The following is a 142466-nucleotide window of genomic DNA, read 5'->3' as shown; positions in this document are numbered from 1 at the left end:
TTTATATTTTTTGACATTCTATTCTGAAAGTGTCAATAAACCAGAGTGTAAAGCTTCCCGTTCGCTATTGTCATTGTACATATTCGCACCCCATCAAATACTTTGTGTTTTAATCTCCCAGTAGTGCCTCTTTCAAACAAAGGTGAGCCTTCCTGCTGTAAAACCATTTGCTCAATCGCTGGCATCGCTCCACAGATTAACTTTGGCGCTCTCTTTCCCTCTGCTCCGAAGTCTCAGTTTCAATTGTTTCGCATTCTCAAGCAGCACTCCCATCTTCTCTGTCTCTGAGCTTGTAGTTTCACTTCCGGTCTAGATCGCTGTTCTTTCACTGTTTGACCGCATGACTCGAAGTATTTTCAGCCAAATGATAGCTGGAAGTGTGTATACGTGCGTGTCCCACATTCTCAGTTCAAACTGGGTCAGACCTCAAGCTGACTGGGGGGGGGGGGGCTTACTAGTCACACTGATAGTGAAAGGTCACTGTGCAACCGGTGTCTGGTTTTTATAGCCTCTGTGTTCTTCTTTCCTCCTGTTGGACGTTTCTGTGCAGCTTTCTTTTCCCTTCATCTCTTTAATTTTGAAAACAGGAGAGATCTTCAAACGTTATCGGTCATCTGCTGCTCTTTGTCTAATAATGCAACTTTATGTGCGGTATGTCCTTATCTCAAGCACCTTGGCGAGTCTGACCCGGCACCTCCCGGTACTGCTGAATCATTCCACATCTGAAGAAGAAGACTTGCGCAATGCAGTGACATCAGGCTTCAGCACCTTGAACGGTGCGCGCACGCACGCGTTTTGAGAAGTGAATAACTAGGGCAGCGTCCACGGTCACAAGGCTAATTAGTTACTTGCTCGCCTTGATACGGTGGATCGTCATGCACGCAAATGACTGGACTTCTTTTCTCCTGACAGTGAGCGCAAAGATTCAAGTGACCAAACAGGAAACCAGCAAATACAGCGGCTGAAACGCTGTATACAGTCTGTATGTCTGCCGTACATTAATTCTGCCCTTTTCTACATTTCCGTCCGTCCCTCTCGCCGCCCGGTCCCGCCCTGTAGCAGTTTCCTTAGCGATGTGTTCACAGAGCACGCGTCCCATTCACCAGGCCTTGTGTAGGGGAACCGCTGACTCGTGTAACACACGCTGCAACCTGTGTAGATGTTTGTTTGCATCTGATGTATGCAGAAACTGAGCGACGGCTACGCGGAGATGTCGCCTCGTCCTCATCTTGGTGAAGTAATGGTAGCACTAGTGAATTTCAATTAATCCTTTTTTTTCTGCAATTCGATTTAGAGAAAATGCTTGATTAAACATTAGCTGCTTTGAGCATTCCATGTATGAGCAATGCCTATTCATGCCCATATAGGGTTACCCTTGTATGGATGTAACGGACCCGATGGGAGTAATGATATCTGTGTCCGAGAGGTCTGCTCTATTCACATCACACATACTTTAGAGGCCCTAAAGGGATGCATCTAATAATTAGCTTAAATTGTCTTTTTGCCTTTTTTTTTGTTTAAACACATTTGAATATTGGCAGGTTGCTGGTGAGAGTCTGAAAGCAGTGATGAGATTCAGCGCTTTCCAGTAGGAAGATTAACCTTTTGAACGGAGCTCGACGAGTGGTTTCAATCTGTTTCCAGTCATTCTTCTAAAATAAAAATACATCTTTACCTATGAGCCAATGAAACTCTATTTTCTACATTTTTTATGCCTCGGCTGCACCAGGTGGAATTATGTTATCCAATTTTCCATTCCTGTGATTTCAATAAACAACGAAGACCTTGAAGAAATTTCTTAGAATTTTATAATAATAAAAAAATAAAAAAGTCAATTTGGCTGCAGGGATGAAATAATTAGATTTTTGACGGTCAATGGTCGAGGCCGCTCTGACCTCGCATCCGTCCAATGCCCACGAATGTGATATGTCGGGAAATCCTAGAGGGAATTTAATTACATCTGGCACCGATGCCTACTTCAAGGATGAAGTGATTAGAATTTAAAGATAAAGTGGTCCTAATGTTAGCTGCCTTGAAACCGCGCTGGTTGTGAAGCTCTTCTGTGCTCTCCGGTGGAGGACGTGCATGTTTGTAGCATCATAGCCCATTGCTTCTACGATATTGATCTTCAGGTGATTCTCAGGGTCTGTATCAGTCCTCTGTACTGATGCCAGGTTTTTTCACTGGAAATGTATTCCCAGGAATAATAGTGAGGATTTAGCGCCGCTTGATACCTCGCTTCACTGCATGAAACCGGACAGCCGTGACTTCATGACGGGGGAATACCGCATCGCTTTCTCCCCTGAATGTAATCTATTTTCTCCATTCTGATTCGATGACGCGTGAGAGTCTGTGTTGTCGAACTTGCCAAGGCCACGCTGCCTCAAAGCTCCGCTGTAGTTGTGTGTCATGCAGTGACTGTGCGTCTAGGTAATTTGAAGTCCACTTAATCCAAATCTCTAATCCCATTTGGCTAAACATTCTCTGCCATCTGGCACCGGCTAGACCCCCCAAAAAAAGAGAAAATGCGCACACAGACATGCAAGGCGCTAATCAGACGACACGGCAGCTGCGATTGAAGTTTCTGTTGACTTGACTACGGAGGCGGACCTTCGTTTATGTGAAATATCAGCTCTGCTAATGTGGCGTGTTTATAGATAACACAAAGACAAATATTTGGCAGTAGACTAGACACCACTGTCGTGTAATCTCACAGTAGGTGTTTTTAGAACATGAAGGACCTCATTAAGAATGTGAAGCTTTTTGTTTTTTGTTACTGTAAGGGGGGGGGGGGGGGGGGTCAGTTATCAGGCAGCAGACATCTCTTGTGTGCATCAGTGTATTGATCTTGAAGTGTGGCGCGTGCTTTTATTTGTACAGTATAACAGTATGCGGTTTTTAACAGTCGGTGTTTGTCAGGAAGAGGCCACAGAACGCTTGCCGTTGCATAACCAGGTGAGAAGCGAGTGCAGATTGATATTTATTGGCGAGTGTGTGTCTGTAGGTACCAACAAGGTCCGCTGGGTTTATGTACATCCCGCTCTTTTTTATCCTCCATCATATAAGGTGGGGAATCAAATTCCCTTCAATAGGATTTATTTTTCCTTTTTAGATTTTTGTTTTTCAGATTAAAAAAAAAACAAAATTCCAGTGAAATACATGACATTAGTAGGTGTTTTTAGGTAGGATTTTGTGTCTAACTGGCCGTTAAGCTGAAAGGGGGGGGGGGGGGGGGGGGGGAGAGGGAGAGATGCCATATCCTGATGGCTCTTGTTACCATGGAGCTGCTGTTGTACAACAAAGTGACAAAAGGCTGTGAGAAGTCTGGAAGTGTTACAGGTAGTGTATGCATGTCTTCTTCAGGTGTCCATCCCTCTGCTGCTGCGCATTTCCTGCCTGGTTATGTAATGCAGGAGCCACTCTGTATCCCCCCCCCCCTTTCTATTCCTCCTGCCCTCCCCAATCCAGAGCCTTCCTGTTTTTCCAGCAACCCAGTGAACCCTTTTCCCAGGGCCCCACTCCCGCGTAGAGTTGCCACACATTCTAAGTAATGTGCTTATTTTAGACGAAGCTGCTTATCGTTGTCTGTGGGCTCCGTAAACGTAAACGTCATCGTGTTCGTGTTCCATCGTTTGTTTATGTCCAACACCGCTCCTGACTTTATCTCTTGTTCTTCACCTTCGCTCTCAGGTAGGAAATGGGTGTGCCGGCCCGTAAATGCCCAACAATGCAGCCAGACTGCTCGGTGTGTGTGTGTGTGTGTGTGTTTGTGTATGTGTGTGTGTGTGTGTCCATTTACAGAGGCTCAAGATGGGGAGCTGCCTTTTTCCCGCCAGTGCAGCGTTTTGTGGGAGGGACTTCTGCTGGGTTTAGGCAACAAAGAGACGAGCTTCCCGCCTGATATGCAAATAGGACTGGAGTGGGCGGGGCAGGGAACCTCCCCCCACCACAGTGCTTAACTCCTTCATCGCCAGGTCTAGAAGTCAGGGAAGCGCAGCGAGACCAATCCGCAGGACGATGGGGACAGATGAAGGCTGGCTTTAGGGGTCGGGTCCTCGATGGTTGAACTTTCTTTATAATCTTTCTGTTCGGTATTCATGTCCCGGTAAACCTGGATGCTGGACCCTCATTTGACCCTCCATTCTTTCCACAGTGTTTACAAACTATTTTCCTATGCTGGAATAATATATATAGTCCGGTATTAAATGGAATGTTTCCTTTGTCAATGTTTTATTCCTCTCTATCATTCCATTCCAAAACACTTTTCTAAAGCCGTACGGTCCAAACTGTTGATTCATATTGAATTGCGTGCTAATTTAATTTCACTGTGGTTTCCATGACAACACATTGCTTTACTTATAGATTCACGACAAAGTACTGACTGATCTTTTTACATATAATTTCAGACATGCGTTTTAATAGTGTTGTGCAAACCTACGTAACATTAGACGACATGTCAGCCAACCATGTTCTGCACATATGTGCTCTAACTACCCCCCCCCCCCCCCCGTTTAAAACAAAGGGCCTATTCTGTGACGAAGCTTCAACATCCTCGACGGCAGACAGGACGAGGACTGACTCCATGTGGGCTCACACACCTCTTACACCCCCCCCCCCCCCCCGACGGCTCAAATACTCACCCTCCATGTGTGTATCTCTTACACACCACTACCATCTGCATTTGTAACGGCTTCCAGTGGCGGTTCGTGAACATGCAGGGCCATGCGTTGCTCATGCTGCACCTGAACTTACGCTTCTAGATGGTGTAATAGTTATGTTACCTTTGAAGAAGCCACACAAAGAAGATTTGTTCCCCCTTGAAACATTACTAGTGTTTTGCCTTTTGTTCATATATGGCGATGCTGCTGAGCTGCAAAGGACAAGATCACCTCCCTGTGAAGGAGACGGCGAAGCGATCCAACCGCTTGTAGTAAAACAGGCCTTCCTGGCTTTGGGTCACGTCGTTAAACGGCACAGAATAAAGCTGCTCTGCAGTGATGAAGGAGTTCTGTCCTCTTCACACATGTATGTTATGACCAGACTTATGGAGTGGATGGAAGTCATTGTTTTAACTGCATTAGTTCTCGGGGGGGGAATTGTTGAATATTAAAGTGACAAAATGTTTTTTGGTATCCCTGAAGAATGTTCAGTTCATTTGCAGGTTGTGCAGAAACAGCAGTTGTCAATCAGCCATAAGGACAGGCTGATTTTACGGTGTGTGTGTGTGTGTGTGTGTGTGTGTGTGTGTGAATAAGAGTTTGTTGAAAGGCGGGAGGAGGAGTAACGGCATCAAACCACCGTTGAGTGTGTATCACACAATTTGGCTGATAAGGTGTTCCCCTCCCTGGGGCAGTTAACGCTTAATAGCTGATCCGTTTGGGCCGAGGCGGCTGCAGCAGCGCCACATTAACCAAACAAAAGAGGGGAATATGCAAAACGTTTCTGGGGAAGTTTTTTAAGAACAACCTTCCTCCACCTTCGGCTTGCCCTGCAGGTGTTTTTTGTTCTTTGACCACAAATCCAGACAAAGAAACGAGATTCAAGGAACATTGTCTCTGCTGCTGCGGCGTCGGGTCCGTGTTTGCGTTGGTACATTTTTACCCCTCGTTTCACGGCATTAATGGTGGCTTCATTGAAATCCACAGTGTGTCCCAGATCATTTAGGAGGTGATGGGGTGTGGCAGTAACTCTTATTTTGCTGGTCTGGATTGTAATGAATGTTAATGTCCCACAGCGGAGGCTTAACAGCCCCGCCGTGAATAAATGTCCAGACAAGACACCTTTTGAACTCAAAGTGAAATTTGATAATTGCTTTTACTTGAAATCTCTCCTCCAAATTAATTGATATTTAATTTATGCTCTATAAAGCCATGTTTCCTGGCTTTCTTTTTGTGAATGAACGGTCTGTTATGTGGTTGATGCTTCTTTTGAAAGGCAGTAAACGGCTCATTTGTCAGCAGTGCTCCATGTCTTCTATATAAATGCTCTCTATTAGAGAAGTAAAGTGAGCTGCTGCTTCCTTTTTTTTTATTACATGACAGTTGGGTGAGAAAGCCAGCTCCCATTTCCCTAAACATGAGACACCACATCTTTCTCATTTTACATCCAAATTGCTGTTCGGTCAGGACTGGCTCTCTCTCTTTACTAATACTCCTTGCTCTGTTTTGAAGTAGTACTTGCATTTTGCCTTGTTAGATGGTAAATGATCTGCCTGCTGCTCTCATTTCTCAGTATAAATGATCTCATGTTGTCCAGTGTCCAAGTTTACACCAACCAGCAGTCGCACTGGCCACGGCTCCACGGCCCTGAATACCGTTCATCTCCATTATATATGGATTATGTACAAAAATGACTATTGATCAGTCCCTGAGCTACTGGAGCAGGCTTGATTCTGTTTTTAATGGTGAACACCACGCATGGAGTCCTCGTGTAAATGTAAAACTTCGAGACTCGACTGGCAAAATAATTCGACAAAAGCTGTCTCAGTGTTTTAACATGCGAGTTGCAAATTTGTGGTCTAATGAAAGAAGTTTTGTATACTTCATAATAGATGATGAATTAGAGTTCGTGACTTCTCACTACTGATCTGTGCATTACTTTCCATTGTGAGCAGCAGATCATTTCCTTCATTGATTATTTTTCTTTGATCTATGGGTATGGGTTGAGACGACCTTCATGCTTTAAAGAAAGTTACTCATCATTGAATCTTAATTGATTGACTTGTATGTCCATTGATAATTGATCCTTTGCTGCCCCCTTGTGGTTGAGAGTGCACATGACTGAAGGAGGAATAACGAATCCAAAGGTATTTTCAAGCACAATTAGATGTGAGTTGTAAAGATGCTTTTTTTTAAAATTATTAATTGTTATCTCTCTATTGAATTTTTGAGTTGGATACTTTTGGGATATTAGTTTGAGTTTGAGTTTATTTAAAACAGGGACAATACATATTGATGAACGTGAGATCCAGATCAAACTTCTGTTTTAGATCTGATGCGATTGTGTTCATTTTATCCCTGTACTGTTGATATTAACCTTTATTTTTCTAGATATTTAAAGTGAATTCTGGCTCTTTAGGATCTGGATCTGGATCATCACAATAAAAAAACGACCTAATTTGGGTTTCCATAGTTTTCAGCCTGAGTTAATCCTGAAACTACAGTCCTCAGACCAGCTGCACTGCTTGCAGCACCAGCTACATGGCAGCAGCATAAACGTGTGTTTGCTTAGCTAATTACATCTTAAAATTAAATGAATGAGTGCGGTGATAATAAACCAGATGAATAATCCTAATCCAGTGTCATGGATGAAGATCAACAGACACGGAACATCAGTGGTTGAATGTCGTAAATGAAAGTTTATTGTTGCACAAAATGTACAAAATAACAAGCAAATGACAGCCCCTAACAGCTCCCCCCTCCTCAGATTCAGCCGCCACAATGAAGCTAAAGTCTGAAGCCTATGACTACGGCAAGTCCGATGGTCCAAGCCAAATGCATGGTAATTCTGAGAGACAACACACACCCAATTTCAGCATCACCGAACAATTAAAAATGAATAAAAACACCTTATTTACACATTTCTGTCAGAACTTTTACAACATGCCATCTATATATTTATACAGAATATGCCCGCGCACATACCCCTGTACAGAAAATATATTATAAGATCAAATTAAATTAGACTAAGGGCTATATACTTCCAAAGTACAGCACTTTCTTTTTATTCCCATTTTAAATTGTCACATAGTTCTTTGACAACCTTATGATAAAAGCAAGAACTTGTTTGCAGATATTGATGATTTTCCTCGAGGACCCCAGATGGCCATGAAGATGCCTGCTAAGAAAACTCACGTTTACACCATAACGACACACAATTCAGTTTCACTGCGCGTCATGCCACTTTGTTTCTCATCCTCATTTTTACTTTAAAAGGCCGATCAGTGATCTTTCACAATATTTCGTCCTCGCGACCCTCCCTCTCCTTTTGCATGTGTTGATGTTTCAGTAAAAATAAATCCGCTTTGGCACTGGGTGAAGACGTACGTGTGCTGCGGTTCCTTACAACGTCTTCCTTGGGTCTCGGAGGCCAGTCATCTATGTTTATGCACTAAAATGTGAAATCCCAATCTTTCTGTTCCTCAGAAAGATTGGGATTTAACATATCAGTCCAAAAACCTGACGGATAATAGATTTTGAATGAATTCTAACAAACTAGTACTCTGATATCTGAACTAAAAATAGCACCATGGAGAACAGACGTTCCAATTAACTCGCAGGGATGATTTGTCGACCAGGCAGCAAAAGATCTAACAATGTGGAGAAAGCTTTTTGTGATAAGGATGGGTGGAGGGGGGGGGGGGGGGGGGGGGGGGGGGAGATAATCAGGGTAAGAGCGGAAGAGTCCTCCAAAGATTTCTCATGTCCTTCAGCTGCGCCACGAGGAGGAAGCAAATCTCCGGAGTGCATCCATCACATTGCTTCACAAATCACCTGCAGGGATGAATGCAGCTGGAGGAGGTGCACCGTAGCGGTAAGCCCCAGGAGCAGTGTGGAGGAGCAGGGGGAGGTGTTCAGGATCAGCGCTCAGGAGGAGCCAAAGGAGGTACTGGATTACTGCTCGGACATCAACCTTTTTTGTTTTGCTGCGGTTCTGACTTTAAATCTTCCGATATAACTTCCTCTTAAATCCTGCTTATGTTTCATCTGCTGCTTGTGTTTCGCTCGTCGTAATATATATCTATATTTTTTTCTTTTCTGGCTTTTTTTTCCCTTTTTTTTTCTTACTTTACAAAATGAGAGACAGGAATGATGGACAGCTGACAATATATATATATATAATTATTTCACTCTTTTCGATTCTCTGCAGGTTTCTCTTAACCTGGAGATGATTTTCTCTTTGTTCTGCGTAAACGGGCGGGTTGATCCGGCCTCTGGCGTTTGCTGCTTCTCTCTTTCTCACTGCAGGAGGGCCCTGATTTGTTTGGAGGTGCTGTCGTCGTTTAGATGCCGTGTCGTATACCTGAGGAAGAGGAAGAGGAAGAGGGCGACACATTGAAAACCGTGCGTCCTCACACGTCTCTTTCTCTGCTGCTGTGCATGTGATCATACACACCTCAGTGCGTTCAGAAGTCCCTCCACGCTGTTGGACGGCTGCTCTTTCAGCACTTTGATGCAGCCCTTCATCTGTCCACACAAAGACAACACCGGGTGTTAGAGAAAGGTCAGCCCCCGCCACCACCGCCGCTGCAGCCCCCCCCCACACACGTTTATGGTATTTAAGGAGCTCATCTACCAGCAATCCACATGAGTGAAGGACAGGCCTGTGGCCCCTCACCTCAGCTTATTACTGGACATGAATCAAAGAGCGATTTTAACTTTAGCACGTTTGATTTAAGGGACCCCCCCCTCCCCCTCCCCACCCCCATTTCCAGGAAAAATATATTCAGTATATAAGAAAAAGCTAAAATGAGAGAAAACAGTAAACCACATTTGATATGAATGTATTTAATTATCTTGTCACTCCTTTGTGGATCTTGAAGAATCACTATCGAGATTTCGGGTTTCTGCAGAACAGGAAACTGTTGAACGTCTGCTTTGCAATTTGAAAAAAAAAAATACTGTTTGATATAAATTTGAAGGATTCATTTATTTATTTTAGATTAAAAAAAACCTCTTCAATTAAAGCCCAGACTGACCGTATTTTGGAGGGCTAGCAGCTGCTAAACACAGAACCGGAACACTTTAGCTGGATGTGCGATGATCACAGCAATTTGTGTGGAATTTATCAACACGTGTTGTTGCCTCATCTTAACTTTGTCCAGCATCATCAGGTGGATGACTGACTGGAACATACCTACTTTTTGATAAAAACGGCCCAATACAACCCTGATAACAAAATGATCTTCAGTGTCAGACGATAATAAAAAGGATCCTGGTTTCACGGAGGCAACGTTCACCTACTGGTGAAACCCGTGGACGCAGGCTAAAGGGAAAGTGTTCGGTGTCATTACAGTAGTCCATCATCATCATCATCATTATTAGACGCCGTGCATCTCTTTGTATACTCACATCGATTTTGGAGGTCTTGGCGAAGGCCCCGACGGGGTGAACGTGGTCGTAGAGAATGATGACTCCCACCATCACCCTCATGCAGAACAGCATGGTGTCTGTGTTGGTGAACCGGCAACGATACTCCCTGTGAGGAAAAGAGTTCAGCGAGGAGACAACTGCAGGGCGCCGAACTGTCGACACGCTGAAGGACAGATGGCCGCCTTTATATTATGCCTTTTATTGAAAGGAAGACATCTCGCTGAAAGAGATTCAACATTTCAATTTGGCACGAAGGACGCCGCGAATGATTATTGTGATGATCTCAGATTTGAGAGGGACGTTTTGTTTATTCGCTTTGAAAGGACAACTTCATGGAGAAAGAGATGGACAGATAAAGGGACGACGGAGTGAGGGGGGACAGAGTGGAAGGTACTCACGGGGTCTCCAGCATGACGCGGCACACGCAGGCCATGGTGCTCAGGCAGTCCGTGGTGTCCTCAATGGGCAAGGTCTTATTCTGGAGGACAGAGACGTCGGGACAAAAGAGGAAGTACTTTGAAGCTACATTTATTCGTCTGTTCAGAGACGGAGCCGTCTGTACTTTGGGCTGACTGGACAAATATCCAGCCATAGGGTGGAGGCGAAGCTCGCCTGCAGAGTTCAGGAGAAGTTTAACTTTTCTGAAAGGCAATTCTGACCAGCATGCCCTCCAAATTTGCATGCATTTTGTGTGTGTGTGTGTGTGTGGGGGGGGGGGGGGGATGTTCCTCTACTGCACTAAAATACTATTTTGGCAGCAAGGAAAAGGAAAACGGGGAGGTTGTCACGCCACAGTCACGTGAGGCGAAGACACCCAGTGATATCTGTGTTTCTGTCCATCCCTCTGCAGAGTCAGAGCCCGGTTCTGGCTCTGGTTTTCTGATTCTTCATCTGGCTTTTGCTTTTGCTCTTTCAGAGCCCATAATAGAACCAGAGCCAGAACCCTTTAATTCCTTTATCGTGCCATATTGACTAACAATCACGCAACGGCAAGATCTTCGTCACGCTGAACTCTGAGCTCAGAATGCGTCCACTTCGTGATGCGTGGATCTGATTTGGAAAGAATTGGAAGTCTACCTCCGAAACGAACTTGGTGGTGGCGTTGCTCAGAGTCTTCAGCATTGGTGTTGCTTCGGCGTAGAACAGAGACATCCGATTGGCCATTTCATTATTTACCTCATTCTCCGCTTCCAGCTGTGAGACGACATAAAAAAAAAAAAAAATCAGCTGCACCTTGTCCAATCATCAAGTCCTCTCATGATGTGAAGCTAATACTGGCGCGCCGCCGAGATAAAAGAAGCATCCTCCTCGATAGAGAGAGAGAGAGGACGAGAGAGAGAGAGAGACCCCATGCTGCCGAAGCTGAACCTTTGATCATGGATGCATTAACAGCCGGAGCCGGATCATGTCGAGGCCTTACCTGCTGGTTGTTCAGCCTGTTCCTGCTTATAGTCCTCCTATAGTAGCTGAAGTCATTCTGAATGGCTGGATTTGTCATCTGCAGCAACACGACAGAAGATTTGTGCTTTTAAAACGCATGTTCAAGGAAGATAGTGATGTTTCAGGAGAGTCCGTCAGAAGGTCGGTCTCCGAGGGCCGTAATTAGACCAGAAAACGACGGCCTTCACCTTTAGCTCATCAAAGCTGAGTGTAAAATGAAGGATCTCTGCAAACTGCTTGGCCAGGGCCTGCTCTCTCTCCAGGTGCTGCATGGGCGCGTACGGCGGGCTGGTCAGCGCCTCCAGCAGGCTGCGTAAAGCGTTCTCTACAAAAAACAAAACAAAAACACGGATCTCAGGAATGCATTCGCACAAAAACGGGCACATGCATGCCACGCAGCTGCTGCCTGAACTGTTGAGGCTCTGATCTGGATCGGGAGTTTTTTTCATGACACCAGATTTAGATTCAATCAGTCCTTGCTGGACTCATGGGCGACAGGTTTTTAGTTAATGCAAATTTTAAAGTGAGACAGAAATTAATGTATTAACTTTATAGCTGCTAAATATATTTACCATGTCTGCGTGTGTTAACATTAGCATGTGCCGGGTTGCAGCCCTGCAGAACCTCCGGCGCGGCTGCACATATTTATGTTCAGCGGCGGGATAATAAATGCACCATTTTTGACCTTGTTGAAGGTGCAACAGCGAAATATAAGAACTAACAATAACCTATCACTAGAAAAACTATCAATCTAAACGATGCTGTAGGTGTTGCTCCGCAGAATCCGCTCTGTGACCCAAACATCAACACCATCCCAGCCTCGTGTGCTCGTAAAGCCCCAGAAGCAAAGTCTCCAGAGCCTCTGGCCCTTCTTCTGCATTAAAACATGTATGAGGCTCTGCTATAAATACAGCCCTGAAGTGTTCCATCCAACGGGCCGGGGCAGAGATCCCCCTCGCCGGCGTGATGCTAGCGTGCTGTCCCCATCCTGAGCACTGATTCCTGACCGCTTGGATGGAGAAACGCTGCAGATGGTTGCGTGTTGGATCTTTTAACCTCTTGAGATCAAAACATAAATCAAACAGAGATGGTGCTCGGTCCGACTCGTTTGTAGGAGTCCGCACGGACCGTATCTATTGTACTTGCGTTTCTAGATACGCTAGTGCTGATATGTTTTCGTCAATTATTAGTGAGCGTCTTTCTTATGGTAAGATGAGGACAAGTTGTCCGTGAGATCGAAGTATTATTGGAACGCGGAGCAGAGGCGGCAGCCGAGCTCGATCGCTCGGCTCGTATTTCTCTCTCCTCCCTCTCGCTGTTCTGGACAGCCATGTACCGCTGTTTCCCTAGCAACGGCTGCCTGGCTGCGAGGTCAGGATGCTGCAGAGATGGCTGTGAGGACACCGTGGTGTTCATGTGAATGTGTTAAGGAATGACTGCATGCGGAGTCATGACGGTGGCACATGGACATTATGACAGCAGTTTCTGCCCGTTTGACCTATTTTAACATCTCTACACTGGTCCCCCCATCAGTTACCTCCACCCAGGAAGTTATCCTTTAACCCCAACGTGTTGAATTGTCAGCAGGATTACAAAAAGATAGCCGTGAGACCGGGCCAGAACAGACTCTATTGAGTTTTGGTGTGGATCTATGAAAAATGGCAGATCCAGGATTTATTGTTATTTATTTTACTTGAACATTTAGCTCACCTGTAACGCATGTGTCATGGTGGAATGGGAAAAGGGATAAAGATTGATTCTGGAAAAGGCTTGAAATAGTTTTTATTGTTGGTATTAAAACAATAATAATATCTTAAAATGCTATAATATCCTCATATTTGCTTATATTTTTTGTATTATTTAGATGCTTGTACTATATTTTATTGCGCATTTGTCGAGTAATAATCACGTGTTGTTATTTCATATTTTATTCATGATCACTTGACAATGATCCATCTTGCATCGCTGTTGTTTTGGCCTCTGGTTTGCCCGAGATTTAAATTTTACTCCTCTGTTTCATCGGTTGCCTTTAAAACGTGCTGAATTTGCATTCAGATCGTTCGACTGAGGTTCAGTGAAACGAGTCGCTTCTTCTTCCTGGTCTTGTTTAGTCCTCTGAGATGTTACAGCTTCGTGTGTAACGGAGGCTCATTTCAGCAAAGAGACACGGACGTGAGCGATGCTCATTCTGAGTCCTCTCTCTCTCTTACTCTGTACCGATGCAGCACCTACTGAGGTGACGTAATGCACCTTTAGCCATCATCACCATCATCATCATCATTTGCTGCATCGATAAGTGGCTGACAGCAAATAATAAGGCATCACCTGAAATTACTGTCGTCTTTAAAGGAGACGTATTTTGACAAACTCACTTTTCCCGTGTTTCTACACGACTATTATGGTGCACGAGATGTGTGCGCACATGCATGCACACCACAGATATTTCATACAAGTGTCTGGGAACCACGTTAACTTGTGGAAAAAGAGTATAATATGTGATCTTTAAAACCAAGCTCACCCAGTCGGAGGGAGAACTCGTAGAACCGCTTCAGTTTGGCCACCAGGGGGCAGACTGCATTCCAGGCTTTCTCCTGGAGAGCGAGGTCACCTGGATTCTGGATGGCCTGCAGGAATACAGGTAGACAAGAATCCTCTTTAGCTGAAAGCAACATGTTGAGTAATATTTTACTTCAAGTTCTAATTTCACAGCGATTCGGTCCACCGAAAAGGAGGCATCAAAGACTCCACATCAAAATTTAGATTTGATGACAAATTAATAACATAATTATAGATAGATAGCACGCTAAACGGAAGGCTGCTGTTACTTTATTAGCATCAGAATAAATGAAACTCTAGTTTCTCTTTACTTTCTCTAACCTCTGTGGCATTCAGGTCCAATCCCATCTCAAGTGTGCAGCTTTTAAACAGCTGCATGCTGCAGCTAAAAGCTAAAGGAGAGCGGTTTTTAACTGTGAATTACTGCACGTATAATAGTGAGTATTAACAGCAAGAAAATGAAAGTGGGATTTGTTCATCTTAATGAAGGCACGTGTGACCCGGCGATACGCCGTGAGACTAAGAGGATTTTAAAGCTTCTGGAGGGACAAAGGAATGAATCACTGCTCACTAGGCTTTGGATAAAAGGCAATCATTTGTTAATGGGATTGCTTCTTGTTTTTTCATGCAGCTCCATTGACAAAAACAAAAATAGAACTTTTGGCATTTTGTGCTCTTTGAACAATAACATCCTTTAAAATATGGATGCACATATGATAATGATTTGCCTTAATCTCTGGCGGGATGAATTTAATGCTTTTTGGTGACTTGACAGTCCAATTACAACTAAAATTAAATCCTGAGGTGCAGATGCAGGATATAAAGATAGATTTCACAATACGTGAATCATACGTAATCACTATTTTTCCACACTTCGCTTGTGACTTATCGATGTCCAGCCCTTATTGGCTGCTTGCTTTGTGCTCACTTCTCGTATCTCCTGGCCCGCGCCATTGTAAGACTGCAGCTCGGCGAGGATGCCGTGAGCCTCCTCCAGCACGGCGCTGACCTGGTTCCACACGGCGGTCTCGGCCTCCGTGGGCTGGGCGTCTGGGAGGGCAGAAAGGGAAGTCAAGAGCAAGAAAGGGAGAAGAGAGAGTGTGAAGTGAAAGTGTGACACAAGGTGTCGATAGCGATGAAAGAAATGAGGAAAATGGAGAGGATTCAAGGAGTTTAGGTGGCGAGAGAGAGAGAGCGGAATAGATGATCTGCTAGAAGGCCAGATAAAATAACTTCGTACATGAAAAGCTTTACTTCCCTTGATGTGTAAATTACTGCATTTCATCACGTTAGGAGACGTCGCACCTCCGAGGTTGAGATCTGGCCAGTAAATGGATTATCCCATTTGTAACGATAACGAGAGCCCTGCAGGCCTCGCTCCGTCACACAGTGAGGTTTGATTACAGTATTTGGTCGGTGCGTAGTGGAAAACGACAAGTCAGCTTCACTTTAGGGAGCAACAGTGCTTGATTGAGGGTGTTAAAACCGATAGTTAAAACATTTTTGATGGGTTTCAGGTGCCATAAAAATCACTTGGACAATGTGTCCAACTGCAATCATCTCAGAGGTTCGTTCAGTGAATTGATCTAATTGCCCTTTTCTCACATCGAGGAATAGGTAGTATTAAATGTGAGAACTGATTAAAGCAACCAGCGACAATGAGGATAGTTTTGGTTTCACGCTGAGCAGCAGACAGAAAAATGCAGCTTCCTGTCACACTTCTGCGTGCCGTTCTGCATGCATGCAGGAGGGATTAAGGGTTTGAGCGACGCCATTTAAGCCGTGTCCTCTTGCGTGTTTGGGTTTCTTTACTTCATGCTCTCCATCTGGAAGTGTGACTCGGGTTGAAAATGAAAGCGTGCCCAGGCGGCTCTCGCGTGCGCTACCATCAGTGATTATTTCTGCCCCCTGAGGCATGGCCTCCCTGCAGAGAAATGCTCATCATAATAGAACATTTGCCAACCTACTGTACGTGCACAGTAGCTGCTACGACGTGCACAACAAGCTCTGCTATTTGATTGATGACTTCTCACGTCCTCCTGCAATGCTCTGGTAAAACAACATATTTTGTTTACTCAGTAATCGGATGATTGTTGTGCACACAGCTCTAAACGAATAGGTCACTTTCTTGTTGCTACAACATCATATATGGGGGGGGGGGGGGGGGGAAAGCAAAGTTTCTTCTCACTTACGCTGCGCTAAATTTTCTAACTGATTTACTGTTGCACTATTTTGAACAGACGCAGAGGCTCCTCCTGCTTACTTTCTCAGATATAAAATAACCTTTAAAGTTAAAGAGTGTGAATTTTGTTGCCTTTGTCAGAGCCAAGATTGTCGTTTTTTTTTACCTTTATGCTATGCTAAGATAATTGATTGTCACCTAATAACTATTAAAATTAAAAAGTGAACAATTAAGTATGAATGAAACTATTTAGAGGACATGCTTTGGCCTAAGTTAGCACGGGAAGACATTTTATTAGCGCGCGGTTCAAAAGCACGTTTTAAAAAATTCACCAATGATTAATTTGTGAATTGTTACATTTCAGGTGAGATTTTCTCCCGATGTTTGGAGGTTTCATTCAGAGGCCTTCAGTACAGAGTTCAAAGCAAACCTTCAGCTGTGTGACGGACGGCGCTGACTGAGCCCCCTGGGTGGGGGGGACAAGCCCACAGATGGCACAGGGGTGTTAGAGGGAATGATGTCTAAAGCTGCCAGGAGCCTGACTCAGTCCACTTGCTTTTGAAGTAAAGTGAATCAGAGGCATAATAAATAAAGCCAGCAGTGAGCTCTCCCACTTTAACATACAGTCCCTTAAAGCAGGAAGGAGGAAGCCAGCTGTTAAAGCGGGGAGGGGCAGAAGAGGTTCGGATAAATATCTCCATCGTCACAATTCATTTAATCTCATCATCGGTCTGAAAATATTCTGCAAAACTTCTGACACCTATTATCCATGCTTGTAACATCCGCATCCGTACAGTTAAAATACTGAGAAGGAAGTGAAAGGAAGCATCAGTTAAATTTGACTTTGGCATTTTTGGATTCTTAGCAGCAGCATGGCTTCACATGGAGAGAAAATTAACAAATATTGGCGAGCCAAATCAAAATGTTTCACATTCGCTGCTAAATATCAGCATGTTATCTCTTTCGCTGTTTGCCAAACATGTTTCAGTTGTTGAAGAATCTGCAGAAGATTTAAGTGCTAAAATTAAATGACTTGCCAGGATGGATATTTTTGACACAGTAGAGTTTACTGGGAAATGAGGAAAGAGGGAAGGAGGTGGTTGCATTTGTTGACAGCCTCTTTCACAATCTTTCTGCATCTTTCAGTTTTTCAATCACTCAACACTGACACGCATTTGAAACATGGCATACGATTGGCCACACAATCAGGCATGAAGAGGTGGAGGGATGAAAATAGACTTTTTTGTTAGTCATCTTCATCCCCGAGCATCAAAACCCAGAACAGACTGGCATTTACTTTTCCTTTGGTTTTGGAGCTCATGAGTCAAACATTATTGTCGTCATTTTGTCGGAGCGTCACCGAGCTATTGTGCATCTGTCAGCGTCCAACGAGATGTGGAGCGTGTGAATAAGACCCTTAAGAAAAGAGCCGAATGACTTTCAAATGCCAGTCCCTGGAGCAGAAAGGAAAAAGCTTAAAAAAAAATAAAACATTGGATGAGGAGAAGAATGATTGAGGAGGGGAAAACAGGGCAAATAATAAAGATGACACAATGATCAGCAGGGATTAATTAATGGAATGAGGAAATAAAGGCAACAAAGAAGAAGGGATAACTCAAAGAAATAAGAAGCGGATGGTCTCACGTTCAAAGTCAAGGAAAACTATTGGGCCATGCTCAAGTTCGGTGCAAGCCAGCACTTTCAGGAGGTTTCCCATGAGCCCCCTGGAACAGAGAGAGGGGAGAAGTCTGTGGGTGATGAGGGGATGGGTGTTGGGGGGGGGGTGTGCACCTGTTTGTGTGTGTATGTGTGTGTGTGTGAGGTGTTGGGGTGGGGGTCTGGATGAGAGGGGATTGTTGGAATGGTATGGTGAAGTATGTCCTGGGTGAAGCATGGCAACACGGACACAGAGCTTCTTTAATCCCACTTGTTGGCTTTAGCTATAATTTGCTTTATTTAAGTCAAAATGTTAAATTTGAAATTGTTATTTTGCAACTCTTAAAAAGAAAGGACAAAAATGTTTTCATTTTCAAAGAATGTTTCACAAGAAAAATATTATTTACATTTCAAATACCTTAGGAAACAATTCTATTTTTTACTTTCATGTTATTATTATCACAATATATACAGTAAATATGTGCGTTTCAGATGACAATTTTTTTTTAAAAATATTTGTGCCGCTGTGATTCTAATGTGGATGATTGTGCAGCGCTGAGTATAAAAACTGGAGCAGCAAACATTTTATTGAATGCAAAACATAAAGCTTCATTACAGGTTTTACTTTTACGGTCTTTATTATAATTATGGTTTAAAACATTTCACTCATTCTGAGTTTACTTAATTTCAATCCTTGGAAGATTTGGTTGATTCAAAAAATAAAAAATGATGTGATATGAATGAATCTAATCTCATTAAATGACCTTCTATAAAACAGCACACTTGCATTTAGTCAAATCTGAGTAGAAGTTATTAATTCAGAATAAATAAAACACTTATTTCCTTTCAGGGCCAGAGGGAACAGAACAAACTAAACGCTATATTTCGACCCTCATTGGATGGGAGCGGACCAGAAAGCCATGAAAGTGGGACTAGAGAGCATCTGATAATGAGAAACCACAAACCACACCCTCGACACCGCTCCATCACACCACCGACAACTCAGCAGCTCACATCCAAATATACTTTACCTCCCCCTGACCCCACCCAGCAACCTCCCACACCACCGCTGCAAACGTGCGCGCTCACATTTCAAGCACACAGACACGTGCACACTCCCCGGCGCTCACTTACTTTCAAAGTCCAGGAAAAAATGTGGACAGTTCTCTAAATCCTTGCCAAGGACCTTAATGAGGTTCCCCATGGCTGGCGACCTGGACGAGGGGGGGGGGGAGGAAACAACAAAATGCATAGAGAACCTGGCAACGTCCGTCAAACACACAACATGCACATGGAAAACACAGCAGGTTGTGTTTTATTTTCATTTTTTTTTGACCTATCTGCACTTCTCTAACCCTCATCGCTTCCTCCATCCTCCTGTCTAAACCATAAGTCCGAGCTGACAGCGGTAACGGTCTGCATCTCACTGTATGATGCATTCGATGGTGAAATATTTAGCTCACTCAGTGGGAGTCACTCGAGCTGAGTAGTGGTCTAAACCCATTTACATTACTATAGTAACCTAATAAAAACCGTACAGGCTGCTTTCTCCTAATGCCCTTCATGGACTGCACTCTGTGGTCACTTCCTAACCGGCTCTTCAGACTTTACGCCGAAAGGACAGCTGCAAGCAGCAGACGGAACATGCCGGGGTATTTAGTTCCACCTCCTCACTGCCTTTATAGGTTCAATCCCTCTCAGGCTGCACGGACCAAATCACACAACATGCACCACTTTGTTTCTACGCAAAACATCAGTAATCCTCCTCCGCATGGACTGGCTCAACCTCCTGCTATCGTCCGATTGACAGCCAACCCCTGCTGTCGCACTGACTGAAAACTGACTGTTTTGTGTTTTGGCATGTTGCAGGGCCTTTTTATTGGCGCCGTCGGTCTACCATTAGTGAGTTGCTGTTCCTCTGATGTAAGGAACGGCGAGCATTCAGCATTGCGGTGGCTTATCTGAAGGACCGCCCCATCGCCAGCGTGGCAATGGCCCAACATTCTCCAAGGCTGGGGTCATTTGGGATAAGTGTAAGTGTCAGTAACGTCAAGACTTCTCTGCAACTCAACCCTCAGACTCAAAATAATTTCATTTTGACTTTGTGGTGATCCCAAAGTTTCCAAAGCTCTACGTCATGTGATTGAGTAGCCTAGTCATCAATCATATTGACTCTTTCAACAAAGAGCTTGCAAGTGTTTTCCCTTTTTACTTTTTTTATGAACTAACAAAGACATGTAAATAAAATGGATGTTCAGGGACCAAAGAGGAAGAGGACCCCGAGGGACCACATGTCTAAAAACACACAAATTAAAACCGGACCAAAAGCGACTCAGCTGTACGTGAAAGCATCGCTGGGATCTCATGGGATCACGGCAGAAGGTAAGCAGCGGACGAGTTCCTTTTTTCTTTGCTGTTATTCAGCAAGAACGACGTTGCAATGCAGCACTGAGGGACAGCGAGCCAGAGGACGCTGAGACAGACGCTGAGACAGACGCTGAGACAGCGTGCAGACGAGTGCTGTTTACCTTTTAAACGTTAACGCTAGCTAAAAAAATACATCTATTGGCAGGCAGATCTACCCAGAGTAAAGCACACCCCGTCTCCTCCTGACTTTTAGACCACCCGCTTCAAGCTAGCACGTCGCTACGAATAATCAGGCTGAGGATCTCATCCAAATCAGTGAAACCACCATATCCAGCATGTGAATTTGTGTTGGAGGTAGCAGCACATCAGCAAGCGCATGCAACCGAGGCTGGAGCAGCATGTGGTCCGGAGCTCGGCTGATGGTTGCCAGGATACTGTTGGCCTGGAGATACAGTCTGCTCCTCTCAGAAGGAGAAAAAGCATCCAGTTTGCTCGCACACGGGCTCGGAGAGCCGATACACCAACCTTTGCTTTGAGCATTGGTTGCAGCACCGATGAAAACAAATCTTTGTCCTCTTACCCCCCTTTTCCCACGATTGGATTTGTCTTGAGTTTCTTCTCTCGCCTCCCGTCCTCGTCCGCCCTACTTCATGAAATCGTTGCTGTGAGTAAATCCCAGTTTAGCACCGCTCAGAGCGACGGCGGCGGTCCCACAGCGGCACTGGTTGCCACCCTCCGAGAGACCGACGCAAAATGAGTATCTCAATCCCTCTCCCTCTGTGGATCTCTGCCCACTTCTGTTTTTCAGACATCTATTTGAAGCACGGTGGATTTCTCGTGAATCAATGCACCAGATCCTGCTCCCTGTGTGTTTTATCTGTTTGTAGAGCCGGGTATATGTTTCTGAAGGGTTGGGTTGTTGGTATTAAGACCCTAACGTTATTTGCATTTGTCTTTCTTCCCCCCTCTGGGTGTGCTTTTAATTCGCAGTAAGCTTCCGCTCTCTTTTTGTTTCTTAAGTCGGAATGGCTTCCTCAAAACGCATCCCTCAGGCCCTCTCGCCTGCCCTACTTCTCTTTTCACCAGTCTGCAGCGCTCGCTCGCTCTCAGCTCCTCTGGCCTTATCTTGTTTCAGCGTATCGCTGCCATTTCATTCTCACCGGTCACCCTTAGGTGCAAGCGAATCTAAGAACGGTGACGGGCTGCACACGCGCAACTGCATCCAGGCAGCCTTCGACATTTACAGCAAAGCCACAGACCCAACTTAAAACGCTGTGAATTAGGAAGTGTGTCGACGGCCCCTGGTTACACTTCCTCTTATAGGCAAATGTAGACAATTGTTGCCATCAGTGGGCGTGAAAGTGGACCAAAGTGCTTCTCTTATGCAACGGCGCGGCGCGGCGCACGCAGCTCCCATCTGTAGCAGGAAGAAGCCAATCCGAGGGGCTCCTTGAGTCTTAATGAAGACACTTCTCAAGTCCCACATGGCATTTGAAAGAGCAAGCCTGGTTTGAGAATGGAGGCCAAGCATCCGACTCGGGGACGTCCAGCTTCCTTTCAGCTCTCGCTGAAAGATTCCTCCTGTTTCGCACCAGGAGCTTCGTCGCTGTGGATTCGCCGAGCACAGAAACGGCTCTGCTGATCTCTGCCAAGTCTAACCTCTATAATAGCGTGTAAACCGGCTTCTCCATCTGTGTCCCTTTCTGTCCAACCATGAACGACGTCTCTTTCTGTTGCCCGCTGTCTGACTGGGTGTTTACTGGCCTGTAAATCAAACCCAGGAGCAGCTGTACTGTCGGCAAACGGAAGCAGCGACTCTCCTCTCATCTACCTTTCTACTCATTCCTTATTCCTAAACCGTCCATCTGTCTCCTCCTGTCCGAGCCACCCATATGGCGTCTCTCTGCCTCATCTTTTTTCTTTTTTTTAAAAAAGCTGTTCTTCTTTGTTTCTCTGCATTTTCCTCTCCTCATTTTTTATTCCTACCTTCGCTTGTGTTTATCCCTCTGGAACACTTCACTGCATCAACCAGGGCTTGTCAGCTCTACACGGTGGTTACAGCATCAGCACCCACCACCTGCCAAAGAGATAGACAGCGAGAAGGAGAAAATTAGCATCAGGTTTGACAGCACATGGAGTCGCGTTTGCAAATCAGGGATGTGGAGGTTTTGGTTTCAGTTTAAATAGGAAGTCTACCGAGTCTACAAGGGTGAAGGAAAGTACAGACAAAGAAAGAGACATAAAGGTCAAATAAATACTAAATACTTTTTATTGATTTGTCCCTCGGAGGGCAATTTGGTTTACAGCAGTTACAGTCTAACTGTAGTCTGCTGCTGGTCGCCGCGTGCGCATGCGCCCAGGCACTGGGGGTGAAGTGTCTTGCCTAAGGACACAACGACAGCGCACACATGTGCCCCAGTCTGGAGCCGTAGCATCAATGTCCAAAAGCTGCATGCTGCTCTTAATAGCGCACTACAGACTGTCTCCGGATGCCTCCTCTCTTGCCTATTTCAAGAATCGTTACTAGTGAAACACAGCCTCAGCTGTGCAGTGTCCATCGGATGGATGGATGGATGGATGGATCGTTACCAAAGATGATTACTGGATTCAATTGAGAGCAGAAACATCATTTTCCTCCAGCTTGTGGGCTCTGACTAAACAGTTTGATGAAATACTATTTATAATTGTGCTAATTAGTTTAGCGCTGCCCTGATTCATAAAATGTATTGTCCATCTCTATATTTGCCTACAGCAAGCGCTTTTAATCAGGTTTAGTTAAATGGAAATGTGTTGGTTTATTATTTATACAGATCACCTGCAGTGTCCTCCGCTCGGATCACCGGGTCCAGCACAAAACTCCAGATCAAATTCAGACAGAATAAAATTTGGATCCATATCTGGATAATCCAGATCAGGGAGATTAATAAATACATATTACATACCGGTATATAAATCCTTCAAAATGGGTTTCATGTACCGAAGGATATGAAGGTACATCTAGACAAAAAATAGATCCAGATCATCCATTATCTTTTTTTTTTTTATGCCTGGGAACAGATTTCCAATCAATCTCTCAAGTTGCTTTTGTGATCAGGTGAGTAAAATTCCATATTTATTTCTAATCTTTACAATTTATTAAAATGTCTTATGTTAGAATTTCGATTTGTAAATGAATCTGTCGGCGGGGGGGGGGGGGGGGGGGGGGTTCAAAGCTTCAGGAACAAGTGAGGCTTTTATTTCTGTCCATCCACAGTGCAGAGATAAACATGAGTGCAGAATCTGCTGTGGTTACTGATGCTGAACTGATCTGGCTTTACACACATGACCACATCTGTTTTATACTTATTGATCTGCTCAGTGAAATCTCATGCCCAATGAATTTACTGTTTCTCCACAAATTCAGCCAGGCTTTTCCATTTCGAGGGAAGAGTAGCATTTGAAGTTGAAAACTACGACAACTCAGATTACAGGAAGACTTCACTTTGATATTGGCACTGCCACTTAAGGAGCATCTTCATGAATCAGTGTCATGCTAATCAAATATTAGGCTACTCTGCAGTCTCCAGAGAGCAGACGCTGAAGGGGGGGGGGGCGCTAGCTGACCGGGACAGCCTTTAAATATACTTGCTTTTTCAGCGACTTCAGAGAGAGGTAATGAGAAAGCAGAGATCACAAAGTCATTGCGTTCTGACATCTGTCTGTTTTGTTGGGAGTCCATGCTACTTTGCTCGTATTAGTTCTGCTCACTGAACAGGTCCTTTAAAAACAACACCGGTGATTATTCCTACACTCCCTCTCTCCGTGTCTTAACCTTTATCCCCTCTCCCCCACCCAGTGCAGTCACACATCTTCTCCCTCTGTTCTTTTCTTTGTTCCAAGAATACGACCCCTAAAGGTGGAGAAGAATCCTGGCTGACATTAAAAGTCTCAGCTTGTATGTTTGGAGAGAAATAAAGGGGGGAAAGAGGAAGATGAACGAAACACCATCCTAACCCGGTTAATCCTGTTTTATCTGTTTGACCACTTTTTCTCCTGCTATAATGGATTTAGCATCTGAACTGATGGTGGGCTAATAGGATCATGTTGACGCTGGTTGGGAGGAAAACAGGTGATGATGAATCCAGTTTTGACAGAGAGGAAATGAAAAGAACTGGAAAGCAAAGAGGCTGGAGAAGCAGAGGAGATTAATAATAGAGTAAGACACAGAGGGAAAGGAGAGGGATTATATTTTTTCCTGACCTCATTCTGGATCAGATCCAGAAGACCTTTTATTTTTATGATGGTTTGTATCCAACCCCTTTATGACGGTGATTTTTGATGGCACATTTTACATTTTTTTAAGCCTCCATTATAAGTAAATGAGAAAATCCGGATGTCTGTTTGTATCCAGACAGGTATCCGGATCGCTCTCAAAATTTAAATGAATCTAAGTTAGAATAAGACCCATCTTCAGATTTCTTTTTCGTCAAGATCCATCCAGCAGTTTTTCTGTACTCCTGCTAACAAACAGACAGATGGCATCATAAACGTAACCTCCTTGGCAGAGGAACAAATGAAATGGAGAGAAGTCGACAGGAGAAAAGATGAGGATGGAGGAGGCGGAGACAAAGAGCTGGAGTATGATGTGGGTTGGCGTTGTCAGCCCGAGCTAGACCATCGCTAAAGATTGACCAAGGATGGAATGTTTCAGAGCCGCACCTGCACACCTACGCACCCGCGCACTCACACACACACACACATTTAAAACCACAGATACTGCCGTCCTTCGCTAAGGTGAAGAGGGAAGGAGAATAAAAGGGCTGAACATGAGAGTGAAGGATGGAGTATAAGGGAGCAAAAGAGAGATGGAAATGGAAGGAGATACTTCAGCATCACCCCTCCCCCTTCTTTCTCTCTCTCTCCCTCTCTCTCGCCCCCCCCTCTCTCCCACATACACAGGGTGTCTGAGTCTGAGCACGGTGCCTCGTGAAAGGGCAATTGCAAATGAGCATTGTGATTCTATGTCGTGAGCCTGACAAAAGAAAAGGGGAGGATCGAGTGGGAGACAGCAAAATGACAGAGAGAGGGTACGCTACGTTTGATCTGGACTTGAATCCACTCGCATTGTGTAACATTCTTCACTGTGATCATTTTTAAATGAAGAACTGGAACAGCAAATGTGGTGTTTTACATCTTTCCTGCCCAGCGGTGGACAAAACGCTCTAATGCCTCCAGATATTACTGAAGGTTTAAATCCATTAAGTGTTTATTATCAAAGTTTTTGATTAAATTCAGCCTCACTTCTCGGTTTTCTTTCTTGTCAAAGTCACAGAAATTAATACATTCCTTATATTTACCACACCTCTGAATATTTTAGTACCATAATTTGGCTGAGGGACATTTTGAACTTTGAAAAGGTAGTAAATTACTTTTTGGATGACAATTTTGGGAGCTGTTTCTGCTCTGAGCTTTGGCTGACGGGGGATGGATGTGTGTACGGTGAGCTGGTGCTGTGATTATTTGTCATGTGGGATGCCTAAGCTGCTATCAAAGAAAGGCATTGCCATCTTTTAGGGGTCCAGGGGGTGGACTAGTGACGCAGGTGTTATTACTATGACTGCTGTGGTACCTCCTTTACTAGCATCCCTTGCTGACCCGTACACAAAAAGGGAGGGACATAAACACGCGTCCATTCAGCCGGTCTTTGTCCCTGATTTACTACAAACAGCTTCATTCTGGTGTGTGTGTGTGTGTGTGTGTGTGTGGGTGGGTGTATGTGTGTGTGTGTGTGCTAGTTTTCTTGTGAGGTTAATTCCAAGGAAGTCAAATTTAATTGAGATGAATTGATTTGAATGGAGTTGAATTGATTGTTCGTGTGTGGGTGTGTGTGTGTGCGTGTGCGTGTGTGTGTGTGTGTGTGTGTGTGTGTGTGTGTGTGTGGTGGTGGTGGGGGGGGGGGGGGGGGCATTAATGGCTACCATAAAACAGTACATAAAGGCAGTTCAACTCAACTCCCATGGCGCCCCACAGTCTCATGGTTGTCCACTCTCCTTCAGTCCATTCATAGTCCATCTGTCTCTGGCTTTTTGTCTCTCTGTCCCTGGTCATGTGTTTTTCAGGAATTGTTTTCACATTCATTGCGCAGTAGCTGATAGCAAAGACACGGAGACTAGGATTTTACCAGACAGCGATTAAAGCGAGAATTTGTTTCCTTGGTTGGAAAAACAACTCAGCGGATCAGAGCTTGGAAGTCAGACAGCAAACTGATGGCAAGAGGCAGAGATCTGTGGAGAGCAAGCTCTATCTAGATGGGAAAATAGATCGAGTCCTACCACGATGGAAAACCCATACTTTTGTTGGTTGATTCAAAACACAAGGAGGTTTCTTTCGGTGACTTCATTTAGCAAAGACTGCACCACAGAGCGTGTTACGCCCCCCCCATCTCCGACCTGGAGTCTGAATATGGAAGTCCGTCCTTCATATACAGGGAAGAGCTGGCCACAGCGATATTCCACCTCGCTGTGCTGCAGTGTTCCTTTTCCTGCTGGGATGGGGGCAACGGCGGCAGCGCACAAACATAGGAAATTGGCTGCGACACAAACTCAAGATGACACACAGCTAAAATAATTGATGGAGCAGGATGAGGATGAACTAAAAAGAAGTTTGTTTTGGACATGTTGGCGGATCCCTGCTGAGAAGGGATCTTGAGATCTTCTTGTTTTTTGGTGTTTATGTCCAAAAAGAATAATATATACACAGTAGAATCCTCACCGACTCAAACTGAATTAATTAGTCTGCTTGTGTTCACGGAAAGAATCTGTGTGTCTCACTAGCCTGATCAAACACTTGAACACAAGCATGACTGCCAACATCCCATAATAAGCAAAGACAGCGCACACCGAAAGAGTCGTCAAACAGTAAGGAGACCGGAAGATAATGGCCCGCCCTCACCGGCGTCAACCAACAGTGTTGGCAGCAGCAATTATTACCTTCCACCCAATTCGAAATAAATAAATATTGATCCGGTATTGTTTCCAAGTGAGAGAAAACAGTCACAACAGTAAGCATCATCTTTTCAAGTTGTACAGGATTTCTTGTTGGCGTATTTCATCCTCTTTCATTCGTGGCATGAATTGATTGAAAACTAATCAACTAGGAATAATATTGTGGGTTTATAAATAATATAAATAATAATATAATTACTTTTAAAAATTAGAACATGTTTTGGAAAGGTAGGTTATGACCAAAGGAAAAAAATTGACAAGAAATTCACGATGACATCACCATAAGATCTGCCATTCACCAAATCTGCATCTGGTGCTGATCTGGAAGTCATATTCTGGAATTCAGTGATCCAGAATGTTAATATCTGTAAGGCGATTGAAAACTTCACCAGTGCGAGCCAATAAAATAAAAGTGCTTTGCCTTTCCCTGACCCTGAGCCATCTTAAATTCGAGATTATCCCGTCTTTACACTGAGGGTGAAAAGAGTGGATAAAGAAAGCGTGACTTAAATCCTGGATAAAATCACTCCTCATTATGACTCTTAAACGCACATGAATCCCATTCATTCTCCTCTTGTCTGAATGTATTGTGTTTACCTTCAGCCCAGTTACCCAAACACTTGCAGAACTTATTAGCAGTGCTGGAGGATTAATTGACATTGCTCTGCTGAGTCGCTCATTTATCTCACCACTTAATACTGTTTAATTTCAGCACTGTTGCAGTCCCTCACCACCTGCAGTGTTCTCTGTAATCATCTTACACCCTGAACTGTCTTCATCTGTGCGCTGATTTGAGGATATTTTTTTTTTAGTAAAAGTCCATTCTTTGGGCTGTTTACTGACGATGGAAAACCAAAACATTTTAGGCCTGAAGTAATCTGATTGCATCCTGAAACGCTCAATCTCTTTGTTTATTGCCAAAAAGAGGATCAGATCAACCCAGTCAAATCCTGCTGGAAGCAGACTTACCGAGGCAGCAGCGAATGCATTGTGGCCCTTCTCTTTTTCCTGCCAGTTGTACTATTACAAGAAACCTACAAAAGACCCACCACCTCAGTAATAACTGATTAATAACACTTCTGAATAGTCAACCATCAATCAGGATTAAGTGATCCGATCAAAGAGTCGGCGCTATGACCTCTCAGGTCAACAAAAAACAAATGAGATAAGAGTAAGATAGCAACGCCAGATTCACAAAGTGTGGTTCTATTGTTTTAAGAATCCTTAAATTGCAAGAACAAATATGATGAACGCCAGTTTTACTTTTGCTAGGACACTCCCTTTGAACTCCCTCCGGTGAAAACAAAAGGAGCACCGTGTGTGTGTGACAGATGTCACTGCTGCACAGATGGGTCCAGCAGTCAATGAGATTAAGGGCGTTCAAATGAGATTAGGATCAGGACAGACGGACAAACATACAGAAGGTGTTATTACTTTCACGGAATTGTCAAATTGCATTGAAACAGCTGTAGAAAGCAATATTTAAAATAGATATGTATAATATTTAGATCACTGTAAATGCAGGTTTCAGTTCGGTGCCAATCTTTAACTTTTAAATTGTTGACCTGTCATGTCGGCATCTCCTCAGCGTCATAATATTTTGACAAAAGGCTTTTCAGGCGTGAACCGTGACGATTTCAGGCAGCTCCACATCATTGCACGCGTCGCTTATCTGCAGAGATTCCTTGTTGGGGTTATGATGCGACCTCAGTCCCGTTTGGTTCATTGACACCAGCACACCTGATGAGGTGTGATGTCAGCGCTCTAAAGTGGCGTGATATAGAGAGAGATGCTGCAAGCATGACCCGTCATTCTCAAAGTTTCCTCTCATTCGTGGGGCAGGCGAAATGGGAAGAGAATGTAAAGACAGTCTTCCTCTATGACACCCCGACCCACGTTCCATTCTTCCACCTTCCAGAAACATGCGATATATGGCAACATAAAACGATGCTGCATCTCATATGGACGAAGGAAACGGGACGTTAAGAGAAGCATAGAACACTAATCCTCTGCGAGACAACGTGACAAAGTGATCCCTGGAAGATCGCGCCACATGCCGTCAACACCATTTTGTCGTGAGCCGTTTGACTCGGTGAGGGTGAGAGAAGTGACAGAATGCATCGAGGTGATGAGGAACGATTGGAGAGGCTTCAAAGGACAAAAAAAAAATATATTGAGAGATGAATTAATGAGCTAATGAAGGAGGGAGAGGGATGAACAGAGGGGATGCACAGGGAGAGATGCACAGAAGGGGAGGCAGAGTGACACAGAAGCAGTGAGGGAAGAGGAGGAAATGCAGACGGGGGTGTTTCTATGGGCACTTAGGCAAGATTTGGGGTGAGGGAATCTTGCATCATCGCAGCAGACCAATGAAAAGCCTTGGTTAAAATGTTCAAAGGGAGTGTCCTAGCAACAGCAGAGTAAATACCATAGCGGCCAGTCTCCCATCTTAAAAAACCTTATACACACACACAGCGGTTAATAAGCACACACACATTATCAGCTTCAGTCTATCAAGCTCTTCTTCATACATGCTGCATGAAAGGGTCGATTCATGACGGCACAGCAAACGGCGTGATCGTCATGTAGCGCTTATTGGCTTTAAGCACACTACAAAAATACAATACAAAATTATAGCAATCTAATTTATTGATATAATTTTTATCATTTTTAATTTTTATAAATAATTTATAGAGCATAGTATGTGTGCGTTTACATGTACTGCAATTGTCCTGTCCTGATGCAACTTTGCTCTGGAAGTGGTTTGTTTTTGATTGTTTTCCTGGTTGGAAGCTGGGCAGCTTTGTGAAGTGGTGCTCAGTAACACTCTTACACAAAGAGAAGCTTCTGCATGGATTCTGAGGAATTCTCTGACAAGTTTAACTTGAGCTAATATTATAAATATACTTTCATTTTACAAAAATAATGAGCATGTTCAGATTCACAAAATAAGGAAGTAATAATATATATAAAGTATTTCTGTATCTTAATGGGATATTTCATACAACCATTTCTATAGCATTAACTACTTCATCATGCTTTCTCTTTCTACTTTACAGTGAATCCATCTCTCCATCCGGAGCCCTGATCTCTTCATTCCATCTGACTTGTGCACACTGAGGACACTTGGACAGCAACACGGTTTAGGCAGCATCACCTTCCTGTTGTCCCGCTCATGAATAATGACGCCGGGATTTTCCCACATTTGAAAGATTTTAAACACTTCCCATTCATTTTTTCCCTCCATTCATTCCCCCCCCCCCCCTCCCTCCCTCTCGCCTCCCTGTTTTCCAATCGAGCCACTTGCACCCACCCCTTCTGATCAGCAGCACAATCTGGGGAAATTGTTTTAGCAGGCTGTTTGCAGAGACGTTTGGAAAAATCCCACGCACCTCAAACGCCTGCCGCAGTGAATGAAACGCAGCACCTTTTGGGGTGATTGAGCTATTCCTGATTTATGTGTCGGAATGGGGGGGTGGGGAGCCCATTGCGGCGTTCACAGACTGGCACATCATGTGATGCATGATGCATGTCCTGTGATGGTTCTAGGTCACATACGTCTCGTGACATCATCACTGAAATATGCAGGTATTAATTCACTCAAGCCCTGTTTCTGCTCCGTGTTGTCCTAATATTGTCCTAACGTCTTTGCTGAAGTGGATGTCCGCCGGTGACCGCGGCGCTCTGGCTAAACACCGCAGTGAAAGAGGACAAGCCCCTCGGGGTTTGATGTGGCCGGGACAAATCCAGCTGTCCCTCCCTGCTACTCTACGTCCAGTCCTTCTGTCCACAGGCACCCTCCCTCAGCAAGAGCCCTGCTGAAACCAAGTACCAGTCATTGATCAGCCTCAGACTGGAGTCCAAACCACATCCATCCTCCAGCCTCCTCCTCCTCCTCCTCCTCCTCCAGCAAAGCCGGTTTGCAGCTTCTCTTTCAGGTGCATGGAGTAAAACCCTCTTCCTATTAGCAGAGCTAAAGGGACGGACAAAATGAAGAGAATAAATCCTGGGTGGCATATCTTACCGGCTGGTTGTGCAGGAGGGGAGGATGATGCCTCTGGCTCTTTGCTCTTCCTCCCGTCTCTCTGGACACACAGATGGATGCAGGGAACAAAAAAAAAAGGAGGACGGAGAGAAGCGGAGCACGAGCACCGGCGCCTGTTGTCCGACGAATGAAATGACAGAGGAGAAAGTCTTTGCTTATCTCAGTCTTCCTCGGAGAGACTCGTTTATCCTCGTGAGCCAGAGGGCTGTGGATTCACCTAAACCCTGCCTCACAACCCTCCCTCTTCTGCCGCTCGCTCTCCGCACCGAAGACAGCAGCTGTTGGTCTATGAGAAATAGAACACTGTGTCCCCCCCCCCCCTGCCTCTCCTCTTCTCCTCCTACCTCCCTCGCTCACAAAGACCCCCACCATGCTCACATTCGACATACCCTCACGACACCCCCTCCCCCTTTTGACTAACACTAGCCTGCTGGCAATAAGGGGGGGGGGGGGGCACTGCACTGTGTTCATGAGGGGCAGAGTTGCACTGACATTGTTTCAGCAGCACAGTGACTTGTTTTTTCTGTGCATACAGTGTGAAAGTGAGTCATGGCGAGTCGAGGATGTGCTGTCATGGTATTTTTGAATACTGTGTGGGTGCATGCTGAGGATCGTTTGCCACTGAGCTGCAGAGAGGAAGGAAACTCACATTGCATGTGCTCATAGACGGCGTGTGAGGCTGACTGCTTTACATTCATATATATATATATGCAGCAAACCGGTAAGGACAGAGCAGCTAGAAGAAGCTAATGTTTATGAAACGATTATAACCCTCACTGTTCACTTAGAGGGTAGCAGCCAGGACAAAGGGGCAGGAGTAAGCTAAGCTGCTACTGTGTTTATGTGTGTGTGTGTGTGTGTGTGTGTGTGTTGCGATGCTACAGATTGTCTATAGTTGGTGGGCTTGCACCCAGCTCAGTGCTCGCCAGGGGACTGGAACAGAGCTGAAGACATGATGGGATGCTGCAGCAGATTACTCAACCACACTTAACAGCTAAGTTTAGAGCAGAATCGGGTTCTTGTATTTTGGGTCAGCGAGTAGATTCCAGGTCATCCACTGTGGCTTTTGTTATCTCCCACCACAAAGGAGGTGAGCAAGGGGATGTAGGAACGTTTCATCCATCCCTCTGTTCATCACATTTTGTTTCTGGGCATAACTCAAAGTACACAAAACTTTCTACACTTAACAAACACACACTAAGGTGGTGTGTTTTGTAATTTATGAACTTTTAGCATCTTTATTTTTTCTATTTCCTTGGTTACAAGTTTAACCTAGACTCATTTAAAAAAAAAAGAAAGAAAATCACAAATGTTTATGCCCAAATCTCCCATGTAGTGGAAGAGATGCCTTTTGCCTATTAACATTATGTGTCCGGTAAATCTGTCATATTGGAAAGTAATCATTAGAGTCTGGAGGTGCATGTTCAAAGAAAATCTGAGGAGACGCCATGTTCCAGAATGCTGTGGTTGTGACTTCATCTTGCATTTTATTATGTGTGAGGATGTCAGAGATGCTGAAGCACGAACACGACCAGCAACACACACTTATTCACAAGTCACCGAAGCTCTGTGTGGGAGGGTTGCGGAGTAAAGCCGATGGGCGGATCATTCATGGTGATGAAGCACACCTCAGTCTTTAGTGGGTTTTATGTTGCTGCATTCTGAATAAGCTAAAAGAAATATTTCAAATCGCAAATTGTTATTGTGCATTTCCTCCACTCTAATGACTTCTATACATTTGATTCATTGCTCTTAGCATTTTTAAAAGACAGCAGGTTAGCACCCATCAGTTACTGCTCTCAGTCCCCACGACGATATTCCTTCAAATTCGACGCTTCTCCGGCACACAAACGGTAACATATGCTGGTTTGGTGGGCAGCGGATTAAACGTCATGGTCTGAGCGCTCTGTGTGACCACGCTGACTCATCGTCCTGCCTCTCTAATACAATACACGCTGCCGTTCTACACGCGGCCATCGTTTATTAACTCATCAATGACGTTCTCTTGAAACGATGGAGAGTTGTGGCTGTTGTCTGTGAATAAACATCGTCTGTGACGCGAGGCCGTCCTGGCCAGCTGATCACTCTGCAACACACGCACAGGAAGTTGTTCTCACCACACAATGAAATTCACACCAGTGTGTGTGTGTGTGTGTGTTTGTGTGTGGGTGTGTGTGTTTGTGCCATATTGAAGAACAGAAGCAGCAAGACTTCAGCTGAGACACATGATTGTCACCTGATCTGGTTGCAGCTCTGCAGCGAAAGAGACCAGAATGAATCAATAACTTGTATCCTGGATACCGAGGGAGGATGGTGAGTAAGTCATTTGCATAAGCGCGTAGGGAAAGTTCGCTTCCAGTAAAATCTACTGTATTTATACTCAATGCAATCCCTCAGTACCATTTATTAACTTTAACAGCACAGAGGCGTCTGTCTCCTGCACTTCATACATGAGCAACACAGCAAAGCATCTTGGATTATTTATGTGTTTATTAGATTTTTATTTGTCCCATCCGGCTTGCCATCACATGAATGGCACCACCCTATGGTGTGGAAGCCTGTCCTCAAATGAGATTAGTCTTTATGAAGACATGCTTTCTGAATTATGAAGTGAAAACTGCACTCATGTCATCAAGGTAAAACGGAGAAAAGCGAAACAGCGTTGGTTGGAAAACGCCTGCTCTTACTTCCTGCGCTGCGTTTACACAGACGCAGATGCGGTGGCGAAAACGTCCTTGTCTAGAGCTGAAGACGAGCAAGAAATAGAAATTGATAAGGAGAAAACAGTCTTTGTGAATTATCATTAAATGAGCTCAGAGCTTTCTGCAGGAACGAGATAAAAAAGAGAAAACAGATCAGTGTTGTTTTATTATGAACCGTGTGTTATAAACCTGACCCGATATGTAAAACGTGATCACGTCAAGGTTTCACGATAAAGGTGCAAAGTCTGGTTGAGTTAGTAAATAATAACTATTGGGTAAACTGTTAAAAAAAATCAAGTAGGAATTCAAATGACCAAATTAGGTGTCATGTGTTGTAAATGTGACACAACTTCTACTTCCAACCACAGACACATACACCAGTTTCCCCTTCACCAGTCTCTCCATCCTCTCTTCCCATGCCCCACTGTCTCCTTCCTGTGTCCATTCCTGTCATCTTTTTTTCGAGTCATTGACAAAACTGGTTGCTTGACAACCCCCAACCTCCATCATTCTGTCTCCTCCTTGCATCCGGTCTCCCATCTCAGCCCCTGCAACACCCCCCCGTCAAGCTGACACTGTTAGTACAGTCTGCCTGTGCACTCTCCTTATAAGGGCAAATACATTGACAGAGGCAGAGAGAGGGGGGGGGGGGCTGTACCAGCAGAGCCAGGTAGGTAGGGGGACGGTGGCTGAGAGGGGCAGAAGATGTCGAGGCAGAAAAGGAAGGAGATTCTGGGAGCAGGGGCGGGGCTTTGAATTATGATGTGAAATAATTTTTGAACTGATTTGATAAATATTGTAGCGATCGTGAGGTTTGGACTGTTGTGTGCAATGCACCATGGGAGTTTGGGGTTTATGTTTGTTGGGTCTAGAGTCAAAGGTCTCTCAATGAATCAGTCAACCCAAAGGAATGACGCCTCCTGAAGGTTGAGTGGAGCAGTGCAGAGGAGAGAGACTCCTTGCTGATCTGATTGTCTAAGTGAAAGCACCTGCCTGCAGCTCTTCAGCAGCATCACACTGCGGTTCAGAGGAGAGCAGAGGAGAACGGAGGAGAGCAGAGGAGAGAGCAGAGGAGAGAGCAGAACAGAGCAGAGCAGAGGAGAGAGCAGAGGAGAACACTGTTCAGCTTGGGTCAAACCGCGAAGAAGCCACTGGTATGAATTGACTGATTATAGTAACTCTGGGTGGGAATGTTGGTGCGTTACTGCGTCAATGGTTAGTGATGCATTAATAAAATTGCAGCAATAATGTTGAGCAATGATCATGTGGCCTGCCTGAATGTGATTTCCTCTTTTTTTTTTTTTTTTACTTGTGATTTGTGTTTAAAGTACAATGCGGCAGGTTACTCATTGGGTTGCATTATTTTGTGTTAAAGTAGCCTAACGGTGTGAAGATCTAAGGAAATGTATGGGGTGTTTGACAGCAAATAGGCACTTCAAATCATTTGCGTTAAAGTGACACTGTGAAAGCATATCATCTGAATTTGAGTTAGTTATACTGTAAAACAGTATCAAAGCATGGGCATTAAGAGGAATTGAGATGTTGCTTCCTTTTTTGGTGACTGTACATTTGTTTTCATTTGAAGGTTTACAACCTGATATTCCTCCAAGCACAAATAAAATTGGAGAGAGAAGAGAGTTGTTCCCGTGCATGTTTAAGGTTGACCAGGCCCGTTTCAAGTTGGGGCAGAAGCTGAACGAAAAGTAAAGGAGAACTTGACAATGTTAGTTTAATGGTGTTATTTGTGTTTTGCTTTGCTGTGCTTCTGGGGATTTGTGAGTTTAGTTCGGGGGTACTCGACTTAAGAGGCCAAGAGGGCCACATTTAAACCGCAACAGGTGCAGAGGGCCGCAAATGATTAGTAATGTATATTTGTACTATTTTATTTATTACTATTACATATTTACTACTGATGTGTAATATGCTGTCTTGCTATTAATTTTAATGCATTCCAAAACATCATTTGATTAAAAAATGTAGCGTAGCAACTGCGTTTCCAAGAAAGTGTTGGTCAAGCTGACGTTTTATTAACACTGGAGTGAAGAGCTTTGCATTGATGACATTCATAACGTTTGCTTATTCCTAGTGGGAGCTCTGAGTCTGCATTTCACAACAATATAACAAACGATTATGTTTTATTTTTAACGAGACCCTAGGCAATGCCACTGTCTGGGAGGAAAAGGCATCTTGACCTTTTCGTGTGTGTGTGTGTGTGTGTCTATCAGGACGCCTGTTCTGGCTGTGAGGACAGGACAGGTGCTAATTGGGTCTGGGAGCTTCTGAATGGAGGCGCCAGCCATGAATGGAAGTCAGTGCGTAGAGCCCCATGTGATCCGAGGGTGTGCTCGCTGCATAAACACGCCCCCTACTTGTGTCTCTCTTTAGATAAATAGAGCATCGTTTTGTTGCAGGCAGGGGGATGACACTCCTTTGGGGAAATGGTGCAGGGACAGAGATGCAAAAATATTTAAAGCCCCTGAATGGAGCAAAAAAAAAAAAAATAGAAAAAAGGAGGTGACAAGAAAGGAATTAAAGCGACACAGCACAGGCCTGCTGAGTGTGTCAGCAGGAACACAAACGAAGCAGGCGGGGGTGTTAATAGAATGGGATTTATGTGTTTGTTCCAGATTATTATCAGTGTGAAACATCTGCTTTCGTTCATCTTTATCAATCTGAGCGCAATACCTACTTTACACTGATTAATTCCCCCCACAGGGACTAAACTGAAACTCAACATGGAACACATGAGCAGAATGTTTTACCAAATCTATTTTTAGAATACAAGCATGTCTGTGAATCAACATCTCTTTCTAGGGATTGGAGAATTAGGGAACATAAATGCTGAGGTGTGAGGCATCAGAGTTATTCCTGGTTGTGTAAAGATGTTTTGAATGCAGAGAGGGTGTCTGTAGGGTGAGTACATTGAGGTACACTCAGGATCGAGGCCACAGATCTGAACACAACAGTACCTCCAGTTCTGCTGTGTAATTCTTCTTTCTGTTGCTCCTGTGTAGGTGGAGGGGGGGGGGGGGGGGGGGCAACCCACGTGCATCATGTGCACGCCATATTTTAATGTTTATAATAAGTTGCAATAGAGTTGCTGATTTTTTAATGCTAAATGAATGCCCCACGATTTGGCGCATGTTTCAAGCATTTTAGTTCAGGATGCTTCCTTGCAGAATCATTTATTTTGAGGATCCCACAAATGTACATTCATTCTCGTTATGCATTAAAAGCAGGGGTCAGATTTCCCTTTAGACAGGTAGATATGTAGATATAGCTTGGCCTGTGCAGGATTGTGTGTTGACTTTCATAAAATTAGTAATATTGGGATGTTACTAGGTAGGTAGAGGTTAGCATGTTATGTGAATATGTGTGTTTGCATCAGCGCCAATTCTTGCGGAAGCGTCGCTGGTGGGGGGGTTGGGTGCCCCAGAAACTGGCAACTGCCCCTCACCCTCCCCCCCTAACTTGGGCACCCACTAAAACAACAACGGAAGGCGAGAGGAGAGGAAAGCCTGGAAGAAGAGATGGAAAGATGGAAAGATGCCAGCATGTCTTCCCCTTGGCGCCCGGATGATCCTCGTGGCTGCCTGCTCTGTGCAGATCCATTTAAACGCTATCAGTTGAAAACAGATCCTGGATTAGCACAGCTTTAAGGGTTGAGTGTGCGTATTCCCCATAAAGCCGGTAGTAAAATCACATATTGTACTGTACACCCAGCTATGTCTCCATTTGTGTCTAGAGGAAGGTTCCCCAGTTGTCCAGACCTCCTCTTCCCCCCCGTTGAGGCGTAGCTGATTATCATGCATTGTTGTTCCTATTACTGTTAATGTGAATTATAACGGACCGATGGAGGCGCCCTTTGGCCCCTAAACTCCCAATGACAGCAGTGGGAGTAATGTATACATGAGCCCAGTGGGGACAAACCAGACAAAGACAAAAGCTTGCCAGACTGTGTGTTGATGGAAGTGGAAAGGACAAAGCAAGCCTGGGGGGGGGGTTATGGGTCCACATGCATCATGAGGAAATTAGTTTAGTTTGAATCTAGTCAAGCCTGACAGAGAACGACATAAGGTCAGGATACTGGGCGACCTTTCATACTGTTATTCTTAAAAATGTCTGAGTAGTGTAAAGTGAGTAGAGTAAATAAAATACTTTGGCTCCAGAAACGTTGCTATTTATGAGCGTCTATATTCAGTAATTGACAAATGATATAATCCATACACCCTTTGTGTCACGGACCACGGCAGGAAAAACCCCAAATGCACGACAGTAGAGTGGGGATCCAAAAATGGAGCTTTATTTTTTGTTGCCGGGTGGTCAGTCCAAGCCAGCGGATAATGACTGACGTGGTGCAGGTGAGGATGGGAGCACAGGTGACGGGAATGAACTGATTGCAGGAGCACCGGGAGGGGAAGACAGGGAGAGCTCGTGGGTGAATGAAGCAGGCCTGCCTCAGGGTGTGACACTTTATTACATTTTCTGCCTCTAATTCACTGCATGGCTACTGGTTGATTCTAATTTGCTGGATGGTGTTTGGGGGGGGGGGGGGCAGGAGTAGGCGTTCTACGTTAATGTTGCACAGGAGATTGAGACTATGAATAACTGTTGAGATTAATGATTAACATTTTGAATCTGTGGTTTTGTGTTTGAGATGGACCCTGACATTGTTAGATTAATTATTCGGTGTTAAAATAAGTAATCTGGACGTTCTGTCTAACTAGTAACTACCGGTACTCATTCCCCTCGCCGAAGGGGAGGCGAAGGTATTGCAATTGGGTCTGTCTGTTTGTTTGTCTGTCCGCGCGCATAACTCAAAAACTAGTAACCCAATCGACTTGAAAGTTTTACACAAGCAAGGTTCTGTCTGTGGCTCGGTCCTCCCCGAGAATGGCATTGATCCGGATCTGGAACCAGATTCTAGAAATATTTTTACATCTGGAATTGTGCCTGTGCTGTAACATGGGAGTTTCACTTTAAGAGGGAGGAACACAAATGGCATTATGGGAAAAAGAGTCCAGATGGTGTCTTGTAGGACACAGGAGGCAAAAATATTACTTGACATTACTGAACCAAGGACTGTAATTAAAAGTTGCCAAACAAAGATGAACGTGAGTCCAGTCGTTCATTTCAGGGGTGCAACATAAAAGTTGTATCTTTCCCCGTTCCGGAGCAGCAAGCTAGAGCAGGTTTGGCCCCTCTGATCCGGAAGCCCTGTTTACTGTCTCACAAGATCCAATAGTCTATTGGAGGCGAGGGTCTGCAATCTCTGATTGTCTTTCTAGTTACAAATAGCAATGGATCTAGCAAATGATTTTAGCTCCACTTGCTGGACAGTTTGGGAAAGCGCACCCTGCTTGGTGGCACAGACCGTACCTTTTTACAGAATTCTTCAGCGGTGTGATATTTGTTAATTGTGAGGTATTGGAAGTATTTCTTAAGGACAAAAGATGAATCATTTTAAGTCAGCATGCTGTCACGTGACTGTAAAGCTCTCCAACACGGCCAAACTGAAATGACTGTACTCCAGCTTGACCCGTGTTTACTGCAGTTTTCATATTTACTCCTTATACTACTAAAACACCAATCTGATGCAGCTTCTCTCGTGTTTGTCTTTGTGCATCGTTAGGATTCTCCTTTTCCCTCGGTTCTTTGATTATATCTCGTTTTAGAGGTGTTTATTCAATAATGAGTCAGGATTATAAAACAAATCAAGTTTACTGAAGGTTTTCAGTAAGTACAAAGCTGGTAAAGAAACACAGCGCTGGACTCTCCCACAGACGCAGAAGCAAAGAGTCCCGAATGTTCTACGGCGGCGATCAATATAGTGGGTGTAAAAACACTCTCCTCCTGGGATGGGCCGTTAGGCAACCTGTGCATAGTGAGCGTGCTGCATAACTCAAACATCCAACAGCATCGTGGTCTCGTGTTCCATGCATGTACCGGTACCCTAATCCTAACTAAAGCAGGGCCAGCGGCAGCCCCTTAACTCTACATAAAGCCACTACGTTAGCGCTACCTTATACTGAGCAGACACAACTCCGCCATCTTGTCCAGTTTGCTTTGTTCGTGCGACGCTTAGCAAGTATTTATTTTCCCCAAGAAAAGCAACCTTACAGTGAAAACATTTTAATAAGTTACTATTCATGTTTATCAAAACGCTGAAATGTGACTTTCAACATGTCCGGGTTCAAACTAACCGATTTCCAGAAGACTGAATACTTCCTCAATCCACAGCCAAAAACAAATGGCACGATGTAACACAATCATGAATAGATAAGACCGTTGCTTTTAACACAGAAAATAAAGGTTTTAAAAAAAAAAAGATCTTCTGTAACTTAGTCTTTGTTTCAGGTCACAAAATATCTGCAAAAATCAGTATCTGTATTTTGTAGAATAATCCTTCGGTGAAACCACCAGACCTCTTCCTTTTCTTGCTCCACGGTAAACAGTTTCAACAATGTCTATCATCTCCTGCTTGTCCTCCATTGTCCAGTTGATCTTGTTGTTGTTACCGGTGCCCAAATCAATCATGATGTGTTTGTTCCTGGAAAACACAAATCACCATATCAAGACCTGATACTGCAGTACGACAAAATTAACCCCATAACGCCTCATACAGCGATTAAGTTCATTACAATTCTAATGTAAATGAATACTTTAAAGTAAGGAAGTACATTTTAACTATTTGTACAATGACTATTCTGAAATGTAGAGTGTGTTCTAACCTGAAAAAGAACATGACGGTGCAGGGGTCGTACAACTCGTACATCTTGTTGAAGTCAGGCACTTCGGTGATGTCCACCAGGTAAATGACCGCAAAATTCTTTACCTGTCAGGATGCGCAAAGAGTATAATCTGTTTTTTTCAAATACGGTTGCTTTTATTGCTGCAGGCACAACAATGCAAAAATCACATTGGGAATTTAGACAAAAATTGCTAGCAGTTAGCCTGAATTTAATGTGTAGATTCAGAAGTTGAATAAACAATGAACTGGGAATATTATATTCAACTTTTGCCTCTGAACCCTGCATGTCTCTCTACATGCTCGGAAGCACGCGCTTCCTGCGAAAAAAGCCGCTTTTGAATTATATTCAAAGAGAAATATAGATGATTATTGAATGTTTAACTCAAGATGAAGACAAAAGCTTTGGGTTCCAAATAAGGAGCAACAACAGTCAACAGAAGTGACCTTTTAATTCATCAGAATCGCTCCCATTTAACCTGGGTATAAAACGTTTTGACGTGTAGTCAAGATAAAAGAATAAATGAAGGAAAATAATCAAATCAATGATGTAATTGGTATGATTATCCATAAGCTATTTCTTTATCAACATACAAAAGTTAGTGTATTTATTTTTACTGCGATATCAAACTTACTCAAGTGATTCTGTAGCTGATATAAAATGCTATCAGAGGTAAGTGTGCAGCATCTTCATGAATTTAATTTATTGCTGCCTAAGATCAATGTCATGCATTTTACATTACATTTTACACTGAAACGCAATAAGCCTGTGAATACTTTTGGGAATTCTAAGGTCAAAACTGTGTGTTTTACTACGTTTGTTGTTGTTCCGATACAATATGTGTAAATGTACTATGCATCGTCCACCAGTAGGGGGTGCTACGGAGAACGTATCGACAAACGCTGCTCGTTCTAGCACACACATGGCATATATCGGCATTAATTAGAGTCGAATCGCACCTTTTCAGCGATACTATAGAGAACTTCGTCCATTTTCATACATGTTGGGTCCCAGTCGTGTCCGAAGCGAATCACGAGGACTCGGTCCTCCTCGGACAAAATGGCTTGGTCGACCTGCCAGCCATTGTGGAGATGTGGTAGCATGTACGACATCGTGAGCGTTAAACTGTCGAGTGAGAAACAGAAAACAACCACTAAAGACTTGGGTTTCACAAGACACGAGATTAAATCAGAATTCATGCCCCACAAAAAAAAAATATATCAAGATTTCCGCTAGAATATTATGATGAAAAATACACTTAGCCTGCTAGCTAACTAGCTACTGCGTTTAAATTAATGTTAGCTGAAGAACTATTACCCTTTCTAGGAGGGTAGAAGGTGACACCGCGTAATTATTATTTAATAAACACTTACTTTACGACTCAGATCTTTGCGTATTATGTGGCTCAATAAATTGTCTCGGCAAAACGTAGCTAAATACAATATGGTACAAAACTCTTCTTCTTCGTCGTCTTCTTCTTCTTCTTCTGTCTTTTTGTATTTTGCTGTTGTAACCTGATGCGCTTTACCGCCCCCCTCTGAATTGGAGCGCGAGCCGAGCTTTTCGCGATAAACGATAACAAAGCCTTGTATCTTACTTTTTACAACTTGTACATTTTCTTAGACTTTGAGCATAATTTGTCCCCCAGTTTAATCACCGTCTATCCTGCTTGTATTGGTGACAGTGAAAGATTACATGGCTGTTTTCCACGTGCTACAACACTCACATCTGCTTGTTTGGTATTTACAGACTTTTTTTTAAAAGTCTACTAGTTTCTCTCAATCATACTTTTTAATACTATACTATACAGTATTTGTATTAAAACATACATTAATAATAAAACAATGCATTTGAGCCCATTTCCTGAGTGCACCCATCATTCTAAAATCATTTTCTGACAATTATTTAATTGTAATGACGTTTTTGATACTTCAGCATTCTTCAGTTAACTGAAGAAAAAAAAAAACTGCAGAAATTAAACTTAAAAACCTTGTACAGAACAATTATTCTTTATTATATAAAATGTGAAATATATGAACTTTGAAATAATAAAAGGTGCTTTTCAAATGAAATATTTTTCCAAAGAAAGAATTTCACATTTACGGTCAAATAAATGTAAATAAATGATTGGCAAGATTGCAAATTCATTTTAGTACATATTAAGAAATACATAAGTTTTACCTATGCAACACGATATAATCAGAAAGCAGACAGTTTTCAAACTGTTTGTTTAGAAAGAAACAAACACCTGAGCTGCGCCTGCGTGTGTGTGTGTGTGGGGGGGGGGAGCTGGTGCTTCCTTAAGTAGTCAAGGAATCCTAGCTATGAGGGACGATACCATCGTACTGCAGTTTGTGTGCAAACATCGCATCAAATCTCTTTAAATTATACACTGCACACATTGTACATGTAAATGTAAAGCTCATAACAAATGCATGCTTGATAAAATATTGATTTTTAAAACATTTTATTGCCTCATTTCCCCTTCTACAACTTCCACTGGTCTCCACTGCTCTAAAATACAAAAATGCACAGCAACAAGAAATCAGATGTGGACCATGACTAATTTCCATCACATATTATAGACAATGGATCTATTAAATTAAATATTTAATAGTCAGTTCAGCTACAACACGAAATATTTATCATTGTGCAATTCATTACAGTACAAACAAAAAAATAAAACAAACCAAGTTTCAAAAGTTGTCAAACTCTCCAGTCTATGACATAGCAGCATATTATGGCACTCCTTAGAAAGAGCATGAATCAACATCAATCATCAATGTATATCTATTTTTAATTTCACCACTTAAATACACACTCAAATTACTGTGGTTCCAAATGTTCAGTAGCAGAGCCAGACAGCTCCACAGCAGACGACTTGGGAGGGGAACACGTGATTGCTTCACAAACATCGATAGCCAAACTGTGCAATAAAATTAAGAGCAATTTACTAACTACCGGCAACACTGTGAATCATCCCTTTTAGAGCTGGTATAATTGTGTATGGCTGTTTGTACATTGCACAAGCTTCAGTTTTGAGCCGTCTCTGCTGAAAACCATCCCCCACCATGTTCTCGAAGTCCTTCCGAATAAAACCGGCTCGTTAAACAGTTCAGGTGAGATCATAGGTCTCATCGACCCGCAAAAAAGGCCGGCAGACGGCAAAACGAACAGTCGCATATTTTTCCAGAGACAAAATGACTCGACCATGTGGTTCGCTGATTCAACCCGCCCAATGTCTAGAGAAGCATATCCATAGTCCATCAATATTCCATAATAAGGCGACATGGAAAATCCTGTGCACAATAATGTCTCCTAATCCCTGAGAAGCACTGGTGCTCTTCCGGAACAAGACAGTGTCGGGATGAGGTACAGTCGGCTGAAACTGTACTCCTGGTGCTCCTAGTCCGTGGGATGCTCCGGACAGGACCGATTCACCTCAAACCACTCGTCAATGCACCTGTAAAGATTAAGAGGAGGAATAACAGGAGCGTTATTACCTCCGCCAAGGAGGTTATGCTTTTAACAGCATTTATTTATTTGTTTGCTTGTTTGTTTGCAGGATTGCTGAGAAACTGCTGAATGGATCTTGATTGGGGGGGATCTGAAGACGGGTCTTGGTCTAAATTAGATGCAATTTAAAATTTTGAGAACGATCCGGACACAATATATATATATATATATATATATATATATAATCCGGATTTTCCCATTTATTTATAATGGAGGATTAAAAAAAAAAATCTTTTAAAAATATGCATTCAATTCACTTTAATTCAAAATGTCTTCTGGATCAGATCCAGAATGAGGTCAGGAAAGAATTATTACATTTTAACATTAAAAACTCAATTTATAGATTAAAAAATCCGTGAAAAATACACATCAACTCTGATTCACTGTTACTTTTCATGGTTGGTGTATAAAAGATACCAAGAACAATTTAGAACCTTTTGATGACGATCCAGATCACCATGTGGACGGTGTAAATGGAGGGAGATTTCTACTGCACAGACATGAGATTAGTGTCTTCTCCTCTCGGGAAGTAAACAAATGTCTGCATTTGGCTTACAAACCTTAACTTCTAAATATGTACACGCGCATTTCAAGTTCAACGTTGTCAAGTTATACTACTCCTAAATGTTTATTGATGCGTGTGTGTTTACCCTTTATGGTAGATGCAGAGACAGGGCAACCTGGCAATGGTGTCTCCCTGCTCCAGCTCTTCCAAACATATTGCACATTCCCCAGAGTCTCTGGACAAAATGTCCTCTGAGAAAGATAAAACAGAAAAGCTGAGAATTATTATTTATTTATTTTTTAAACACGTGTGTGTGTGTGTGTGTGTAATCATTTATCAGATCTTCAGTTTAATTATAAGCATCCTGAATAACAACCTAACTATCTGTTTAACCTTTGGAGCCTGATTACCTTCTGCCATCTGTGCCTGGTTCATTTACTTTCACTAATTTGCATTAGCTTAATGATGGTTGGACATATGGCTACTCTTGATCAGGACTTGTTGCGTGACAGCTTCAGAATTTATCAAACTTTGATGGGTAAAAAATATATGATCTTTTATCAACCTAGAAAAAAACCATCTGATGAGATAAAACTAGAAAACATTGAAGCTACTTTTCAGGTCACTGTTTACCTGCATGTTAATTTATCACAGCCCCTAATGTCAACACCTGAGGCACAGGAATAAGACAGTTGATTGGTTTACATGTACATACATAACAAAATGAATCCTGCAGGAAAGGTGAAATAGAAACCTTTCACATGTACTTCAAATATATTTTTTATTTCCCATGAAGGTTGGCGCAACACTTTCCCAATTTCCACCCGCAAACTCACGCAATGAGCAAAACTGAAGCTTAGCGCATGAGACGCATACAAACTTCGTATTTATCGTGCATGCTGCTGTGGCTGCGCACCAGACGGAAACAAAAATGTGGGCGCACGTATCCAAACGTGCATGAGCACAAAAATGGGGCCGTTTGCACCTACCAGTGAGGCGTCTGTGCAGGAAGTAGTTCAACCATTTTTTGCCAGCCTGAGCATGGAGCTGTATGTTCAGCCTACAGGCGCAAACACACAGTTGGTGGAACTCTAAACGTATGTAAATGTGCAGCTGCATCGTATTCAGCTGCACATTTACATACGTTCATGTTGCCCTAAGTGACTTCCAGTAGAGGTGCATCTATGCAAAAACAATTTAATTATTGATTTTTGCATCATTCTCATGATCTACTTTTTTTTTTTTAACACGAGTTAAGAGTCATTTTTTTAGGTACTTTTATTCGCAGAATTTATTGATTTTCAAGCTGTAAATATATATTTTTTTCTTGTAAACTTTTTTTAATGCATTTAGATAAATCGCTTGCATCACGTGGCTTACGAAGTAATACGTTAGAGTTAATAATAAAGTAGATTAATATAATAAACTAGAGGGGAACTCAGAGCCTCGACTGAGGCAGCAACTTGTTTCCAGGATCCGCTTTTTAATCCGAGATTCGCCTGAATATCTAATCACCAAGATTTTGCAGACAATTAACTTCCTGAGATAATCTGCTTATTGATGAACAAACAGATGGCAATAGAAGCATAACCTTCTTGACAGGGAAAAAATGTTTCAGTGTTTCTCAAAGTATGGGTCAGGACCCTCCGGGGGGGGGTCCTGAGATGAGACAGAAAAATAAAACCCCAAACTGTTATCTTGTCTGGGATTTTCCTAACTGTTGCTGATTTCCTACACAATGCTGAAGGCTCTTCAGGATCCTGGAAATCTTTTAAAATTTCACAAACTATGAATGAAAAATGACTCATGACTGCATAATGCGTGTGAACATGTGATGAGGGTTGCCATGTAAAGACTGTTTTTTTTTTATTTCACCTGCCGCATGGAGAAAAGGTGAGAAGTGTGGTGCTGCAACTTTTACTTTCATAAAAAGGTAGCTAAAATAAATATCAAACATTTGCAGAGTCAGCGCGACGGACAGCTTTATCATTTTCAGAAATACTGTCTGGTTATTTTCCAATCACAATGAATGATGTCTTACTGTTGTAGGTGAGGCGTGTTTTGCTGAAACACATGAGCAGGTGCTTCTCTATTTCGTCTGATGCCATAAACTTCGAGCAAACAGGACAGTGGAAGCCTGAGGGAAAGGCAAAGACAAAGTGTTTTACACTCTGTGTGCTCTAACACTCTTACACACTGCTTACCTGATCACACACTTGTCTGTGCAGGTCTATTACAGTACATGAATCAGACATTTAATTCGTAGTTTGACCCGGATGCCGACCCTGTGCGTCTTCTCGGCTGCATTACTAGGCCGGATGCCCCTCGACCGTGGAGAGACGCTAGCCTCATGTTAGCGCCGCAAAGAGAAGGGCAACAAATGCACCACATATTCAGTTTAGGCTTTTTGCCGGTGTCTGTCTGTTAGCAGCATAACTCAAAAGGTTACAGATGGATCTTGATGAGATTTCAGGAAATGTTGGGAATGTTATCAGGAACAGACGATCCAGAAATGATACTGGATTCTGGGTCACTTAAAAAAAAAAATATATATATATATATATATATATTGCAGTCAATGATCACGACCAGGGGAGGCTGAGGTGCTAGCGGAGGTCTGGGCTCTCTGAGTGTTTCCTAATTATCACTGCTTCTGCTGTTTTGTTTTCTTTTTCAAGGGAGGTGAGGAAATAGAGCAAGTCTGTCGCCACAAAGTCAGTTCCTGTAGACGAGAGCATCACAAGGATCTGACGAGCCAAGGTTCTTAATGATTACACCTCCTATCAGAAAAATGAGCTGTGCCGGTAATCAGAAAGTGTGTGTGTGTGTGGGGGGGGGGGAGCAAGGAAGGCATTTATATCTTCAATTGCCTTCTCTTTTAAAGAAACAGGGCATGTTAGAGTGTGGTAACATTAATTTGAGACCGATTCATGGTGTACTGGTCAGAAAACAGCCCACCAGTTGGACTTGTGGAGATACAGGAAGTCTGGGTCGGTGCGTGTGTGTGTGTGTGTGTGTGTGTGTGTGTGTCTGTGTCAGGCAATGTGTAACCAGCAGGAAGCTCTTATCTGCTGACCTACATTACGCACTCTTCTCCCTCAGCCAGGGTGAAAAACAAGCCAGTTTTACAAGACAAAGCGAGACAGATGGCGACGGAGGCTAGAAGGAGCCACCTGTGGCTCCAAGAACGGAGCAGAGGAGCCCAACAAAGGACTCAGACACCTCTGTTCCCATTGTGCCAGGTATCGTGCGTTACACATGGAAAAGTACTGAGCATCTTGGGTCAGTAACGTACGCAATACTGCGCCTGGGCATCATAAACACGTGTCGCACTTTTGTACACGAGAATCATAAACACCAGAAGGTATTACAGGTGTGTCACAAGAGTGTGAACATTTCTGATAATACCAGGGACATAGTGAACGGAATAAAGTGAACCACTTTGTACACAAAGTACTGCTAAAGTGTAGTACAGCTGCATAACTGAACAATAACACCTGAACAGCTTATCCTACCTCCCAGCAGGCGGGGCGACAGGTGGGCCGGTAGGGACCCTATGAGCAGCCGGTGGCCCTCCGGGGCCAGCTGGTCCTCGTCGCCCTCCGTACCGTCCAGACTCTCATTGAGGACCTGCGACCCCGACGATATGCTGATCCCGGTGCTGGCCGCCCCCCCCCCTCCTCCTCCTCCCCCCGTGTACCGGATTCGGGGGCCGTCCGGCCCGTTGGTGTACCTGAAGCCCGCGATGCGTTCCCCTGCGCTGGAGTTTCCAGATGGCACGTCGGAGCTGGAGTAAGCCCGGGCTCTGCCCTCAAACATCGGGCTGCTCTGCTTGCCTCCCATGCTGCTTCGGGCCTGTTCGGACGCGTGTTTATACAGCGATGTCTGAAACACGGACACCGACAAACGACTGACCTGACTGGTGGACAAAAACAAAGGAGGACATGGCGAGCGGCGCGCTGTGCGTAAAGTGCGCACTCACTGACGCGTAACTTGATTTCCAGATGGTCGGGGTTTTTTTTTTTTTTTTTTTTCTTGGCAGAGCCCTTCCCTTTTTTCCCCCAACAATGGAAATGTTGTTTTTAAAAGTGTCTCCAGTTATTAGTCCTCAGTCCCTTCCCTCCAGACGAGGACGTGGCCGTGCGTGTTGACCTCCAGCCCATCTGCTTTAAGTTTGTTTTTGTGCTCAACTGTTGCCGGACTGGAGGAAAAAAAAAAAAAAAACAGAAGAGCATGGATTGCTCTCCTCCCCCCACGAAGCCATCGCGTCAAGTTGATCAAAGTTCACCAGAATAAGACAAGCCGGCCTTCAAAGTAAAAGCGGTGAGTTTACTCCACGACCATCTTTACTTCTGGGTACTTTCTCCATTTGGTATTTTTCATTTAAGACATGAATTATAATGTCATGTGCTGTTTACATACAGTCGGTGCTGGAATCAGTAACATTACAGTAATTAAAAGAGCAAAAAGCAAACAAAATATATTATAAATATATACTATAATACTTTTCTCTGTTGTATAACTCATTTGATATTTGTCATCCATAGTCTAAAAGCAGGATTTTACCGTTGCATTATTTAGCCCAGGACTTGAATTAACATTTATTTCCAATAAGGATTAATCTGTAGATTATTTCTTAATTAACTAATTGATTGTTAAAAAAATAAATCTAAATCACAATGTGCGTTTTGTCTTATCAACCACCCAGATTATTTAAAAAATAATTTGTAATTATTCCAACTGAAGCTCCAGCTTCTTTTCACCATTTAGATAGATAGATAGATAGACGTCACTCTGGAATACTCTGTTCACACAGTTTATTTCACACAATAACAGAAGATACACTGCATGAGAAACATTCAAGTAGGCAGTAAAGACGAAACACTTACAAGCCAAAGGAAACGTGTACCTCTAACAGTCCTGCGTGTGGATGTGGGCAGCGGCGGCGGCGGCCTGAAAGCGTTGCAGTGCTCTGGATGTGACATAACACAATGACGGTAGCGCTAATAAGCAGGCCGAGGGGTAGCTGTCGCTTCTGGTCGCTCACTCCAAGGCTCGTTCTTGGAGGTTTTAAAAGAAGTTTCTAATCTCAAACACGGCACACGAAAAAAGAGCTTTTGGTTCACTTGAGCGTTTTCCCTAATTGGATTTGGGCGAAGCGTGGACAGCCAACAGGAACCAGCAGGAAGGAAGACTACAGGCCACGACTCATGATGATGAGACTCTCCGACCAGGAAGAGCTGGAGCGGCAGCGCGGGCCTCCGTTGCCGGCGGTCGTGCAGCGGGAGCATCGATCAAAGCGACTATCATAAAGTGGGAAGATCAAGCCAATGTGTAAAATACTTTATACAGCGATTTGATCTGAGAGCTGATGTAATGCCCTCCATTGGTGGAAGATGATGCTGCCGTTCCCTCCTTCCTCACCTCTCCTTATCTGCATCACTAAAATGTTCTCAGACAGCTCAGTTTTGACCCTTTGATCTTTCGTCTATGTCTGTGTCCAACCGTCAGGCGGAGAGAGGAAGTAGTTTCTTTTATCGCGTTGTTCGATGGGGAAGACGTGTGTATTGTGGTAAGATTTGCATCAGGAAAGCCAGCAGATGCTGATGCAATATTGCTGTGGAACTTTAACCAGATGGTGAATGATTGCATTGTACATGGCCAATGCTCACGTAGCCGCTGTGTGTGTTTTGGAGGTGGGGGGGGGGGGAAGGAGGTTGGCAAAGTGCAACAGAGTGCACTCTGGGAAGCAAAGCCACTCAGACATTCAAAAACATTTTTTTAGCAACATAAGCTGAGGTCCAGAGTTTCAAAGCAGCTCAGCCCCCCGCATGCGTCGTCTCGGGGGGGGCTCATCACTGCTGGCTGACCCCCATCTGCTGGTGGTCGGGCCCCGGCTCCCCTTCCATGTCAGCGTGGTAATGCTCGAAACTGTCGTCCTCTAAGTCTGGAAGACCCAGAAGCTGTCGGGGACGGAAGGCGGAGATAAGATTTATCAGGGGCAAACAGAGCAGCGTCTTTGGGCTGCCGTCATTATTCACGCGCCGGACGCGTCAGAGTCCAGATGAATGGCGTGAACGAACAACGTGAAGCCTTAAAACCGAGGACTGTAATATGCAAAAGGAATTTACAGCAGTGTATCATTACAAAATGGATTCAAATAATGCAATTTGAATTATACTTTGCAGCTTGTCAGCAGGAAATCTGGAATTCCATCTCCTATTCCAGAGAATGGAATGTACAACAACAAACCTGAGTTATAATCTCACTCTTTAGTCAAGGCCTATTCATGAAAATAAGTGATTCCAATCTAGCTCTAAGGTTTAACGCTGCTCCGCAGCACACTAGAAGTCAACAGTCCCCGGCAGTGTCTGCAATAAATTCTTAAATATTCTGAAAACACATTAAAGACTTTACGGGAAGCAGCTCCAATATAGACATTTAATCGCGTTCCTGCTGAGGGTAAGAGGAGAAGCTCGATGCTGTACAGAATGTACGGCGCCGCAGTCGGCGGCTCATCTCATAAATGGAAACGAGGATGAGCAGAAGGCGTTGTCCTGAGCAGGGACGCAGCGGTTAGCTGATATAGGAGCGTCACAAACACTTCATTTCTGAATATATCATGAATTTGTTAAGTTATTCATTGTATAATAAACAAATGAATTATAGACTCTAAAAGCTTTTCTCCTTACAGGCCGGAAGGACGTGAAGACCTTCTCCAGCACCTCCAACAGAGTCTTCTTCCCACAGGACGAGATGTAGTCCTGGGCCAGCTGGAGGAATCGAAGGCAGTCCTCACTCTCACTCCACACATGCTACACACACACACACAGATAGAAAATATTCATGTTAATGCTCTATATCAGGTGTGATACTGTGATGGTTCCTCCAAAGGGGGGGCCTCGTGTGTGTGCAGCTCAAATAATTGGATTGACACCGTCCACACGGTGATCTGGATCATCGTCAGAAGGTTCTAAATTGTTCTTGGTATCTTTAAACACCAAACATGACAAGTTAAATTGTTTTTCACTGATTTTGGAATCCGTAAATAAAATATGAAATTCCCTGAAAAAAAAGATGACATTATCAGAGGTCTCTTTTTTCATGGTTTGATTTTCCTTAATGTAAAAACCTTCTGGCAGGGTGGCCTTTTCTGTGATAAATGTGCAACGTGGGTTAAATATCATTTTGCAAAGTCATTTATTTTCTTCCTGAATTGATATCTTATTTATTGGCCATAAAATTCTGTTAACAGGGGTAAGTGGCCAGTAAAAGTGTATTAATAGAGATAAAGATGGAATCGCTTGCCTTTGGGTTGTAAGACGAACACCGCGGCCTGGGAAAAATTACTGGAACAATTCCTCTTCTCTTACCGGTAGTGTTGTTTAATTGAGGTTGAAAGGCCATTGTTAGGTTACGTATTAAAGCCATCCAGACGCCCGGCCAAGCAGGCGGCCTTAAAGGAACCCTAGTGTGCTTCAGGGTTATATGAGGTCTGGCAGCAGAGATGTGTTATGGGGTTCAGCGTCTACAATGTGAATTCCTGCATATTACAATTTGCTAAAGCAACTTAAAAGCTCGTGAATGGAGTTGGGAGCACTTTCCACTTCTATCTGAAGATGTTTGAAAGATGCTGACATTTTTGTAATCATCTGCTGACCCTGCCCTTTCCTTTCTTTCTAGCAGCAGATGTTTTACCCAGCGTCGCTCCGAAATGAGTGTTTGTTAAAGTGAGGTGGTAACTCCTCCCTCATGACTGCTTTCTCTCCTCTTCTATATCTAGGACAAATTCGAGCCTGGAAAATGACATCTTCCAGCCCATTGAATTCAAGCTGTCTTTACGCTGATGATAAAGGAAGGGAGGAACGGACATGACGAGCCGCAGAGAGTTTCCTTCACACCAGGAACTCCGGGTAACGACCGACTAAAGACAAGCAGAGCAAACGGTGTAAAAGCAGGTGACAGACACGCCGGCTGACACTTCTGACAATTCTGTGTTGGAGCCAACAACCTACTCTGCAATAGTGTCATGTTAGTGCCAGCATCGAGTTCCAATCCCTGCCTGCATGACTTGAAACATTCCAGATATAAAAGAGGAGGGGCGAACGCAGGAGGAGGAGGAGGAGTTGTAACTAAAGCTGCGTTTATTTTACATCATTAAATGTAAGCTTTAAAAACAACAAATAAATAAAAGAAGGCCGGTGAAAGAGCGGCTGGCAGGCTCCCAAAGTCACACAAGGCTGGGTCAGCTAAATCACGATGGCAACCCAACTTCGCCCCATCTCTCCCAGCGAGAGAGGCCTGTTCAGGGGGTTGTCGGCACAATAGGATGAATGAACACTACATATATTTTAGCTGCTACTGCCAGCAAAACATGTTGTACAGTGTTTGGGGCTGCTGCTGGCCGCATCTGTTCTGTTGTTACCCTCGCCGAAGAGGAGGCGAGGGTATTGCAATTGGGTGCGTTTGTTTGTCTGTCTGTTTGTTTGTCTGTCCGAGCGCATAACTCAAAAACTAGTAACCCAATCAACTTGAAAGTTTTACACAAGCAAGGTTCTGTCCGTGGCTCGGTCCTCCCCGAGAATGGCGTTGATCCGGATCTGGATCCAGATTCTAGAATTATTTTTACATCTGGAATTGTGCCTGTGCTGTAAACTGCCACTTTAAGAGGGAGGGACACGAATGGCATGATGGGAAAAAGAGTCCAGAAGATGGCTTGTAGTACATTCCGGAGCAGCAAGCTAGAGCAGGTTTGGCCCCTCTGATCCGGAAGCCCTGTTTACTGTCTCACAAGATCCAATAGTCTATTGGAGGCGGGGTCTGCAATCTCTGATTGTCGTTTTCTAGTTGTTGTTGTTGTTGTTTTCTGGGGTTGCTGTACTTTCTTGTCAGTGTCGTAAAGCAGAAGCATGAATCAGCAGATTTGAAGCCAGAGCTAGTAAAGCACGTCCTCACTGGTGTGAAGACACATTTTTATGTGGTGCATATATAAGTGAATGGATTCTTTTTTTCCAGCTGCTAATGATTACGCTAAAGCAGATTGTATGCTGGACCCGTATTCCAGAACCAGCAGCTGTAAAACACTGTTTTGCTGTTGCCTCAATAAAAAAGGATGTGGGTTTGAATCCACACCTGGAGCCTTTCTGTTCGGAGTTTTGTTCTCACATGATTCAAAAACACACTTTACAGGTTATTCTGCAGTTTGTCATGGTTGTGAACGTGGGTGTGGTTGGTTGTTTGTCTTTCTAGAGCTGGTGTGCCCCGCCTCTCACGCCAAGAGGCCCCTCCTACTGCCCTGCGCCAGATAGTTGACTGAAGAAAATGGATGGATGATCCAGTCTGAAGGTTTTATCAGCTATAGCACAAAAAAAAGAAAGAATTGTGTTACTCTGCATTTATTATTGTATTTGTATTTGTTTCGATTCAGGAAATACCTTTCTGTTGTTGAGATTTCTGTTGACACACTTTCAGGTGGAAAATTAACAACGTTAAGACATTTATAAAAGAAAAGGGATTAAAACCCTTGAAATGAAACCATGGAACTCTTCAGGAGTTCAAACCAAACACGGATTATCTATAGATCAATTTAAAGTATTTTAAGGTCCATCATGAAAAGAGTGCGTTCAGATATTTAAATCTTTAATTGGCCCATTAAGAACTCTTTCATTGCATCACTGCTGCTGGCTAAATGAAGGGCATGCATACGTTTTTATCAAGCTGGAGATCTGGTCATGGTGTGTGCTGGTGACATGCGCACCCTCTCCTGAAGGGGATGTGCACCGAATCGCCATCATGAGTGATGACCTGAGTGTGTGTGTAGCGATAAGAGCTGCAGCATGCGTGCTCTGTTGACATTGGGCATTAGCATCATTTATTCATGCGGCTGCTTTCTGCTGTGATTCTTATTATCTCTGTAATAAATGGAGTCCCCTATTTAAGCACTGCTGCCCACAGGACAAAAGAGGCAAGGCCTCCTAATGCATGAGACATACTGAGTTACTGACTGAACAGTGACCCCCCCCAGGGAGACACTGTAATAAGTGATTATAAGCTTTATAAACTAAGCTGACTTGACATTCTTTGCCTTGGTTTTGAGAAATTCTAATGATTTAGAGAGCTAATGTTCAACAATTACAAACATTAATTGTATATTATTTTGGATTTTCTCTGTTGCTTTATTATACCCCCCCCCCCCCCCCCCCCCCAATATATACAGCATTTTAACCTCTGACTACTCTATAGAATTTTAATCAACCATTTGTTTTTTATTATGTATTTATGATTTATTAATTATTTAGGTCTATATACTATATACTAGAAAATCAACCTATCTGATCATTAAGAATTAAGAATGTCTGATTCTGGGGGGGGGGCATCAGGTACACGTAATCTAAAATCAGCTCGTGTACTATCCACTCAGCATTTCTTTAATTTTAATGCAACACATTTTCCGAGCACAGCGCGTAATACTTAGTTTGTGATGCTTTTATTTTGAAAGTCGCGGGCCCTGGAATGGTTGACCTGATGGTGTTGAGACTCGGAGGCGTCTCAAGGGGGGGGGGGGGGGGGGCACCCAAACTGAAATGACATCATTCCCTCTAATCGCGGCTCAAAGTCCCCCCTCCCCATCAATCAGCTGGGAGCGACCGGCACCGGGACGGCCCACCTCCAGCCCGGTCCCGGTCCCGGTCCCGGTACCGACCGATCGGGCCTTCTACAGACGCACTTACGAAATTGTCGGCGCCGCCCGGACACAGCACGTAGAACGAGACGCCGGGCTCCGCGTAGAAGTCCAGCCGCCTCTCGTCGTCCTCCTCGGCGAAGATGAGCTCGAACGGGTTCCCGGAGCACCACTTCTCCGCCGCCTCCACCAGACCCTTAAACTCCATCCTGTCGGCTCTGCGCGCTCCTTATCTCGGTCTCCCCGGTGCGTCACCGGCAGCCGCTGCTGAAGACACGAAAGATCAGCTGATCGGACGGCAGCAGCATCAGCAGCCCCCCATCCACGGCCGCGTCTCCTCCAGTGCGCCGCCGTGCACGGCCCGAGAAAGCGCAGATCCCGCTGATGGCGCAGCGCCTACCGGGCCTGGTGCTCGTTCGTTCTCATTCCAACCCTCCCTCCCTCCCTCCCTCCCCCTACCCCCCCGTTATGAAATCGGTCCGTCGGTCGCACTCATGCATTACGCAGGAGGAGGACGCTGGGAGAAAACGCGATGACGGAGCAGAGAGAAGCCGGGCAGCCGTCCATTAATGCCGCTGCACGGGCACGCGCAGCGGCAACGCGAATAGAAACAGATTTTTACTGCGCGTAAAGGATACGCGTAAAGGATGTGCTTTTTAATTGGACCATTGTGTCTGCAATAAAGATTTGATTGATTGATTGATAACGTTTTATATAAAGGAGCTGTCGGTGGAATATTTGACCCGACACAGACGTGGAGCTCAAGAAGTGTCTGTGAAAGTCCGGCTGAAGCGCAGACGGCACAAATAAATCGGCTCTATCGACCCTTCGTTCATATTATTTATTTATCAATCATTATTATTAGTATCATACGATCCACGCCAGGAGTCCCCGCCACCAGAGGGAGCGCGAAACCAAATTCAATGCCTCGCCGGAGCTGCGTAAAGGTGACGATAATGACCCCAATATGACAGAACGGGTGTCCTGTCGATGTAAAAGCACCGCGTCGGGTGAAGAAATCTGTCAAAGGCGGGACATTCAGAGTCCAACTGTCACCTGAAGAGTGCAGGTAAAGCCTGAGTTAGTGATGGAGCACAACCATCCCTCATCTGCACCTGGGCCAGTGTCAGTAGCCATGGCAACCGACATCTGACTGTTCGTGAGGCCTGAATATAACTGTCGATTTATTCATTCGTGTTTTAATTCACTTGTTATTTTTATTCTACTGAAAATATTTGTAATTGCTGTCATCAAACAAATCAAAATTAAATGATGCGAGCTCAATATGCTTTTATTTTGAAAGTCCAAACCAGAAGTAGTATTTTTGTTTCATCTTTATTGTGAGTTTATAACCTTTTTTATTTTTTTTTACTCGACTTCGTGTGGATCAGCCCTCCGCGCAGTGACCTCCGTGCGCCTCGACGCGACGCGCTCCGCTCCAGGCAGCGGATCTCCTGCTTCTTCACGCTGAATCCTTAAATAGCCTGAGGCATGGAATGCGCTCCAGGTGAGGATCAGTGAGGGCGGAGTACAGTCGGACACCCCGCTGTCCAGCAACCCGGGGGGGGGGGGGGGGGGGGGGGGTCCTCACAAAAACAAAATCTCCAAACAGCCTGAAAATGGATCCTTCAGAAAATAATGGTGAGGAGGATTCACAGTGTGATGAAAGAGAGGAAGAAGTGGATCCACGAATCCAGGTGAGTTTTATTAAAAAACGAAAACACACACACACACACACACACACACACACACACACACACACACACACATTATAATGTTTAATGTTCTCCCAGTCACAGTGAGCCCCAAGAAAATGATGTCATTGTGAATATGATGAAAACGCTCTTTATATAAAACGTTGATATACTTCTTATGAAACAGTAAATAATTAAGTGAACTTTTCTTGTTTCTTATGTTTAATGTAAATAGATGTAAGAACATTTTGACCCCCCCCCTCCCCCCCCCCCCTCAGGGGCTGCTTGCAGAAGTCAGTCACACACAGTTCAGCCTCCAGCCACGCTCTCTGCTTTAACCATCGTCCTCCTCTGTCTCTGTATCCTCGACGCCACAGGGCGAGCTGGAGAAGTTGAACCAGTCCACCGATGAAATTAACCGCTGTGAGAGCGAGTTGGAGGTAAGAACACTGACGGCATCGTTCGTTCGTGCCTCTCCCTGTTGGGGTAAACACTTTCCGTCGTGAGCTTGAGCTGCTCTGCAAAAAGAAACCCACCTGTTTCAGGGAGTCTTGTTTTCGGAATGAATTCTCATTTTCTTGCTCCAGAAAGTCAGATTTTCTGCTCAGCTGCGTGACGTCCGGGGCTTTCACCCGCCCAGCAACTTGCAGCTGCTTCTGAGGACAAGGGCGAGGAAAAACCGCTCTGTGTGAACTCCTCAATCTGCAACTGGAATGTTAAATGTAATATCTGGCTCAATTTAAATCCCCACAAGTTCTCGTTATCCTCACAACGCCCTCAGGCCCGACTTTAAAAAGACACAAAGCGCTGTTAGAGAGGAACAACAGCAGGATGGATGTCTTTGGTTCAGAATTATATGTGTGTGTAACAGGAAAAGCAAAAGTAAAAAAAAAAAACATTCCTGAGGCAAACCCAGGCCGCTGGTTTCTTTTCCTGGAAGTGGGCCTCTTCTGTTTCTCGTTAAACCTTCACTCGTGTATGAAGAAAGCAGTGCGGGAATAAGAATATCAAAAAGCAAGACAGAGAAGGGCTTTGATGCACATTGATAGTTCATGTTTTCAAGCTGAATGCCGGCTTATACAAACTGGATATTTATACACGCCTGGTGTGAAGGCGTTTTTCCACAGTGTCAGTAGAATCGTTGATATAAATATAAACACCGGCACGATCCAGTAGAAAAAAAGAAGTGTGGAAAATGAATGTCAGGAGCTGAAGAATGTGAAAAGCCCCGCTGGCTGATTAAAGACGACGCGGCGTCCATTCAGGAATGGCCGAGGTACTGGAGTTTAATCCGTGCTGATGTGGAAGAGGTTGAAGACTGCAAGTCTCACAAGAGAAAAAGAAAGGCAAGTAATAATAAATAATAAATAATAATGGGCACGGGGCCAGGAAGCATGCAAGAATTAACCTTCCAAATGTCATGCTGTGTCATGTTTGGTATTGCAGGAACAGGAAGTCGGGAAACACAATGATGTCACGGCTTCCCTTAGCGCTCTCTCTCTCTCTGTTCCCCCCCCCCGCTTGCCCTCTTGTACCCGCCACCCTAAGCTTTTTGGGCCAGGATGCAGGAATCAGGCGCCAGCAAGACCATCCATCATAAAGTTTTTTTTTCTGTCATTACATATTACCTCAGCCAGATGTTGCACATAATGTTTATTAACTGTGACGAGGAGCGGTGCGTTTTAAAATTTAGATCTTTCTTTTCCTGTTTTGTTTTTGTCCTGCTTCAGTGACGTTTTTTTTCAGGAGCTTATCTGTCAATATAAACCTTTTATCTCTATATCTCATGTATTGATCAGCGTGTAAATACGATTATTGCCTGGCCGAGCTAGCATGCGGCTATAAATGTAGTCAGAACTCTTCATTTCTCTCAGGCACCTCCAAAGCCACCCTTTAATTCAGTGTAACGGCTGGACGTTGACTCAGAAGCTGCGTTTTGTGCTCGTCTCCAGGACTACCGTCAGCGGTTCCGTGCAGTGCTGGTGGAAGCAACAGTGAAGCTGGATGAGCAGATGAAGAGGATCGGAAGAGCCGTGGATGACTCCAAACCATACTGGGAAGCCCGCAAATTAGCAAGACAGGTACGCGCACACACACACACACACACACACACACACGCACACGCACACGCACACACACACAAACACTAAAGAAGAGCTGCGGATGGAAAACAGACAGAGTGAAGACGGGTTTACTAGCAATGAGAAGTTTAAAAAGCTCATTTTATACCGGCTTAAAGGGAGCACATTTAAGATGATCTTTTATTGTCATTGAAATGATTTAACAAAATTCCGTTTACACCCGAGTGCAGGGGAAGCAACATAATCGCAACAAAGACCTTTTGTTTGGTTAAGACATTTTTATGCAACGTTGGTTTTGCTGAAAATCAAAACCTTTCTTTGTGAATCTTCTGTGAAAATATTGTTTAAAAAAATAAATTATTCAAACACAATTTTTTTTTCTGATGAAACCATGTAAATAAGGCCTTAAAATGCATTACAGAGATGGAACATTTAACACAGCGGTGTCGGCGAGGCTCTACATAATCCTTACTAGCCCTTTGTAATCAGCATTGCATGGCGATGGTTGCTTTTTTTGTCTCCCCAGGTAAATGCATGGTTCATTGGTTTCCTTCTTTTTTTAGTTCGAGCTCGTTGCTAAGAGACCAGGTCGAGTTTTTGATGTTTATGATGACGGACAGAGATGGACGCAGTTTTTAAAACATGTTTTGCTTCTTGTTCATTTGTTTTCAGAAATGAACATTTGTTTTGGGATTTGTAAATGTGGTTTGACTGTCATGGCGCCCGTATTATTGATCCCCGCTGCAAATAATACCTGTGGTGTCTGCCGGTAGCTGCAGTAGCATGTGTGAGGATTACTAGGAGCCTTTGAATTTTGATCAGGCCCGAGGAAGGGTGGAAGGGTCAGAAGCCCTGCCTTTGTGTGTGTGTGTGTGTGTGTGTGTGTGTGTGTGTGTGTGTGTGCGCGCGTGCGTGCGTGTGATTGGGGGCAGCAAAGCAGAGTTAGGCCTCAGGTTAACTGTCTTATTTCTGGTGATGATTTATAGATGAATATTTAATATTTAATGCACGACCTACTTCAGATGCTGACCTTTGTGGACCCAACAAGAACACACACACACACACACACACACACACACACACACACAATGCACCTACCCCCACCCATGACCCATGAGCCAGCCCAACCCCCATGCGTTCCCCTCTGCATTCCATCAGATGGGGGGGTCTATAGGCGTTCTCCTACACTCTCTTCTCTTTTGTCCCTTTTTTACCCTGCATTCTTTTTGCACCGCTGTCTGTCTGTCTGTCTCTTTTTCTACCTCTTCACCTCTTCACCTCTTCACCTCTCAAAAACTGTTAATGGGCTAAATTACTTGTGAGAAAAAGTATCCGACTGGATGACGGTGTGTTCCAGATGAATTAACGATGAGTCACGTCCATGATTACACACGCACACACACACAGAGAGGAAAAATGAACACCCTTTCCTTGGCTGAGATGATGAAGAGACATCGTGCATATTCAAGGCAGTCGTGCGTCACCATGGTTTAATCTGCCTTCGCCAGCCACCGTTCACACGTCTGTGCTTGCTCTGCAGGCGGTAACTGCATTTGATGCATGTTACTCACTCGGGTGTAATCAATTTGTCATTTATTCCCATGAAGTAATGAATTTGTGTTTTTTTGGTTTGCACTGACTCATGTTAAATCTGCATGAGAAAAGGAAGTGTGCGAACGCTGTCCAGGAAGTACTGGGAAGGAAGGCTGGTGTGACGGACGGGGCATCTGAAGTGATTTTATTTATCTCCACGTTCACATCAATCATCGATGGATGGTGCTCAGGTTTTGGGTACATCTTAGCTTTTTGGGGTCTCATTAAAAATCCATCGTCATCCTTCTGTTTTCTTCCACCCGCCTCCCCGATCTCTCAGCTCGGGGAAATGGGTCACGATAAGGGACAGAGAAGGGACGCATTGTGTCTCCCTGTATCTTCCTTACCTTGATAACCCTGAGCGACGGATCGAACTGCTGCAGCACTCAGATAGCGCGAGACACTTCAGACCCGTGCTCGTTCACGTCACAGTGTTTGAACGTAAACGCGGCTGATAGTGGCGTCGGAGTCACGTTACAGAGGTTAGTGAAACGGAAAGCGAGGGAAGGGCGTGAGGGAAAACGTGTGCAACCGCAGGGAGGACTGCATTGGCCTGCAGAGAGGTCAACGGTATTTAATATAAGGATCAGACGGCCTTTATCGTCGTCTGTTTTATTTCAAATGACGTCCTTCTCAACACTTTCTGTTAATCCAACAGCAGGTCAATTTGTAGCTGAATGCGTCACAGATTTTTTATTTTTGTTTTGAAACAGAAAGTATCCCTGACCTTTGGGGGGTTGGGCTTAATCGGATGAATAATTATCAACTCATTTTTGTTAAGTTTTGTTGAGATGGTTTTATTGAAACCGAAAATGGCCTTGTAGACATTTTCATCTCACTTTACGCTGGAGCGTGCAGCAGTGTGAGCGCAGCGTCAGAGACATGCTTTCATTCTAAATCACGTGGTTCTGCCAGTAGAAGAGAAGCATGATGATGATGATGATGATGATGATTTGTATTCAGCCTGTTCGCTGACCTTTATGCCGCTCCAGTCAGAGCAGAGAGAGTGGGCCCAAGCATTTGGCGCGTGATGGGAATAATCCTTTTATTGACTGTGACTGTGGGCAGGAAGAACCCACTGAAGATGTGCCAGATGTTCTGAGTCGCTTCTGTCTGCCCTTTAAATCAAGAGTCCGTGGTCTCCACGCGTGTGTCGAGACGGAGGCAGGTGGAAACGGCTGCTTCGATCAGCTACGACAATCTTCATGAATGTCTTTAAATCAAAATGTTTAAATTCAATTCAAATCTAAGTTTATTACAAAAGCCTCAACTCCACAGTGGTATTATTTATCACTTGAAAGCTGTCTTCCACGTTTGAGGCGATTAAAATGACTCTTCTCTCTGAACTTTAGGCCCAGATTGAAGCTCAAAAGGCCGCTCAGGAGTTCCAGCGGGCGGTGGAGATCTTGAGGGCAGCCAAGGAGACTATTGCCCTCGCCGAGGAGCGGCTGCTGGAGGAGGACACGCGCCAGTTCGACTCCGCCTGGCAGGAAATGCTCAACCACGCCACACAGAGGGTACGGATGTAATGCAAGGAAGCTGATGATCCTTAGAAAAAAGTGTTTATACTGGAACGTATCAATCTTCACTCCGCAATACACCTTTTATAATACTCTCAGGTGATGGAGGCTGAGCAGGAAAGAACAGTCTGTGAAGCAGAACACAGGAAAACCGCAGCCCAACACAACTCCTGCATCGGCCGCATGAAGCAGGCCGAGAAGAAACTGAAGCGGTCCATCAACAAATCGAGGTCTGTGCCTCTGCTCTCGTTTCCTTCGCTTCTCTGTGTGTGATGGTCTACGTTCATGTCATTTGATGCGGTCCAGATGTTTCACGCGCTTGTTGCGTAAGTGTTGGGCTGGACTCCCAGGAATTTGACTGCTCACAGCAGCGTCTGCAGCTTCTCCTCCTTGTGCCTCAGCTTCTCCTCTTGTTCCTTCCCCCTGTAGGCCATATTTTGAACTGAAGGCCAAGTATTATCTCCACCTTGAGGTGCGTATGTGGCAGGCTTTGCATTTATGTCCTGTTAGAACCTCTCGTGAAACAAACTTCGTGCACGTCAGGATGTCATCTGCACGGAGCGTCTCACTCAGACGTGCGTCTGCTAACTTATTTCTCACAGCAACTGAAGCGTCTTGTGGATGAGCGTCAAGCCAAACTCACGGTTGCCAAGGCGGATTACCGTGCAGCGCTGCGCAACCTCGAAGGCATTTCAGAAGAGATTCACGCCCAGCGACGCTCCGTCGCCATGGGAACCAGGGAGCAAGGCGTTGGCGCAGAGGGAGATGTTGGCGATGAGGACGTAGCGAGTTTAAAGATGGAGTCAGATGGTCTGTCGAGTGAGTCGAACCCGATGCTCTTTTCCTTTACCCATCCATGTATACTGTTTTTGTATTTTTTTTTTTGCTGGTCCCACGTTGTCTCCCCCCCCCCCCTCCGTCCCCTCCCCCCTTGAATAATAATGTTCATATCTGTGTGTGTTTCAGTGGTGTCCTTATTATTTGATGAAGAATGCAGTCAAAGTAGCAGCTCAGAGGAGGAGCCCAACACTCGGGCCACCTCCTCGCCCCAAGCCACACCCCCCTCGAACCCCTTATCTTCCTCCCACCCTTCCACCCCTGCCTCCACCCCCCTGGACAGGACCCTCCCTTACCCCTCCTCCTCCTCCTCCTCGCTCTACGGCCCCTGCTCCTCCGTCCCCTCCCCCGGCCACAGTGGCACGGCGTTAGCGAATCCCTTTAGCGCTCACCAACCAGAGTCAGTGTGTGGCCCCGGGCCTTCCTCGCCTCTCCTGGGCCCTCGCAGCCAGTGCAGCGGTGCCTCCTCTCCGGACTGCGACCTGGAGAGAGGTGTGTATTCATCACATCTGGAATTATCGTGTAGAATTGGAAGCACAACAGCTCATTTTGAACATGCTAATACTTTTTGATATAAAACTCAATGCCACCAAAAAGGAATTCAGCTTTCACTGCCTCTGCGCAAATAAAAAATGCTCATGGTTCAAACTGGGATTCATTAACTTACTCAATAATACGTAAACGCATACTGTCGCCCCTCGTTTATTGGGTCTTACGTTCCATGACCCCCCCCCCCCCTTACCTTCATGCACCCTCCCTGCACCGTGATCAACCCACCCTCTACTGTATTACCCTTTCCACAGCACTACAAACTCTTTTGTGTTCTAATACAGTAACAGTGTGTATTTCTTATGTGCTTAAACACTGTCTATGCTACCTGTACTTAGTTATACTGTACAGTAATGCTATATGGAGTTTGCTATTATAGATAAAATAAGAATGATGATAACAACTTTACTAGACTGAGATGTGCGAGCAGAGCGAGGTACTTGAAGATACTTGCAATTAAAACGGCTAGGGTTTCCATATCAGGAGAAAACCACTGGATCGTATGGGAATATAATCTACACGAGTGGCACATTATTCTGTGAGTGGGAGAGGTTGGATGGTTTAGAGGGGGGCGGCCGGATTGGGAGCCTGATAGGAATGAAGCTTCATCCTCTGAGTAGTTTTTCAGTTGTGAGGTCATCAGGATGTGCCCAGCCTTTGCCATTGTGAACCGGACTAGACTCCAGTCCCCTTGTGTCCCTACGAGGGACAAAGCGTTTGGAAAAAAGAAAAAAGAATGTAGCCTTTCTTTACGTTTAACGTGCGCTCCTTCTTTTTCTGTGTGCTGCAGGCGACAGAGCAGAGGGAGCAGAGGCTGCTCTGGAAGCTGGTTTGAACAAACTGGCATTGATTGTTACACAAAAGGAAGGCGAGTATTCTGGGGATGATCAAGACCCCCATCACGTACCTGAGATCTCCTCTCCAAGCTCAGCCATTCTGCTGCTGAACAACGTCTAAAGGGACGTCTGTTATACTTCACATGCTGTGGCGTGCCTCGAGCCTCCAACTCCAGAGGACTTGCTGGGAGCTAAAGGCAGAATGAAGTGCGTACTTCCTGATATTATGTCTCTAGTGTCCGTGCTTTTATATCAGAAGGTGCTTTGACTGAATTATTTAATAGCCTCATGGAGTCCAGATGGTGGTGGTGGTGGCGGCCGATGACGCCGCTGAAGTTGATGTAGATTTGCTAGTGATGGGGAAAGTGAAAGAGACAGACGATTGACTATTGACTAGATTGACTCTGAATAAAGGTGCGTCGCTTTTCTCCTGGGTTTGACCGGCCAATTGGAAGAGTTGATCTCAATTCATAGCTCCAGAGGGGGACAGCAGGAATTTCTCTGTGAGCTTGCAGTAGAGAAGTGAATGACATAAATATTCCAGAAGCAAAAGCAAAGAAGGACTCCTCCTGACTGAACGTTCACAGGTAAGTCGCCCCCCGCCCCCCCCCCCCCCGCAGGGGGCGACTTAAAGTTTCCATGCTGTTAGTTACTATTGTGCTAACGACGTGTCTATTGTTGTACCGCAAAGTATTCTTTGACACTTGAACTGACTGTCAATTCGTTCAACAACGGAGTAACTTCTCCACAGCTCAGGTGTCGAAGTCATCTGTGTTAATATGCAACATTAATATTCATCACTTTTGTATTAACATGAACAACGAGCCTGGTTTTTTGGGGGCACTGAATTTGTTTGTGGGATGTTAGATTATATCTTCCTTCCTATATTGTGTTCCTTATTATTAGTTGTAGGATGATTTTGGAGGAACAGCTGTCGAGCTGAGTACAAGCATTACCCTGAGGACCGACCACACTTAAGAAAAGACTGCCTTCAGATAGAACAAAACCTTTTCGTTCTTCCACTTATATCTGTGAATGAGTGAGCAAATTATTATTATTTTTTTTAGTGTGTAATAGAGATATTTATATTTACACTCCTGTATTCTTGTACAAGAACAATGTTCTGTGGTACTCTGACTCATTCTGTCCCGTTAGGTTGCAACAACAATGTTGGTTGAACTTTCCCTCTCCAGCAGCGTTTAGCAGACCACAGATACAGCAAGAGCTCTTTAATATTTTGTATAGAGGGTTCCGTCCTTTCCCATAATACCTTGCGGGGCAGACATTATAACTGAAAATCAGTCCAAGGTCCTAGCAGCTCACTGTGATTGGAAGAATGATGTTACACTAAGTGTTTTTGTTATGACAAAATAAAAAGAAAAATGAAATAAAATAAAGGAAACAAACGTGTCTGCATGTTAGCGGGGAAACCCTGGCTGCACCGATGAGCCTTGGGAAGGCGAACAAATGTTTTTGTATTGCGTTCAGAAGGATTTGAAAATTGTCTAGTCGTCCTCGCCTGTCATCTCAAAAACACTTTACCCTGTAAAGGTAAAAAACATTTTAGATTTGCGCTCATATCAGAAAATATTACATTATGAAACGGCTGACCTGTTTAATTGTTCCTTATTGTTTAAATTTGTGACATTTGGTTGCTATGGTGATGTGACGTCAATTCCTGGTCCATTCTGGCAGCGCGCTGATTTAAATGCGCTGCAGCTGCTGTGGATGGAACGCTGTGAGAGTGAAGAGACGCGGAGCCACCGAGGGACACCGACACCGACTACGGGGTTCTCGGGGGGGGGGGCTCATGCGCTGGGGGCTCATGCGCTGGGGGCTGCGGCATCATTCCTGCTGGAGCTCGCCGGGCTCTTTCTTTTCTTTCATTTTTTTAAGCCAAGTTCTAATGTCCCTTTAGAACATGTTGGTTCCTGGTTGGCCCGATTCACCCCCCCCCCTCCCCCCCCGCCTCTAGTACCGGGTCTGCCTGCACGGGGTTCGTATTTCAGCGCGTCATCGATAGACGCGCCGCTCGCTCCTTTAGAAATATGGAGACTAGCGCCGCCGTGTGGCACAACGGAATAGTACACGAGGAGCCGGTGCGGCGGTCAGACCGGCAGCTTCCATCTGCTGTTTGGTGAAGAGTAAAATCTTTCCTAAGACAAACATTAAGTAGAACCACGTTGGAGACAAAATTAAACGATCCAAGTTAAACAGGTTTTACCGTTGGGACGTATTTATTTATTCTAACGGGGTTCTAAATTACTTTCCTTTAAAATATCTAAGAATAGTCTTCGTTTCCAGCGTGTCGCCATTCATCTTAACCTTTTAATGAATCAAAAGCAGGCTGCGCCCCCCCCGGTAATTAAATTAAAAAGTCGTGCTCTAAACAAACCGTGAACGTCCGACCCCAGCTCACCCAGAACTGGTCCCCGTTCATCCGTCCCATTTCCTGGATGGAGTTCCTGAGGGAGGATCCAGCACCGCGGGCATGGGAAAGTTCTCCCGACTTTTTCCGATTACATCGATTCTTTTTAAAGAAGACCGGGAGCAGAGGAGGGGGGCCACAGACCGCAACCGGGAGCAGAGGAGGGGGGCCACAAACAGCGACTGGGAGCAGAGGAGGGGGGGGCACAGACAGCGACCGAGCAGAGGAGGGGGGGACACAGACAGCAACCGGGAGCAGAGGAGGGGGGGGACACAGACAGCAACCGGGAGCAGAGGAGGGGGGCCACAGACAGCAGGCAGCACTGAGCGCAAGGTAAGGCTCTACAAGGATGACAAATCAATGTGTAATCTAAAGTTATCAATGAGTGACCTGCACTGAACATATTCTATTTATTAGTGTGTTTTTAATACTCTAATGTGTGAGGATGGCAACAGTGTTGGCCTTGAACTGTTCGTTTGATAAATTATTAATTATTGCCTCCACCAATGACAGTTGGACCCTGTAAGTCGTCGATTGTAGTTATTTATTTATTTTTAAACATTGGTATCGCTTTTAGAGATGTAGTTTTACAGTTTGGTGGAGTCAGCAGTAACTGGCTGGAGTTACTGCAGAGCTTTCATCCACTGAGTGGAAAGCGTGAAGTTTGATGCCCGGCCAATGCAGAAAGTACACGATTAAATAGCTGTGGGAGTGTCTGAGTGAACTGCAATAATGCTACAGTAAGATGCTTTAATGGCTTTAAAATACAGGATAGTGCCTTGATTCAAATACAGTTAGCACACAGTCTATATGCAAACTGTACTGCCAGAAATGAAGAGACTGTTTACAATCTGTTTAAAACGGTGTACGGTAAACAATATTGTGTTAAGGTACACGAGTGCAGTAATGAGCCGTATATTTATTTCTAGTAATATTGCGACCTTCTAAAACACAGTAGAAGCTGATGAAGTGTTGTACTTTGCAGGAAAAGCTGCTGCACTGTTCATTACTGATGATTCACAAAGTGTAGTTTTACAGTGTAGACAAGCGTCATCGTGGTAGCATCTCTCAAAGTGTGTGATTTGTTCTGGGTGCAATGATCCCACTGATTCGTAGCAGTGGGGCTGGCAGAGGTATGTGTTGTCTGTGTTGAGATCTAACTTCGGTCATGAATTACAGGGAGCTTGAAGCTTTTAATGCTCGTTGCGGTGTGTCGTATTGAATCTCTGCTTGTGTTTCAGGATTATTTATTCACGTAAACGGCTTTGTCGTAGCCTAAATGGCTACTTTAATCCTATAATGTTTCTTTAAATAATGTAACAACTTAATATGCCTTTTTTAAAAGTGATTCGTGTGAAAGCCCTCTTGTGATATGTGCTGGTTGTGTTGCTAATGGCTTCTTGGTTAAAGTGTTTTATTGCATTTTAGTCTGGAATCCACACTCGAGGGGCGTTGAAGTGCGCCACCGTTTATTTGCAAATGTGTAGTTTGTGAAGTAAGAAAGTTAAAACATCCGTGCTGCTCCTTATGAACCTTGGATGAGAGCACCCTGAATCGCTACGGTAACGTAACTGAAGTAAATATACTTTTTTTTTAAATGCATGTTCATTTCCTTCACGTTACTTACACAGACTGTCCATTGTTGTCGCTGTGATTCGTAAGGCCGTCATGAACACACTCAGACTCTGCCCGCAAAACTAATCTGATGCCTCCAGCATCTCAAGGGCGTGTCTTTCCCATCGCCAACAGTGGACTGTGCATCATTTTGTCCCAACGTCTCGCGTCTTCATTAAGGGAGCGGTTTATATGGGACGAGCTGCACTAAAGCCTTGATGGTCACAAGACGCGCCCTCGGTATCGATTCACACCATTCCTAATATGGACCTTAGGGGTCTTGTACTATTTTTATCTATTCGTCTTCTTTTCACATTTGTTATTTGGTAGAGGAAAAACTTTCGGCATTACTCCCAGAAGTGTATCAGTCCATTTATCATTTTTGTGACGGCTCTGCGTTTCAGCAGCCATCATGTCGTCGTCTCATCCGGTCAGAAGAGTTTTCAGTACAGGGAGGGGTTTGGGTTTTTTTTTTCCTCAGGAGATAAGACGTAACAGAAAAACATGCAGTTTAAACAAATATACCCCACAGGATGTTTAGGCAGATGTGTGTTTGTGTTTGTCTGTCCTCATGCATGAGTGTCCCACCAGGGGCTGACTGTCATTTATCGGCACTGATGCCCATAAAGCCCCCCCCCCCACATTTAGAAATCCGTCAGTATAGCTTGACTCGGCTTTAATTGATTCATAAATCCTACAGGTGTTTTTGTTTATACCGTATGGAGGCCTTGTTTTTGCACACTTTTGACGATGTGCCATTGGAGCCAACGCTTAACAATAGTGTGAGCTCATAGAAGAGCTAATGAAGGGTTGCAGCCAGAAACATATTGCATGTTCCTCAACAGCAAAAAAAAGATGCCATGATACTGAACAGGTTGCTGTTCCTCCAGTTTCTCTCTTCGCTGATTTGTTTCCTATAGAAATCACAGAACACTTAGCGTTAGCTTTTTGCTTATGAAAACCCTTAAATTGAGCACTGTAAATAAAATACACCGATTAGGCGATAAGCGGCACGTCCAAGCTAATCGGTTGAGCAAGGTGCAGCAAATAAAAGGTCGACGACCTGCATGAATTGTGTCCAAAAATACTGTTAGACTTGCTGGCAGGTATAATGTGGTCCAAGGAGAGCGGCTCAGTATCTAAGCGAGCAAAAGAGCATTCACAAAAGTGATTCAGTGATGATTTGGGTCCATCCAGGCAATAATAAAATAAAAAGATTATGATATACTTGACAAAATGCGTAACGGCACAAGTTTTTGTTGGATGAAAGACACCTCGGTCGTTCTTGAGATTTACTGGGGCAGTTTAAGGGTTCTACCAATGTGTCATTTTGTTCACAAAAGCATGCAGTAAGTAAGTTTGAAATCCTTATGGATGAAAAAGGAAGTGGCTGATAGTCCATCAGGAAATGTCACTCAGTGTATGGAAGTGAGTTGTGCTTGGCAATGATGTGTTGTTGTTCAGGCCTGTACTAGTGGAATAAGGTAGACTGTTCTACTAAAAAGGGATTCTAAAACGCATACCCTATTTTTATACAGTATGCAAATTTAGAAAAATGTTTGCCCTTATTGCCTCCAGTATAGGGTGTCTGTGGGACAGGTCGCAGTGGGTTAAGTTTTACTATTAAATTAGATTGCACTTGCGGCTGCAGTTAGAAAGGGCTCAGTGTCAGGTGTTCTTTAAAAGCCAGAGAATGTCTTTAGAAATACCACTTATCTGAATCTGTCCCTCATCTGTTCTTCATTTCCTCTTTTTGAGGAGCGGAGGATGTCCAGAGCTGACTGGTCCTTCCTGGAGCACCTGCTGGAGGAGGGCCAAGAGTATTCAACAGGTGTTGGCCGCGTCTGGCTTACTATACTCTTCCTCTTTCGTATGCTGGTCCTGGGAACTGCTGCCGAATCTGCGTGGGACGATGAGCAAGCCGACTTTGTCTGCAACACGCGACAACCCGGCTGCACTGCTGTGTGCTACGACAAAGCCTTCCCCATCTCCCACTTTCGCTACTTTGTCCTCCAAGTCATCTTCGTCTCCACACCGACCATCTTCTATTTCGGATATGTGGCGATAAAGGTTGGGAGGGACACAAAAGAGGATGGGGACAAGGGTAGAGGAGAGAAGCAGACAGACAAAGGTGCTGATGCAAGTGAGAGAAGAAGAACTGTCGCAGTAACTACAGATGTTGCAGAAGAGAAGAGAAAAGGGGATGGTAGGAAAGGCACGAAGGTCGACAAGGCTCCTCCTGAGACTCCCAAACTGAAAGGCAGGCTGCTGTGTGCTTATGCTCTCAGCATCTTGGTGAAGGTCCTCCTTGAAGTCGGCTTCATCGTGGGGCTTTGGCTCCTTTACGACGGCTTCTCCATTGCTGCAAAGTTTGAGTGCAAAGGGATCCCTTGTCCTCACACAGTGGACTGCTTTGTCTCTCGACCCACAGAGAAGACCATCTTTACCATCTACACTCAGGCGATCGCTGCCGTCTCCCTGCTCCTCAACCTCATCGAGCTCCTCCACCTCCTTCAGCTTGCCATCTCCCTTCGGCTGGAGAAGCGCTACCGGGCCCAGCGCCAGCACCAGAACCAGAACCGTCTACCGCGGGAAAAGCAGATGATTGCATGTGAGGACACTCGAGAATGTCGAATGGAGACATCACAGTCTTGCAAACCAGGCGGCCATGTGGACACCCCCATCCAGGGCCAGCCTGCATGCTACAGCAACCCTTGTGAAAGCTTTGGGGATCTTGCAATAGAAGTGAACCGGAGACCCGGGGAGGCTGAAAGCGACGTGCTTCCCAGTTACACAAACTGCATGGGTGCTCTGAGGACAGCGCATTCACCGAGAGTCCATTATAAGAAGCACGCGCAGCACACTCAGAAAACCAGTAAGGGTGCCCGTGTGGGACGCTCCAAACAGATGCATTATGTATAACATGAACAGATGAGGCAATGTCTTGGTTCGGATTGGCAAATGTTCCAGTTGATGTTTATTTTTTTTATTTCTTTGTGCGTGCGTAATTTCCTGCACACCCTGATGATCAGGAGTGCAGCGATCAAATGAAGAACAACTGTTGCACTGTGAACTTAATGCCTCGGAGGCACGGAGCCTTTCGGACCCAGACTTATCGGATGAATTGTCCTCTTCAAAATGAAAACATTTTAGAGGACCCCCCGAAGGCACAGAAAATTAGACTCCAAAATAAGAAGGTGCAGTCACAAGATGCCTCCATGTCGGTGTGTGTAAGGGGGGGGGGGGGTTGGTGTTGTGTGTGTGTGTGTGTGTATGGGAACATTTAAGAGTATATTCCTCTGAATTTTGCATTGTAGCCCCCCCTCTCTTCCCATGTTTGTGGAATGTACTGGTCCCTGGACGCTGCTCAGCTCCCAGGAGAATAATAGTTGTGTGGATGCACGCTTGCATCTGCACGTGCAATGTAACGCTCCCCGTTTCAGCCAGCGAGTCTCTAGCGTTGGAGTTCTGGACCCTGAATAAGAAGCGGCACCAAACCATGAGAATTCTGGGATTGTAAATAAATTCTCACCGCCAGTGACCACCAACATTTTAGTTCTGGAGAAAGAGGGAGAAGGCGGAGCTCCACAGACTCCATTGTAAGATTGATTTAATGAAGAAAGACAAGCATCCATTTTTTAAATCCAAACAATCGGGGCGCCTGTGAAAGAACTTGATCCGTGAAGATGAATTAGTCGCTGAATTTTTGAAGGGACTGAAAGCGGTACAAGAATAAAAGAAAAGGACTATGAACTGTATTAATGCTGATAAAGTATTGATTAGAGACACGTGCTAATATTTATTTTTTTGGGTAAAATAAAGTTAATGAGCCACGTATCAAACTGACTGATGTATTCCCATTATAGAAAACAAATACTATAGAAGTAATGCTGCGTCCGATACAAGCGGATCACTTGTGTATATTATATATTTTTATATTCCTCTTTGAATGCAGGGATGAGATTTCTTTCTGGGGTAAAATGTCTTTGAAATGTTTCTTTCTTCAGTGTCCAACGACTCACTTTCCACCGTCCAAATACTGTCACAATAGAAAGGGACTGAATCTCTCAGGATAAAGTGCTTTGGGAATAATAGGAAGATGGAGGAGTGGAGGGGTGGATGAGCCTCGCAGGGCATCGTGAGCAGAACCTCCTCGGGGAGAAAGTGGAGGGAAACAACTTGGATTCATTGGTTGTTTCCAAATCTGTGGAAAAAAAGCAGCAATTATATGGCAGTAAAAGTTCATACCGGGTAGAAAAGCACTTTCTATTTAATATCCCCAGGGGGGGGGGGGCTTCTGAATGACTTTGCTGTTTGCGTGGAAAGCAGTTGATAAAATCCAGAACTCAGCATCTTCCACAAAGGTGCCCACCCAGGCTCTGAATGCAGCCACATGTCTCTTCAGAGCGGCAGCCGTAGCCGTCGGAGAATACGATGCTCGTTTCCAGCAATTTACCAAACTGTCTCCGTGACGATAAGGGGTTATCTACAGCAGGAAAAAAGGTTTCTGGGAAATTCAAGTGAGACTTATTCTCATAAAACACAACCGCTGGCTGCTGAAGAAGAAATGCAATTAGCAACTTGAGCACGTGTTTAAAAAAAAAAAAAAAAAAAGTCGAGTATTTCTGCAGTTTTATCAACAAGCTTTATGATTTAGTAATAGGAAAACTGAGCTCTCGGAAAGAAATGTGTTTTGTTTTTTTTCAGCAGCCCCTCCCAATGTTAAAGATAAAGTGTTGGGAACAATCCAGACGGCGCTGCCCAGTTAAACGCTTGTCCAAAAGAGCTTGGCTGGTGTTTCTATGCGATGTTTTCTCAGGTCGGTCGGAGCGTGTGTGTGTGTGTGTGCGCGCAATTGTATGCATTTGTCAACATGAATTTTATGACCATGTATATGTTTCCACAAAAAAAAGCCAAGGGGCGGGGGGGTCATGGAACAGATTTCAGAGTCGACCCACATCAGCCCGTTGCCTGCCAAGCCAACCCAAAGCAGGCGGTGGAACGGCGAGGCTCCTCTCGGCATCCCTCGTCTTTGTAGTCGATCACGTCTGAACGCTTCTCCGATGTCTCCACAGTAAGTAGAAATAACCCCCCCGCCCCTAACCCTATATAACTTGTATTCATCTCCAGTCTACTTCCTAAACTCACGGGTATCATAAACACACTGCCTTTAGTAGTAGAGTTAAGCACTTGAGGTATTTGTTCAGGTAAATGTTTTGTGAGCGTCGTCGGTGATGGTGACTGGTCATCTGCACCCATCGTGCACGCAGCCTCTGGGCTCGGCTGCCGTTCTGACTGAGCTTCCTGACATTGTTGGAGTCACTGCTGATTCATTTCCTTGCTGCTTTGGTGAACAGAAGCTGGTAAAGAAGTACAGTAACATCAAATTAATGGATTCTTGCAGTGCTAATTACCATTCGTCATGCCCAAAGGCAACCCTCTCTTGGGGGGGGGGGGGGGGGGGTCAGGTTCTGGAGGGTATTGACGGGGTTTACCTTTGTGCCAGCCCCGTTCGGTTGCTCTGTTGTTCTTCCTCCCGGCTGTTCTATAGGAAGTGTAGAAGAAAAGCATGAGGCGAGGAGGACCTTGTGAATCTGCATGAGGTGTTCAGGGCCATAGTAAAGCATCAATATTTGAGAAAAAGATCAGCCCTGACAAACAAACAAAAACACACACAGAGAGAGAACTAATATAATCATTAATTAGATTTTCCTTTATGTAGCATCTGTTTGTACTAATGGCGTTGAGCAAAGAGGAGGGTGGTTGAAACAAAGCACACTTTACACAGCACTGGCACACAACTCTCTGTATCTATAACAATGGCTTGTGTAAGAACAACACTGAAATGCTGTGGGCAGTTCCTAAAGTTAAACTCAGGGTCAGGAAGTGGGTCTGTATCTGTTTCCTGTTCCAGTCTTGTTTCTCCCCAGGGATTGGTCACTTTTGATTTGTTCTCCCTGACAATGGAGATCCAGTGGGCATTGTTCCATTGTTTTATCCCGGCTCCACTGTGTTTTCTCAACTAATGTCATGGCCACCCCGTCAAAGGCCGAAGAAGGATGAGGGGAAATGGACAAAGTGCTCGCTGTGCGCCTGGAGGACGGCTGGCACTACTTACAGCTCATAGAGATCGTGCGTGTCTGCGTGAGGTGGTGGCATTTGAATAAGCCTGTTCATGATACTTTGGTGGTCCCTCTTGAAGGCATAGTCTGCAGTGTTGAAGTGGAGTTGAATCAGTCTGTTACCTGCGGTAGAGGGAAGTTTGCATGAACAAGACGGCCAGTTTAGGAAGCTAAACGGCGTAAAGCTGTCGACACTATTTTACCCGCTTCAAAAATGTAGTCTCTGTTTCTTCTGAACTTGCCTTTGTTAAGAAAGACAAAGAATATGAAAATGATCCTTTATCTGTTGGACCAGTGTTCCTGGAACTGGTTGAACATCAGAGGAGGCTGAGCCTGATTTAGCCTGCAGACTCTGGATCCCGTTAGTTTCTCAGCACCAGAATTTAAACGGCGCTGAACCTTCTTTATGGAACTGACCAACATGAATATTATATTCATATTTGTCAAGGAACAGGTCCAGTGTTACACAGAGATGTTCTATGAGGTGGAATCACTCCTGAGTCACAAACATCAAAGTGTACGGGACATTTGGTAGTTTAGTCGCGGCGGCTGCCGGCCTGTTGAGCTGGACGAGCCACGTCATGCATTCCGTAAGACAATTGTTCTTGCTCTTATCTTCCCATAAAGTGAGCCCCTCCAGATGTTTAGACTTCTTGTCTGCGTTTGAGACACAACACTGTGTTCCGTGCACGCATGTGCCGTTTCCCAACAGAGGATGCAATGCCCTCTGAGCAGGCAGGCAGCTCCATTGTTCCCGCTGCGCAGGGAGCAGCGTCTCCAGCCTGTCCGCTCAGGATGTTAAAAGAGAACAGCCAGTGTAACTTACACCTATTAACCCCATCTTCCATTGAGAACAATGGAGCACCTCCAGACCCCCCCCCCCCCCCCCCCCTCCCTTGGTTCCCACAGTGCTGTCCAGTTTAGAGGTGTGGGCCATTTCACTGATAGCAAACTTAAGAGCAGAGTGTAAGCTGACGACTGCAGATACTGCGGCCTTCACCAACTCTGGTGCCAATGAAAGTCTGGCTCTTATGAGCTTTCCACATGAAAGCAGCTGGCAGGTAATGTTGTGGAACTTATCCTGGCACGCTGCAAAAGGTAATTCTCGATTAAGAAAGCTCCCGGAGCAATGGGAGAGATGGACATTTCTGTTTCCTTATTAACTACAGGAAGGGCTGCAGGAATAGAGTCGGGGTCAACAAAAATAATTCCAGGCCTCCCTCCCTTCCTGAATGTGAGTTTTCACATGATAGCTTCGTAGTTTGTTGCGGCTATGACGCTCGTGATTTATCCATCTTCAGGCAGTGAGAGTTCTTATCAAGGCCTTGTTTCCTAAATGCATCATGCATTTAATTAAGGCTTCATTGATTTAATATGTGGAAAGTATTGCCCCTCCGTCTGCACGCAGAAGGAAGACAAATGCCATGTCGGGTAAAGGAATAAATTGTTCCAAATGAATTAACAGAACTTGGCACGAGATCTTAAAACGTTGTTTACATTGCCTTTGGATTTGTTTCATTAGAGATGGGGTTTAAGATAGAGGTTAGCTTCCCAGAAACTGTTAGTTAATTGTAGCCTCGTGTTCTATTGATGCCTGGTCCAACAGGAATCTTCTCCCAATGCCTCCCGCTGTTGTTCTACACGAACGTCTTGAGCGATTGTACGCAGCTGTCCAGTGTCAAAACAGCATCAACCATAAGAGTTATCATTAACCCTTGAATCTGGGTTCTGAATGGCGTTAGGTGATCCGTATGATGTCTTATTTACATTTACCGGTACTCCATTTTATAAAACGCAATGCTCCACTTATGTGAGAGAAACTATAACATTTAAGTGTTTGGATGTTCTAATCATAATATCCTAGTCCTGTCACACAATCATTCAAATTCTTCAAGCCATGACTTTCCTTCTTTTTTACACTCTTCTTCGCACCAATTGATTCAATGTAAAAAAAATTACAATACAATTACAAAGCAAATGCTATGATGTCTTTATTCATTACAATTCAGAAACACGCATAATTTAAATGTATACTGCAAATAATTTAGTGTTTCTAAAATAAGATATTTAGATGTTGAAGAAAAGAGGACGAGGCATGTTCAACTTCCTGGAAACCCCCATGTGATTAGATTATTTAGTCCCACATCATGTGATAAAAATAAAAGCCCTGCAACCGAACCCCGTCTGTTTAAAATCAAGATTCTTTTCAACATAGAAAAAAAATGTAAATAGAACATTAGTTTCTGCAACAATTTTTGCACGAAATGTTTTAGTATGTATCTGATTTATTAGCGAAGACATTTGTTGCCTAGAATTCACAACTGCATTTGAATCGAACAGGAAGTGACCAGATCCCACTCAGTCCTGGCATCAGACTGAACACCTGCTGATTCCATACATTATGTTACCGTTATAAGATGCATATATGGAGTATGTGCAACATCAAGAGACAAGTCAAAGAAACACAAACAGCACACATACATATTTAACTTCATCATAGTTCAGGTATATTCGTATAATTACCCATTAGCTTCTCTAGCAGGTATTTACACATAACATGAATGCTTTGTGTGCCCATGAGTGATTGAATCCGGCTGACTCAGCGTTTTTTTGGCTCTGGTTCATCCCCTCTGCTCCTGAAGTCCATGGTTCGCTCCTACTGATGAAAGTCAAATGTAAGTCTCTCAAAGCATCCGAGGTTAGCTCTTCTCAGGCCGGTTCCTGTTCAGAGCCGCTTTGGGTGTGAACTCGAGTTTCTCTTTCAGGCTGAGAACCCGGGTGCTGTCCATTCCCAACTGTTCCTGCAGCTTCCTTTCTTCCCTCAGTTCCAAGATGCCTTTCTCTTCTCGAAGTTTCGGGGTCTCCCTTACAAACCACTCCAGGTGGTAGCCCACAGCTCCGACCACGAAGGCCACTGGGAAGGTGACATAAGGAGCATATGCTCGCACTGCTGTCCAAACCACAGGCCACATGGCTGTGCACCAGTCTGGGGGGGCAGGGGGGGAAGAGAAACAAAAGATTTTGGTAAGTGGACTCACTCTGGAACTAGCAGGACACATTATGCTCGTGTTTCAATAATGTATCAGCGTTTTATTTAAGTTTGTGATAAAGATAGAGACATTTGAGTTAACAGATGTGAGGCCTGCCTGACCTTCTCATGCCCTCTTCACATTTATTTATTTTTTAAGCTAACAAGAAATATCAAAAAGTCACAAAACATTTCCTGAGAACTCTCAGAGCATTTGAACCGACAGCACGTTTCATGAATATAATAAGATCCACATAAGTCAATGTCTTGTACCAGTGTTTGTGAAATCAGCATTATAGCGAAGGCTATCTATATACGTGCTATTCATTCATACGCACTAGCGGAACAATGTTTTGTTGACTATTGTAATAAACTAAAAAAAAACGGTTCTATTCACAAACCGCATTTATTAGAATGTAATTAAAAGTTGCGATAATGTCCTAACACAAATATATATTATTTCTAGAGAGTTTTTCATTAGTCTTCTCTCACCTTTACTGTTAGCACGTTGGAGAGGAGAAGCAGCGGCTTGACGGAACATCCGGTGAATCAACTTCCTGGTTAAACGCGATTGGCTGATGAGGAGCTCTTATTTCTTCTTCTGTGTAAAGAAGGCAGTTTAGGTCCATTATGTTACAATACTGCCATCTTCTGGATTGAAACAACTCATGTATTGTCCGGATAATGACTTTTCTGATCAACTCCGATTTTTTCCAAATCAAATTTAGTTCGTCGACCTGGATCAAATCTAACTCTCTAAACTAGTTTACTCCTGTAATCCAGCCTTAATCTAATTAGTTAAACATTATTAATCCTCCATTCAGCATCTCTGCACATTATTTATTTTATTTTTTAATTTAAAATGATCCCTCCGTGCTCATCTGGGGTCAGCATGAACTCCTTTGAATTTAAATGATTGAGATGGCTTTAAATAATTGCCATCTTCAAATTAACATTTCCTCTGATTCTCTAATTTGTGAAGAATATTGCTTTAGCATTTTTCTCAAAACTCAATTTCCTCCCTGGCATCTGATTTGAATTCCCTCTTATGTGAGTCAAATGTGTCCCTCTGATCCAAAGGGAACCATCATCTGCAAATTATGACCTTATCAACATTACTGAAACATTTCTAAATAAGTAATGTATCCTAACATTTTCAAAGTTTACAATCATTGAAATTCTTCCAGGTTACCAGTGGACTACCTCTCTCTAAAATGATTTTCTCTCCTGTGCTTCTATTTCCTTACGCTTATCGAATTTCATCCTCTTGCATCTGTTACAATACTTCACAGTTAATCATTTATTCCACAAGCACGCTCCTTTTCCAATTCCCAAAATCCCTTGTTTAATAAATGACACACAAAGCTCCCTCCTTCCATCTTTCCCAGCTCACCTGATTGCCACATATCCATATATAATCAAAGCCAACTTTCAGCTGTGATTCCTGAGGACATAAAATATCTGGATCCTCCATTTATGACTCGCTTTATTTCCTGCTTACTGGCTAAGAGACTCCTCCTTCAGGAGTATTTCAGCAGACGCACAATGAGATTGTCTCTTTCTTCGTCTCATTTCAAACCAATCATTCCCAAAAGATGTGCTGCTGCTGCTGTAGTATTTGAATGCCTTCAGTTTCCGGCCTATCCTCAGGAATCACTGTCTCTATAAGGGTGAGCCGCCTCCTCCCCGTATTTCTTATTTAACATATTTATTTTTTCTCGCTTGCCTTGTTCTTCTTTGACTGACCTTTTCTGCTCCTCCACTGCTTTCATATTAGCTGTGAGAGGTAAAGCAGAGATAATCCCCTTGCTCCCGCTGACCGTCTGCGGCACTACTCTGACAACTCTGGATGCTCTGACCTCATTTTCTTCATCTGCACTTCAGTCTTCAGACATTTAAAGTACGTTTCCATCCCCCCCAAAACTCTCGCATGCTTCACTTCCCCACTCATGCATCCATTTCCTTGTAGACGAGACGATAGAAACCGTCTCGTCTACAACCTCTTATCCTTCTTTGGGGTCACTGGAGCATGTTTTTAGTCAATTACAGTAGACCTACTTTTAGTCTCCCTTCTTCCTCGAAGCTCACCACAACGTTTAGAAATGTTACCTTCAGTCCTTCTCCTCATCCCCGACTCCCCTCAGCCTTGGTTCCACCTGAGCTAGCGCCTTCATTTTTATTTCTTTTTACGACCATTTGCCATCATTTCTCTTCTCCCTCTCACCGCCTCACTTACTCCTCCACCGCTCATCTTCCTCACTTAACTCAAAATCGTTCTGATCCATACAAGACATTGATTGACATTGAATTTGGGGCAACAGTTTGTCGAAATTCAATTACATTTAAGGAATGAGTAAACCTGAGGCTCACTACATGTTAAATAAGAGGGTTTGAAATGTTTTGTCAGTTTTTACCATACAATAAAGGGGAGACAATGAATAAAATGTGCACAATCGCTATAAGAGTATGAACAAAATGCAGAGTAACTGGAACAAAGTTTAGATTCGGCCACCCTCCCTCTAGTTTCCAGTAAATATAATAGCGTTTCAACAGCTACAATTCGCTGTCATTTGAAAACTGAAAGAACAATTTCCCAACAAATTAAGATAAGATTGTATTCAAAGTGTATTCATTTTAAGTAGTCTAAATATTAAATAATTAATAAACGACCTAAATATAATCTTGTGGTTTTGCAGACAACATCCGCTGAATGGATGATGCTTCCTCTGTTTTTTTGCTACATTCAGTCAACAATGGCTTTCATGCATTAAAAGTTGTCTCCTCATAAATACTCATGAGATGCTGACAGAACCGGCACCGATTTTATGTGCGACACTGACAAGGCGTGAGCAGCTCTTTAGGATGCCAAAAGCCTTGAATGCAAGGATGTTTTTTTTTTTCCAAGCTTATTTTGGCATCAAAGGACAGAGACATTCATCTAAGCTACTAGATTTTTAGAAGCTTTAATCCAGTTTGTTTCAACTAAAGTGATGAGCAGCAGGCAAACTACAAATTAGCATCGACCGCGGGTTGAAGAAAATTATTCCTTATTACTGCTGTAATTTCTTGGTAGTAAATCTGTAATTGTTCTTGGCATTATTAATGACGCTGATGTATCAGCTCCCAGGCCCAAAGGCTTCCCAGAAAACTATCCCAAATCAAGGCACGCGGTTGATCTATAGCACTTGGAATGCAGCCTGTCAGGAAGCAATGGCCAGTTTGGAATCATCAGTCAATCCTGTACAAGCTTAAAGAAGAAAAAAAAGAGCCTGTAAGCTGTATTTTTTTATCTGAATATGTCATGATTAACAGGACTCTGTGTGGGTGATTATGCCCCATGCTTCAAAATGCTTCGTTACATCAGTTTCATGCTCTCCATCTTCACGTTGGCAGAGTGAGCGTTCAATCATTGCTGTCAGATCAAGAAATATTCGCTAATCCCCTTTAGGAAAACATTTCTAGAGCCAGGTTTGCTTTAACAGCAACCTTTGTGGTGAAAGGATTACTTCCTCACTTCCTGTTTGTTCCTAAATAAGACGTGGACGTGCACTAGCCCCCCCCCAAAAAAGAAGTCTTATCAGTCTAAATCATAAACCGGGGCTGACGCAGTTCAGCATCACAGGCCTGTCCGTTAGCCAAAGTTAATTACAGATTTCAGGCATGATCAATAGTGGAAAATGCCCTCATTGAGCGGGAAATGGCAATTAGGAAATTGAAATACATTTTCTGAAACTTGATGTGTAGAAAGCATGTCAAGTCTGGCCGGCGGATCCATGTTAGGGTTCGGCAGAAAGGAGAGGCAACGCAATGTGTGCTTAAGGATCTGAGAGAAGCAACTTTAAACTAAAAAAGTGATGGATTGTTTCTGATTTGTAAAAAGATGAGAAGCTGACAGACTCTCTAAGCAGACAGTGAACGAGCAGAGGAACAGATGGCGATTAAGAGAAGCACCAGATGTGATGAAGTTCGATGTTCTTCCCTGGGACCATTCTGCTCCTCCAAAGTAAAATCTGTTCGGGGGATTTGGGAAATGTTGCAGTCAAAGGTCACCAGTATAGCGTTTGGATTTGGACTAGCCATGACCTCTGGGAAAAAATATAGCAGGCAACAAATACCAAATCTGGAATTATATTCCTTAATTTAACTAATGAGTTTCTATAATTCATCTTTTATGGCAGAAAAAGAAAATCAAAGACTCAAAGGCAGCAAATTAGTCGTGGCACTTAATGGTATTTTTTTCTACCGGTACTTTAGCAGTGATGCATTTACACACTATTTTTAGACGCATAAACTTTACAAAGGTAGCTGTCATTTTTCATGTGATCAATTTGGTTGTCAAATAAGAATACAAATACATGAAAAGCAGATACACCTTTCAGTTTTCTAGGTCACAAATGATTGACTTTATTCATGTTTGCCACTGGTTTACAGGATTATAACAGTCACTTGATATAAACACACAGAATAAATTTATAAGGAGTTTCCTTTCGCTTTAGTTTCACATACTGGAATGTAAAACAAAGTGTAAACTTCGCACGGCAACACCATCCTTTAAATTCTTAGCATTACTGATATGCATATATGTAACAGACTTTAAAAAAATGATGTTTGGCACAGGATGCTGCAGAGGAGATGCCTTTCCAGTTCAGCGGAATCGATATCGTGCAGTTTGAAAGCAGGTATTCTACCGTCCTCGGGTTCCTCCTCATGTCATTTACGCTGACTCGACAGATTACTGGATTTAACACACTTGTATCTCAGTCAAACCGGTCCTGATTTTAATCAAGTTGGCCGCTGGTCCTAGTCAACAAGGAGATACAGGAGCATCATGACCGGTCGATGGCCTGTAGTTTGTGGAGATTGCAAGGAAACCACAACCATTTTCCTGCTCACCCCCCTCCATTGAAAGCTTTAGCTACCACTGAAGGTGTTACCTACTTGTATATCATGGAGTAGTGCACAAAGGCTTGTAAACTGGTTATATATGAACAGGTTCGGTTATTTATAAACACCAAGCAAAAAATATGACCTGTCTGGAATAGTTCTACGGATGTTCAGAGCGATGGAATGGGGCTCACATGAGCCTGCCGATGGCCCCAGATAGAAAATCCTCGTAGCTGAGGCGGACATTTCCCCTCATCGATGTGTCTCTCTCTCTGAAGACCTGAGTCATGGACTGGAGCTGGATGCACACCTGGATGAAACGGTCCAACTGGATGCCGGGTCGTCTGCCTGGCACCGCGAAACGCCTCACCAGCGCCTCCGAAAACTGGGGGCTCAGGTTGTAGCCCATCTGGACGAGTGCTGAGGAAAGGAGGTGAGTGGAAGAGAAACGGGATAACACGCGATTTAGAGTTCTATCCCAAGAGTTTGGGTAGTACTTTATTTCAGTGTCATGAAGTAATCACGATAACGAAGACGCCAAAAAGCTAAATCAGACATACCTTGCTGCAGCTCCACGCCACTGATGGAGCCCGACTGGTCTCGGTCATACTGCTGGAAGAGCGCTCTCCATCGCTGCATGAAGTCCCACAGCGCTGAGAAGCCGAACAGATCAATCCGACCGGTCCGCGTCTTGTCAAACATGTCTGATAGGAAATAATAAGCACGAGTTCAGCACAAACAAAGTAGTTCTTTCAAAGCATTGTCTCAATGTGAAGTGTGCATTGTTTCTCTGCATCCTTCCAGCGAGTCAATCATGTGTTAGCTTTTACTATCCAAGTAGCACACAGAAGTTGTTTTTGTAAGGTCACTGGCAAGCGGATACAAATGGAATGTAGGGAGACAAATAACTGAGAAACATTTTATTTCTTAGACCGGCTCCTGTTGCTGCGTCTTTCAACAAACAGAAGATTTAAGACTATAAACTCTTCAATAAAGCCGGCCCATGTTTCGGCCCTGCTAACTCTTTAACTTCCTCCTATCTTCCACCGCAGTTAAAAGTGGTTCCATTTTTGCATGCCAGTATTTCTAACGAACTCGCCAACGCGACCTTTTTGCGTTGTGACTTACTGATCATCATGAGGCAGGTCTCGTCGTTAAAAGAAGACCAGTTGGAGTTCGTCAGGGCCTGCTTCAGCTCCTTCAGGTTGATGAAGCCACTCCGGTCCAAGTCAACAGTCTGGAACCACTGGTACGCCTCAGGGTTAACCCCAGGAGGGACGTGACCTGCACAGAAGGACTGGCAAACTAGGAACAGGGTGGCGAAGGTGAGGGAACGGGCACGAGTCTGTGTTTCTATCACAAAATACTAATGAATTTATTGAGAAATGGAAAAGCATTCCTTTACTGTCTCAGTTGAAACGGAGCCGACTGCCAACCAGAAACCTGATCGTAAATAATAATACATCTGTACTTGACTCAGTTTTTAGGATTTGTGTTTAATAAAGTTATTAGAACTAAAGTTAAGGGGAAAAGACTGCACCACCGTTCCTCACGAAACCGTTTCTCTTGCTATTTCGACCTCCTGTAGACCTAAAACGGTGAGTCGCCCTCATTCATCACTTCCTCTCTCTCCTTCTCTAAAAGGGCTCGACTGCTTCTCAACGGTAATTTCTGTGACCTCAAAGTTGTCCTGGTCCTTCACTTGATGCTCCAGTTTCTTACCGCCATCAAATATATGCGCTAGGATGAATAATTCTGTGTGATTCTTCTGCCCCTTTATCACAGAAGACAAAGGAGATGCTGAATCAGCACGCCCACTGCGACGTCTCCTCAGCCTTCGTCTAAATCCCAAAGGTTTCAACTGCTCAGGTAAGAACATTCAACCTCATTTTAATCATTTCACTCGACACAAATTACCCAAATGTTATCCCCATGCCAAATGAAAAACACTGTTGTAATATCCAGTGGCAAAGCAAAGGCAGTGCTTTATAAAACACACTAAATATAAAGGACTTGGCAAATATACTTCCTGCAGCTGTTCTTCATTTTGTGATCGATCTTCTGAGTCGGCGACTACAGCCGGCTTGTTACCGCAGAAGAAACGTGTGCAAGAAAATCTGTTACAACTGTATGACATTTATATAAGCAAACACGTTTTAGTTGTGACTGTTTGTAACATTTAATAGCACCATTATCCAACTTATTTGATTAAAATAATGTATATTCTTTAACTTGAAGGCCAAAGCTGCCAAAGCTGTTGTTATTCTGCTAAGGATTATATTGTAGGTATACATATTCAGTGTTTCATAAGGCAGGTGGTGTGGGGTTAGGGGGGGGGGGGGGTCTCAGCAGGGTCCAGGGTTGAGAAACAGTCATCTCAGCAAGGGGAAGGTGGTGTCAGAGCACGAGGCCATTATCAAACTGGGTGAAAATATGGTGTGAGATGGAGAGGAGTGGAGGGAGAGCTGATTGTCAGAAAAATGAATGGGAAGAGCAGGAGGGGGGGGGGGCATTTGGGGCCATGGGTTCTGCTGAGCTGATACGGGAAACAGTGCAATCACAACACACACACACACGCACACACACACACACGTTACCCATCTGTCTCTCACTCAGTATTACTCCAGCTGTGAAATCCTGCTGAGAAGCACAAAATGAACCCTGTCTCTACATGACAGCCTGGGAACATGAAGTCATTCTCTATCCATCGTCCCACCAGACAGGAAGGAAAAGCGACGCAATGAAGGAGGACAGTTAAAGTCTATCTGGAACGTCCCTGTGTCCTATTCATCCATCTCAGCCTACGCTTACCCGCAGGAGCAGAGTGTCCATAGTGTCCTCCGTAGGGCTGTCCCCCGTAAGCCCCGTAAGGCCCACTGGGAGCAGCTCCTGGTCCGTGCCCATACTGCCCTCCGTGCCCCGCTGTACCGTAAGCACCATGACCTGCTGATGGATGTGTTCCACCAGCGTATGGCGCTGAGGGATGCCCATAGACGCCGCCGCCTGCCCCATATTGAGCACCTGGTTGTGGGTGGCCTCCTCTTGGATAGCCCTACAGGGATGGATCAATTAGTTCAGAGTGCATTCATGGGATTCTCAGTACAACAATTACACCTGAAGTCATTTTGTTATTTGGCTCTTAGCTATATCTCTGCTGCGTATTGCTGGCAGCGTTTATGCGACGTACTCGAGATCAAACCAAATATCTTAACAGCTTTTACAAAGTTACCTTATTAATAAATGAAAAAGCAACAAGGAGGAAAAGCACAGGTTTGAGATACTTGTGATTTGAGAGGATCCTATTTATCCTGTAGCAGCAGGAAGTGCTATATACAAATATAAACAAATATATGGCTATACCGTTTTGGACAATAGAGGGGAAACTTTCACATTTAAATTATTCACAAATATAATTACTGCTAATTTTAGCCAACTAATAACGAGGCGTTCAGAAACATATCGTTCAGTGCTAATCGTGCATAATAAATGTAACTTCGCAAACGTGTTTGCACAGTTAAATCTTTAAACCGCTAGCAATACAGACGCTACTGATTGTTCGCGTCACATTTTGACAGCCTGCTATCCAGAGCAAACACACGCATGGCTAACGCTACTTGTTTTCCGATGGCATAAAACATTTTAAATAAAGCGGCGCAACTGTTTAACCCCGCTAGAAGTTACACCAACTCGCGATTGAGGCAGCTAAAATGTCGTTTTTCTTAGATACCTGGCCGTGAAAACTCATGTTTGACGGATTTGACTTCCTTCAACAAGCAAGTCGTCCGCTCAGGGAAGCTATTGGTGCATTTCCGGGTCTGTCACCAACTTTCCTTGCTTCTGATTGGATGCCCGGGTGGAAAAGTCATGACGAAGGATGAATGAATCGCTCAACGACACGCCCATGAAATAACCAAATACTTTGTGAGTTACGTACACACTGGAACAATCACAGATTTCATAATAGTTAAATAATTAAAACATTTTTTTTTATTTTAAGGTCGAACAGCCACTAATTGTCCAAGAATTGAAAAAAAGACAATGTGGTAGTGAACAAAAATAAACAAGACACAGACAAAAATCAAAAAGGAATATTACAGGGAAATAAATAGAATTATCTAAAGGTGCATTGGAACATGTGAGAAGATAACAGAAGGAAGATCGAGAAACTCGCAACTACAACGGGGAAACATACAGACTAAATATAGAGATGAGACAAAGATAAACAGGTTATACAAGCAGGAGGAGACAATCAGCCACAGTTGTGAACGATCAGTCACAGTGAAGGGCATCAGAGGGAAAACGACAAGGGTAAGACATGAGAAAAGTGCAGCAATAAACTAACAGTTAGCTAATGCATGATTACAGACAGAGAGGGAATGACCTGAACTGTGAGCACAGACTAAAACAGCAAATCCAACATGGACAACATAAATAATACAAAAATAACAAACGAAATGGAAAACACAAGGGGTCTCTGCTATAAAATCAAACAAGAAGTAATCAAGTTCCAAACCCAGGACCATGACATTCAATTCCTTTTTTTTTATTTATACACATTTAAAAATCTCAGTCAGGCACATGTCCTAATCAGTTGCTTCATGTATGATGTGGTAATTGTTTAAAGCTGCACAAAAAGGGCAAAGAAGACAGCAACAAACTGAAAAGGAGTAATTTATATTATAAAAAAAGTCAAAGTAGCTCCTTAACAATAAATATATAAACGTATAAAATAACTAAAAACAATTTTAGCAATTTCTGCCATCTAAAAAAAAACCCACACAAATCAGCACTAATGACAATGTCATGAGTTTTACCTTCAAGACAGACGATAGCGCGAACAGCGGTGAGCCGAACGCAGGAGGAGGGAGAGGGATGTAATTATACCTTTACACATACGCTTACATAAACGTACACATATTTATACCTTTGGATGGTTTTGTGTTCTTGATAGCATCCTTCTGTTTGAGGATTGTACATATCATCGATGTACTCCGTACCGGCGCGCCAGATCACTTACGCGGACACCACGGTCACGTTGATCGAGAGTTCCGTGCTTCATCTCCATCGTCATCACGCGTCTTTTTCTTCTCACAGGTCTGCTCGTATGTCGAGGTATAACTGTATGTAGTTTTATCTACAAAGTACCTGAGACAATATCTTAAATACACCAGTTACATACATACATATACTCATATATATATATATATACACACATATAATACACTCAAAAACACAGGCACAGATATTTACACACACTCACAGCTCAAACCATTTCTAATTCTGCCATTAACTAATTCATCTTGTGAACTATGGATGAGTTGTGTACTCCTGCAGATGGTCTTTAATCTCGATGCTATTTACAAAATGTTGTCTCCTTTGATGTTTTGAGCAGCAGTTCTCTGTGGCTTCTGATTATTCATTTCAGGTATGACTTCAGTGATGTCTAGGGTTGAGGCTGTGGGATCCACTCGGACCGATGACCTGGGCGGCGCCAGCTGTGTCATTTCATGACTCTGGGTAAACTGTCTCCGCTGCGCTTCATTCTTCTTATGAATACATTTTTGGATGCGTTTCACGATGAGGTAAATCATCTCGATTAAACACATGAAGATGCAGGCAGCAGAGGAGACCACCATGAAAATGGTGAAGATCTTCTTCTCAGTCGGGCGGGATATGTAGCAGTTGACCACATTGGGACATGGAGGCTGGGAGCATCTGGACAGGCGGGGCATGTCGTAGCCATCATAGATGTGGTATAAGATGTAAAGGAAGCCAGCATCAAAGACTGCCTTAAAAACCAGACTCGCCTGTGTGAAAAACATAAATGAGCGTTAAATTATAAAATGCATTTGGTGGTACGTTTTAGGCTGTCCCATCCCCCCCACTCTTCTTTTGTAAAAAGAAGTACGCTGGCGATTTTTCAGTTGCTGCTTTCCCTTGAAATTGATAATAGCTGTAGGGATTGTGTATTTCAAGTGTAAAACAATCAACCTAATTCAGGATCTATTAAAATAAGCTAATACTTTGACTCATTAGAATCTCATAACGCTTGCAGATTCACTGGTTTGACGGCATAGCGATGGTGCCTGATTGGGCCAATATGTGCAAAGGAAGCGATCAGGACTTTTCCTTGGGCTCCAGTACCAAATGTCTCTCTAAGCCTTTTGTGCACAGCCTCCCATTAATTATTTTCAACAATGATGAGCTTTAGCTAGAAACATTAAAGCTACTGTTTTTTACAAGTCATGTACAGCAAGGTGAGAAATAAACTTTCATAGCCTTCATGCTTACCAGGTAGGTCCACCACAGACCCCCACGTTTCTTCCCAGGGTGGGCATACAGATGGGAACCCTCGTGTGAAGTCATGTACTGCATGTCCTTCTTCTCACGATATTTGACGTGCCCCACCACCATCAGCGATGGACATGTGACGAAGATGAGCTGCAGCGCCCAAAGGCGGATGTGGGAAATGGGGAAAATGTGGTCGTAGCAGGCGTTGTTGCATCCTGGCTGGATTGTGTTGCAGACAAAGTCCTTGTTGTCATCGCCCCACACCCGTTGGGCTGCCACCACGAACACCATCACCCGGAAGATGAAGACTATGGAGAGCCAGATGCGGCCAAACGAAGTGGAATACTTGTTGACGCCGCTGATGAGGGACTCCAATGCAGACCAATTCATGACTGCTGCCTCGGAGGTTGAACAGGAGATGGGGGAGGCTGGTGGAGGTGAGCAAGCCCCTCAGAACACCAGGTGCAATCCCCTTCAGAAAATGGTAGAATGACAATTTAAATTTGATAAAAGGGAAGTAGATCAAACCAGCTTGCACTCTTAGACATCAGACCATTGAACGTTTTACTTTTACTGTATCTAAATAAACTTCATGAGGCAATTATCACATTTGGTTTGGGGGTAGTTCTCCAAGTGATTAAAAGGTTGCAGCACTCGACTGATACATTTTTTTATTTTCAAAAAGAACAGTCAAAATAAATGCAGCTACTGAAATGTCAATATTTTCACAGGAAATTATCATCATTTTATAAACTGTTATATCCCAGCATATTTTATTACATTCCTCCCACATCTTTCAAACTATATCTACAAAATGCTTCCATAAATCTGTTGCATTCAAATCCGGGCCGACAGAGCACTAAAGACATCGCCGTCTCATCGGGCTTAAGCTCCCACAAATCCTTTGGAGATGTCTTACTAACTGTCTTCACTAACTGATGAATAGCCCTCTGGCATAAGGTAAGAATTTATTGTGTAATTTAGGCGCCTTGCTCATGAATTCCACATATTCTCACATTAATTAGGAAATGTTTTAGAGTTAAAATAGATTTTCTTGCATTTATGCAACTATTCTTTTTTTTCTTCTTTTTCTTTTTACATAAAGCCAAAAGGATATTTCTAAGACATTTCACGACCTGAGAAAAAAAAATTACTATAAAAATCATAGGCAGCAGTATGCCATTTAAAGTATTTCCCAATTCCATCCATCCATCCGGTTTCTTGTAGACGCAATGACCTCATTCGTCTCGTCTATAGCCGCTTTATCCGCCTTCCAGGTCGCGGGTGTAACTGCAGCCAATCCCGGTTGTCTATGGGCGAGAGGCGGCGTTCACCCCAGACGCATTGCCAGTGCATCGCGGGGCCTTCCAAATACAAATAACAAAAATCTCAGCACTGACTTAGTGCGTCATCATCAGAGACTCCCTTTGTGGTAAAGACAAACTGACTGTCTCAATCTGTTAGTCGGCTGTTTTAATAATATAGTCTGATCCTCCACAATAATCTCTTTAATCCCAAATGTCCATCATTACATCCTGTGTTGTTCAGATTACTGTTCAGGGATGATGCTTTATTTGCAGTCATGCTCTGAGCGAGGAAGCGACTTTCATATGGAATATTACCATATCTTTGGGCAGACTGTTCTGGATCACCTCTCTTGAGTGTCGGTTTTTCTTTTCGTGGGTTTGCTTTCAGATTCTGTCTTTGTGTTTTCTTTCTATTTCTTTTTCTCTCTGAGGTTTGATACCGTGCAAACGCAGCGCCGATGGCGTCTACGCATGTCCATTACAGGGAGAGTGTTTTAAAATATTTATTTGAAAGATTGTTTCTGGATAGGGAGATCTGCAGAGATGAGAGCGACTACTGAGTGAGGGTCGCAAATACAATCAAAATGTACATTTATCAGGTATTTTTAACAATTTACTACATGTTTTTTTTTTTTTTTTGTAACTATATTTAGGGTCTCAGAGTTAAGATTCCTGAGGGCTTCTCTTTTTCCAGCAATAGAAAAATGTTTTTTTTTTACGCATTTACATCTCATTCTGTTGGACGCTTGACAGGGAAGACGTTGGATAACAGCCTCGATGTTCATTGATCCAGCTCAATTCTGTCTCATCTAATCCAGAGTTCTTGAATTCACACTTCCCTGCAGTGCACTGTTGTCACACTGTATTCAGCTGTCAAATTGATTCCTATTTTTTTTCCTCCTCCAATTCAACATTCCTGATTATTAAGTTGCACTGCATAAAAAGACTTGACTAAGTAAAATGTTTTCAGAATTATACCTACTGAAAATCGGAAAGGTTGAATTAATTCATTCTGGTTGTATCTACACTTCATCTCCTCTGACTGCATCAAAGTCTGTACCCATGGCACAACATTTTTCGTGTTTTTTTAATGTTCAGATATGTAATATTTGAAAATATAAATACGCACAATCTTCGGTACAAAAATTTGTACTTCTATCAGTATGCAATTTATTCCTATTCTCTTTCAATTTGAAAATGCACGCGCAAACAGAATTTGAGGTGACATTTAACCGAGAAGGGCATAATAATAATAATAATAAATAACAAAACAGGGACAGTAGTATACAGCTTGTACCAGGGCGATGGCAAAGTTGAAGTACAATTTGTTTTCCTATTTGCTGCGGATTGCACTGTCCCTGCCCAACAGCAGCTGTCCACATCTATCTCTATTCTTCGCACTGTGTTCTTTCTCCTTGTTGTGACAGGCGAGCTGTATCATGTTTTCTCACCTGAGGAACCTCAGGTAATTCGGTGGCTCTTATTTCAATATTTGTGGCCTGTGCAACACAAATATCGCTCCAGTCCGAGCTCCTCATACTTGTGTGCACGGGGGAAATCAACCGGCAGACATCCTCGGAAACCTATTGCACATTATATACTAATATTGGAATTGTAAAATACCCATTCGTGCAAGGGTAAATTCACTTCATCCTCAGTGCAGACATCTTATAGGTTTACCCAGCAGTCATGTTTAAAAACCAAGTCATCCAAAACAGTGATAGATCAGGTGATATGACTTGTCCCACAGGCTGAGCGAGATCAAATACTTCGTTATGTACCAAGCCTCAACTGCCTCTGAGTCACTACTCCCGGCCGACGAGGTGGGGTAAACATTCTCCTTTGCACCTTTTGCCTCCTCTGTCCTTTTCCTTGCTCTCATTTCATGATTTTTTATTTCATTTTTCTTTTTATCATTTGCACATATCTTCACCTTCACCCTAACTTTATTCCAGTATTTAAAGAAATATCAGCTGGAGGAATAAAACCCAAGCAATTCTTGTATAGTTCTATTCACGCTGCTTCCAGTTATCTGTCTGTTCCAAATGTCAATCTTTTGTTCGCAGCGGGGCTGAGCTCTTCCTCAGAGCCCATGTGTCAAGATCATACCCTGTTGTATCACAGAAAATGAATATATTCTAACCCCTGTAGTTTCTTTTAACCTTTACCTTTAAGGTCGAAATTAATCTACATCAGATCTTGTTTCCTTCAATCTAATACTTCTTTTGAATACAGACAAAGCGTCTTACCTTAAGCACAGAGATGCAGCCTAAAATAGGTGCCTCCTGATTTTCAAGTGGCTTCTGACCCCTGTTTTTATTTTACCTGGTCTCACCTGGATATCCTAAGGGGGTTGGGTTGGAGGTGTGAACCTGAAGGAAATCTTAAGCAATGGAAGGATGGGTGGAGTGTGTCGCACGCACACAAACGGAAAACACACACGCACACGCTCGCTCGCACGCACACACACACACACACATACACACTCGCACTCACTCACACACACACAGTCTCAATTGGTGGCAGTTCCAATCTGGATGTGTTCAGCATGAGCAGACTTGCCTTCAAGATATTTTGAGGGAAGACAGCAAAGTGACAGAGATGACATTAGGGAAAGGAATGAGATGCCGTTTAACTGCCTGTTAGCTTTGGGCACGAGAAATTATGTGACAATAATAGGTAGAAGAAACGAGTGGATGAGACAATCTGCATCGCACTGGATACAATATGAAAATGATGGAAATGATTACATTAAAATCCAAACTGTGAGAGCCTTACCCTTCAGACCCCTACATCTGAGGATCAACTGTGCGACTGTGATGATTGTGTGCACGTTAAATGACAACCCCTTTCGGCTACTCTGCCTGGAAGATAAATATCCAAAAGCAACATCACAAAGTAAAATGTAACATGACACCATGGCTTCACATTCAGTTTCCATCAGTCCTGTCACGCCCTCTTGTTTCCCTTTCACTGAAAATAAACGTGTACTTTACGGGAAATGCATTTCCAAAAAATACTAACTGAACGGGTGTGTCTTCAAAGCCGATAATACATTCCAGAGGAGGGAGGGATGGATTTCAGCCAGTCTTTCCAGACCTCACAGGCTGCTTGGCTTAAATCAGGGGTTTCCCATTAGAATCTTGCTTCATCTTCACACAGAATGTCCTGCTTAAAAAAACACCAGTTTGTGCAGCACTCAGAAAGGTAGTTTGGATTCTGTGATAAATATTACACTGCTTGCACTTAGAGGAAGAAGACAGCAGAGAGATCAGATGGAAAGACGAATGCCCTTCGATGAAGAATCTGTTATGCCCTCTATTGGCCTCTAGGGAATGCTGATGTTCCATCGTTTCGTTCTGCTTTACCCCCCCCCCCTCCGATTTGACAGAGAAGGGAGGAAAGGAGAACCTGAGGATTCCACCTCTCCTATTAAAACTAAGCAGTCACATATGATAAAGAAAGGACCTCCATCCAAGCAAAGTTACATACGGTTCTCACTCGGGATGACGCAGCATCAGGACAAGCCATTCCACATTTATTAGCACTGACAATTCAAAAATGTTACATCCCAGCAGCTTTTTAGTAAAGCTAAAGAAATGATAGCTCATCGGTGTGCCTGTCGCTCTTCATTAGGGCCCTGATCACTGAACCACCCGGCAACCAATCTGAGGTAATCATACTCCTGTACAACTCCTGGGACAGCAGCGTCCCCTTATTATGTGGAAGACACACATCTGGATGGTTTATTCTCAGCCTGACTTAACGTTGAAAAAATATCATTTTAGCTGTCGACATTTACATTTGCAGGTGAAGCAGCTTTTCTTGTTACGTGTTCTCCAATGCACCTATCTAGATGTTCAAGGATGGCTTTGAGGGGGTGGAGGGGTATATCGCTGGATGCAGCATACCGACCCAGCATATGACTTGATGCCAATGCTACTGAAGCAAAGAATAGGACACGAAAACAGTCCTCCTCTCTCGTCATCTTTTTTAACACAGATGTTGACTTGTGTCTGTTACTGATCTGACGCTGGCATGAAGGCAGGGCAGCAATGCCCCGCTCATTTCTTTTACACAATAACATTCCTACCTTGAACAGTTTATGCTGCAGGTAAACATTGTAGATACAAATAGGGTTGTTGTTGCCTCAGAATGAACAGTTGAACATGCACGTGTACAGTTGAGGCAACAAGAGACGTGCCAAAGCCTCAAAAGAAAGCCAATTAAATTAGATGGAAAATATTTGAGCAATAAATTATTGTTAAACAAAACGAATGAAAAAAACTGAAAGCAAGTAAAAAAGAATAATAAAATGTGATCTCAGGAAATGAGGTGTTTTATGGCAGAAATGTTATTTCTTCTGTCCTAGAAATAACATTAATAAAATAATACAAACATCGACAAAAGACAGAGGAGACGGTTCAGGTGAACTTAAGACTTTTAATCTTTTTTAAAACGAGTTCCTTTGCTTTGAAAGGTGTAAAACGTGTTACTGAACAGTGCTGTATTAGTGCTCATGCGTCCAGTGTCCTCTCATGCATTGCTATTCTGATCATCCTCAACAACTCAACCCACCACCTTCTCCACTCACCGGCCACCCACGTCTATCCTTTTTAAAGCCCTGTGCCATTTCTGTCACAGACTTTCCTCAAGCCTGGGTCATTCCACTGTGTTGTGACAGCACCTTGTCTCCACCATCGCTATGAATGATGTCAGGGCGGCCCAGTGAGGAGCTCCCCGTTTCTTTCCTACCCTTTTTCTGTCCATTACGCCGACTCCACGGGATACCCGTCTGTGCAAAGAGAGCTCTGTCGAAATATCGGTGAATGTAAACGATTTTCTGCAAAGTGCAAGACTGTCTGTGAGCTTGTGAATGCAAGGAGCTGGTGATTATAGGCAATCAGAGACCTGTTAATTACGCACAATGGAATCCCCCAGAAAATGCATGAACTGCTGCTGTGACAGTACCGGGCTTAACACAGACATAATCAATTATGCATTAGAACTGAGCATGTTATTCACTCAACTGCAGACCAATACATGACAAAAGTAGCTCTACCCTGCTGTGTTGCTCCTGAATCCCCTCTTTCATATAGCATTGCATGCATGCAGCCAGCATGCACGTATTGAAGACCTCTTTCAGATTCCTTGTTTTAGCAGCAGTAAGCTGGCAACTGTCAATCACAGTTTTATTGCCGTTACTTTATTCTTCCCTGACGGAGCTGCTGAAATCTGCTCCTGACAGGTTTCATTCCAGCTGTTATCCACAGTTATTGCCTAGACATAAGAGACAGTTTTTGTTTACCACCAAGTGAAAATAAAATAATAAACTAAACCAAATAATCTTCAAAATGGCTTCAGTGGTTAGTCGAGTGGTAAATCTGCTGCTGTTATTGCTTTGGAGGCGCAGGCCATTTATTGTGTTTTCTGCCACTTTGACTTGGTAAGGATTTGCTTTTGCAGAGAGCAACCGTTCCTCTTTGTATGTGGGTCAGGTGGTGATTGTTGTTGTTTGAGGGACCAGTGAGCTGAATGTAAAACTACAATATATTGTTTTGTTGTCTGCTGGAGCAGGAAATGTGGCTTTTTGTGATTAAGCGCTGAATAGTCTGTAATGCCTGTTGTCCATCAATAACTGCTGTACAATACTTGCATGTTGCAGTATACCTGTTGACCTTGTGACGTAGGGTATTCAGAGTTAACAGTTCCATATTTCAGGTTTATGAAAACACAATTATAGTAAGAACACGTCTCACAAACCCTATCACCGTTACAGCGCTCATATTTTAAACACTTTTCTAACAATGGGACTGTGTGCGCAAAACAGTGCATTGTTCATGGGATATGAAGACAAATTTCCCTACGGGGACCAATACAATCTATCTATCCATCTATCTATGAACAATTCCTCTTTAATAGATTAATTCAAAGATAAATCATGAACCGAAAGTGCCTCAGAATCATAATCACACTTTTTATTTTGTGTAAAATGAGATACCAGTCGTGGTTTCTCTTGGAAGCCAGGCTTCCCTATTTTCTCAAACTTGGTTTCCTTGTGTTTTATGCTGTCATGCCTCCTTTTTCTCATCTCTGATTATTTTACAAATGAAACAGTGTTGTTCTGAGCGTGGTCACAGGGACGAGTAGGCCACAGGGGCGGGGCTTGAGGATAGGCTTGAAACCCCTGGCAATATGGTGGCCTCCTAGCAAACCCACCTTGTGGGGCTTCGCCCAAACTGCACCTGACGCTCTCATTGGACGCTGTAACCCACGAAAAATGAAACTGGAGTGCGTGACGTGTCCGGTCTGCCGGAAAGTCCTTTCTTCCCACTGGCCCCCTGCGATAATCTCCCCGGTTTTCCGGCTTTGCATTGATGCCATCTACTTCGAGACAAAGCTTGATGGGACCGTGGGGAAGAATTGAATTAAATTAAATCACAAAGGGGAGAATGACACCCGAGAGCTTTGGTTATTCAATAAGTTCATTCACTTGCTCTTTTCCTTTGCGTTTCCTCCTTTAAGAAAAAACAGAAACTCCCTTTCCCTCGGGTGGACTAAATGCAACTTGAAGGCAAGGTGAGGAGAGAACACGCGAGCAATGCAGAAGCGAAGTCTTCAAAGCGTGCACGAACCTCCTCGACAGCTGTTTGGACCCACTATAAACTATCTTGGATGGGCCGTGTTTAAAAATCTATAAAGGATTACATAAGTGTTTCAAGATCTTCTCCTGTCTGAAAGCAGCATTTGCTTGCTTGTTTTGTTATCACTATTGTCAAGGACATCCAGTTCAAAAGTAATTTAGATAAAACCCTTGGCAGCTTAACTGAACGTTGGAGTTTGCTTGCAAAGCCTGGAATATGTTTATTCTGTTTGTGCTCTGGCTGGAAATAAGAACAATAATTGGAATGTTGCAGAATTATTCCATGTTGCTTGCCGCTTGTTGTGATACAAACACATAATGCAATTTACTAATCAATATTTCTGTTTGGGTCTGGAGTCATGTTTTAGAAGGAGACTCTCCCTCTTCAGATAAGCCACTGCTCATTTTCAAACTGTTTCTTTTCTGGAGTTTTGAGGGATGTTGGGATGCGAGCGATTACCAGGCTGGGGCTGACGAGTTGCATTATGGGAGGTGTGCAATCAGGTCCATATAAGGACTCTCCTCCGACAAGTCTTTGTCTCTGTCTCTGTCTCTCTGTCATTGTCTCTCTGTCGTTCTACCACTGTCTCTCTCTCTCTCCTTCTCAACCCAGCCGTTCATGACAGATGGCTGCCCACCATGAGCCTTAGGTTCTGTCCAAGGCTTTTGCCTGTTAAAGGGAAGATTTTCCTTGCCTCTGTTGCCAAAGTGCTTGCTCTTGTGGGTCAAGTTGGCTTCTGTCTCTCCCTGCTGGGCTTTCCCTGCTACACCTGTAAAGTGCCTTGAGATATCTTTCTGCCTATGAAAAAAAGGTGCATTGATAAGTCCTAAAAGTAAACCTCTGACAGACAGAAAATCATCGCAGCGGATTATATTCCTCATCATAAAGTTGGTTATGTGAGATAAAGTGCACATTTATCTAAGGCACTTGTTGTAATTTACATAAATTGTGCTTATTTCACAAAAACCTTGAGCGTGAATAATGCATTTATTTCTATACATAACACAATACCCCTTAGGAATATCAATGGTTAATATAGTCTCATTTTCCCGGAGCAACACATTGCACAAGCAGCATTGCTTGTTTGTCTCCCGTCACTCCTCTTTTGTGACAGTGTGAATGCATGCATTCATGTGTGTGTGTGTGTGTGTGTGTGTGGGCGGGCGGTAGTACAGCAGGCATCCCTGTGTGTATGGACCTCTCAACGGCCGACCCCTTTTACTGGAAGTTCACTCTATGGAGGTAATGAAGATCAATGAAAGGAATGGTGGAGGCCGGCTGAGAACCAGGTACCGTCTCCCTGTTTCAGGCCAAAGCTCTATTGATCTTCCTGTGCTTCACTCTGCCACGATCTGATAAGGGGCCTCTGTGCACACAGGCACACACATGCACATACAGAATGCACACTCATGCTTGGGTTAAGTTCCTAATGCTTGGGAAGAAGCTCAGCCTCCATCACCACTCTCAAACACCTTAAGGAAAAGGTGGAGCTAATATTTCATCATTGTCAAATACTGCTAGGTGAGTATAGCTATTTTTCACACTGCAAATTGCCTCGCGGTGAAGCTGGATTTGAGTGCACTTCTGGGAACTTCTGCCTCAGAATGCACACGTTGGGAATACGAGTAAATACCATATTCAAATGCTGTTATTGTTTGGAAATAATGAGAGAAGATCCTGACATAATAGAAGCCAGTTCCAACGACTGTTATAATACTTTGGAGAACAGCGGCACCTGCGGACGTCTGTATTGCAGAATGCAAACCATGTTGTCACAAACTCTCAGGTGTGTACTTGTTGCTCTGCTGACGCAGATATTGCATCGATGGTGTCCAGATTTTCCTCAGCAATTCACATCTCAGCAAATTTGAAGTCGGTTGTGGTTGCATTTAGTTGCTTTGTTTTCAGGGCAGCTTAATTTCAATTTGGGCCATGCTGTCTCCCTAAAGTGTTTTAGCTGTGCTTTATTTCATTGGTGCAGTATTTGTGAAAGTTTAGTTCTAGAATTAATGAATCTATTTTATATTTGTGACACCCAAGAGCAGAAATGTATCGATCAGATCCATTAAGATGCTGCAAAAACACAAGGATGACATTTGCTGAAAGCATCATGTCAACAAAGAGTAGGGAAACAACAAATAATGTCACCTGATTCCAGATCAAATGAGCCAAACTACAAGTGTCAATACATAGACTTTACTGGTTTAATACAAAACCCACACACACATATCAAAACTGCTAAACCACAAACTTGTTTTTGTAATAGTGCACAATAAAAAAAGGACCCCCCCCCCCTCGCCCACACACACAGTGTGTTGAATGCACTATGTTGGTAACAGTATGTTGGTTGAAATAAATTGCTAATTACTTCATTTTAATTTTAATGCTAAGAGCTTCTACACGGTCGTTACAGCAGCTATAAAACGATATTAAACCTGGAACAAATGTCAATCGCTAAAATGAAAGTTTCCCTCCATGCTGGGGGAGGATTTCACTTTATCTGAAGCAGTAATGCCAAGTCCCTACTCAAAATTCTAAACTGTTTGCTTCATTCCCAAATGCTTTTGGAAACGATCAGTCTCTATATCTCTTTTCGAAAAGGTACTAATTTTCTTGGCTTTCTCTGAGGTGTATTTCCAAGCGAAAATGTTCATTAGAGATTAGATAAGCGTACTTTACAGACAAATATCTTCCCCCGCCCCCCCCTGCTTGATAGTGTTTCAAGTAATTAAAATTGTCTATGAATGCCAGAGCTTGGCCCGGTACTGTTATTTCAATTTAAATGAGTGAGCAAGAGATACCTTTCAGAAGGTTCTGGCTGCTGAGGGCCAGTTTTGTGTCCCTGGATCGGCGAGTAGGGCACTGAGATGAGTCAGCTAGTGGAATCTACGTTGCTGAAGACTTTCAGTTGGCATGAAAATTGCCATAATCTCTATGGACTGTACAAACTGCTTCTTCATGCCAAACATGCATTGGATGAATTGACCTAAATAGAATTGCTGTGAGAAATTAGAGCAGGCTCACGTAAGTGTGTGCAAGATGGAGACGAAGAAACGGACAAAAGTTAAATCAAGCAGGCATTGGCTGTGGGCAAAGGTTAGCCTAAGCCACCCTGTGTTTCCATCTCCTTTTGCCAGTATATTTTTTCTGACCCAGCAGACATTTCACTTTTCTGCTTTCTCTGTGTGAATGAATGAGACAAGAAACTCGATGACTTCTGGGCATTCTCTGGCTTGAAGCGATGCATAGAGGCGTCCCTTCTTTTTCATCCTTTACTTTCTCTTCACTGTCCACTCTGCTTCTCCTCAGACGAGGCTTAGGGATCCCTGATGGATGGATGGGTTGATGGATGGATGAGGGGTTGGTGGGTGGACAAGCAGGAAGCGCTTTTCACCCGTTATGGCATCAGAGAATCACATTACGTGATTTGCTTGGCCTTTTTCCTTGAGGGCGTCTGATATGACCATCACACAGCTCAAAAAAGTGCGGAGCCACATGCATCCTGTGCGTGTGTAACCGTGCTTGTGTTAATATAAGCATGCATGTATGCTCACTCACTTCCCCATCGCCACTGTGCTGTTCAAGGTTATGAAAGATTGTCAACAACAATGTTTGAACGTAAACACAATAAAAAAAGCGGGATGCTGTGAACATGGCGGTGTGTGAGCACAGTCTATTTACTTGCCTTGCCACAAGCTTGTCACTTGTGCTGCCTTATCGTAAAACACAGATAGACACACATAGAGAAGGCCTCAGCCTGGGTGTCATGCGCCACCTCTCAGCACAGTAATGGTGTTATGCATTTTTATGTTGGGCCAAGCCCTTCTCTAAATAGGGGTGTCACGGGTGCGAGGTTTGGTAACCTTGTGCTTTATTGTCTCGGGGCTGGAAAATGAGTTTTATTCCAGGCTGAAGATGAGATAAAGCTCTGTCAGGAATACGGGGCCTCCCTGCTGGAGGCTTCTTGTCGCAGAGAGGACGAACATGCCGTTGCTCCTTCGCTCTGTCTTCTATAGATTTTCCATCTTGCCACTTTAATTACATTTGGAGCTTTCTTTTCTTTTTTGACTTTCATGTTATTCTAACTCTGTCTCTGCACTCTCACTTTCACCCATCTTCATTACGCTGTCGTCAAACCCGTTCTCCTTTCATTGCAATCATTTATCATTCTGTTGCATAGATTCATTATTGGAAACTTCTAATGCCTTCCTCCCCCGCCTCTGTCTTCAACTCGGTCTGGCTCTGCAGCAAGATGAGCCCCAGTGGACTGAGATTGTACTGTACACAGACGGAGAGCAAGATCTGGTGTTTCACTAACTACATTTGTTTTCTACTGTCTATAGTGCTATGCTGACCACTGCCTGCCCGTTACACGCCTTTCTGCTGATGCCGTCTTGCCCAGCTGAGGTCACATCTGCTGAAAGGATTCCTTCCTCATAAACTGCAGCTGGTGGATAAGTACGGGTCCAGCTGCTAGACGGTGCTAACACTTTAGCTCTAAGTGTCCCCTGTTGCCCAGGGTTGGCTGAGCATAAATTGTCCCAGGCTAGAAGGCTGGAGGCTTTGCACTGATGCTGCGATGCTTCCCGATGTTAAAACATATTTTCTTTCTCCTTTCTCTAAAGTGGCTTCAGAAATGTTATTCACATAAGAAAGAATAGAGTTATAGCTTGATAAATAATAAAACAAGAGTGCCAAAAGACCGCATGCCTCCTACCCTAACCCTAATTTGCTTTGAATTGTTCTAAAGTAAAATAAAATGATTAAAAATGTGCAAGAAATCATTACAAAAAATACTTGGATCCTGATCATCAACAACATTTAATGACTTCCAGGAAATGTTTGTGTCTCATTATTTTTCCAACTCAGTGGACTTCCAATAAATTGTGGGGTTTTTTTTTCTCTAGATGTGGACAATGGTTAGAAAAGGAATACTGTACGTCAATATATTTTATTGACCTACAGTATATTTCACTAAAAGAAACTGTTCACTGAAAAAACCCCATTAGTAGTAAATGGAGTAAAATGTATTCAAAAGTATTTATATCTCTCGAATAATATTCAGTACTTTAAGTTATAAATATATTCACAATTAAACTCTGCTTTAATAAAGAAAAATAAGAATGAAAAGTGTGTTTAAAAAATGATCAGGTGACCACTTCGTAAATCTCGAGGCTTTCTGTATTTACATAATTTTACATGACTCACCAAATTCAGGGCTTAAAACCCTTTAATTTAAGAGTTTGGGAAAAGCAGGGTAATTATTCATAGCTTCATAACTGATATCACTGCTGCAAGACAAGTGGATTGCTGCTGAGTGTCGGATTTATTCATCTTAATAGACTACATCATATATTTTTTCCTGATTGTTGTACTTTCGGTGCGGAGGAGCCATATGATGACTAATGTTGTACTCACACATAGTAATTCCATAGATGGGCTGATATAAGTGTCCATATCTATTGTGTTTTAGTTGTCTGTTCTTATATTGATCCTTACAGTCAGGCATCCTCATAATCAAATCATGGCCATCCACTTTCTAAATGATAATATCTTGAACATTCTTCTCGGCCCTTTTTTTCTGTACAGGACAGGTTGCAATGTGTTTGTGTCATTTTGTTATTAAATATCAAAATATCAAAAGTCAATCTTCAGCAAATTAGCTTGGAGCAAAAGATAAACCTTTGGCAAGAATGCGAATCGTGTCCTCAGTCAGGAGCTCGCCAGAGATGATGGCGGTTCTTATCGGTGTCTGTTGCAGCTCTAAGGAACGTCTTGACCTTTTCTGCTCAGAACAGGAAAAGAGTACATAAAGTATTTAATTCAAGGTTCCAAAGATATTTAGCAATGCTGGATAGTATTAATCTGAACAAAATATGAAAATAAATATAGCTACTGATTTTATTTTGTATCCCCCAACATGTATTCAATAAAATGGGAGAACTGCTGTTGTTGCTGACTGCAGCTTTTCAGTAATAAACGCCCAGCTTCAACAAATAATATTAAGATATATTGTTGACTTAATGGATGAGTATGGTAGTTATTTTAGGTAAACAAGTTTTAGATAAAAAATTTAAATAAAATATTTGTCACCCCTTTAAAATTAGAATGGATTAAAGGACATAAATTACTTCCATTAGAATGTGTGTTTCTGATAAATCATATAATCTCAAAAATGTTTTTAAGCTTGGAAATGTATTAATTTGTTAAAGAAGCTACACCACTCAAACATTATTCACCAGAAAACAAAATAGAAATTCCATCTTAAGATTCCTTCAACAAATTAAGAACAATGCATTAAACGTCCCTTAAACAAAGAAACACAGGCGGAAGATACAATTTGCTCCTTTTGTGAAAATTAGTCCACAGACAATTCGTTATTATCATGTAATGTTGTGCAACCATTTTTGGTTTGCAAATGTTTTTTTTTCATCACATAAAACACAAATTATTGTATTGTAATAATTGCAATTCTACTTAAATTTGCTCAAACATTTGAATGATATATGAAAGCAGAGTTAATTTATTGAAAGTCCCCCGAGCTGGAAAAATAATATTAGATTTGTGTTGTCATTGCTCCCTTTAAATTTATTTAGTTGTTTGTTTGTTTGTATAGTTATAATTATTGGACTGTTAGCCTGTTCTTTTAGGCTAATTTAACTGTCTCCATTGCTTTATTTGTTGTCTGCTCTTATGCTGCTGCGTATTTGGAAAAATGTTTTATTTAAAAATACAAATTTAAGCTGTAAACTGCTATGTGTATACTGCTATATTATTTACAAAATGCACTATTTCTGTGGATAAGCAGAATATGAATAATTTAAATCTGTTTAAGCTGTACATGCTTTGTAGAACATTTGAGTAATTCCTAAGACAATTGTTGAGTTGGACAATTATTGGCACATACTGTATACTGTATAGAGTACAGTCAGCTAGATCAAGAGATGAACACAGATAGGCAATGCAGAACCTCACAAAGGTAAATCGATTGCTCGGTGATCTGTTGGTAATTCCTCAGGGATTCGGTAGCGTGAGACTCGCCCGCTGTTTCCTCATTCTCCACATTCTACAGCAGAGCTGTTTGTTGTTTTATCTCACTCATCTCCCACTACTATTCACTTGTTTGAATATATGTCAGTAATCCCTCTCTCTTCCCTGTAGTCTTTTGCTTGCTCTTTCTCTGTTTGTCCTCTTTTCTGTCTCTCATTCTGCATTCTTTAGGACCCCCTTGAAAACGAGATGGTTTCATCTCAAGGGGTTTTATCCTTTCAAATAAATAAATAAATAAATAAAAAGGTCTTTCTGTCCGTGGTGCTGCAGAACCTGGACCTGTGACCCTCAACACTGATACCCATATCGCTACCATTAGTATTTATAGTTTTATACATTTTGATTCTGTCTGCTCCTGCTCTGTCACTTCCCTATCCATGTCCTTGTTTTTGAATTACCTCTTACCTGTTATTCTCTCTCTCTCTCTCTCTCAACCCAGCCGGTCAGACAGATGTCCATCCACCATGAGCCTTAGGTTCTATCCAAGGTTTCTGCCTGTTGAAGGGAAGTTTTTCCTTGCCTTCTTTGCCAAACTGCTTACTCTTGCTCTTTGATCTGCTGTGAGAGTGAACTTCAACAAAGTGTTATCTGTTTTTGGAGGTGGGAGGAAACTGGAAAAAACCCACACAGACACGTGGAGAACATACAAACTCGGATTGAACCCAGCACCTTCTTGCTTTGAGGTGGCCGCGCTTCCCACTACGCCACCATGCCACCCTTCTTCAGATATAATGATAATAAAAAGTTTGGTAAATCATCAACAGAAAACATCTGAAACTTTTAAACTGAAGAGATTTTGGAGCCAGCAAGAGGATTTGAGTGACCAGTTCAAAATGTCATTCATTCATTCATTCATTGTCCCAACCGCTTAATCCGTTATCGGGTCGCGGGCCAAGCTGGAGCCAATCCCAGCAGTCAATGGGCGAGAGGCAGGGGACACCCTGGACAAGCCGCAGGGCAAAATGTCATTCAACTTCCTCCTTTTGAAGCTGCCAACCATTTCCCAGAACAATGTGACTTCTTTGCAAGCACACCTGCCATTCCAGAAATGGAAGGGAATTCCCTTTTTGCTGAACGTTCGCTTCTACATGTTACATGCAAAGACACAGTGAGACAGCTCAGTAATTTTCCATCTTATAACACATCTCAGTAATTTTCCATTTTTTAAACACATCTCAGTAATTTCCCATTTTTTAAACACATCTCAGTAATTTTCCATCTTATAACACATCTCAGTAATTTTCCATCTTATAACACATCTCAGTAATTTTCCATTTTTTAAACACATCTCAGTAATTTTCCATCTTATAAGACATTTGACTATGGTACATTTTCTATACTTATTTAAAACACACACCAAATATCTGACTGTAACATTTTTACTCTTGCTGCATGTGTGGAAGAACATGGGGGAATGTTGAATGAAAATGTGAAACATAGAAACAAAACATCTTACTGTGGAATACTCAATGACTCAAAGAACTTCTTTGTCAGTCAGAGAAAACCTACATTAAATTGTGAAATTCCTAGCAAAATGCTAATTGCTCAAATTTGATTTGTGGCTTTAATTTTTGAAACCATTTAAGTTGTTCAAATTATGGTAATTGATGTTCTTTGACAGAACTTTGACAACATTATTGTGGTGATGGTCAGAATCATTATTAGGGTCTTTACTTACGGACTCAGTAACTTTAATGGCTTCCTCCTCATACCTTGACAACTGGCTTTATAACCTGTAAAAGTGATGGTAAAAGTTCAGCTCAATAAATATGGGGTTGATGCTCTGCTAACTGCTTCAGCAACACACTGTTCAGCTGTTGCCGAATCCTCCAACACCTTCTGGAAGAAACCAATACCATAAAGAAAAGGTGTGTCTGACTTTTTTTTTAAAGATTTGATTTGTAACAAAATTGGAAAAAAATACCTTTGACTCATGCCAACCCCCCCCCCCCCCCCCCAAAAGATCATAACACTACCTATAAAGAAAATAGTAATAAAACAATTAGTACTACTAACAAGTCACAACAGTTGGAAATGTTGTCAAACCCCAAATAGAAGAATTTGCTAGCTTCATGATTCCACCTTCAAGGAATTGCTATCTTGATAAATCAAACACCCTGGCACACAATATAAAATAGAATAGCAATTAATCTTGGGATGATATTTAGTGTGTATTGACATTAAATGTTTCATACAGACACATCTGGGTAATACATTGTTCTGGCAGTTGAATTAAACAGTCTGGAACTATGTGGTGACCTTCTTGATCTCTGCAACAGTGTCTGCAGTGCTGTGTGCATCATTATCCAATGTCAAACCAAGACTGACTCAGGATTAAATTACTGTCATCACCTCTCTGAGTACATTAATCAAGTGCATCTGCGACAACCTAATTAAAACACAAAGCTTTTTTTTTTCTGCAGACAATTAGCACGTCACAGCTAATATTACAAGCAATGCATGTTGTATGCAGCACAATAGAGAAAATGCATTTTATGTAAAGTGATGTTATTTGTGAAACATATCAAAATTTATCATATCATAGTTTCCATTGCTGTGCTTGGGTTATTTTCCCTGCAGGGTATGTCGCTGGTAACTTGGCTAAAGGCTGAACAAGTGAGCAGGGTAGTGAAATAAATAAACTATCTTGCTGCAAACCAGATATAACCAGAATGCCGACTTTCACCCCGTTATGGAAAGAGAGGTTGCTAATGTGTCTGACAGAGCTGCAGTCTTGCCCAGTCTCCAAAGATCAAAAGCCTTGAATGCCCAGAGGTGCCAGATAAGTTAAAGACAGTCTGGTTTCTATGACATCAATTAGGCGAATATATTATGATGTGGGATTCTCTCCCAAATTACATGATTCAAACTACTTTTGAAGGAGACATGTTGGTCTGAATAAGCCTGAGTCTTATTCAGGTTTTACTGTAGCTCCAGGCAATGTCCAAACACGAGTCACGCTGCATTCTCTGGAGTCGATGCCTCAGCAACACGCTGGTGCAGATAGATGCTATTAGCCCTCATTGCCATGTATGATTGGACAGTTCTTTATACAGAAAATATTCTTGAGTTGTGCATGCCTTGTTAATTCTATTTAGGAAATGTCAGGGGTCATTATCAGTCTGTAAATAATGTCCATACTGGAGGTTGAAGGGACAAACCACTTGTCTTTGTTGTACACAGTGGGAGGCTTGGACTGTAATTAAAGAAAGTTAATTTGACTCCTCATGTGGCGTGAAGGATCCTTTCATTGAAAAGACAATATGCTTGCTTCCTGCCTGATTGATGCTATTGGATAATGTGCACTGGCGTGTGTTTTGTGAGGGTGTGTGACTAATCTATTGTGCAGCTGTGAGTGGCCTTCCTATGACACTGCTCACCTCCATCTGCCTCAGTTGCCATGATACATCACAGACGTGCTCCCTTGTTTGCTCACCTCTCTTATCTCTTCACTTTATTTTTTTATTTTTTGTAAGGGACAGGCTCGGTTATTATTCTGAAAAAGGCAATCTGGTAGATGGTTCTGAAAATATTAAGCATTGTACCCCGATCTTCTTTTGCAGCATAAGAAATCATGTGCCATTAAGATATGCCACTACATCGACAGAATTATTTAACTTGAATCCGCTTAAAAGGAACAAAGTCACATGTTGCTGAGAGCAACAAGTGGAGCAATCCCCATGTTATTCCCCCCAAAATAAAGATCATCCAGTAAACATATACTATTGCTGGAGAGGTGGTAGTCCGCGGCACTGCCGCCGGACTGAGACTGGCTTGGTGCGGCTGAATTCCACAGCTTGTATTCCCTCTTCTCCTGCCACTGCGCAGAGTCTGAGCTCTGTGTCTCAGTGCTTTTCTAGGTCAGAACAATCTCAGCACTGCAACAGTGCAGACATGGGCACAAGTGTATCCACACAGAGAGACAGACCAGATGGTGTACCATGGAGTCCTGGCGATACACAGACATATACATAAATACATTAATGCATGGGAAAGGCAAATTGATGTGTGCTGACTCACAGATTTGTTGTCTTGTCCACTTTTGTTAAGCTCTTGAAACTAATTTAATCAGTAACACATATGGCTGATTTTGAGAGCAAACTGATCCAAGATCTTCAGAAGATGTTGGGTATTCGCAAATGCAGAACATTTCCTTACCATCCTCAGGGAGACCCTCAACCAGAGAGATTCAACCGTACACTCGAGTTGATTTTGGGCACCCTCGATCCAAATCACAAACAAAAGTGGAGTCAAAACATCAGTCACTTAGTTCATGCCTACAATTGTTCACACAACGAAGCAACCGGGTACTCTCCTTACCTGTTGATGTTCGGCATAGAAGCTCGTCTACCGGTAGACATCTGTTTTGGTGTTTTTGATGAAAGGCAAAAGACCCAGTCCTACCATCAGTATGTTGCCAAACTGAAAAAAGACCTCCAAAGAGCATATACACTTGTTACAGACGCGTCTGACAAAAACCATCAAAGAAACAAGCTCTCGACAAAGGTGACAGAGTGCTGCTGAGAAACTTTGGAGTGCAAGGCAAACATAAACTGAAATGTAAATGGAGTCCCGTACCATATGTAGTTGTGGAGAAACTCCCTAACCTACTAGTCTACAGAATCAGAGAACAGTTCATTGCAACCACCTGTTACCCATTGGTTACCTAGTGAGACTTCCTGTGGTCAATGGTGAAGAGGAACCTCAGCCAAAATTTACTACCAGATCACAACAAAAGACAAAAAAACAGACACGGTCAAACAACCAAGAAGAAGACATATCTTCAGAGTCAGAGTGTGAGGAAGCACATTGGTCAAGACCATTTGAAATAGACTGGAACAAGCTGCTAAAACAACTTGAGTTTTTAACAAAGCAATCACAGCCAGTCATTGCCAAAACTGAACCTGAAAGACCTGCTCAAGATTTGGCTGACATTCCAAAACTGCTTGCCAACGCTAATCCAAAAGTCAATGCTATAGAAGGGGCAGCAGATCAGATTACCGTATTTTCACGACCTTATGGCGCACCTGCTGATTCGCCGCAGTCTCATTAACAGCTGATTTTTCAGTATTTCAAACATACAAAGGGCGCGCGGCTCAAAAGGCGCCGGCATGATAGGTGCGCAAAATAAAGCAGGAGCAAAACTGAGTTTGGTACTCACATCTTTAATCGTCATCAATCAAACAAGCATACTGGTGCGCGTTTTAAGAAATAGAGCCGGAGCAAAACAGAGTCATTAATCAAACCCATCAAAGTCCTCATCCTCTGTTTCTGTAGTGAACAGCAGCGCTAGATCTCCGTCAGACATGCCGGCCTCTTTCTTCACTGCCAGTCACTTTCCGTGCGGCTGCGTCGGCGCCTCGGAAATGATGCGAACAACAATGCTAGCAGACAGTTAGCCGAAGCAGCTACAATCCAGTCAAACTGTGGCGCTGCACTGCCTTCCACTCTGAGTGGAACTGTGTTCTCCTTCTGTCGTCCAGCGCTCCCACGCAGCTCGCAGTTTAACGTTGAACGGCTGGAGTTCTTTGGTTAATCCACCGGGGATGACGATGTTAAGCTAGCTTGCTAGTTAGCCCGTTAGCGCGTTAGCTTGCTTCACTCCGGTTTAGACCGTATCGGTGAGATCGCCGCGCACGGAGTCGCAGATCTCAGGAGCTGAGTTGCTGCAAGTCGTCTTCTTGCTTCCTCCTCTTCCTCCATTGATTCATTAATGCTGGATTCTCTCTCCGCTGCTCTATTCCCGTGTTCTGCTGCGGGACCGGCAGCCACTTCCGTCAACACGCCATAATAGTTTACTGTGGTGGAGCGCGTCGCGTATCACTCCGCCAGGCGCCTGACTGAGTCCGCCTTACAACAACAAATAGGCCGCGCGGACCAATGGACGCGCTGCACATTTTGAAAAAAATCTAAGACTTTTAGGTGCGTCCTATGGGTGTGAAAATACGGTAACACAAATCAAACCAAGACAGACGTGGAACGCTCAAAGAGATTCATTCGTCCTGTGGTGAAGCTGAGCTATGATGAACTCGGCACACCCTGTGAACATCCGGTTACAGTCCTAAGCCATGGTGTGTTGGAGGGCAGTGCAATCTACAGTGACTCCAGAAGACACCCGTGTAAGACCCTCTGGTGGCACCCCTTGACGTTGTGTTTCACTTGTTCCCATTTGGCCTCTTCCCTTAGCTGTAAGGTGGTTAGAGAGTCCTTTAACTTTTATTTTGATGAGGATGTCAAATATTTTGAGAAGGCGGAGGGTGTAACCCGGTGGTATAAATGAATTCCTGAATGAATAACACAAATGGTTCACATATATCTTTCACAGAACATATTTCACGTCACTGGGGTGATGGTGAGTAGTTTATTTAATATCTGTCTTTAATAGTGACAGGTACGTTATTGTTAGAATAATTTAAGGACATATTTCCATTGGTCTAAACTGTAATTGAGTGGAACATCCCCATCTGGTGGGCAGAGAAGATATTATGCAACCAGATAACATTTGTCAAGCTCCACCCTTTGACCTTTGTCAATAAAAGTGACCCGGAACCGGAACTCGAGGAGCAGAACAAGATGGCAGCGGGCCATGGCGGCTCTGTGTTCCCAGTAGAGAAAGTTAACTGGAGTTGGCCTGATTCATTATGGTACGTTTGATTTTTAATTACACGATGTTATAGATTTATTCTCTATCAGTTATTCTGCTCTAGTATTTAAAATTTCTGGATCGGGAATCACTTTTTATATTTAGTTCACTCGGTCATTATTTATGTTTCTGGTTCGTGTGAAGGTTTAAGTAAAGGACCTAATTATTTTGCTTAATGATACAGGCCACAAGATGACAGTTGTGTGGTTTTTCTTGGATTCATTCGCGTTTTCTATGATTAATTCATTTTATTGGTCAATGTAAAAGATGTATGAGTGAAGTCGACTGTGATTGGCAGTTAGTGAAGAAAGGGTGTGTGACTCTTGACCTGAAGCGGGAATAAATGAGTCCGCTAATGGTGCGTCTGGAACGGCGTCCGCGTTGTGGAGGAGATGCGTGTTCGTGCTTCACGCGCCGCCGGCGGGGAGAGCTTCTTTTGAAGTGGGTGAGCACTTCAAAAGAAGCGCTCACCCAGTGGTCGGATTGCTCGAGATGGTCGGTGAGAGCGGTCGCACCGCTGCTGAGCTCCCGGCGAGCTCCCGCATTCCACCTCGTTCACTGCTCTACAGGAGGAATCAACATCTTCTTCTGAAATCCATCCTAAAAATAATGAACTATTTTGTGCTGATCTATGCGGTAACCTTACAGGGATTAATTTTCATCGAGTCCCAGGAAGTACTTTTACCGAGGATATCGGAAAGAAATGGATCGTTTCCGTGCGCCGCTTCTTCAGCGCATTTTAAAACTCTGGGCGATCTGAAGCGGTTTCAATCCAGGAGGAGAAACGTGCACCACCTGGACGGCAGGACAGTAAGGAAAATCATCTGTATGAGTCTACTTCTGTCCGGAAATATACACCCAAACCCGGGACCCGGAGACGCGAATTCTACGTTCACGGAGACGCCGTTCGACTCGCCCTTCGTCGCCGCTCACAACATCTGGAGCAGCGACACGTGGAGGCCGCGCCCCGAGGACTTCGCGACAAACCTCCCGAGGTCAACCCAGCCAAACGCCACATCGCCCACCACCGAACCCCCCCAGCAGCAAGACGGAGACGGAGCGGCGCAAGCTTTCTCCCTGTTTTCACTTCCGGCACTTCGCGCCGAGGGACGCAGCCACCGCGCGACGGCGCGTCACGGAATTCCCCCGGCGCAGATACGTCACGGTGACGGAAGGGGCTTCCCCCGCCGCCCTGGTAACACAGACAGGGTCACATCGAGCAGAGGCCTCGGAAATGCGGATTATTCCCCCGGAGTTTTTCGCCGCGAAGCAACGCCTGAGAGCACCAGCTGCACTCCCACCCCCCAGCTGCACTCCCCCCCCAGGTATCGGTCGGCCACTCCCTTTGTTTACGATCGATACCGCCACCCCAGCGCCCCCCTCCTGCCCAACGGCCCCACCCTACCCCATTCACCGGCGGACAATATCCCCCCATCGATACCCCCTCCTCCCCCCAGCGTCCCCCCAGAGACAGTGAATGACAAAGGCTTCTACTCCACGGAAGATATGAATAACATTTTCTCGGGGAGAGGTCTTCACATTATTCATCTCAACGTGAACAGCTTGACATGCAAATCCAAGATGTCCGAGTTAACATCGATGTTTGGCAACGGTAAGGTTGGAATTCTCTCCTTTTCGGAAACCAAACTGGATGATTCATGTAAAGACACTGAGATTGAGATTAAGGGATACACTGTTATCAGGAAGGACAGGGACCGTCATGGGGGCGGGGTCTGCATCTACGTTAGATCAGACCTCAACTTCACCGTTCTACCAGAACTTGGAACAGACACAGAGTCTGTCTGGGTAAAAATCATTTATCCCAGAGCTAAACCTCTGGTCATTGGCGCAGTATACAGACCCCCAGACCAAAATTCATTCTATGATTTATTGGAGAAGCATGTGATCGGCTTGGGGAGCTCGGAGGTCATTCTGATAGGAGATTGTAACACCAATGTCCTTCGGAAAGACACCCCGACTTTCAAATCCTTCAGCAGCTTCTGTAATCTGCATAACTTTACCCAGCTGATCCAGCAATTTACAAGGGTAAGCACCACTTCTAGAACCATCATAGACCTAATCCTGACATCGGACAAATCTAGAATCAAAAACAGTGGTGTCATCGAGTGCAGTCTAAGTGATCACAACATGATCTTCTGCACTCGAAAAATTCATAGACCTGCAGCCCATTGCCATACCACAATAAACTGCAGAACCATGAAGCATTACTCCCCAGAAGCTCTAACAACAGCGCTGGAGGAAACGGATTGGTCTGAAACTTTAACCTCCGCCTCTGTCGAGGGGACCTGGTCTTCCTTTAAATCTGCATTTCTGTCCGTAATCGATAAGATAGCACCCATAACTGCTGTTCGGGTCAGAGCCCGTACAGAACCTTGGATGAAGGGGGAAATATTGAATGCCATCAAGCTCAGAAACAAATGTACAGAAAAACCAACAACGAGGAACTACTTGAAAAAAGCAGAAAACTACGCAATGAGGTTAACAAAATGATAAAAAATGCCAAAAAGAATTTCTTAAATGAGAACATTGAGGCAAACAAAAGCAACCCACAAAAACTGTGGGAGGCCCTAAAACAATTAGGCTGCAGCAACAGACTCCAAACAAAAACCAGTAATATCTGCATTAACTCAAGTGGTTCGCTCCAGACCGACAGGTTGGTGGTAGCAAATTGTTTTAACAGCTTTTTCACCACTATTGCCACCCTGTTGGTCAGCAAACTCCCCCCGCATTCAGGTCTGTACGGTTCTGACCACATCCAAACTCACTATGAGAAGCTCGGTGCCAAAAAGGACACTTTCTCTTTCACACCTGTAAATACCGTTGATGTGCTAAAACAACTAATTGCCCTTCAACCTAACAAGGCCACAGGCCTTGACAACATACCCACCCGGTTCCTCAGAGACGCAGCTGTCTCTATCGCCCCCGTGGTAACCCATCTGATAAATTTATCCATCAATCAGTGCCACGTCCCACAGGAATTCAAGACGGCGCGGGTTATCCCTCTGTATAAAAAAGGAAACAAATTAGAACCTGGCAACTACCGCCCTGTTTCCATCCTTTGTTCCATCTCAAAGGTTATGGAGAGAATAATCCAGGAGCAAATCAACCGCTACCTCGCCGAGCATAGCCTGCTCTTTGAATTCCAATCAGGCTTCAGAACATCCCACTCCACTGACACGTGCCTCATATATCTGACCGACTACATTAAGCGTGAAGTAGACTCGGGCAAGTATTGCGGCATGGTCATGCTGGACCTCCAGAAGGCCTTTGACACGGTCAACCATTCAATCCTATTGAACAAACTAGGGGCGATTGGTTTTGATAGCACATCAACAAACTGGATGAAATCGTACCTTGAGGGACGAGAACAAATGGTATACATAAACGGAACCTTGTCCTCGTCCCTCCCGGTAAGCTGCGGGGTTCCTCAAGGCAGCATTCTGGGGCCGTTACTGTTCCTCCTATACATTAACGACATGAATGCTGCCTGTAACTGCAAATTGTTCCTGTTTGCTGATGACTCAGCACTCCTGATTTCGGGAGAGGACAAAGTGCAGGTTGAGGAGGCTCTCAGCTCTGAGCTCACCAGAATCCGTACTTGGCTTACCGATAACAAACTGTCACTACATCTTGGTAAAACCGAATCGATTCTTTTTGGGTCTAAACACTCTCTGCGTGAGATAAATGTTAATGATTTCAAGGTCACAGTCGATAATACAGTCATCTCCAGCAAAGAAGAGATTACCTATTTGGGCTGTGTTCTTGACAAATACCTGTCTGGCGATAGTATGGCAACTAAGGTGATCAAAAAAGTCAATCAGAGAACAAGATTTTTGGGCAGAATGTCTGCTTTTGTCAACAAAAGTGCTCTCCGGACGCTTGCTCAAGCCCTCGTTCAGCCCCTCTTTGACTATGCTAGCACGTCCTGGTATTCAAACATCAAAATGTCCCTGAAAACCAGGCTCCAAACCTCCCAAAATAAACTGATTCGGCTACTCCTCAATCTGGGGCCCATGACCCACCTTCTTCCTGGACATTTTGCTAGCCTAAAATGGCTCAGGGTAGAAGATAGGGTTAAACAACTCAAAATGGGATTGGCATTTAAAATAGTCAATGCAGCTCTGCCCTCAGTCCCCTCAATCCCTGCATACCTGACGGAACACCTCCACAGATTTAGTGACACCCACAGCCACAACACTAGAGGGAGCTCAAACAACAACCTGATTACCCCCTCCTATAGGACTAACATGGGTAAATCATCTTTCTACAATACGGCCACCCAAGGGTGGAACGGATTGACTCCCGCCCTCAAAACATGCACCTCTTTGGCCTCCTTCAAAAAGGCCCTAAAAATACACCTTTCAGGGGGACACAAACGGAGATAGCCATCACGACTCTCTCCGGGTCAAACCCCCCCTCCTTTTTTTTTGTCCACCTATGTTGCACGTATTAATTGCTTTAGTAATTTATTGTAATTTATGTAAGTTATTTATTGTCATCTCGCATCAGTGGTGTAATTTATTTTAGATTAATTGTTAGTTTGCACTGGCGGTGTAATAACATTTTATTTTTGTCTTTCTAATGTTACGTTGCATCAATTGCGTAATTTAATATTGGATTTATTTTTATTTGTATTGTTATTTGTATTGTTTTTTGTGGATGATTTATGTACGAAGGACTTTCAACGGAAACAAGCCCGCAAGGGCTTTTTTGAAATGCTCCTCTTAGACAGGATGTTTGACGTTATTTGTACTGTAATACATGCTACTGTTTGACTGTACTTGTACTGTAATACATGCTACTGTTTGACTGTACTTGTACTGTAATACATGCTACTGTGTGACTGTACTTGTACTGTAATACATGCTACTGTGTGACTGTACTTGTACTCTAACATTCTATCTAATAAATATATTCATCATCATCATAATAAGAGAAACAAATGTGTTCAGCCTAAATGTTAGTCTATTTCTGAGTCTCATTATTATTTATTAGGTTAGTTTTCTAGGTTAGAAGTATCCACTTATTTCGGTGCCCTTTTTGTGGTATCCACCTGTAACTAAATCGAACCCAAGCACCCGCCATTCTCAAGTAAGTCCTTCACAGAGTGGTTGTACGGGTGCTACATATGTTTACTCATATTCCGCTCAGTTTGTTAAATTTATTTTGTCTGTATCTTTTTAAGAATGCAAAGTCGAGTCGCATGAGGTTTTCTTCATTATAGATCACATTCCTCTTCACAAGAACATTGACGATGTATATATTTTTTTAAAGGGAGTATACTCAAACTGATGGGGTGTCTTTTAATTAGATTTGGCTATATTTGCATGTGATAATAACAAGAGTGCTGCTGAAATTTAGCGAGGCAGTTTGTGTGCTTCTGTTGGAGCAGCCAGGCTGTGCATGAATGAAGCAAACAATGGATGTCCTTGGGTGGCAGCAAGGATAAAGTCAACTGAAGATGTAGGCTGTTATACAGTCTATGAGCACAGGTGCACAAGAACATTCACCTTTTCTTAAACTGAATCTTGATGTGTTTAAATATTTTCTTTCATTCCTTGGAGATACAGTGCATTTTTGCTCTATCTTCAGTCAGTCTCTTTTTCCAACATTTCACCTTTTTCAGTGTACTAGCTGTGATCATACTAAAGTTGCCTTCATCAGAGCGAAGAAGTGAAAGAAAATACTTTTTTTTTTTTTGCAGTATGGTTGGGTCAGTCACTGTTCTGTACAGAAATTGTACCCTAGAGATGTAGTAAGAAAGATGGGCAAGCAAGGAGATTTGGGGACCATTCACACATTTGTTTTGAGGGGACAGAGAGGTTTGTTTAAAGAAAGAACAGGTTGGGATTTTCTTGGATTAGAAAATCTGGCCCGATCGCGAGCTTGCGGACTCGATCGGAATCGGACGTTGGCTCCCGATCAGGACTATATATGGATCGTTATTGTCGTTACTTTGTCAGACCTGGAGTTACACTGTGGCACAGAGTGAGACCTCTCTACGACAGACAGAGATAGTAACGCGTGCTATCTCTGTAAACCGATTAGGCAAAGTTAAACAAACAAACCAAAAACACACAATAATGAGCATTCCCCTGTCTGATTTGATTGCACAACTCATCAGCTTTTGAAGAACTGTTTTTTTTTTTTTTTTAGCACCTTCCCTGGAGAACCTGCTGTGCAAAGTTTTGCAAGCAAAAGTTTCTGGAAGTTTGAAAGAAGAAATTAAAAACTTGCAGCTGTTGTCTGTAATATCTGCATATGCCCCGCTAAGACTTGAGTGAACGGTTTATCAGACAGCAGCGTGATGAAGCCATTTTAGATCAGAACTGACTGTGCAAAAGGTCAGACAGAGAAAATGTGGAGGTAGAAGAAAAGAAACTAAGCAAATGTCTTCCAGGTGCAGCCGCTTCCAGCAGTGAAATCATGCAATGCATTTATCATTTAGTGTGGACACCACAGTCAAACCGATTCACAGCTTGTGATATCATCACGCTGTTGAAACATCTCAAATCTATATGCAACAGTGCTTAGCAATCTATGATGTCACGTACTCCCTCGCTGCTGCTTCCACTTTAGCGCTGGTGTACATCAAGATTTACTCAACTGTTCATGTCTGTCTCAACCTGTCAGAAATGGTTCTTAAAATCAGCGTATGTGGGGATATGTGCGTACTTACTGTGTGTCTATGCACAGATGTGGGTCTTTTCCCACTATAGAAAGCCACAGACATCTAAAAATAATGTGGCAAAGTTGCTCAACATGGCGTGAAATGACTTTATTGCATTTTTACATTAAAAGCACTGATAGAATGCATTTCTAATAAAAGGAGCACAGTGCCCCGGGGAGCAGGCAGGGGCTCTGCCAGTCATGCGAGGTGACTCGCTAGCGTGTGTGTTTGTGTGCACCAGAAATGTGTATGTGTAAAAGAAAACCGAGGCAGAGTAATCAAAATTGCATGGAAACAAAATGAATCATGACCAACGTGTGGGGTGACGTTTTCATATACTGTACATACACACACACACAACCTCATACTTCTCACACTTATTGTGTAATGGTGTATGTGTGTGTGTGTATATATATTAGTTTTACTTATGCCAACAGAAGCGGGATGAGTGAGTGAAGATGAAAATGTATAGCAAAGAGGAAGAACAGATCTGAAGCAAATTGAGAAGTAAGCTGATAAAGCATGAAAGGGAAAGAGCCACCGAAAGACTGGAGAGACAGAAAGAAAGGAGGAGAGGATAAGGCAGGAGGAAAACAATGAAAAGTGGAGAGAGGATGACAAAAGATGGGACCGGCTCAAGCGACAGATGAGGGAGGAAGAAAGGCACAAATGTACTGAATCACAATGGAAGACTAATCTGTGATACTGTTTCCTTAAATGGGACTTGGAACTCCATCCCTCCACAGCCAATCAAACGGCTGCCTCTGGATTTTTAAAAAGGCCAAGTCAACCCCGTTTTTGTGATATTTTCCCCACACTTGTGTGCTTGGGGAGTTGAACAATTATTACATTCACACGCTAGCATAAAATAAAAATACAAAAATGAAGCATGAAATTGAGGCGTGAACATTCTGCCTGATAATCTCGGATAGCAAGTGGCTTATTTTGGCAGAAAATGAAAAAGTCTAATTAGTGAATTTGGAGCTGATAGCTGTTGAATTTTCATTTTATGAGGGAACAAAGCATGAGCGTTAAATTGGTTATTTTTGGCTAGATGCAGACTCGGTCTCATCGTTCAAAGCTACTTCGATTGCAGTTGAGTTTTTTGACGCCAAAAGCCCATGAAACGTCCAGTTATTCACTTTGAACGATAACAAGCGTGGCTTATATAGAATGATTCCCTCGCTTTTTTTTCTTGTTGGAGGATATGCTTGCGTATCACATGCTGCATATCATTATCCAATAGTTACACGTGTGTCCACAGAGACATTGAGAGAAAGGCGGTTAGAGATTAGGGATACATTTGTGCTGTCTGTCGATAAGCCTGCATCCTAAACCTTGGGTCTTCATTTCCTCTAGCATTGTGTCCTCTCACATGGTTTTCAAAATCTACTCCAACAGGCCTGACAGGCAGCAGTGATGCATTAACACTGAATTTTACTGCCTCAGAGACCATCAGCCATCAAAATACAAACTGCTAGAGACACAGAGGCCTGCAGGATCAAAAGAAAAAAAAGAATTTGGCCACCCTGGACCAACAGTATATAACTTTCTGAATCTAATACTGAATCCAACACTCTGACTTGGCCTTCAGCTTTGTTTAAAAGGTGGAGAAAAATGCATAACTGTGCTTGATGGCAGCGGACCAGACTGAGAGTGAAGAATCCACCATTACACTCCAGGGCAAGTTGCATTTTCCCTGCTGTCACTGCTTTGATTTTCTTTCTACTCTTTTCAGTGCAAAAGTGTTGTTTTGTCATGGTCACAATATCCATATTTCTCCTTGCTGTTACCAGGTTGGAAGATAGGAATGTAATATTTAGATGCTTAAAACAAAAACCAAGAAGTTTTTCATTAGCAAGTTTTGATTGCAAATTAGCAATTAAATTGCACACAGCAAATACATTCATAGACACTGGCTTCTGATAGTTGCCCGTGGTTACTATTTCTTTTTCCTGTGTTTAAGGGACAGGTTGGTTATTGCACACAGTAAGCTCACTTGCATTATAAAGAATGTGCTGTTATTATCATTTTATGATGTGCTGCTCTGTTCTTACCATCTGCTCTTTATTGGTGCTGCTGCTTGTGTCTTTCACATCGGAGAAAAAAGGGAGAGGGCAAGAGAGAAGTGCGCAGTTTGATTTCTGGAAATAGATGGTATACAATGGTTTTGACTCGTGCAAACGTGTTTGTTGCACGACTCGTTGTAAACCACATTTGTTTTTTGTTTTCCCGCCGAGTGCTCCACCAAAAACGGTAATCTGTCACTCGGCACAATGGACGCTTGTTGGATAACACAAACCCTGCAGAGGACAAAGGAGAACAATCACAACAAGAGAGGTTTAATGCTCTTTTATTTTCTTATTTGTTCCATCTCACAATGATCCAGGAAATGGAACATTTTGGGAAGTATAATTAACTGAAAAAAAAATAAAAAATAAACGTGACCTCTTTCTTTTTCTCTGCTTTTGCTGAGACCATTTCCCATTTATTGCTTTTCAAGGGCATTTTCTCCACAAACATGATTGATGTAAACATGGCGAGACATAAAATTAGCAATATAAAACATGCTTATGTGCACTTGCTAGGCACGCCTTCTTGGCATGGTATACCTCAGGAGCTCATGTCCATACTTCACAGCATCAACGGTGGCTTATATCTGGCGACCTTAATCTAAATTGTGAACTGCTCTTTGATTTATTCACGTGTCAGACATAGGGCTCTTGGCACGGCTATGCATGAACGAAGGTGTACGTTTATATAATGTAATTCATGTGGACAGAATGGATGGCCATAAAGGGATCGTAGTGATGACTGCTCAATGAGCTTCAGTGGGCTTTAGGGGGAGTAACTAAAGGGACACAAGGTAATACATCTGCTGCTACTATGTCTTCAAATCAAGCAACACTTGAGAGAGTTTATATTTTTGCATCCTTTATGCCGCTCTATTTTAATCACCTAATAATCAAGACTTTAGGGTATAGATCGGAAAAAGAGTAAAGTACTGGGAACATCAGCAACTTTGGCCCACGAGGAATTTATTTTGTTATTTTGAGTCTCTTTGAGTTCCCTTTGTCAGCATTCTTTTCATTTATTGTATCCCCTGGGTTCTATGTTGGTCTGAGCCACTTGTACAGTTTGTATGCGTGTTGTCTCCGCTCTACAGCTGTGTCTCATCCTGTGTTTTTTGTGTAGCCAACTGGCAGCATGTTGGCAGTGTGGCAATTGTATGTGTCCCGTGGTATTTTGCTCCTTGGAGGCTGCACAAGGTCCAAGGATTGTATGCATGTGATGGTGTGTGTTCTGAATGAGGGTAGGAACAAAATGCGCTAAACTGAAACTATTAAATAAAATATACATTAAGTCAAAATATATCTGTTTCTATCATCTACAACATAGTCCATGCTTTCATCAATCTCAAGCCTTTGAAATGGATCTGAACTATTTCTTCTAATCAGTATTCCTTGTACTAAATTATTGTAGATGCATAGAAGATACATAGTTCACTATTTGAGAAACGCTGTTTGAATGATCCCTTCATCTAAATTGAATGTTTATGGAGGTTTGAGAAACACACACCCCACCCCCCCACCCACCCGCAGATTCAGGGAGAACATACAAACTCCATACAGATAGGAATTGATCTGATCTGATTGTAATGTTAGGCATACATAAGATAAGATAAATAGCAAAAGATAAATATAATGGTTTAATCCACCATCTTTTTTTGCGCCGTGTTGTGAAGCTACTTGAAAACTGAATCATGAGTAATAATGCACAGCAAGCACAGTTGGCTTTATTACTGCTTCCATTCAAGTGTTGCTTCTTTGAGAAACGTCGCTGATACAATGCCTTTTTTTTTTTTTTTTGTAACACAACAGTGTGGCTGCATATCTGCAAAGCCACTGAAGACTGTTTTCATTGAAACGCCTTTAAATTCAACTAAATCCTTTAAATTTTATGCGGTATGTCGAGGGCGTCTAAATTCATGATTTAAAGTGTCAAAAATCAATTAGATAAACCTTTATTCAAATGTGCACGCTGTATGTAATCTGAAAAATCTCAGTAGGTTTGAGCGGTATTTCAAAAGTTTGTTAGATGAAGCTGTCATCACACTTTTTAAAATTAATGTGCTTCTCACGCCTTGATGATCAGTCATTCAGAGATGGTGGAATCGATGGGGGTCGAGGTTACTCTTCACGCAACCTGACTGGATTTAAAATTTCTACCTAATATCCATAACACTTGAACCATGCCTGATCTCCAACCTCAAAAATGATGCTCTGCGTTTCTGTAGGAATTGCGGTACATGTAAACGTAGCTTGAACCAGCGATTCGCCAGTTTCGTTCGAGAATCACCAAACTTATTGCTGTCACCAAAACATGCTGCTCTTTCTCTGATCGCTGCGCTCTTTTACAATTTTAAGAGAAAAGCTGGTTTTCTCCCATCTGAGAGACAACTGTTTTGACATGAGCTGCTTTCAAAACACAGCGACTTCGTTGATGTTTAGCTTAAAAGGAGTCGGGTTAAGGAGAACAAAGGATGCGAAGGGACAAGGATTGAATAGCAAGTATCTGTCTTACCCAGAATTACAGTAATTTCATATTCATGGGTACTTTGTTTTATATAAAAAGCCAGTTCCGACTTGGTGAAACATGGTGGCCTTCATCCAGCTTAAATTGTGGCTTTTATTTAAACACACTCCAGCACTTAATATTCAAATATGCAGGAAAGGCTAATTTCCGTATTCTATTCAGCCTTAAAGGAACACTGCTGTGGTGATTGTAACATCCGTGTGTGTTTCGGTCAATTATTTACTTAATTTATTGTAACATTGCTATGTTTCACCAGACAAACATGTAAATGTTAAAGTTACACACCAGAGATGGAAGAAAATACAATTTCCTCTTATATATATATATAAAAAAAAGATATCGGCCAATTCATAATGGTTGTGGATGGGATTTGACAGATTGTGTGCTAACATGGTGAAACTTTGTCTTCATTTTAATGGAGAAGAAAAAAGTCATTTCCCATCTGGGCACTCTGTCAGTATTCTTATGATGCTTGGAATTGTGGTTGAAGTTTTAAACTAGCTGTGAAAGAAAAATGATGAGGCTCCAGGGTGTAGATATTTGACATGTTATCCCCATGTAATGAGGGACAAAATGGCCCGAACTACTCTCTCCACCTGACCAAGCTACATAAATGGTCCCCAGTGAGTACCCGGTGTCCAGCAGCATCTTATCTCTGGTTTCAGCCTTTACAGCAAAAAACATCTGACCCATTAACGAAAACTGACACACTTTCTCAGATTAAAGATCTGTTCTACATTTTTTTCCAATAACATTTTCAACAGAACAGATGGCAATTAAACCAAATCACTGATCTCAACTGCTATGACTGCAGTTTATCATGCGCTGCAATAGTTTCCAGTAAGTTTTGACTTGAGGCGTTCAATAAATTGCATGTGAAAAAGCTGGACTGAGTCATTTTGGTGAAGAAATTGGTTCATTTACAATACAACTAATGAAAAGGAGAATCAATTAATTCATTTTTAAATAATTGGATTTTCCGTTGCATATTGCAATTGATAAATTAGATCCAGAATGGCTTGGTAAAGAGTCCAAAAATAAATTAAAGATTATACAACAGACTCAATTTGCAATTCAATTACTAAAATACATTATGTAAACTCTGCTGGCTTACACCATCTTTTCGCTTCTCCTAAATTTGCTCTGAATTTTATGTTGAGGCTTTTTTGTAATTGTGATCACGTTTCAAAGGGTTTACAGACACAGGACACACTTGCACAAAAAAGTCTGTCCAGTAACATCCCCTATCTGTATTTCTGATTAATGCTAGCCCATGGTCATCCATCAACATATGGCTGTCTTTACCCCAATCGAATCCTCACTCTGAAAAGCATTTAGGAAAAAAAAGAAATCTGACTTTTTTCTCCTCATCTTCCCATCTGGTGGCATGGATAATTAATCACCTAAGCGATGTGCCTCCGTTCTTCATTATTTAGCCCTGGAGAAGAGGCTGACGTGTGTGTGTGTGTGTGTGAGAGTGAGAGAGAGAGAGGTTTGCAGCAAGAACGATATCTGGCTCACTGTTTCAGCTTGTTTATGGCAGCTTGTTTGCTTGGCTCCAAACACAAACATGATCAGATTAACAAACAGAATTGCTCAGGCAATCAGCCCCCCTGTGCTACAGTAATGCAATACATGTAATGAAGGGCATAAAGTGCCAAAGTTATTCATCATTTGGTACCAAAATGTGGAACACATGTATTTTATAATAGGTCCTGCTTTTTGCAGAAAAAAGCAACAATGCCAGAGAGGTAGAAACTTATCATCAAGATTTAAGTTATGCAGAGATTTTTGCTGCCAAGACTTGTGTTAGAGCTTTGCCAGTTCAAGCCTTGGCCTTCCAAAAAAAGTGTGGAAACTTTTCTAGGGGGTCTTTTGGCTTGATCACAGATTTTGGTATTTTCAACCCCACACAAGAAAATGGTTGACATGCTATTTCTGCTTCGTTAGAAATTGGTCAAATCAGCTTTGGAAAGTAAAAATGACAAGTGTACCATTTTGAGTGTTGAGTTATGATGCCGACATGCCTTAACGGCATTTGTCATTGTTTCCTGTCACCAAGTAGGTCATAGAAGATAGCAAACTGACAATGTGTAACTGTTAATTCATATTTTAAAAACCAGAGATGGAAAAGATTATGAAGTTTATACAGTCACTGTTATTTACATTTTTGGCTGTACTTGCAATATTTGTTGAAAATATTTGGCATATTTTGTATTCTATGTATGTTGTGCTTGGTTACAGTAAGATATTTAATTAATTCACCATATTTTACTCTCCCTCAAATGTAACTGTAAAGAATTTCTGTGGGACTTAATTTTTATTACCGGTATAATATATTTCCGTGTGTATGATTTGTATGTTAAATTTGTCAGACTGTGCTTTGTTTTTATTTAGCTTAATACATATTTGGATACATTTGTACCCCAAATCCAGCAAGCTTACCAACATGATACTCAGTGTATCCAAATGTTGCCATCTGGCCAGCATTGAAATGAACCCTCACCATTTTTGTCTTAATTTAATTGGACCGACTATAATTTCAACTGGCAGCAACTTCCACTGAAACAGCCAGTTGGTTCAATCCCTTCCTCCTCACATAAGTCTGGACTGAAATATAATGCACATCTTTTTGTTATTTTCATCATGTGCAGAGCACATAAAACCAGCATTCGTATAATAAAACAGATTGAATTGGAAATAGTGTCAGGAAATAAATTAAGAGTTTAACACATTATTGGACAAATTATGATGTGGATGATTGAGTCACTATAAACCGCCAACCTTCATCCTCACTTGATTTGCACTGATGTCAGTGTTAGGAAACCACAACACACTCCCAAAATACATTTTTACTACACCACCATTTTTGATGTGGTGTGTTATTGTGATATTCAAGCAGTTAATAGATTAACTCTGTACAGATATTTTCCAGAATGATGCAGATTCATTTTTTTTAAATTTATCTCATGAATAACAGTGAATTGAGTTAATAATGAGCATCAGAACTTCGTCACAGCATTTCTGTATTTAAATCTATTGTAATGTACTGTTTTGGGTTACAATGCCAATTTAAGTTGTTGCTCCTAAGACTTTCTGGTTGCATTGGTTTCCAAGAAGTGATATTGCACACATAAGATTGTTGCCGTTAGATTTGTGATATCTTGGAGTGATTATCTAGGATGGGGAACTTGGAGCTTCTATGGTAATGGCACTTAGTATCAAATCCCACAATCTAAAATAAAGTTTTGTCTTCAATATTGACATTATAAAACAAACAGATATAATCACTTCTTTTGCAAACCTTATAAATATTAAATGTGTTAATTCTGTTTCAAATAGTCGATTTGCATTGCTATTTGTCATACCACCCTCGCCATATTTGAAAATAATTTAGTCGATATTTCATGTGGTGTCAGAAAAGCAATTTGGAGGATACAGACAATCACCTAGTCCTGAATATGATTCCATGCATGCATACAAATAAACACATGCAAAATATTAAAATTTGATCTTGGCCAGACATCCAAAAACGGTTGGAAAGCATATCAATATGCAAAACGAGTGGGATGGTTAATTCATCATTGTTGGCAATAAATATACTGTCTATACTCTATGCTATAATCCATTCTTGAGCAAATACCACATTTGAGGATTTTCATTGCGTCATGTCTGCATGTTTGTTAATAAATATTGTAACTGATGTTTTTCCCCAGCCCCAACAATCATCCTTCACTTTTTCTTTGTAAGTCTAACAATATGTTCCTCACGTCTACTTTTACTAAAGTACTTTGTGTATATTTGTTTGTTGTAATGTGTTCACTTAGACTTCAGGTAAAAAATAACATAAAATGACAATGTGGAACTTTTTCTCCTTTTGCCTATATAAGGTTTTAATATTTTTGATGGAAATATGTTGGGTTGAACCGGCGACACACTGCCGGGGAGGCAGTGGCTCAGTAGGTTAGGACTTTGGTTTGGAGGGTCACCGACTCAAGTCCTCGACCAGACAAAAATATGGAGTGGAATATGGAGTGTGGAACACTGGTGGCTGGAGAGACCACCAAAGTTGTACTTAAGGCTCTAGCATGACAAGTGTCTTGTAACAAATGCTACTTCAAATATGAAATAAACATTTTAAATATTAAATATATTTAAAATGTCCAAATTGTAACTAGAGATTTTAGATATGGTTTCATTTAAAATGTAATAAAGTAAACGACACCTGACTGCAGAAACAAACTGCTGTTTATCATTTAGTGATTAAAAACTATTTAACACAAAGTATGATGTGGGCTATAAATCAAGCAGTATCACTTTAATGAGGCAATTAAAATAAACGCCTATTTATTATGTTGACCTTCATTAAATACCAGTTTCTAACAAGTTATTATTTTGTAACTCCAAGAAACAAATGCTTGCATTTTAAAATATTTTAAAATTTATTTTTAATTTTGTCTCTAATGTTGGTTTCACTATATTGTGGAATGTAACCAGGGGTTTATTTACATACTCCGCCCTGTTCATCCTGCATGCCATTGCGACTCTTTCCTTTAAAAAAGAAAAAACTGTTCTTGCTTTTCTCACTTATCCTGGTGGATAGGGTATGCCTGCCAATGCCGTGCCTCCAGCTGCATGAAGGATGTCGCTGATGCTGGCATAGTTGACATTCCAAAAATAACAACTGCGCTTTTAAAGTTGCCTGTATTTGCTTGCACATGCACAAAAATTATGGTCTATCTCATCAAGAATCAACATCCTGCCATTAGTCTTCCACGGTCAGATTGACTTAGCTGTTTGTGAAGCTGTCAGTGTAATGATTTTTTATATCTGTTGATAATGACATATGTGCCTCTTGATGAGTTTTGTGCATAATTCCTTGATTAAGATAAAGATCACAATCATCTGACTTTACCATTAAATGGAGCACTGAGAGACAAGACCGGACTTTACTTCGGTAAAATGAAGATGTTGTGTTTGGGGGTCTTCTGAGTTGTTTGTATACTCTTGGTCTTTAGACTTTTTCATTTTTTATAGCCGCAGCAGGGGCAGTATTCTGTAAGTAGAAACACCACTGTATATCAAAACTCAATGACTTTTTTAATAGTGCTCTTGGATTTGTTTGTTCCAGACCCCAAATAAAACGCATTGCCATAAAGAAAGTAAAGATCTTAGTCTCCTTCCATTCACTCCCATCAAATTTCTCTCCATTGCAGTGACACAAGCCGTGGGATAAATAAATAATGATGCCACAGTGTAAAACAAAATAAAGTTATATATACAGTATATATCAAGCAGCAACTGTGGCAAACACTGTAGGTCCAATGTTTGCAACCCAATTGAACAATTCTACCACCTCAACCTCCCTACTTCTGAAATTGCATCTTGACCTCGAGAAAAAGGCATCCATATTTATAAGACCTTCTCCATGACAATAGTGTATCTGAAGGTAGAGGCAGGGCCAGGAAGGAGAAGAGCCTTGGACTAAAGGTCAACCTGGTGTAAATCCCTTATTCTATAATGTTCCACTACAGTGCTGAGAGCCCATATCATGCCACACGCACAATAAGTCCCCTATCAGAAATCTCATCAAGTGCTGTTTATTTGGAGAGAAACAATAGCCAGTCCCTTAGGATGCTATGAATATGATTCATATCTTGCTGCTTGGTAAAAGAAATGCCTAAATTACCATCTAAATGACGGGGTAGGTAGGGGTAATTATGATGATAACAATAGCGGCTGTGATCAATGAGAAAATACTTCAAATTATAAATATGACATCTCGTGGAGGAATAATGGGGATCATGTACTGCAGTTAACTGTTACGATGTCCTTTGTGAATCAGATAATTAGAAAATGTATGGGTCAATAACAATGCAGCTGAGGACAAATCCGCATATCAGACAACAAAACAAAAACTAACAATGGATTATGCTGCAGCTATTGTTGTCGTGTCGTGGGGTGGATGATTTCTAATGACAACAACACCATTCCGTGAAGGGCATTCAGATGTTTCACAATGAGATAGTGTAGTTAGTTTCTTACATCTCCCCGAATCAGACTGCATAAAGCAATCCTCTGTTCCTTGGATCTCCTCTCAGAGTTATGCCTGAGGGTGCTGCTCAACAGAAGGGAAGCTTGATGGACTCGAGCCCATTGCAAGCACTGTAACCTGAACCTGCTCGCTTCTGCACTCGAGTATTCAGCAGCTGGATAACAAAGCTGGGCCACTCAATGGTCTTGTGTGGCTGGCGAGGTTCAGGTCTGTGAACCCTGTCCAACTCAATCTGCTGCTATTGTCATGCTGAGAATGCTACAGCAGCTTTGTGACAGGCTGAAGTGTTATATGGCTGTTCTCGCTCTCCATCTCCCACTCTCTCTTCCTATCGTTTCTTTCCCCCATGCTCAGACCCTGTAATTCTCTTGTAGCTTGATAACTCTTCTCCATTTTAGCCGTCCTTCATTTCCTCATTTTCTGCCCCTCTTCTTCTCTGAATGCAGAGCCTGCTCCTTCATCCTCGCTCCTACATTTTCATGTCACTTTCCTGCAGGCACCTGCTACTCAGTGTCCAAGTTGTCTAATTTGTTTGCAGCCATACCAGTCTGATGTTTATTTTGTGTGCCAAATCATTTTGCTCTTCTTATGTATCACAGAACAGGGACATTGACAGCAGACATGGAAGTTCACTTAACCCAGACATGAACATCCTACAGGAACAAGCAGAAACCATCAGCTTCGTAATGTGTCCGTGTCTCCGAGGTGGTGTTTAAAACCACAGCAGAGAGGGATGATCTTTTTTCCATAAGTCCTACAACGTGGTTTACTAGTGCGTGCTGTTGAGCGTTGTGGCCCATCATTTTGTAGTTAGCCATCTTTAATGATTTAGCTGTTCTGTTTTTATGTAAAAATCGTTTTTTGGACAGCATGAATCCTAAAGGAGGACAAAAAGCCTCACACCGAGATCTCCATCATTGCCTATGATGTAACTACAACCCTAGAAAACAATAACAGTAAAATATTGATATTGCAAAAGAGGAGGTTTAAAATGGGTGATTGCAGCCAGGAAATTGAGTTTTCATTTCATGTTTACTTTGTGACTTTAACACATAGTTTTTATAAAGCTATAACATGTAAGCTGATTTTTTATGTAAGACTAAGGTATAAAAAAAATCTAAACACAAACTAATTTTCAAGTGATATTTTACCTTCATTCACTTCAAAACCGAAGTGTTAAAAATGAAATACCACACCATGTATGTAAAAACTACTTGCATGGTCAGGCGCTATCCAGTCTGGTATGCACAATAATGCTCAATGTGTGCACAAATTATTTTACTGATGCTAGTTCATATGCTCCATTTTTACCAAGAGCCAAGACATGGATGTCCTAGCATGACATTCAGCATGTTTTACATATAAAAATGACATTATGGTTAGTACCTGCCAGTTTCACATTTTATTATTGATTTGTAGATATTTAAGTCTGTCCAGAAAATGTAATAAAAAATGTTCCGCTCAATTCACAGAGGCGAAGGTTACATCTTCACATTTTTCACCAGCCACCAATAAAAACCCCATAGGGCCCTGTCTCACACACAGCACCGTAGAGATTTCATTGGTTGTCGCTGACTGATGTATGTCGTTATTTTAATTTCCTGTGCCCACATTGTGTAAGTACTTTAGCCCATGGGAATGCAGTTTCTAGATATGCTACACCTGTCAGGTGGATGGATTATCTCCATCAGTACCAAACCCTTGATATTTGACAGCTGACATGCGTTTTGACATACTGGAATCCGATGTAGAAATAACTTGGTTCAATGGCCAATAACTATAGAATGGGGGAAATGCTGGAAAACGGCTGGCACTGAGGGGATGACTGCACTGAATATGGCTGGGATTGAATGAGTTCGGTATTAGTAATCATTACAACCCCATGAAGACCACAAAGCTACTAATGTAATTGTTGAAATTAAGCTTGTCCTGTCATATTCAATTTTTACTGCATTTAACCCCATTGTCCAAAACCTTTGACCTCAACTTATTTTTTCTCTTTTCATTCTTGGCACTTTCTCTTTTTCTTAAAGAAAAAAGAAATCACTTGCTTTATCTCTCCCCTTCCCCCCCTACCACTGGTACTTTGGAAATGTAATTGAGGCAGTGCTTGTGAAAGGCCTGGCAAGCGTATTTCTGCAGGAAGGAGGAAGGGAGAGGAGCCAGGTGACACCAATGTGGCCTCTACTGGCACGGAGAATAACTACCTCCTCAGCCATTCAAAATTCTCAACACAACTTAGGTGATTACATTAGCAAATTCTACTGTGTATACTTTTGATGCATGGTGGAATTATGCTCTTGAGGTGCTTCACCATTGTTTCTACGCTTCTTTTCTCTCTCAGCACTATATCACATTTATTTCCTTTGCTATTTAATCTAACCTTGGTCAGAAGCTTTGAAGAGGCAGAAGTTGCGTATTTTTCACCCTCACTTGAAAGCAACAACTAAATGGGCTTAAATATTACAATTGTAACAAATTCATTTTAATGTCTGTATTAGTTTCCTGATCAACGCTGATTTATAAATGATTTATATGTCAATGAATCATGCATTTACATAAATAAAGGTTATCTTTCAGATGTAAATTCTCCGAACTGTTTTAAAACCTCTGCCACTAAATCCATGTGATAGTGGATTTGCCGTTATCTAACAACAGCGCTTGCATTTCGGTGTCAAGGTCAGAGTGATCAATGGATCATTGTACGCTACTGTGGCAACACTTAACACCTCTCATTGATGTGGAGGAAGAGACGAAAAGAGAGGCAGAGAGAAAGAGAGATAAAGGGTACACTGACAAAAACAAAAGGCACGACTGGAAGCAAAAGAACCAAATAAAGATATGTAGATGTGGAACTCAATTGCTGCTGGTCTATTGTCTAAACTTTCCATACCCTTGGCTGTCCCCCCAAATTAAGGATCATTTTTAATCACTTTGATAATGGAAGCTTCTTTTTTGTTAAGACGAAGCTCAGATAGATATAAGAGTTTATGGGAGTTGACAAGGGACATTGAACTGAGGGCATTAGAACTGGCAGCCTGTCAAACAGTGCACTGGAAAAAAAAAAAAGGAGCAGCAAGTTCTGGGGAGGAATAAAAAGATTAGGGGAGAGAGTCTCCGAGAGAAGCAGCAGGTCACAGACGATATGATCTTCCACTTTGTCTTCCTCTTGCTCTTTCTCCTCCTTCTCCACCTCCTCATCTTCCCATTGTCCATCAATTACCGTGCAGGTCACAAGATTGGTCTCATTACGCAACAAATAACAAGGACAGGAAAAAAAAAAACTTAATTACCTGGACCGGAGATTGTTGCTTGTGCTCCTACAGAGACCTATCTTCCTTTGTAGGGAGGAGCTCAGTGTGATGTAAACCAAAGTGATGCAAGGAATCATTATCTGCATTAGTATACATTTGTATTTTTGTCTTTCTCATGTTTCTCATTAACAAAGATCATGTGCCATACCTATTTACTGAGGCCAAGCTGGCATCCCCTTAGTGTCTGTCATATCCAATTAGTCACAATCATTTCCTTCGGCTCTGCATGACTTCTGGACTGATGGTGCTCCTTAATATTTCAGCAATCGTTCCACGCCCCTTTAATTCTAGCGCACTATTCTGTCCCCATCCTCTCTTTTCTGTCATGTATTCATCACTGTAATCACAAGGTTTGCCTGTAAGCAGCATAACTGATCACACGGTTTGCCTAGACTGGGCTTTAATCTGCATAGGACCCACTGTAGAGCCATGCAGGGTGCCGCAGTGATGATTATCATAATTAAAGTCTGTGTCATTGGGAAATGTGCACAAACAAGCAAGAACAACATAACCTCCAAACTGAAGCAAGAGCCATTTTCAAAATAAACTAATGCCGCCTCCATCGCAGCAGTCAGCTACTTGAGTCAATAAAATGCTGTCATAAAAAGGAAAAAAAGGAGCAAATATAAGAATAAAATGGCCACTGCAATATTAATGACCATATATTGCTCACAATTTTTTTCAATTATCGACATTTTCTAATCTCTCGCAATTTGGAAGGTCCATATGGGAAAATGTGTTTTGTGTGTTAATTCAAATCAGGAGATGGGCCAGATATAATAAAAAAAAAGGTGGGGCTTGGTGAAATTTGTCCCACCCTGTCTCTGTACACACACACACACCCTTTTTCCTGAAATATTTAGCTAATCAATACTGTATTTGCTTCTCTTACCTCTGCTACTGCTACCTTGACCAGCTCCTTTTTTGGTACTTCTTTCTCCTTTTTTTTTTCACCTCTGCCAGAACTCCACAAAAGCACTTTTATTTGACAGGCTGTGTTTCTGTTTCATTGGAGGAGTTATATTCTACTATTGCTTCAGAAAGCTCCCATTTTTCAAAGTTTCCATTTACTCATTACAATTTTGTTGTAATTTACAACGTCACACTAATTTACACACTAATTCAATGAACCCCAAATTAACCGGGCTGACCAGTATTTTCCCCATCTAATTTTGCTACCCACTCATTGTCACAATAATTAAGAAATATCAATGTCCATGAGCTGGATTAGACATTGTCGGTGAAGGAGCCGGTGTCATTCAGCGTCTGAGTTCACCGGAGCCCAGCAGTCGCATATTAAAGACAGGGATGTCGTTGAATTACAGCCGATTATCTGGTTATCATATCACCGGCACTATTGTCGCAATATGGTGCAGGCTTTCTCCTCGGGCAAAAAAGGATAGCTCATAGGAGGTGGGAATTGAATAGAGTGGAGGCCAATGGCCATTGCACAACAGATAACTGCTTCGTCAAAATGTCTTCTCTGCGCCTCGCAATTTATCTACATCATAATATTGTAGGATGTGCCCCCCCCCCCCCCCCCCCCATTCCATTTCAAAATGTGGGTCTTGTAATTGAGTTGTTCCGCAGATGGTTAAGCCACACTGCTCCCTACAGAATCACAGGCCAGCATAATAGCCATATCACATCATTCAGTAATTTATCATGCTCTAGCTATGGTGATTTCAGACTACCTGCTCGGTTCCGTCCAGAAAAAAATACAATACAATTTTAAAACACATTTCTTGTTATCAATTGAAGGTTTTGTCATTGTTTTCATTTTTTTAAATAATATCTTATTGTGAACGGTATATATATTTTGGATTTTCATTCTTTACTGTTATTACAGGGATTAGATAAATGTTAATGTCCGCACGGCTGCCTGGCTGCATGTTTGATGATTCTGGCCTTAATGTCGTATATTGATTTCTGATTAAGGACACTGTCATACCTAAATGCTCAAAGGGAGGGATTTAAAAATAATTTTGTTTGTCACAACATAAGCACAACAAATTCAAGACATCTCATCATTGTCATCTTCATTTCCAAGCATACCAACCCTCTGCAGGTGGTACAATTTTGTTCTTTAAGGCTGTAATTGGGTTTCAATTTGTCGCAGTGAATTTCACTTACAGAGAAATTATCCTAAGTAGCTCCAAAAGACAAAATCTAAAGGGTACTTTTAAATTAAGCAAATGGAATGGGACATTAAATAGTTCTTGACTTGACTGCCCATTATCCACACCCAGACACGCACGCCAAAAATACCCATTCTTGACCCTGGATAATACCCTTACTGCTCTCTTCTCTCATCTCTCCCAACACTATTCAAAATGTCATCACTACAGAGACCATTGTTTGAAGAACCTCGTCAACGAGCCTGCCTTTATGTAATTGAATAACGGCAAATCACATTCAGACCACTCCTCCGCCAAAAGGGCTCTTTGATAGTTCAATAAATCAGAGGTCAAGGGTCACGAGGAAGTTATCAGTATACTATGAGCTTAGTGAGGTGACCTTAAGGAATGAAGTAAACCTGTGAGGGGAGATGAGCAGGCAGTCTGGGTCAGCGGATACATTCGATTACCAAGAAACACACACTGTTGGCATTTCGTCTTTATCAGGTCTCAATATGAGATTTCGCTACAGTGCTGCTGTTGCTGAGATGCATTTGATTGCTAATTGTGGCAATCAACTTAACACTTTTAATTTCTTTGGATAGTCTTTCAGTACATGCAGAAGATCTAAGTTGAGGAAAGTACTTTTTGGTATCTACACATTGTATATTTTAACATTCAGTATTTCCTTATGTAAGAAGACAATGACAATAAAGAAGAACTAAGATTAAATCATGTATATACATGATTCTCACTAGATGGCACTGTTCCCACTTTCCCCAAGCAACCATTCTTTCAAGGGAAGACAATCCCCGAATCCCTCTGGTCTATAAAGGCATCGTTATCTAGTAGCTACTGCATTTCCTATCCAAGCACATGTTTGCAGGTAGGTGCTTTTGCAAATATTTGCTCACCTCTATTTGATCGAGGTCCTTCAGGTTAAAATACTTTAAACTAATAGTGTTTTAGTGTCCATAAACAAAGACAACAATGGCAAGAATGACCTGATGGCTACAAATCATCAAGGCAAGTGAAGAAAGCCATTACAAAACACTTTTGCCGAGCAAAACAAGGGCAAAATCCCCATTTTCAGTTACAGCCAAATAACTGATGCTGTGTACTACTACAGTATGTACCAACTCAATGGCAGCTCAGATAGAAAGATATAAAAAAGCAGGAGGGAGGTGAGTAAATAAGTACAAGGCTTAGAGAGAGGGAGGTTGGGATGATGACAGCGATGGCGTAGATCAGTGCTCATTTCGTTTACCGTAAGAGAGACTCGCTATCCGCATGGCTTGGAGGCACTCAGAGAGAGAGAGAGAGCAAAACAATGTTTCATGAAATACAACACACCTGGTTCACTCTTTTGGAGCATGTGCGATATCAAGAATCAGGACATGTCTTATTCCAAACAAGCCGGCAGACTATTTGTGGTTGTTGAGGAGTTTTAGAGATGCACAAGCTGGTAATGTTCACATGAATTCATGAGCGCTACAGAAATCCAATTCCCCCTCAGATCCATGCCACTAGTGCATCGCAGACCAATCGGCTTAGAAACTTAAAATGTTCTTAAAACGTTGGATTAGGGCTGCTAAATGTCTGGCACGGATCAGCGCAGGTGCACAGGCCATTCTCTATCTGTGCAACTTCTGCCCTTTAGCAGATCTTCACACAATGCTTATATTCCTCTATCTACCAGATGCTTGCTTTGAAATTGCGAAAATGCAGGTCAACATATGAGCACTCGGGAAGATCTCACATATGGATGTAATTTTCCTGACAACTCGGTCTGCATATTCTCATATACGCTGCAATATCACGTCTGTGGACTACACACGTGCACACACAACCACGCATACACCGTTTTACCCTCATGCATACACATAGATATAAACACACCTCTGCCCTTCTTTGGGCTTATCTGGCTTGACACCACTCGGACTAAATGGTTGGTTTAAGGCTGTCTGCTTCTGAGAAGCAATGGAACCTAACTCCTCCCTGTGCTCAAACTCCAATCCCCTTTCTCCATTGTGTACATGCAAATCTCAGCTTCAGCGTATCTCGGTGAGGGAGAGTAAAACAGACAGGCTGAGAGGGTAAAAATTAGTATTGCTTATGCAAAAGAAGCCAAATCCAGGTCAGGCTCATTCTTCATTAGACACTACCTTTCTTTTTGGCATGTAGCAGACATGCTCCAAATATGCCACTCTATTCATTAATATCTCTTTTTAGGTCCACCCAAATTGGTCGTATTATAATAATAATAGGAGTATCAATCAATTTAATGATTGATTGATTGATTAATTAAAGGAAATCATGATCTAAAGTGTCTAGAGTTTGAGGATTTCCTGCTTTTCGTTTATTTCAGTTGTCCCCTCAAGGGTCATGGGAGCAAATAGTAACTGCAAATATAACTTGCGTATGTCGCAGGGTTATAACCATTAATTAATATTTACAAAAAACACTGACTGTGTCCCAATACAGGCCTGTGTAGACATAAACCTGGTCTTGCGTGTGTTTCTGGTAGTATTGTTCATGGTTCACTGTTTTTACCTCGAAAGGGACTGGCCTTTATTTGGCATCTCAGTCCTTAACTTGACACTCTGTGACTTCAGCTCAATACAAAAACTGCTCTGAGCATCACTTAGCGAACAAAAAACCCACAGGTTGCGCTCACATTTCAAAAATATCTGTCACATGCACACTGCCCTTTTGTGATATGGCAGTGTAATATTATATTGAGGTACAATGAGGATCAGATGGTGTTTAGTGAAAAGTCCAACTCGTAAGCAAGAATGATTCCAAACCAAATTCTGATGCTTGTAAAAAATTAGACATCTGAACATTTGAGTGTGAATGCAACTATTTTGTTGCTCATTTAATTGCTGTAAACCCAAATGAGTTCAGAATCATGAAACACTGTCATCTGACTTCTTCAGTGGAACGCCATCTCTGTCCTTTGAGATACGTGACTTTAAGCTGTCCCCTTGGTAACTTTCCAGCATGTATTTATGTAGGGAAGATGGCTTATAGCAGTGTTTATGATGCCATAAAGTCTTTTTTGCCAAAGCCCTTGCTGCCTACACTGTGTCTTTAGGTCCGTCGTAAAGTGCAGAATGGGCTCTGCCCTTGGAAAGGTACAGTTATTATTAGTGTATGTGCACCCAGCTATATGTTAAGTTGATCGTTATGAGGGCTCAGGATCCAGCAGCTATCTTTATTGTCTAAAACATAATTTGGACTTGCAGAACTGCTTGCATATCTGCTTGAAATAAAAATAAACTACCCTGCATAACTTATCTTAATTGCAAAATGTAATGGTTTCCAGTGGCAACAACAGAATGACCTCTCGGAAATCTGTACGATCGAAACATTAACATTTACATTAAAAGCATTTCTAAATGTTATTGTGGATTATTATCAACTATGAAGGTCATATGGACTGTGGTTAGCGAGACCGTACTAACCTAGGTGGGCAGCAAGAGGGATGATTTCAGTGCTTTCTGTATATATTTTTCTGCTGTGGAAACGGTCAAACTTCAGAATCGGTTCATTAGAATATTCAATGAGGGTTCCACAGACTAGGAATTTTTATCGGCGAAGTCGTGCAACATGTAACGGTAATGAGCAGTGAGTCTCTTTTCAGGTTAATGACTGCTCATACCTTCAGAAGGCACAGAGGAGCTGCAGTATCAGACAGACTTTCAATGGGTGATGTGTGAGCAGAATAAAAGTTTGCACTCATGCACAGTGCAGAGAGGAAAATGAAAGAACGCGTGGCAGCCTGATGAAGTCAAACAGACAAGCAAGTAAATGTCAAACCAGTTGGACACCTACATGTCTTTGCAAACGTGTCTGTGTGCTTGTTATAAATGTGGATCTCTCTGTATGCTCATGCTCTTATACTGATGTGCAGAGATGAAAAAGTGGGAAACTAGCAGCACACATGGGCAAACAGAACTGAACGTGCCTCTGCACGTGTGTGTGCATCACAATCTTGTAATGTTATGCATGCCAGGCTGGCTGCGAGCAGTCAGTTTCAGGTTGGTCTCATTAACAACGTGATTCCTCCAGAGTAAGAGCGTAATGACAGGAAATGGTAATCATGCTTTAATAGTCCTCCTCATTGCCCATTGGTCAGATCCTAAAACATGATTTTCCTACTGTGTGTCCACTAAGCCAGGAATGTGAATTGAAAACTAATAACCATCATTATTTTTCTGTTTGATTAAATCAAAACACCCATCTATTTCTCAGCTCCTCCATTTTCGTCTCTTTTAGTGTGCATCTCTTCCACCAGCTTCTCTGTCCTCTCATATGGCTTTCTGATGCTTTCCCTCATTCTTCTTCTTTTTTTGTTGTTTCTCAAGCCTCCTTTCATTTCTGTACTTCAAGGGCTGTCGGTATATTTGATTCATTTTTGTGTTGGCTTTTGCGGGTAATGAGGGATGACCGAATGTGAGTTGAGAGAGCAGAGCATCAAACCATGCAAACCTCATGTTGAGGTGTGCTGGAAGCAGGTAAGCTGAAGGAATAGGCTAAGCGTCATAGCATGCGAAAGTCAATTATTTCAGCATGTTTGTGCATGTGTGGGGATGTTTTTCAGATACTAAATATTTTGTAGTAAATAGTAAATGTGAATTGATTGTGTGTTTGTATGTGCATGTCCAGGTATATGGACTGAGAAAAGGCCAGAAGTCCACACTAATCTCCTTCACATATGGTTGGGTTTCCTCACATACCCTTGATAAGATTGATAGGGATTAGTTTGCCCCCCAAAATAGTGTGAGTGTGAAAAAATGGCTGTCTGGAGGGTCCTTTAATCTCTTAGCCATCGGCACTGTTGAGACGACAGGCCAATACTGAGGAAGTGTGACCATTTCTTTGATTTGGAAACATTATTATCCAGGACATTTTGCTTGCAGAGCTCAACAAGCTGTGGATGAATAGCTTAAACAATTGCTTTACATGTGTGACTGACTACAGATACCCACCTACAGTATGTATAAATGGATGTTGCTGTGTTGCTGTTCCATGCGTGGCTTCCTCGCTCTGTCTCCCCCCTCCATGTTTGCGTGAATAATTCAGACCAAATGCTGGCGACTCTTTAAAAATGATATCAGTACTTTCCCCTCACTGATGGGTGCTCAACACATTATCATAATCATCCATGCCCTCAGACTTGCCAGCTGTTGAAATCTTGGGACACTTTTCCCTTTTCTAATTGAAATGTTATTTCACACGCTGTCTGATATTTGTGGCATCACTGCTGTTCTTTTACAACCTAAATACAGTTATTGAATCTGTGTCTAAACTATCCTTTTTACGCCAGCCTTCAACTGACCTTGAAATGATGTTACACAACATTAAGTAACATTGCAGCATGAGCTTCTGAGTGGCCAAATGTGTATCTTTGATAATGCAATAAGAAAATAAAAGGCTGCATTTTTTAGATTAGGTCAATAGTTTTTTAAGTGCTATGCAACCAAGAACATTCAACCAGAAACGGATGTTTTTTATAGCATTCATTTAGCAAAGTAAGAAGAAATCCATTACCGCATCACAAATTGATTTTTCTGGTCAATACTGTTGTAAATATTGAACCTTAAAGTAGTATAATGTGTAATATAAATTGTAGTGTGTGTGTGTGTGTGTATGTATATATATATATATATATATATATATATATTTATATAACAAATCTTGTAACACATAATTGAAGACCAAAATGGCGAATGAACCATGAAGTACTTTCTCAATTTACATCAAACTTGCTGCTTGCTTTGTTACGCAAATAGCTCAGTCAAGGGGGGACAAGAAGTAATTGAGGCCACCCCAGAAAATTACTGGCCAGCCCCACTTGCATATCAGATTTCAGCAGCATTTTCATAATATAACTAAAATATGGTTACCTAGCCGCCCAAGGTAACCATATTAACCTTCAACACACAAAAATAATTCTCATTCTTCATTTAATATAAGAATGTATTAACATAAGAGCTCCTATTTATTGTTTCCTGGAAACACTGACTGGCTGGTAAATGATGTCCTTTGAAGTCAATATTTTGACTGAGCATTATATTTGAACCTCAATATCTCCTTTGCATATCTTTAATTTATAATTGCACCTGTAGTGTGGAGTGGCTGTCAGCATGATAGCTTGTATACTTGTATACAGTACCGGTTGCAGATGCGGCTAGCTTGCTAACAAGATTAAATGGCATAAAATTCACCGTGACTATGAAGCCTGAGGCAAAGAGGAAGCAGTTCGGGAATTCATATCTTATCAGTCCTCTCCATAGGAGTAGCAGTGCACAAAGGGTATGCAGACAGGTCAGGTGAAGTGATTTGTCATGGGCAACAAGCAGATTGTATTTTTCTCTTTCTCTCACTGTGTGTGTGTGTGTGTGTGTGTGTGTGTATGTGGCCTTGGAAACCTTAGTGGTCTGCAGTTTCACCACAGTTGCTTGGCAGCTTCTCTCCTCCTTTTAATTAGAGAAAAAGCTTCTGCAAAAAGGGTCACAACGGATGGAGTGTGAAAGATATCCGGGTTTGCATTGGAAGCTAACTCAGCCCATTCAGCTAAAAGAGATGCAGAAAGCCCTCAAGGTTGATTGTCACAAGGGCTGTTATGATCATAAAATTGTAGGCGACAATTAGTTGTTCTATAATTTAAATTTAATTGTCTTCTTCTGGTCATTTCAACCAACAATTATGGAGAAAATCTGACAAGTTTATATTTAGATGCTCTTCTGCAGTCTTTATTGGCTGTCCACATTATTGCACTCGCCATATTTATTTTGCTCTAAACCATAATGATGGATGGCATGGTAGAACTGTTGTCTCACAGGTTCTGGGTGCGATTCCTTTCTGTGCGGAGTTTGTATATTCTCCCCATGTCTGCATTGTTTCTCTGGGTTCTTCCGCCCACCTCCAAAAACATCCAACTTATTTGAATTGGTCACACCAAATTGTCCGTAGGTGTGAATGCGTGCGTGCGTGTGTTTGTTTGTCTTTCATTTGACCCCGTGATATATCCGGGATCGTACCTCATCGTTCTCCCGTCGCCAGCGGGTCACAAGTCCCGAGTCTGCTGGAGCCTATATCAGTTAAGTGCCTTGTGCCTTTTTAATCTCACAAAGCACTTAAACAGTTAAGTGCCTTGTGAGATTAAAAAAAAGTGAAGTCTAGTTTAATTCACACACAGATGGGATAATTAATAAGCCAGTTAAACATCAGACGTTGCAAATTAAAATGGAAATGTGACATTTCTGTTTTTGTATGCTATTTACATACCAATAAATGGAAGTGATTCCAGTGATCATGCAAAATGCCGGTAATTGTGATTCACTCAAGTAATCCCAATCAGGCAATTGTATAATTATTTGGAATAATAAAAAAGGAACTCTCTGACTTCCAATTTAGCACTATTGCCTATTCACTCTGGACTTCATTTTTATGCCTCTTACAAAGGAGTGTTTGTTTTGTTTTGTTTGTTACTGTATAAATCAAACACTGTTGAAGAGGCAACATCCTGCTGTATGAACATTTGATTTTTCCATTGATATGTGGAACTCTATAGGTAAAAGTCAAGGGAAAACATCAATGATCAAAAATAGACTACTATTAACTATTACTATTTTATGTGGAATGAGAGTGTCTTCTTTAAAGGTATTTATGAGGTAAGTCTGACTGCTGAGTTTTCTCGGTGGCTTATCTATAGCATCAGCACAACATCTCCTATTTGTTGGCTGATGTCCTAAATTAAACACAACGGAGTTGCTCAGATAGTGTTAGAATCATTAGCAGCGGAATAATTAGTGTGCTCAATGGGCTGCACTGGTCTTTAGCGGCACTATAACCAGTATTTTGTTGTCCTATCTTTGTTCACCCAGCTGAAACTGTTTGTTTTTCCTTAGTTCATGGTATTTTTCATACAGCACACCTACTCTCTGCTTCACATCCCAAATAGGCCCAACTTTCTTTATCCAGACGGAATAATGACATCTCTCTCCCTCGGTTGGTCTCTATCTTTTCTTCCCTCTTTCTTCATCTGTTCCCTGCTCCCTTCTTTTATTGTCTGCCTGGTATTCTATAGCCCCTTTCCATATTTCTGGTGTAAAAACTGGATGACATGCAATGCACTGTGGATTAAAGCAGATGTCAATCACCTTTTTTTTTATCCTCCCTTCTCCAAGCGTTCTTCCCTGGTGACTTCACGTACCTGCATGAATTTTATGTTTCTGTCTTTGTCTTTCTTGTTCACATAAACCACACCACATCCTAATTGCATTCCTCAAGTAACTAGTCTGGGCTTCCCTGCTTAGGCTGCTGCCCCCGCGACCCGGCCCCGGATAAGCGGTTGAAAACGGATGGATGGATGGAAGTAACTAGTAACTGTCAATTTCCAACCCATCTTCAGGAAGCTGAATTTTCTTTCCTTGCTTCATCCCATTTTACTTTACTTTCAGGATTTAAAGTGTATTTGCCTTTCTTTTTCCTGTCACTAACTGTCACTGTCCCCCCCCCCCCCCCCCCCCCCCCGCGCTTTATTTTCGTGCTTGTTATATCTGAGACCTTTGAAAACTAGAAGATGGAAATCTCTCCTCCTTTTTAAGTGATAAAATCTCAGAGCTGTAGCTGCAGCTAAAGCCACTAAGCTTGAGAGGGGGAAAGAGCTTTGGGGAAGAGAAAGATTGGCAGAATGAGGGGGAGGTGACGTGGTAAATTCAAGACAAGTCCTTTCCTTGTTTCTTTATCTGTTTGTACCTTAGGATGTATACTACAGAAAAAGCTGATCACATAAACTGGCCTCTAAATTGCTTTCAATTTCATTAGAGTCTCAAAGAAGGGAGTCGTGATTCAATAGCTGGAAGACGTGATCTTGTAAAACAGGGTTTATCCTTTTTTTTGTGAATTAAGTGCAGACTATGGCACATTTTTGATAATAAAGTGACAAGATGTTTCACTGTGGTACCCAAGAAGGTTGACTATAAAGTTTCTGTGGATGTGATCCAGCCTGCAACAATAACAGCTAATCAAATCAGCTCACCGCCATTTGAAATTAGAGCAATCTCCATCACAATGTCCTCATGTTCT

The 142466-nt window shown here is 42.8% G+C and overlaps 9 protein-coding genes across 13 annotated transcripts; 2 read left to right on the top strand and 7 right to left on the bottom strand.

Moving 5' to 3' along the window:
* Positions 1-8932: 8932 nt before the first annotated feature.
* On the bottom strand, positions 8933-19144 carry fam49al (family with sequence similarity 49 member A, like). Of its 3 annotated transcripts, none has more exons than XM_068747066.1 (10): positions 19060-19144; positions 15016-15137; positions 14050-14155; positions 11720-11856; positions 11512-11589; positions 11169-11285; positions 10490-10569; positions 10071-10197; positions 9115-9185; positions 8933-9021 (listed from the first exon to the last, which is right to left on the bottom strand). In XM_068747066.1, the coding sequence occupies exons 1-10, from the start codon at positions 19127-19129 to the stop codon at positions 8958-8960; spliced, it is 972 nt and encodes a 323-aa protein (XP_068603167.1). In that variant the 5' UTR covers positions 19130-19144; the 3' UTR covers positions 8933-8957. The 3 variants fall into 3 exon arrangements, with proteins under 3 accessions (XP_068603167.1, XP_068603168.1, XP_068603169.1); XM_068747067.1 differs by lacking the exon at positions 19060-19144 and adding an exon at positions 17914-17986; XM_068747068.1 differs by lacking the exons at positions 10071-10197; positions 10490-10569 and having other exon boundaries at positions 19060-19129.
* A 20622-nt stretch (positions 19145-39766) lies between these two features.
* On the bottom strand, positions 39767-42254 carry txnl4a (thioredoxin-like 4A). The gene is made up of 4 exons (XM_068747267.1): positions 42145-42254; positions 41731-41896; positions 40754-40857; positions 39767-40572 (listed from the first exon to the last, which is right to left on the bottom strand). The coding sequence occupies exons 2-4, from the start codon at positions 41881-41883 to the stop codon at positions 40401-40403; spliced, it is 429 nt and encodes a 142-aa protein (XP_068603368.1). The 5' UTR covers positions 41884-41896; positions 42145-42254; the 3' UTR covers positions 39767-40400.
* A 564-nt stretch (positions 42255-42818) lies between these two features.
* znrf2a (zinc and ring finger 2a) lies at positions 42819-48971 on the bottom strand. 2 transcript variants are annotated; one of them, XM_068747187.1, is made up of 5 exons: positions 48775-48971; positions 48308-48702; positions 46834-46929; positions 44938-45043; positions 42819-44234 (listed from the first exon to the last, which is right to left on the bottom strand). In XM_068747187.1, the coding sequence occupies exons 2-5, from the start codon at positions 48633-48635 to the stop codon at positions 44177-44179; spliced, it is 588 nt and encodes a 195-aa protein (XP_068603288.1). In that variant the 5' UTR covers positions 48636-48702; positions 48775-48971; the 3' UTR covers positions 42819-44176. The 2 variants fall into 2 exon arrangements, with proteins under 2 accessions (XP_068603288.1, XP_068603289.1); XM_068747188.1 differs by having other exon boundaries at positions 44938-45066; positions 48308-48971.
* A 623-nt stretch (positions 48972-49594) lies between these two features.
* mturn (maturin, neural progenitor differentiation regulator homolog (Xenopus)) lies at positions 49595-56266 on the bottom strand. Of its 2 annotated transcripts, XM_068747249.1 has the most exons (4): positions 55874-56266; positions 55523-55740; positions 51485-51607; positions 49595-50755 (listed from the first exon to the last, which is right to left on the bottom strand). In XM_068747249.1, the coding sequence occupies exons 2-4, from the start codon at positions 55679-55681 to the stop codon at positions 50648-50650; spliced, it is 390 nt and encodes a 129-aa protein (XP_068603350.1). In that variant the 5' UTR covers positions 55682-55740; positions 55874-56266; the 3' UTR covers positions 49595-50647. The 2 variants fall into 2 exon arrangements, with proteins under 2 accessions (XP_068603350.1, XP_068603349.1); XM_068747248.1 differs by having other exon boundaries at positions 55523-56266.
* Positions 56267-57088: 822 nt separating this feature from the next.
* LOC137903104 (SH3 domain-binding protein 5-like) lies at positions 57089-65977 on the top strand. The gene is made up of 9 exons (XM_068747233.1): positions 57089-57170; positions 57545-57607; positions 59120-59248; positions 62194-62358; positions 62461-62591; positions 62791-62833; positions 62964-63180; positions 63328-63690; positions 64538-65977. Exons 1-9 carry the CDS (start codon positions 57093-57095, stop codon positions 64702-64704), a joined length of 1356 nt encoding a protein of 451 aa, XP_068603334.1. The 5' UTR covers positions 57089-57092; the 3' UTR covers positions 64705-65977.
* Positions 65978-70392: 4415 nt separating this feature from the next.
* Positions 70393-71547, top strand: gja4 (gap junction protein alpha 4). The gene has a single exon (XM_068747015.1). It carries the CDS (start codon positions 70393-70395, stop codon positions 71545-71547), a length of 1155 nt encoding a protein of 384 aa, XP_068603116.1.
* Positions 71548-76800: 5253 nt separating this feature from the next.
* smim12 (small integral membrane protein 12) lies at positions 76801-77719 on the bottom strand. Its single transcript, XM_068747393.1, has one exon. It carries the CDS (start codon positions 77717-77719, stop codon positions 77447-77449), a length of 273 nt encoding a protein of 90 aa, XP_068603494.1. The 3' UTR covers positions 76801-77446.
* A 4438-nt stretch (positions 77720-82157) lies between these two features.
* Positions 82158-86419, bottom strand: pef1 (penta-EF-hand domain containing 1). The gene is made up of 5 exons (XM_068747690.1): positions 86387-86419; positions 85471-85711; positions 83788-83943; positions 83220-83363; positions 82158-83079 (listed from the first exon to the last, which is right to left on the bottom strand). The coding sequence occupies exons 1-5, from the start codon at positions 86402-86404 to the stop codon at positions 82850-82852; spliced, it is 789 nt and encodes a 262-aa protein (XP_068603791.1). The 5' UTR covers positions 86405-86419; the 3' UTR covers positions 82158-82849.
* A 762-nt stretch (positions 86420-87181) lies between these two features.
* On the bottom strand, positions 87182-92547 carry gjb9b (gap junction protein beta 9b). Its single transcript, XM_068747689.1, has 3 exons — positions 92507-92547; positions 88951-89422; positions 87182-88466 (listed from the first exon to the last, which is right to left on the bottom strand). Exons 2-3 carry the CDS (start codon positions 89338-89340, stop codon positions 88017-88019), a joined length of 840 nt encoding a protein of 279 aa, XP_068603790.1. The 5' UTR covers positions 89341-89422; positions 92507-92547; the 3' UTR covers positions 87182-88016.
* Positions 92548-142466: the final 49919 nt, after the last annotated feature.

Source organism: Brachionichthys hirsutus, chromosome 13 (genome assembly GCF_040956055.1).
Source record: "Brachionichthys hirsutus isolate HB-005 chromosome 13, CSIRO-AGI_Bhir_v1, whole genome shotgun sequence".
NCBI lineage: Eukaryota > Metazoa > Chordata > Actinopteri > Lophiiformes > Brachionichthyidae > Brachionichthys > Brachionichthys hirsutus.
The sequence above is the reverse complement of the archived record's forward strand: the minus strand, read 5'-3'. Positions and strand labels throughout refer to the sequence as shown.

Excerpts from the sequence above, each read along its gene's own strand:
- fam49al (XM_068747067.1), bottom strand. The coding sequence starts at position 17,986 with ATGGGAAACCTCCTGAAAGTGCTGGCTTGCACCGAACTTGAGCATGGC. Across the intron at positions 14,156-15,015 it reads CGGGCCAGGAGATACGAGAA|GCCATCCAGAATCCAGGTGA; the intron begins GTGAGCACAAAG and ends GTATTCCTGCAG. Across the intron at positions 11,590-11,719 it reads TCAGCTTTGATGAGCTAAAG|ATGACAAATCCAGCCATTCA; the intron begins GTGAAGGCCGTC and ends GTGTTGCTGCAG.
- txnl4a (XM_068747267.1), bottom strand. The coding sequence starts at position 41,883 with ATGTCGTACATGCTACCACATCTCCACAATGGCTGGCAGGTCGACCAA. Across the intron at positions 40,858-41,730 it reads TCTATAGTATCGCTGAAAAG|GTAAAGAATTTTGCGGTCAT; the intron begins GTGCGATTCGAC and ends GCATCCTGACAG. Across the intron at positions 40,573-40,753 it reads ACCGTCATGTTCTTTTTCAG|GAACAAACACATCATGATTG; the intron begins GTTAGAACACAC and ends TGTGTTTTCCAG.
- znrf2a (XM_068747187.1), bottom strand. The coding sequence starts at position 48,635 with ATGGGAGGCAAGCAGAGCAGCCCGATGTTTGAGGGCAGAGCCCGGGCT. Across the intron at positions 46,930-48,307 it reads GTCGCCCCGCCTGCTGGGAG|GCTTCCACTGTCCTGTTTGC; the intron begins GTAGGATAAGCT and ends CCTTTCCCTCAG. Across the intron at positions 45,044-46,833 it reads AACACGCCTCACCTACAACA|AGGACATTTTGTCCAGAGAC; the intron begins GTAAGACATCAT and ends TATCTTTCTCAG.
- mturn (XM_068747248.1), bottom strand. The coding sequence starts at position 55,681 with ATGGAGTTTAAGGGTCTGGTGGAGGCGGCGGAGAAGTGGTGCTCCGGG. Across the intron at positions 51,608-55,522 it reads CGGGCGGCGCCGACAATTTC|CATGTGTGGAGTGAGAGTGA; the intron begins GTAAGTGCGTCT and ends GTGTGTGTGTAG. Across the intron at positions 50,756-51,484 it reads TCTTCACGTCCTTCCGGCCT|CTTCTGGGTCTTCCAGACTT; the intron begins GTAAGGAGAAAA and ends CGTCCCCGACAG.
- LOC137903104 (XM_068747233.1), top strand. The coding sequence starts at position 57,093 with ATGGATCCTTCAGAAAATAATGGTGAGGAGGATTCACAGTGTGATGAA. Across the intron at positions 59,249-62,193 it reads CCCGCAAATTAGCAAGACAG|GCCCAGATTGAAGCTCAAAA; the intron begins GTACGCGCACAC and ends TCTGAACTTTAG. Across the intron at positions 62,359-62,460 it reads TCAACCACGCCACACAGAGG|GTGATGGAGGCTGAGCAGGA; the intron begins GTACGGATGTAA and ends TAATACTCTCAG.
- gja4 (XM_068747015.1), top strand. The coding sequence starts at position 70,393 with ATGTCCAGAGCTGACTGGTCCTTCCTGGAGCACCTGCTGGAGGAGGGC.
- smim12 (XM_068747393.1), bottom strand. The coding sequence starts at position 77,719 with ATGTGGCCTGTGGTTTGGACAGCAGTGCGAGCATATGCTCCTTATGTC.
- pef1 (XM_068747690.1), bottom strand. Across the intron at positions 83,944-85,470 it reads TGGACACTCTGCTCCTGCGG|GTCACGTCCCTCCTGGGGTT; the intron begins GTAAGCGTAGGC and ends CCTTCTGTGCAG. Across the intron at positions 83,364-83,787 it reads GACCTGCCTCATGATGATCA|ACATGTTTGACAAGACGCGG; the intron begins GTAAGTCACAAC and ends ATTTCCTATCAG.
- gjb9b (XM_068747689.1), bottom strand. The coding sequence starts at position 89,340 with ATGAATTGGTCTGCATTGGAGTCCCTCATCAGCGGCGTCAACAAGTAT. Across the intron at positions 88,467-88,950 it reads GTCTGTGGTGGACCTACCTG|GCGAGTCTGGTTTTTAAGGC; the intron begins GTAAGCATGAAG and ends TTTTTCACACAG.